General features: G+C 44.9%; 2 protein-coding genes across 2 annotated transcripts; both read right to left on the minus strand.

Moving 5' to 3' along the window:
• Positions 1–1089: 1089 nt before the first annotated feature.
• LOC8039365 (peroxidasin homolog) lies at positions 1090–74145 on the minus strand. Its single transcript, XM_029990166.3, has 23 exons — positions 73839–74145; positions 70460–70531; positions 67274–67345; positions 66591–66662; positions 64972–65043; positions 64752–64823; positions 63802–63965; positions 57592–57709; positions 46153–46346; positions 43009–43284; positions 39778–39894; positions 38958–39122; positions 34807–35076; positions 20192–20464; positions 18087–18320; positions 16215–16459; positions 11439–11744; positions 9973–10128; positions 7584–7970; positions 6663–6852; positions 6031–6148; positions 5374–5585; positions 1090–2810 (listed from the first exon to the last, which is right to left on the minus strand). Exons 1-23 carry the CDS (start codon positions 74009–74011, stop codon positions 2716–2718), a joined length of 4053 nt encoding a protein of 1350 aa, XP_029846026.3. The 5' UTR covers positions 74012–74145; the 3' UTR covers positions 1090–2715.
• A 25991-nt stretch (positions 74146–100136) lies between these two features.
• Positions 100137–129388, minus strand: LOC8039364 (proclotting enzyme). Its single transcript, XM_042286704.1, has 4 exons — positions 129349–129388; positions 127940–128199; positions 102000–102139; positions 100137–100327 (listed from the first exon to the last, which is right to left on the minus strand). Exons 2-4 carry the CDS (start codon positions 128166–128168, stop codon positions 100145–100147), a joined length of 552 nt encoding a protein of 183 aa, XP_042142638.1. The 5' UTR covers positions 128169–128199; positions 129349–129388; the 3' UTR covers positions 100137–100144.
• Between the last annotated feature and the right edge of the window lie 14791 nt (positions 129389–144179).

The raw sequence follows: 144179 nt of genomic DNA on the forward strand, positions 1-144179 counted from the left end.
TACTGAACATGACGGTAAAAAGTAAGACGTGAAAAAAAGTGAACAAAAAACTCAGAAACAATAGAAAAAAAAGTGGGACAGTCGACCTCTCCCTCTTCCTTTTTGAGTTTTACAACGGATGTACACTTTCGTCTGTGGCAATGACAACTCTGGAAAGGGTGCATAAAGCCTGGGAGGGATACATTTTGTTGCTGATTTTGAGATGTTGTCTGTCTCATTTTTGTTTTTGTTCCTTACTGTTGTAACATTTTTCCACCCCAGTATACCATCCTGTTTAAGGAGTTAGTTGACGATTAATACATTCATCAGAGATCGGTAGGATAATATAGAGTTACTAAAATGACCAGGCTTAGTCTAAATTGAGCCTTAAAAATCGGCGTCCGTACGTAGCAACCTAAACTCTTCGTCAAATGTGTATTTCCCAGCTCTGCTCTACCTAGTAAAATTCCAAAGCGTAGCTTTCCTTCTGTAAAAAAATAAGGCCAAAAACCTTGTCAGAATCAACGGCTGATGGCGACGCAGACCACAAGTCGAGTGGCGGGTCGCGTTATGCGCACGCATTGATAGATGGCGTCGGGAGCAGCGTCCGAAGGTGTCCCCGACCATGCAGCGAAAGAAAGCAGAGGACACTAAGGTGAAATCCGTCAGCATCAGGAGCGCCGTCGTTATGAAACCGCGCTTTCTTTTTTACTGGAAGTTTGGCTCCCATAGTCGGAATTTATTTTTAAACCAAAGGTTCGTAACATAAAAGATTGTGTTAATGTTAATAGACCACGGTCATCGTGACCACTCGCGATAAGGAGGTAGCGTCATCTGTCTATACGTTCGTCAAACGCGCCCCACCACTCGACTCGGTAGTCTGCATCGCCCTCCGCCGTTCACCTTGGCAATTGTTTTGGCCTTATTTTTTAGAGAAGGGGAGTTACTCTGCAATTTTACGAGACAAAAGCTAGCTTGTAAAATATACTTGTGACGAAAAATTCAGATTGCTGCGTGCAGGCGCTGATTTTTACGGCCCATTTTAGATCGAGGCTGGTTATTTCAGTCACCCTATAGATTTATCTCTTAGCTATAGCTGAAATAATGCCTTCCGTGTGAATCTCGGTAAAGTGTACATCCAGAAACACCTTGAGGGCTTTTTTATACAGTCTGACTACTGAAAAGTTTCCAGAGCGGAAGCGTATGACTGCAACAGTAATACACTCAGAAGCACGTGCAATATTCTGAGGCAGTGTGCGCGCACTTTTTTTTTTTTATTATTTTCGATAAAGAAACTTGGCAGTGAATACAACTCTTGAAACAACACGACAGTATGCATTCAAAGGTGCAGGACGTGGATTCCTTCAAACTTTTTGCTCCATGATTTGTTTTTTTGGCATTCTTAACAATTCCCCAGTTCTTGCTGAAATAATGCCTTCCTTGCGCGTAGTCGTGAGGTATACACTCAGAAACACCTCAAGGTATAAAGAAAGGTTTCGGTAGACTTTGAAGAACGGAATATCTTTCAGAGCTGAAGCATGTTTTATAACTGCGATAGCGATACACCCTCAGAAGCACGTGCAATATTGTGAGGCATTGTGTGCGCACTTAATTTATTTTTCATCGACAAACAAGTCTGATTTTTTCAAAACAACACGACACTATCCAATGGCAGCTGAAGAGGCGCAGGACGTGAATATTTTTTACGCTTTTTACTCCATGATTCGTTTTTTCGGCATTCTTATATGTTAAAGTTAAATCTCAACAATAACGCATCAGTTCTTCCAAACTGACGCGTTTTTGCTCCTTTCTCCACGTTTCGTCGAGTGCGTGAACAAAACATTTAGAAAAGAGAGAGAGATTTGGTGTGCATCTCAACGTCGCTTGAAAACGTGACGCCAATAAAAATGAATATGCGAAGACTATACTTGAGAGTTTGCCCTATTCTTAGGCAATAACTATAACTGGTATGCCAACAAGAAAAATCTGAGCAGAGTTTGAAAGACAACAACAAATATATAAGACAGCGAAAATGATAAAGAATAACAGAGAAAAATATGAGCTTTGGCAGTATTTAGCACCGTCACGGTGCTAAATACTGCCAAAACAAACAAAAACGCAAAATCGGAGTTACAAAATGCCCGTAAAAATTAAATTCAACTAACGAAAGAAAACAAAATACAAGGGGTTTACGCGTATGGGTTTTTTGCCCGCATCAAAATTTAATACAAATGCTTGGTAAAGTTTGTACAAATTAACTGAACGCTAGAAAGTATACGGCAAAAATGTAAGTATGATAAACAACCAACTAATGCATATTACCACGCGCAAAGCACGCGATATTAATGGCAGTTCTAACGGAAACTGGTTAAAATTGAAACATATATTTTCAATATTAATGAAAACAACAACGAAAACGATCTCCAAAAACAAAAACAAAAACAACAACAACATTAAGAAAAACGTTATACAATCCACCTCAACAAAAGCAGCAACAACACTCGGGCAAGGCACACATCCCCTTATACTTTCGGCGTGAGAACAGAATGGCGGCGCTAATGTCAAATGCAACACGTGGAGAACCCCTTCAAGAAACGTGTTGCCGCGCAAGCGTGTTGCATACCGATTCAATGGACAGACGCGGTCGCTTTCGAGACAAATTTCTTGATAGTTCGGAGAAATAACTTTCGGCGTCTTGGATCCTTGGTCGTCTTACTGGGTGGCAACTGGCTTCTTTCACGTGGTCACCGGCAACGGCGAATTCAGACGTGGAGGAACACGACCGTTGCGGAAACTCGCAGTTTTCCCAGCCGGGCAGCCGCCTCCGTCTTCTAGGGGAATGCGGAAGCAGATGCAAAAAATGAAATATATTTATAAATACGCCTCACTTTATAAAGAAAAAAGAAGTACGAGGAAAGAAAAAACCGCTAATACACTGAGAAATCGTTTCCATTCCTCTTCTGCCTCAGCTGTCGAGCGAAGAGTCTGAGCGTGAACAGTATAGCCGGTGTAAAAAAAGAAGCGACGACGCTCAAGATGGGCCTGAAACATAATAGCCAGATGTGTTTTCCTGCTTTGCTACCATCCCACTCCCTTTCCTACTCTCATCTCTTTCTTTCACATTTTTACCATATCTTGCTTATTTTATTCTTTTATTTTATTTTCAGGTCTGGCTGGAGGGTAGGTTTTTTCTCACCTTGGCTCTAATGTGCTTCTCTAATGAGAGCAGTGAAAGAAGTGAGTCCGTTACAAGCGTTTCCCGTTCCTCAAGCGCATCTTCAATTGCACTTTTTAAAGTTTCCGAAAGCTTTTTGCGATAAGGAAGGATGTCTAATTTTGTTGATAAATTGAGGCTGGATGTCTTGCTGTTCACGTTGCTATTGTGTTCTATGCTTTTTTTTTTCTTTTTTTTTTATGAATGTATTACGGGTACTGTAAGTGCTTACGTATAAGGACCGGGAAACCAGACGTTATGGTGTCGGAATTTTGCGAAAATTACTCTAATTCCGGCAGACAAGAAGAATTTATAGCGCTTGCGATACTATTGTATGTAAGTTTACGACGTTAATACTGCTTCTTATGACCGGTGTTTTACGCATTACTTGTTCAAAAAAGACTACATAATAGGTTGAAGCATCGGAAAATAAACTCTGCGTTGACCAGTTTTGAGCGACGCTGTCATGGCTCAATGAACTTTGGAGCATGTACTTTCCCTCAAGGTACGGAGAGAGATCGGTCAAAGCGGAAACCAAAAATATGTTTAAAGGGATACTTTAACGTAATTTGAAATATACTCGTCGCGTTCACAAATAGGCTGAATATGATCTGCAATATTCGTAATTGACAATCGCACGTTTGTATTTTGAGCCTGAAGGCTGTATTTTTCGGTATAAACGGGCCACTCTGGCGAGCGCACGTCAAGCAGCCAGCGAAGAACACGTGACATCCGGCGCAAACGTGACGTAGATTGTCTCAGGACGAGCAAAGCTGCGGCGAGGTTGACGTCGACGGGATGTCCTAGCCATTTCAGCCAACGAGCCGCCGAAGCACGCCAGCGATCGGGCCACCGCAACTAAGCCCAAAGCTGCTTTTGTGCGAATTGTGTGTGACGGGCTATTGGAACGATAGCGGCGTTAGGGACAAAAAAAAAAAAAAAAGTCCCGGTGAGAAAAGAGTTCCTCCTTTTCCTCTTTTCTCGTGGTGGAAGGAAAGCTCACGGGATGATGTGAGGCTCAAGGCATGTATAGTTCTAGTCGAGACAGGCATCGTTCCTATCTGTCATGGTTCCTTGACTGTCATTACAAACAAGGCTTCTGCGACATTCATCAGGTGTCCTTTGATAATCGTTTAATTTCTTCTAAAATTTCTTATCGTGTCTTTTCATGGAGAGTGTCCGATGGGAGACTGCCCTCTTGAACACGTATAAAGCAAAAAATAAGTGCCGAAATTTCGTTGTAATATCCCTTTAAACCCCACAAAAAAAAAAAAGAAAAAGAAAACAGTTTTTGCTGTGAAATTGAGGAGGACGTTTTACGATGCTTAGCCTTACAGCGCAAACAAGCTTTGAATATCTAAATATAATATAAATCCCTTCATTCAGCGAGCTTCCTGGGGGAAGGTAGACACTCCAGCTTTCCAGCTTTTTCGAATTCTAGTTAAGATTCCGAACCGCTGTCAGAACTAAACTACTTTACCAGGGATCTTCACTTCGCCGTCTGTCACAGTTTCTTCGCGTAGATGCATAATCGCAGAAATGCCGATCCCTGTTGTCAGAATTTCGCGTTGTGTTTGCGGTGTTCCGAGAACCCTTTCAAGTGGTTCTACAGCGAGCGTGGGTTTGGCCGTTCAAATGAACCCCCGCGCTAATTTCCTAAAAAAAACAAAAAAAAAAAAAAAAAAAAACGGAATTGGGAAACGTTGTACCGTCCCTGGAACGCATCATCAGCTGTTTCAAAAGTGTTCCCAAAGTTGCAACGAATTACGCCAGAGGAACGTGTTAGGGTGTTAAATGCTCACTCCTCGCGGTTGGCATTTAATTTGAGGCTACGAAAGACGATAGAATGCATGCGTTGTAGTCGTCGCGGCGTCCCAACTCGTAGCTGCAAAACGCTTCCGTGGACTATCAGGCTGAGAGCGTGCTGCAACATGACAGGCGTCTGCCACATTCGCCTCCACTGTTCTGCAACCGCAACGATCGCAGCACTAAACAGCATAAAATTTCCCCAACGTCAGCGGGCGGAAAACAAAGGGACCACATTTGCTGACACGGTATATACACTCCGCTTAGAGACGCCCTCCAGGCCCCATATAGTTCAGAAGACAGATCGCTAAGTACCTGGGGATTTTGAACATTTCGAAAACTGGTCAGTCATCGCGGAATAGTTTGCCGTATACCTTTCTGGTCGTCCTTCCAGGGCGTCAAGTCGATCGAAGGAACGGCGTCGCAGTTTACGAAGGCTGGGTTCTGCCGCCGCGGCACCATAAACACGTCCTCCGTCACCCTGGTTATGTTGTCGCCGTTGTCGCACAGAACTCGGGCGAGGGAAACACGCCGAAGCTCGTTGAGTTGGTCCTTTGTGAACGATCCTTTGTTCTCATACCATAACCTGGGTTGGGCAAGAAGGATCACCACATCTTCAGACAAATATTGAGCCAGTTCGATATGTTAAGTTTTAACGCACCTACTCAGGCACGTGTAACAAGGTCACAGCATAATTGCGGCAAGGCAAGCATCTAGATTATACTAATTTTATGTGCCTGCTATTTGCACAATTGATCAATAAAATTAAGAATGCAGTAACATTTGTTAGGAAGAACGTTTAAAGAGCTCCTAGATGACTGAAAGAACCATCCCATCTGATCGATCGTTTGCCTTTTGAGAACATTCGAATGGGTAGAACAACAAAGTCTGTTCCTTCGTTTCAGGGTTACTATGGATGTCATTCGAATGGGTGTTACTATAGGTTTATCACTCACAAACCTAATTTTCTGTAACTCGAATACGTCTCTCTGCCTCCTACACCTGACTTCACTTATTACTGAGACACTTACCTGTCACCGTCTCTCACCCTGGCGAACTGTCCGCTCAGCAGGCAGAGCAGCGTAGGTCCCACCTTGGAACCCGGCACTGGCTCTTCGCAGATGGCGCCTACCCAGGTATCTATGTTATCTGCATCGAGTGAGAACAGTTTACACGTATCCCCTTGCGTAGAGTTAATAGCTCCACCTCTAACGTGCCACCTTCTGGTTTCAGGGGCTCCATCTTAACTCGGAAATGGTGCAGAACCTAAACAACGTATTTTATTTGGGGCATGTCATTGAATAATTTAATAGAATCCCGGCATGTAAATGGCGTGGCTTAGAAAATGAGCTAGGAAGTAGGACGAGATTATTTAGACTGCTGTGGCCAACTCTTTGAATTAAGGAACACTGCATGATACTGTTAGCACAAACAAACAATCGCCGGTTCTCCTTATTTTTAATAAAAATCAATACGCGTAGGCAGTCCATGATGGTCGAAATTGATCGCTTAGGGTGTACCTGCCAAAGCTATCTAGGAATATAACTCAATAGATAATCGATGTCATGTTACCACTAACAGAGTCGTCCAGTGTACATTCACAACGGCGTGCGCACGAGACGTCCGCACACTTGTGTTATCTTTTCTTTTGTCCGCAGCATACCGGGAGTCTTGTAGAGTCGTTCCAGTTTCTCTCTGAGGTCGTCGCTTGTGATCTCGTGCCTGAGGTCGTGGAAGTTCCTCGCCCTTGTCAGGTTGCAGAACTGGCGCCAACGATTGTAACCGGGGAGTCCGTGATCGCGACCGCGCTGGATGTTGAACGACGCCAGATCTTGGGCCACGATGAGAGCAGGCTGCAAGGTTATGATCGACTCACTCGGTGCTTCGGTGGTGGTGAGTGACTAATTTACCTTCAACTCGGAGTCGCTGGTGTGTCCCGCTTTCAGTATTTCGCGGTGCGCTTTCTATGCTTCAGCCCAAAATGGCAAGGACTTCGTAATATTACACCTTTTCAGGAGATTATAATAAGCCACAGAAACAGTCGGAAATCAATTTGATTTTTTATTGAAGTTATAAATGCATGTTCATTTTTTTGCAAACTGAATTACGCATACTTTTAACTCCGGAGGAGTGACGCCTTTCATCAGAAGCGACGTGAAGGAGAGAAGTTGGCATCTACTGCTTATCCGCGTGTGCATCTAAACTCAGAGCCGTCTGGAGGGCATTAGGTGAAACAAAGGGATGGGGTTTAACTGCACGCCACTAGAGTTGCGAATGAACGCAATGTTCAAGTAAAACTGTTTTTTTTTGTTTTACTTGAACGAAAGGCGCTCACACAGACGCAGAGCATTTGATCTCAGTGCCGATTCACAAGGTCAAACATCAAAACTTCCTGATGGCGTCTTAACAACAATTCAAGCTTTGACATTCCGCACTACCTGCAAAACTAAAGCCCGTTCCTACGCACGCCAACTGTCGACAATTTTGGCGGGCAAACGCTCTCATTTAGGGACAGTAATGTGGTATGTATATAAGCCGTTTGTTCGCATACAGGCTTAACACAAAAGCAAGAAAACAAACTTGCCTCAAACAGATGATCTGTGAGCTCAGAGTTGAGCAGCTGGTCCGCCTTCCGGAGCTTGGCAGAGGCCACAAAGAGGCCCCTCATGAGGGGATCGATTCCCCCTTCTCTCAGCAGGAGATGCGGAGCGAAGAACGCCCTTCTCAGCGGCACGGGGCCCTCGGGCACGGGCTGGAACCTCTCGTCGAGCCTCAGGAGAACGGGGTTGATAAGGAAGTGCCCGAACCTCAGCGCGGCCGTCGCGAACACGTTCACGATGGACGGATTTGTCTCGGAGTCGTAGCCCCGGTACGGTCCCATGGCAGCCATCCCCACGGGTCCCAGGATCTTGGGGAGCCAGTGGGAGTACGTGATGTGCTGCATCTGGGCTCCAACTATCTTGCGAGTTTCCTGAGAGACAAGAAGAAGGGACCTTTACGACACGGCCCGTTTGCTCGAAGCGCTAACCGCGGCTAAAGTTAGCCACAGTACCTAGGAGAGGGATTTTAAAATCACGTGACTGGCTCGGTAAGGATGCGGGGAAACATGGTGGTGCCCCGGTGAGTGAGCGCCGCTCGCTTTAAAACTAATATGTCGTTGTAGCTGCAATATCGGGCGCGTTATTCAGCAACGAATGGTGCAGGAGGCTTTAACTTTGCCTTACCTCACTTAAATCGCAAAGCATAAGCAATGAACTCGCAGCATTTTTTAGATAGTATTTCGATTCTGGCCATTCCTAAGCCTAAATGAGCGCGATAATCGTCGGCATGGCAACGTCTTTGGAAAGTGGATTGCCTTGACCCAATCGACCGGGTATGGATAGCACACAAAAAGCAGACAGCAATCCAATAGACCTTTTTCTAAATTTGGAAAGCACCGAGGGGAATGCTACAAGTGTAGTTGCACGCGTTGCACATGCTGGCGTCTGTAGTTGTAATTGTTCTAAAGAAAAAAGTCTAAAACAAAATTTTGCCTTGCACGCGCGTTCGTCAAAGCCTTGTTATGAGTATTTACATCGAATCTTTTATAAGACGAAGGCCAGCGCGCGCGGACCGTGGAATTACACTTCCAGCGTTCTCCTCGATGCTTGGGTAATTTAGAAAAAAGTATATTGGGACACTGTCTGCTTTTGTGTGCTATAAACACCCAGCCGATTGAGTCAAGGCAATCCGCTTTCCAAAGATGTTGCCATGCCGACATTTATAGCGTCCTTTTAGGCTTAGGAATGGCCAGAATCGAAAGACTTTAAAAAAAAAAAAAAACGCGGCAATCATTGCTCGAGTTTTGTGATTTAAGTGAGGTAAGGTAAAGCGATAGCCTCCTGATCCAATCGTTGCTGATTAACGCGCCCGATACCGCAGCTACAACGACATATTAGCTCCAAAGCGAGCGGCGCTGACTCACCGGAGCACCGCCATGTTTCCCCGCATCCCTACCGAGCCAGTCACATGATTTCACAATCCCTCTCCTACGTACTGCGGCTAACTTTAGCCGCGGTTAGCACTTCGAGCAAACGGGCCCTGATAGATAGCAAGGCGGTATTGCTGGATTCTCCACGCTAAAACCGGAGGCAAGTGCATCCCAAAGGTTGCTGCACCGAAGTGCTGCGATAGCAACGTTCGGCTGGCCCTTGTGTGCTCCCTCATTCAGCACGAGTCGGCACTTTACGCGGACGCAGCTGTCTAATCTGCCCCCCCCCCCCCCCCCCCCCCCCCCCGCACTGGTCTCCGGTAGGTAGCGCAGAAAATCCAGCAGTCAGGCTTTGTTATCCAGGAGGTCTTGGATACCACTGAGAAAACTAATCACAGCAGTTTACGACAGATGACAGATGCACGGTAGATTAACAGGCCGAAAAAAAAAAACGACATCATTGTGATCTTAAAAGATGTGCTCTGTTGCAATGAGAATAATTTGAACCATGAGTGAACATCTGATAGCAATTATACAAGCTAGGCGTAGCAGCGCCAGACTACATTTGTCAATAAAAATATCCTTGTAACACTCGCAATTTTCGAAACTCCATCCGAAGGAGTCAGTGATTAGATTTCCGATTTGTCTTTGGAAAAGCAGATGCTAGGGCCGTAAATACACAATGCGTTTATTAGAGTGGCGTAGTGCGTTTTTTTTCGAGAGGCTAGACCACCAGGCGTTTGGCTTGGCCTTTAACATTCCCCTCTAAATTCAAATGGGATTTAAGGGATGGACCCGTGCATATTTACGCACTTTTGAAAGTGCTATATAACTATGATAATTTATTCTTCAATTCAATCCGTGCATATTATTCCATAATCCAATGGATATATAGGTTCTACGAGCATCTGAATTTGCACGGTTCGGTGTAAGGAAACAAAATAATTTCGAGTGTAGATGCTATTACCGGTCCTCTCTGCATCCGTGCTCTACTTGGACTTACCTGGTAGAGCCGTTCCCCATCCCAGTGAGGGTTGACATCGTGAAGGAGCTCGGCGAGTCGGTTGTGCTCGCGGAACCATAGGGTGTGCATGGACAAAAGACCAAGCTGTTCGTTGGCCCTCACATCGCCGGCGAGGAAGCAGTCCACATCAGTTATCTGCGTAAAAACAAATCTAAGATAAGATTTAACGTGCGTTCTCCTGATAACAGTTAGTGGAATTAGCTAGTGACAACATTGTTACAGTTATAGTTTTATGATATAATGCTTCCATATCAAGACACGCTGTTTACAAACAAGGCCCCCTGCTCCAAGTACCATGCTTGCGTGTGTGCAGAAGTCGATTTCGGGTCAGATGTTTGCACATGCGCCGTGCTCAAAGCAGCGGCATGCAGCGGCGTGACTTCAAGGCGGCGCGTGGGTTCACCAAGGCTAGGGATTCAAGAAAATCTGTTAAAATTTTACTCGCCACAAAAAGCTAGGCGTAATGGAAAACTCTTTACTTGTCCTTAATCTGTGGTTTGGGTTAATATAAGCTGTAAAAGAAAAAGGTTCGGATATTAAAAGGGTCATGAAACGATTTTTAAACTTTTTCATTCTTAGCTTTTCTCCCCAACTCACAAATCGCGCACTGTATGAAACAGTTCAAGACGACAGAAAGAACGGACTCCCCTCATGCTGGGACCCTGGTTTGAGTACCCGGACCTGGCCATTCTCCTCCTAGAAGGTTAGCCCGTCGCTGAAAACTGGAACAAAAGTTGCTTTCCCCAACCTGTTCTCCCCTAAGCTGACAGTGCCGTGGAAGCTACGTGCTTGTTGGGCCAGCCACGCTTTTGCAACGTGATCATGCCTCACACATTACCACACGCACATAATGAGGTCAGGTGATGAAAGGGAGGCGGGTGATTGGTCTGGCAAGCGCGTATAGTCTCCACCGCACTGTGAGCTTAGGGGTGAAGATAATAAGTGAGGTCGGGTGTCGTGGGACCTGCGTTTGGGCCCGGTGACGCGCTTTGGGTACCGCGGACGTTTCACAGTGAGTGAAAAGGCAGAGGTCTTACGAAGGGAACGGGGTGCGAAATATTCCGCTGTGTTTTCAAATTTGCGTACCGAATATCAGGCTTTTGACATCCTACCTTCTTTCTTTTCGTTCACCAAACGATATGATATGAGTAAAATGCCAATCTAAATTAATTTATGAGAGACAAAATTTGTTTCATGGGCGCTGAAAACTAGGACACATTTCTAGATAAATTGATGTTTGGTAACTGCGTGCGTTTTTGGCACACACGCCCACCAGCATTAAGATGTCCAAATACCTTTAGTGGCGCCTAGAGATTATGCGCGGCATCACCTAGCGGAACAGACGCAAAGGACGTAAACGAGCAGCTCGGATGTTTGTATCCATATAAAGTGAAAACTTTCACTGCCTAATTGTTGAAATGTGGAAGTGGCGAATAGCCCTTCACCTCGGAATTCCGCTTGCAGTCATTCGGTTGTCCGTCGTTGAAGGGCAGGAGGAACTTCCCGGAGGGCATACGAGGACCGACCCTAAGCAGTCCCAGGTCGCTGGTCAGGTTTCGCAGATGGACCGCCTGTTTGGGCCTGCTGCCGTACACGTTGGAAGCGTCGATGAACGACGTCAGCTGGTTGGTCTGCTCCCGTGGCATCAGGCCGCCGTAGAACATGGACGTGCGACCGGAGCCGCAGGCGGTGCTCGAGCGCACGAACTCGATGCAGCGGTGGCCGCGGACTCGCCGGTCGTCCGCCGGGACCTGCATGCACATGGTGTCCACCGAATGAGTTTGGGCGCGTGCGATCGTAGAAGCGGAGGAACTGCAGTTTGGCCGTATACTTTCCGGTGTTTATTTAGAGAAAAAATATCGGCGGATGCTCTTCAGAGTTCATTCATTTTTTATATATTGGTGTTTTTTAGTGAGAATAAATATAGGCCTCCACCCGAAATGGAGCGCAACTCGAGCTCCATAGGCGACTTGTGGCCGCTTAATCGGCGTGTTTTGTTTTTATATCGGTGTATTTCGCATTATTTATTTCGGACGGGCGCTCAGAACAGTTTTAATCAGTTGAGCACCTGTCATGAAAAAACCTAAGAGATTAAGTCTAAAAAGGAAAAGCTTCTGACAAAAGAAAAAACAAACAAAAACAATCCAGCTAAAGAAACAACTTCCAGGAATTGGTGTTTTTCGGTTTTCATCGATTTTTTAACACCCACTATTTTTTTGGGTTGTTTTTGCTTAATATCAATATCAATTTTGTATTTTGGACATCGATGGATGTTCATCAGCGTTTCTAGTTTAAAACCCTAAATTCTACGTCGTAGCTATACTCCGATCTCTCCTAGGTTGACAGGGAGCCTGGAGTTATGCGATCGCCGTTCCATTGATCAGACTCCCTTTGTTCACCTGGCGTCGCTCGTGTGCACGGGTGGAAGCGTAATCACGTAACAACAGTAGGGCGTATGATTGGTCCAACAATCACGTAGTTTCCACTCTACTATCAGCTTAGGGGTGAAAGGTGTATAGTCAACGCCCCGTTTATTACATATTTTTAACTTTATAGGGCCAATGAAACACGGCGGGCTGGCTTTCTTTCTGTATTTACGAGTGTCAGATATTAAAGTGAAGAAAGAATGCATAGCTTGTTCACTGAACCCAAAAAAATGTTGCAGCCGCAGTCACAATAGAAAATAACCCCATGCGCAAAAAAGCATGTTCTACATTCTGTTTTATGTAGCCTTTGCAATATGTGCCCAAAGAAATGAACGATGCCTAGTACAGAGTGTCGCCCACCTCCTCAGTGCCTTATTTGCCCCACTTGAGTCCTAAATAAAAGGTATTTTAACCGCATACACCAGCGCTATAATGTGCATACATCGTAGAATGCTGGTTGGGTATATAGTGCCACCAGATGCCTTCTACAGCACCGAAAAGGAATTGGAGTACAACAAAAAACTTCTACGGAAGCTTTCTTTTTCTTCAAGAAAGGAAAACAGGTATGCTAGTTGTCCTGACGTTCAATGCATGTGTGGAAGTGGGTTATTGATTATGTGTAACTTAATCAAAAAACGCATACGAATTACATAACCAGTGAGACCAATTCTTTCACTATTATAAACCATGGGGACATCTGTAAATGTGTTTTCATGTGCTGTAATCTAACAATAAACTAATACGCTCATCCGGAAGTGTAACGGTAAAATATTAACCTATGACTAACAAGCTCATCGCAATACGCTAGCGTAACGTGTGTCACTAACCTATAGATGGTATGTGTGTGGTGTCCCCATTTTTCGTTTTCCTCAGTTTCGAGGTTCTCCTAAAATGATCTTATGGAGGCTTTTTCGGGTCATCTAAAGCCAGCGCGCAAATGGCGCACTATCAGCCCTGTGCATTTTTGATTTCACGTTGACTGAGGAATTGCAATCGTCAAGGGTACGGCGAAAGGGCTTAGAGGAGTATAACGTGCGTGAGTTAGTTCCAAACCTTTATTATTACCATTTTACCATGCACGCCCGAAAATCTACAGTCGTCGGACTATTAAGGCGCTGTCGTTGTGTGCATAAAAATATTTAGTGTAAAAACAGTCACAGAGACTTGTGCGATAGATAGGCTGAAGAGCGGCAGCACGTGGTTTTGTCCACACCACCTTCACGGATCTCGATTTACGACGTTGTCGTTATCAGTCGTCAATCGTCAGGGCTTTGTGCCAGACTCATCGTTCATGGCACACTCAGACTACTTCGTCTGAGACAAGCGGACTGATTCCAACACGGTGCCGGTGCACCCACTAAATTATCTCAGCAAGGTACGTTATCCTTTCATGGCAGGAGAAAGGCTTGAGAAAGCCTACCTGCTGCCGCTCAAAGTACGGGTTTTCAAATATCAAGAGCGAACGTGCTTCTGCTACATTCAACTGCTCATATGCTTTCTCGTTGTAGAAAATCAATCAAAACATCCCATCGTCTTTGTTGTCGCTCCTTTGAGAAAGGAAGGCACTTGTCATAAGCCAGCTCGCTTCAAACCGCCAAGTTCCCAGCCAAGTCTAGCCAAGTTTTCCAAATCAAGCAGTTTAAAAATCGCCGTTTCAGGAAGTACTGGCTTGAATATACTTGAGCACGGGTACAAACGAGCGCGGGCCCTTCCTCGACCAAGAAAGCTAAATTGTGCTGGCCCAATTACAATATAAGGCCATAGAATGGGCTTTCCTAAAGTCCCCTTTGTGTCTCTATGTCTTATTTTTTGCTTCCAAGTTTGTTTTAAAACGTATCTTTCATTTTTTAATGGGAGGAATCTTTCATTTTGGGAATTTCTCGAACCCCGTTTTCCCCCGGTGGGTGGCAATTATTCTCAGAATTGTGGAAACTCACACTGTTGTCTACGCAGACCCATCCACCACCAGCCTCTAAGATACCCAGTCCAGTCAAGACAAGGTCCGCCCATACGCGGACCGTTGCCTTCGCAGAGCCCAGCCCACTAGTTTTACAAGCGCTAGGCCGCTAGACGACGTCTTCGTGGCCACAATTTGAAGATGGCGCCGAGCTTGTAAAAAAAAATATTAACCTGCAGAAACGTCTTCATTCTATGCACAAGTCCGTGAATGAATAACCGTTCTCCGGTTAGTTAAACATTACCGTTTGCCATACTTTCTTCTCTACATTTTTCGTAGAAGGTCACTGTTTCTCCGCTCACTGATGCACAGCTTCAAATGTATCAAGTAAGTTGAATTTTGACTGAGTTGAGAGAAACAGTGGCAGCCGCTCTTGTATGTGATCTGCACAATGGGGGGAGTCATTGTTTTCAGCATCTAATGGTGTGTCTGGTGTCGGTATTTCTCGGAGACTGTGCACATCATGAAGAAAGTGTCTCGTCAAAAGGAATTTTGCCGTAGGCGCACGTCCGCGTCCACGATGGTGACGAAATTGAGCGTGCACGTGCCCATGGAGAGATTCTTTCGGGTAGACAAGTTACAGTAGATGGTTTTATAAATAATCTGCAAATCAGTCAATATTTGAACTTGCACTATGTCATGACAGGCTTGAGTTTAGACTTTAGACTAAAATAAATTCTACAACCAGAGTTCGCATAACTTTTAATTACTCAATTAATTATTCAACAAGGAGAGTCAGGAGTACAGGGTTGTTTGGCGCGACAGCTCAACCTGTGCTAGAAGCCTTTCAACCAAAGTTTGTATTACCGATGGAGACGACAAGAAATATGGACACAAAGTGGCGAACTGGACAGGCGATATCCACGTGTTTCGAAGATCTTTGATTAGCTGCTTGTAGAATATTCCGATCAGTGGCTCACCTTGTTACCAAGAGAAAAGATTTTGAGATCCACTTGAATAAAGGATCTGAAACTGGGTATTTTCGAACGTTCTTTGTCAGGGAAACTGCCTGCGTCTGGGAATCGATTCCTTTGAGCTGGTGTTTCCTATTTATGCTGGTCGTCTCTTTGTGTACGCAATCCTGTTGGCGCGTTGGATAGTGCGATGTCTACATCGAACATAAAGTAACAAGAGCCCGGTTAAAGTTCTCGCAGAACAGGGAAGAAGAACATGGAAAATATCGCACTGTCTCAGGTTCTTGCAAGCTTCATCTCATTTTTATCTGGTGGTTTTATTTTAATTTGGTGTATTGGGAACCCTTAGCTTTCTTGCTTGATTTACCTATGAGTCTGCACTTTCACGATTTAAATCTTCATATAACAAGCGTCGGCCCCTTTTATATGCAAATAGAAACCAACGTCGCGGCCGGAAGCAGAACTCAGTATTACATTCCTTAGCCCAGAAGGAAAAATTCAAATCGTGTTAGACTGCGCAGAACGAAAAGGCTTAAAAATAAACAAAAATCACTCAAGCACGTGTGAAAAAAACAAACAGATAATCGCACAGAATTCGGAATATGCGAAAATTGTTTCATCCTATCTTCGAGTGCACAGAATATTTACTGCAAATAAATAGAAGGTGTATTCTAGTTAAAATCATATTTAAGATTTCTGAGTGGAAGATGCCAGCTCGTTATCGTTTGCCGTATTCCTAGATAGAGTTTCGTGTGTTTTCTTTACATGTCTTCCCGCCTTAAGAAGCACGTAAGTTGTCGCTCATTGGCAGTCGACTGCCAAAACACTTTAGGTGATATAGTACTTTAGCTGCCTCTAAGCCGCCACTTCGGTATGTAGAACACTTCACAATACTCTCAGAATCAAGCAAATTATAAGCCTTACCTCAATAGGAAAGCACGGCATGGCATTTTCGCACGATTCGGAGCAGTCCACCGTGTCGATGAAGCGTTCGTGGCTGATCGCTGGAACAGAGAAGTCCATATCGTGGTCCAGGAATTGACCCCACTGCATCAGCATATGCGAGTGCTCGCTGTCTTCCTCGACGACTTGAGTAGATATCAACCCCGTGGATACCGTACGGGCCAGCGGAAGCACATGACCGTTCACGGGCAGATTTGCTGTCCAACCTGAGGAGGCGGTGAAGAAAGCGCTACTGTTAGTTCCTGTTTCGTACCCTGCAGAGCTTAGAGTTTTATGCTAGCAGCGACAGCCTCCGCGGGGTAAAAAGCTTGACGGTTCAGGCCTTTTGACGTGCATGGCGGCGTACGAGTAGACTGAAAGACCGTGTGTTCTTCCACACTTGGCATGATTACATGTGCTGTTGAAAGGCATAAGTAAAAAAAAATGGCGTATTGTATGAAGGGACATTGTGGTTATGTTTTTTTACAGTACTATGGTGGGAAGCAAGTGCCAATGCAATTGCGTAACACTGAGACTTACGTGTATATCAGTTCTAGAATACGTCGTAGACAGGGCACGGCATCTGCTTTCCCTTGATTCCCCAGTCAAGCTATGCTATCCGCAGGGATGGGCAAAATACATGCAAATATGTATTGAATAAACATACAAAATACTTTGTCAAAAATGTATTTAATTACAAATCTAATTGCATTTCCAAAAAAGCATTTAAGTACAAGATACATATACAACCAAATATATTTGGTCTCCTCCAAATACTTTTCAAATACATTCCTCAAAATTTGCGTCAGCGACTTCAGGGCACCTGCAACGGATTTCTGTGTATCTCATTTTAATTTTGCATCGCTCACTCGGGAGTTAGTGTGCGAGGCTCTAGCAACGTAATAGAAATATAATCACAAAAAAATGTAATCAGCTTGGACGTAATAGGTGAAAAAAATACAGAGCTTCAAGCAGCTTTTATTTGTCGATTACATTTTGGTATAGACTAACAAAGAACCGAGACGACCAAGACGCGCAGCACTAGCTAGAGAATTTTTTATTGTTGCAACTCGCACCATTCACGAAAATCTGGACGACCCTCGCATTTAGGATGTTCCAGGCAAAAATATGGATGGAAATCAGGCTAGAAAGCATCACAAGTTGTCACAGGCACTTATTTAGCCAGTCTGCCGGTGAACCTCGATTTCGTCACTATTCTTGCCCTGGACTAGCAACGTAACCGCAAAGTCACTAAACGCTTGTGCTTGATTGAGAGACACTGCATTCGGTGCTGAACGTAGTGTTCTTCCTGCTATGGACAGTGACAATAAATGTGAGGGATGTATTTTCGCCTACAAAATTGTATTTAATTACGATTGTATTTGAAATACCCACGTTTTAGTATTTATACACACACGTCAAATACATTACCCAATTTGTAATTAAATACAAATGCAAAATACACAAAGTATTTGAAATACGTATTTCAAATACTTGTATTTGAAATACTGCCCATTCCTGGCTATCCGCGACCTAATTGTTGTAAACAAGACTGCGTGATCTTTCCATTAGACATTGTTATTCAAGCAATGTGTTTGGGAACCGAAAAGTTAATTTTCTTTTTCAGGTGGACCGTTGAATTTGCGCTGAAAGCACTCATACAAAAGACCATGCACTTTCGACTAGACGTATACGTTTGCTTAGCGCACGTAGTCTGAAAATCTGTTATCTACGAGGGTGGGCTTGGCAGAGGAGGAGACCGACAATAGGCTTAAAATAACGCAAAATTCTGTCAAAAACAAGTGCAGAAAACCAGACAACCTACATGCTCGGTGCACTCTGGGTTGCACTCACCGATTGGAGTATTGAAACCGTTCTCGTACTGGGCAGGGAGCAGCCTCTGGAAAGGGGTCAGCGATGCGCCCCACATCGGATGTTCCTTGTTGTTGCAAGTGCCGTCGTAGGTGCGATAGCGGCTGTGGAAACAGTCGTCCGTGCAGTCCGGGATCCGGCGGTGCTGGAGGCATCCCGACTTCTCCGCCAGCAAGTCCAGATACGACGGAGACAGGAGGTTCCGGAAAGCGAACTCTTCATTGAATCGAAAAGTGGATGGAGAGACACCAGTGAACGGAACTCTGCCAGAGCCCATTTGATAGATTGAACTATGCAGTAAGAGTGATAAAGAAAGAGTAAGATAGTTTGACAGCCTTACAAAAGGCAAGCCATTGAATTGCCATAGTTGGACGAAAAACGCAAAGTTAACAAAAGTTGCTAGAAAGACCTCAAGAAAGAACCTCCTAGGAGTACCAAAGCGGCAGATGTCATTTAAAGAGCCTAGCTTCTTAAAGAAGGCTGAAGTCCTCATTACTTACAATAGCACTCCTTGAAAATAAGAGAAAATATCTACTCCCAAAGAAATTCTAATTATGTCTGCCTGAAAGAAACTGGAATCAAAAGCGAGATTCGCTCTTCGGATCCGTTGAAATGGCCTTATATCTGCGCATTGTAAGATAATTTAGAATTGCTGCTGGCCCCATTCTATTGCAAAGGATATCTAACTACAAGTACAAGCAGTGCTTTTTCTAGGTTGTGTTTTCACGGTGCTCGGTCTTACTCAACACAAGGCCGGTAGTGTGGATTATTTGCGTCATATTCATCGATCGAGTGTCGGGCACAGCTGGGACACGTGCTGCTACTCTCTAAAAACAAAGAGTGTGGTTTTACATTCTTTTGTCCCATATAATACACCCCGAAACTTGAGTTCCACGTAAAGCGCACTGACGCTAAACTGACTGTATCAACTTTCAAGAGCGGCTAGATAGCCCACAAAGTACCTGTTACTAACTAAAAAAATGATAACACGGGTTGTGTCAACCCTACTGAAGAACCTCAGTGTTGTTTTTTGTTTTTTGTAGTTCTAGTCTTTGATACGTGCTTTAGCTGCTTAATAATCAACCCCCTCGTAAAAGTTGGGCCATGTGTTCGACGTAAGTACGCTGTACGTCGAACTGAAATATTGGGATGTATTATATTGAACAAAGCGGTGTAAGACGACACCTTTTCTTTTCTTTTTAGAGTGTATAGCGTCAGATTGGGAATCGTGTTCTATTGGTGCTTCACTGATTAAGCACGAGCTGCAGTCGAGCGGTGACGTAGCGTTCGTCTATGCGAGCCGAGTGCTGCACCAGGAAGACACACACAAAAAAAAATATAATTCTTTTCTTGTCCCCATGAGTTCGGTTATTAGCTTAGTCCGCAATATAAAGCGTAGCAAAACTAAAATAAATTAAATGTATAAAAATTCACTATAGGCCACTAATATTATCCGAGTAAAACTGTAACAATATTCTAACAGAGCCAACGATTTCGCTTTCTAATTAATTGATTAGCTTTATTGAAAGAACCGGCACCGGTCATGTGACAATTTTCCCGCTAAATCTTGCGAGGAATCTGAATGGGTGTTGATATTAGGTGACATCAGTTTTCACGCTAAATCTATCGGGAAACTTAGTTGGCGTTGTATTCGTGTGAAGTCAATTTTCCCACCATATGTAGCGGGAAAGCTGACTTTGTGTACAGGTCGCGTGACGTCAAGTGATGAGGCCATTTTTCCTGCTAAATTTAACGGGTAAAATAAACGACCAGAAATATACGTAAAGTAGCCTGAAGAAATTAAAAAAAAGCTAATCGCTTTAAAAGAAACAAAAAAAAAACGACAACAACCACACAAGCTCCATCATATTGACCGAGATCGAAGAGCACAATATATGTTCAGCTCAAACTACCTCCTCACAGAAGCATATCGGAAAAATTGACATCATGTGAATCAAGACATATGACGTGGCGATGTCACATCAGTTTCCCTGAGAAATTTAGCGGGGAAATTGAGGGGACGGTACTTTGTGAATATTTTCTAGTAGAATTTGACTGATAAACCACATTGTGTGTTATAAACATACGAGAAAGGTTAAATTTGGCTCCGGAAGACACTTGTTCCTGGATGAGACCGAGGGCTCTCTCGAAGATCTCGGCCGCTCTTGCAGTGCGCTGGGCCTCCGAGTCCGGGTAGCGGAAGATCCGCAGGAGCTGGTGGTGGTTGTGACCGGAGCTGCTGCTGTTCAGCAAGTTTTGGAGCGTGCTGTTGATGGCCTTGTCCACGGATTCTTCAGCCTCTTGAAGCGCGGACAAGAAGTACCGATCACCAGGATGCGGTTGTCCCTCGGCAATCGTGTCTGTTAATGAAAAAAAAAAGACGGTATTTTAAAAGAATGTGAATGCGACGGGACAAATGTGGTCATAGTAAGAACATATCGCACGTTAATGTCGCATATGAAGTGAACGTGAAATGCGTTATGTGTTATCGAGGTACTATCGACTTCGCATGAAATGCGAACAACGGAGCGCGTGGCCTTCGGTACATGTTCTGCTACCTAGAGGCAACTAGGAATTGATGAAACTACGGGGTAGAGAGGGGGCTGCGAGAGTGCGGGCTACACTCCGATGTGCATACCAAGTGCCTACCCTCGTAACCCATCTCTCCACTCAGCAATTTTGTCAGTGCCTTGCTGCCCCTAGGTAGCGGAGCATGTATCGAAGCATGTTTACGGGTAAAACAGCGCGAACGAGGACACAGGACAGAGAAGATCTACACAGACGGAGCGCTGTTTTACGCACCGTCCTTGTACAATTCTCTGTCCTGTGTCCTTGTTCGTGCTGTTTTACCCGTAAACACGTTTCACCAACTAGCCCAAATTTCAACAGTATTACGTAATTGGCGTCCCGCTGCGGTGAGACGCCGAAGCGCAGCGTCTCACCGCTGCCGCGAGACGCTGCGGCGATGCGCGAGAACCCGGAAGTGTGTTTCGGGTCCTCGCCGCTTCAAAAGCTGTGCGCTGACGTCGAGGGTCCCCGAGAAATGGCTCTTTGATGCTCTGTGCTACCAGATCTTCGCGCTGCAAATCTGCGACCGGACACTGTATGGCTCCGCCGTCGAACTGCCAGGCTTTCTGAGTACACACACAAAAAAGGGGTGTAGCCCTTACATCCCTTGTCACGTATACGACACCCCTAAACTTCAGTTGGGCGTACATCGCACTGACGATGTATTGGCGCTGCCAACTTTCATGACCGCCTTGATAGCTAAGTTGTACAGCTTATTATTATTATTATTGTATTATTATTGTAAGCATTATTATTATTATTATTAAAATAGCTTACGTAAGCGTAACTGACTGTACAAATATTATAGGGGATTTATTGGCCCTACTGTAAAACCTCAGTGTTTTCTTTCTGTACTCTTTGAAGCTTACTTTAGCTGTTTCATATCTTATATCTCACCGTCATCAAGCCTCTCGTAAAAGTTGGGGCCGTCAGCTTGATGTCAGTGCGCTGTACAGCAAACTGAAGTTTGGGGTGTCGTATACACTGCCCTAATGAAAAATACACCAGGCAATCCTGGTGTGACATCAAAGAATCCTGATGTGACACCAGAATATCTGGTGTGCCCACCAGCGATGCTGATGTATCGAGCACACCAGCCTGGCGTGCCCACCAGAAATGCTGGTGTACCCGCACATCAGCCTGATGGGTACACCAAGGGAGTCTGGTGTCACATCACAAGGACTCATGCGCCGACCAGGCAGCCTGGTGTGCACACCACGCAGTTTGATGTGACACCAGAGTTGCGTTTTTGTTGACTTCTCCCCCCGGTCCGCGCGCGTGTTTTCTATTAGTTTGTGTGCCGCTCCGTCCCCCGACGGGGTGCCTTGTTTCGTCCCGTCTTGGTGGTCGCCGGAGACCCCGCGGCGGGCTCCTTTGTGCTCAAGAAGTGTCCCCCTCGTCCCGAGCACTTTCCCGGGCGGCCTTGAGCAGCTTGGGGCGCTCGCCGGCTCGCCTCTTCGAGGGTTTCTCTTTTCCTTTCCGCCGGTATTCTTGTTTAAAGGCCGCTGTACAAACGGGACGTTCTGCAGGGAAGAACCTTCTCTCCCGAAACTGGAGACGGGGAGGGAAAGGGCCAGCGTTGGGTGGAAAGGGCGTCTAGAGAATGGGATTAGCCTCGGGGCAGAGCCATCCTCTCGAGAGGGAGTAGGGACGGAACATAGCTGCCGTGGAGTTCCGGCTACCAGGTGGAAGATAAGCTTGTCAAACGGCGACCTCGGGTGCGAGGGCGGGCACGTCAGAGAATATGAAAATAGCTGCTTGATTAGCCGGACGACCCAGTGCGGTCTACTGGCTCTAGAAGGTGACTCGGATGAAGAAAACTCGTTTTGCTCCAAAACTCTAAAAGCATTCTGGAACGTGAACTCCTGCCACAAATAAAAATAACACATACATGAAAAACTACGAAGGCACTTAAGCTTTCTCCTATGATGTGAAAATGCGCGAGCATTACAGGCAGAGTTATGTTGGCGCAACTTGCAATAAAGAAAAAAAAAGTTATGTCGGCGCAACTAGGCGCAACGAATAGCGCGCTAGTTTCACGATCAAGAGGGCCTAGCTTCGAAACCGGGCAGGGAATGATTTTTTCTCGTGTTCTTTTTTTATTTCGTTTATTTTTTTTTGTTCGGTCACGTGACAATAAAAATCACATAAACAGAATTTTTTTTTTGGCCACGTCGCCAGACATTTTTTTTATTATTATTACTTCTCCTTTTCCTCTGTCTTTTTTTTTTTTTTTTTTTCGGTTTACGCTCCTTTTTGCAAAACTCTTTGCACCTATTTCGCGTTACATTAGCGTTAGCCAAATCATTTTATTTATGGCAGGGAATTCTGCCGTACGTATCTTATATTACTATTACCAACCCTGGCTTACAATACGCATAGAGAATTCCGTCCGGCAACCAGTTTGGGAATGACGAGGCCAAATTTGTGTTATAATATTTTTGAGGTATAAGCCTAATTTCGGCCTCGCTATCCGTCGGTCTCTATGATTGGCTCTTCAAGTATCTTTTGGGAAGGCAGACGACAGGCATTTTTAGTGTGCACGTGTGTCGACCAGAGTGAACATTGCTGAAGCGCCTCCAGTGTGATTTTGGCCGTAAATAACTGGAGGCCCCGGGCAAACCCCCCCCTATGTAGAAAAGTATCTACCTTTCTCGTTTCATAGAGAGCTATGAAAGGGACGAATCCCAGCCGAGTCAAACTAGAGGCTTGCAAACGCAATCGTGTTGACAACAGCTCCAAGGAGTTTGTATGACTCTCTCTGGCAGTGTGCAGAGGGTAAAGGCACGGAGGTAATATATGCTTTCGCCTAGTCACCTCGCAAACGGTTGGGTATTGGCTGCAGAGATCCATTTCGCTTTGTTTTATTACCGGGATTATAGCTTGATTTCTGTGTTCCTAATTTCACAGAACGAAATCGCTTTTCTCGTGTGGCGTCACGGCGGTGAGACAGAAATGAATCAGTGTACCGGAATTCGACTATTGTGCTCGTTCTATAGCGCTTCTAAAAACCGTGTGATCACGACTGTCCAATTAACGTCAACAATGCATAAACTGCAGTTACTTGTACTCGTATTGCATCGTGAGGGAACGACTATGGCTGGGTAAACAGGAATAGGGAGAATGGGTGCGTGTGATTTGTTGAAGTTCGAATCAACAAATCAAGCTTCAACGAATGCGATAGTATTGCATTCACTGAACCAGCTATATGAGTTTTCAGACGGTATATACCTTCCAAGTATGCGATTCGTGTTCTGCCAGTGGTGCCTCAGCTAAATTAAAAAAGCAAAATCCACGTTGAAAAAAAAAAAAAAATGTTTACGGTGACTCGAGCCGCTCCCGCGCCGAATCATGTTTCACGTAAGCGTAATATTGGGGTCGATGCACGACGAGTTGTCTTCAATCATAAAAATAGTTTGATTACGATTATTGGCAGCGCTAAGAATTTTAAAGCCAAGCAGTGAAGACAACGGTGTTCTTAGAAATATTATATACATTTTATTTTACACTGTTTGACTACGCTGCCGTCGTTATGTTCTTGAATTATTGGCTAGCTTGTGGCGGACAGGGAAGTCTTGCAGGACCATATGATAGGACCTACACTAAACCTGCCGCACTTCAAAAAATGTTAGTCCAATGCATACAAGCTTGTTCAAGGCGGACGGAGCGTTGCGCATCCGGCAAAACGCATACAATCGCTGCCCGCGGCGTTTTTTTTTTTTTTTTTTTTTTTCGGGCCGCGAAATAATTTTTAGTCAAGCAGCAGGCCCCCTCTTCGGCGGGTTAAGCCGGATTAACGGAGGCGTCTCCTAATCCATTCTCCATGTTGTCCCCTCGGGGGAAGGCGGTAAACAGGTGGGGGAGGGCGGTGAAGGAAGGAAAGGAGGGCAGGAGAGGAGGAAACGCAGAAAAAGTGGAAAGCGCGAACTGTACGGCGGCCTTTAAGTTTGAGAAAGTAAAGAAGTCTTCTTTGTGAGTCGAAGCCGAAAAGATGTGTTGGTCCGCTTTCCTTACTTCCGACGAGCTTGGTTTGGTAGCAAAGAAACAAAGGAAGCTAGTAATTATTACTATTTTTGGGGCCGAAATGCCTACTACGAGCGAGGAGGGCGTCGACCGCCTGAACGAGAGAGGATTACCCTGCGAGCCGCCACAACGAAGATCATCAACGAGACTGGCGTCTGCTGGCCACGGATCCAACCGACATCGGTGAGCTCGAAGAAACATTTGATAATCTTCTACTTAAGGAGGCTTCCCTGAAAGAGCTGGACAAGGAAATCGAGCTATCTGTCGAATATGATGCCTTAGAAGAGGAAATTTCTGGTGCGGAGGGGCAAGCTGAAAGGCCAAGAATTTCGGAACGACAGGGCGTCCGGTTCTTCGACGCACGGCAGTGGCTCCGGACAAACTCCAGTTGATCACGCCCAACTCCCTACAACAGTAAAGCTTCAAAAACTTTACTGTTGTGCTTTTTTGCTTTTTTGAATAAAGCAATTATGGCAGCAGCGTTGTTGTCAAACTTATCATTGTACGCTTTTTTGTGAGTAAAGCGACACCCAGTCAACAGGTGGTCTGGTATCATATTACAACAAAACCTGATGTCCCGCCAGAACACCAGATTTCTGGTGTAACCTCAGAACACCAGATTTCTGGTGTCATACCCACACATCAGATTTCTGGTGTCACAACAGAACACCAGGTTTTTGTGTCACACCAGAAAACGTCCCAAATCAAATCTGTGAAAAAGTCTGGTGTAACATCAAGTCACACCAGCCCTCGAGCTGGTGTATTTTTCACTAGGGTGTTAGCAAGTCCTGTGTATTTGGCGAATCTTTGGGGTGAAAAACACGCTATTTACACAAATTACGATACATTTACAAGATGAGTAACCGATAATTCGTTCAATAATCATGCGAGGTTGTAAAAAACGTGTTTTGGTTCGGTCATACACGCATAACCGTGTAGCCGACCTCGATAACACGCATCGCCCCCGGCGACGACCGCGGCATTGCCTGCTATTGAAGCACCGGAATGCTTGGGGACACACTTAGAAAGGACCGTCGAGACAAATGCCGCGGAAAGAAACATGTCTCGGAGACAGATATGCACCAAAAGCAATTGCGCCATGTCGCAGGACGTTGGCGAAACCCGCGCTTACCGTGCTCGCGGTGCTCGCCGCCATCTTCTGGTCGATGGCAATGCGGCTTCCCTCATGTCGCCCATGTTTGTATTTAGTTTAGGGGTCCTGATAACAGTTTCTTAGACACCACAAATAAAGTCATGGGTCTAATTATTCGTTCCAAACAGTTAAAATGGATATAAAAAGCGTGTCCTCGATGTGAACACGTGACATTGCAGTTGGTTTCGTTTTTGCTTCAACCCTCAACTGCACGCGATCTGGCCACGGCGCAAGAGCAACGCCGATGTATGCTGGAAGCAAGCGCCGGTTGGCTTTCGTTGTTTTTGTTTGACCGGAGAAAATGTGGCAAGTACGCATGGCGCCGCTACTGTGTTGGTTTGACGGGACGCGAGAAGCTTCGCATAGAGCATCGGAGTTTGCGAGCACATAGTGAAGACGTGACCGGAGAAGTGCCCCTGTGATGTTCCTGGAAGACGGAAAGTAGCATTCGTAATCGTCGTGTGTGCTTTGAAAGCGGAGGGAGTCACAGGGTCCACGAGTTCGCAACCACAAGCCTAGGTTCACGACAGCGCGGCGTTGACTTCGGCGATCTCGTTCTGTTTGGTGCAACCCGGCGATGCGAATAAGAGCTGAAACATTCGTCGTGTGTGGTGCGGTGCTTTGTATTCCGGGTCTGTTTGAACCACGCTTTTAACACGGAGCGCAAATTGTTTGTTGCGTGGTGGAGGTTCAACGGGTACAGTCCCGTCGTCGTCAGCTGATCCGGTCCAGCTGGTCTGGGAGGACGCAGCGAGCGTTTTTAAAAGTAAATCTTCCTTCGTTCTGTTTCAAACTGTGGAAGTATCCCGACACATACCGTGAGTAAGAAGCAGCGGGCGTTTTCAACAAAATTACGTTGTTTTAATTGAATAATGGACTCCGGATTGTTGTCTTAAATCTGCCGTTTTTTATGCTTCGTGTTGGACTGCGTTTGCATAGCGACGCACACCCTCAAGTAGATGATTCGGTCCTGCAACGAGTTTGTTGCGCCAATCATGCGGCGTGAATAAATTAGGACAAGGTTTCCTACCTGCCCACAGATGCATGTACTGAGACCATTTTTTATGTTGTGAACGTAGTGCTTTTTCTTTATCTTGGAAGACGCGTTGGTGCATTTATTATGGTACAATCACTTGAGAGTTGAGACATTGGAGAGCGAGCAAGCTTTCTCAACTTTGTCTCTTTCTCTCTGGCACTGCCCTGTTTCAGTTTCAGTAGGCATATCTACTAGCAGGTACAAACTGCTCTAAAGAGGTAAAAAACGGGAAGCTTAGGACGGTGCGGACTCCGTGTTTGGCGCTTTTCGCAAGGTGACAGGGTAAATGCTTTTGTGAGATATGCGGAATATGCAAGCGATTTTGTTATGCCCGTCGTTTGCGTCTCTCCAGCAAAACGAATAAGATGATCTACTACAAAGGCGCAATCACAAGCCAAGATTTAAGATAGCAGTCGTTTGCTTCGGTGATCCGTGTAGCTGTATTTTACCCTGCTCTCTGCAACACCGTGTCATGACGAAGAGCATGGAATGGTCACGGTTTATGCTGGACTCCCGGTTGACAGAAACCCGCGTCGCCCGCATCGGCACCGAGTGCGCTTGGGCTGTTGATGCTCAAGCCTTTCATCCGCGGCTTGTCGCCAGCTCATCCTGCTGCTCAACGGTGAGGAAGCGGCGAGAGTAACCTCGGAAGTGAATGTAAATCCTCGTTCATTCAGTTATCCGGTGTCAAAGTGTGGAAGATGTCCAACATGTACTGAGGGCGGGAACTACGAGCGTTTTGCCTTGCTTTTATAACCGAAACCAGACCAACGAGATAACTGCCTTGCGTACTCTAAAATGACGGAAGCAATAAGTTTCAACAGGTCGAGTACGTCACCGGGGATGTACGCGAGACGGTGCACACTGTTTAAACGCTTGCAGTATCCACGAGTGGTACCAGGAAAGCGACGTCAACAGAGAAGGAGCTCGCGATTCAGCATGATGCACTGCTACGGGCCCGTGTATCTTCAAAGTTCGGGGTGGTGGCAGTATAAAAAAAAGACGCATCAGCGCCCCACACCAGTGTTCACGAATAACACCGTTCACAAACTCCCAAGCCCCACCGCTCTTCTCGACACCGACACGACATACGACAACAAACTGCATCAAAACGTCCCAAAAGTGAAGGCGTCTGCTCCCGTACTGCAACTGCTGCAACTAGCGGAAGTGAAGTGTTGGGCGGATGTCCGGATGTCCTTCACAAAAATATATAAAAAATGCTTTGCGCAGAGATCATTTTCATTTATTGTTGTATACTTAATGACAAAATCCCAATAATTTGTTTTCCTATCTGATTCAAGCTAGTCGGACTGTTCATAACACTGGTCAAGCAAGAAAATAACAAAAATTTGAACTTTTTCATGACCGGTTTAAGATTTATTGTTAACATATCGTTATTTATTGCAACGGACTAACATTATAGATTTTGCCTCCATACTTTTTAAATGCAAACAGTTCTAACGCACGGCTGTCCATTGCGCCGTGTTTTGTGTATTCTTCTATAAATCTGTAATGGTCAGCTACCAAAGAGCTCACCCGCACATGTCAAGCCTATATGCGCCGCGGGGAGAAATGGATATCGAGTAGGAAGTGTCGGGCGTAGTGTCGGTTGTTGTGTTTGTGTACATGTCGGTGCTGTGTAGCTGTGTGCTGTGTTGCCTGCTTTGTATGTAGGGTTGCTGTGTAGTCGTGGTCGTTCGCAGTGTTAACAGACTCGTCTTTTTTTCTAAAAAACAGGTGCTAGAAATCTCGATAGGTGGCGCAAGTTACCGCCCGTTTCTAAATAGTTTGCTCAAGTTATTTATCCATGTGAGTTGGGCATTCGTTTTTTTTTTTTTTGTCTAGCGGCTTGTTGAAGCTACCAACGAGGTAGAGGGGCTTAGAGTGATAAACCGGAAGTTCGGAATTGGCACCCCCCCCGGTTGCCGCCATATTTTACGTAAATGTGACCACTCGTCACGTGACCTCCCAAGAGCCGTGACGTCACAGGTAAGATGGCAGCGCCCAGAGCTGGCGGATGCGAGTTTGTTCGGTGCGCGGTAGCCGTGATCTGCAGCTGCTTTCCGACGACTTCGGGCTTCTTCGTGCTCGCTGACGCAGGTATAATGTGAAAATATGAAGGAATGAGACTTTATACCGTTTTTGCGCAAGATCGCTCTGGATCATCTGGATATTAACGCCTGTGAGACAGCATCGCCGTACCGGTGCTTGGATTCCGGGATGTGTCCGAGGACCGATAGAGCTTTGAGTGCTTTTAACATGAAATTTTCGCATTCTCTTAGCTTTGTTTGAACGTTGAAATATCTGAGAATCTACGCGAAATGTATACGTCGCGTTAGGGCCTAAGGGAAGTTGGTTCAGCCCTCCGTCACCGAACAACCATAGCAACTTTTAGCGAGGAAGCTCCTGCGATTCTTTTGTGCTAATCCACGATTCTACATTTGATCGCTTTTCTTCCTCTTTTTTTTGTGTGTGTGTGAGTGCGAAGTGCACCCTTATTTTCAGCCACGAGGATGGCGTTTTACTGAGTATGGGGAAGAATAAATCGTTGCAGGCACCTGCTTCAAAGCTATTCGACTTGCTATAAGAACAACTGTTTTGGTGCATGCATAGATTAACTGCGCATTTTTTCTGTTTTGTAGGATTTATTGCAGCTATACTCTTTTCCATCAAGAGTGCATTGTATTAGTCGGTCAATTATTTAATTGTTCTAATTACCTGGGTAAGATGATTCATATTTGTGTTCATCCCTTGCCTGGAGAGCAGTCTTGTTGAAAAATGTTGACTACCATTCCTTTCGGTCTCTTCAATAGACTCTTTTTAAAAGTGTGGGCTGTCTATACTTCGCATCACCGTTACTTGGAAAAGGCCAACCGCCACAGCCCCCTCGAGCCAATCAGAGAGACGGAGCGAAGTTGTGTGACAAATCTGTGCAGACAAGCACTCTGGTGATATGCTGTCATGTGCCTCTCTCCAATGTGTGTATTGACTCACCGAGACGGTAGCCTTTGCCGTCTGCCAAATTCTGATGAAACAAATTACAGTAGCTACTATTGTAATTACCCCAAGCTTTCAGACTTTGGGCATTTGTTCGACAAGAATGTTATGTCCGCCATCCCTGTGAATTCGGCTCAGCACGTATTGGACTCGAATGCTGCATTAGCGTTCGACGTGAACTGGGGCCCATTCGTGTGCTTTACGCCGAAAAAAATGGTGACAGTTGTGTTGCTTGATAAGGTTCTGCAAAGGGTCTATTGTGTCATACATATAGGAAGTGTCATGCTATATAACAATGCATCAACACATACTATTAAACTATATGCTCAGAGGTGTGTTTGTTTCTCCATTTAACAAGTTACAGCAGTGTGCTTTAATGCTATTATCATGTGTGTAGTTTTAAGTATCCTCTCTGCAATGCCTATGAAGGCCCCTGGAAGGAATAAATTAATAAATAACATTTTCACATCTCTGGAGTTGGTTTTCGGATGCACCACATGTTCAGGAAAGGTTGAACGAGTGCAGCCCCTTGCAAGAAGTCTGCCAGTCTGGTATGACCCCTTAATTAATATTGAAGGGTCAGAGATGCGAGTGTCCTCGTAAGGTCCAGAGCGTGCAGTGGACACAATTCTCGGTGTGTAGACTCTCAAGGCATGAAGGCAAGCGGAAATATGTTTATCTGGTTAGTGTATCAAATATGTTTATTTCCACTTGATTACATAATTATTGATTCTTAGGAAATGGTTCCATAACGAGTTCTTTCTGCGACAGTCTCGTGTCAGGCGTTCAGTCGTAGTACCTGTAAACCTTGTTGTCGGATGACGCTCCTGGCACGTCGGTGTTCAGTTTGGTCGAGTGGCAACTTTGACCGACTGATGCTGTCTTGTAATCATACGTCATGTGCGGCCACCGACGTCTGATGCACTGAAGCTGCAGGGCTGGCTTCTAATCCGAAAATTCTCCTGGTAGTTTTCGGCATCAATGCAGCAAGCTCGGGCATGTATTGCTTACGTGGCTGTGCCTTTTGCTGTACCGTTGACTTGATAGCTGGCAACAATTTTTGTTTGCTATCCAAGTCTGGTGATGCTTGCAGTTCACTTTTGAGAGCAACCAACCATTCTATTCCTTCAAGTCACTCAGGGGCATTCTCCCTCAAAGTTGGAAATTGTGTGCTTCGTGGAGTGGACACAGAAAATTGATGTCAGCAAATTTTTAGGTATTGTCCTTGGACGACCACCAACACCAAATCCACTGTCACTGCATCGCCGCTCACCTGCTTTGTCGTGCTTATCTCTTGTTGAGGTGATGGACATGAGGAGCTTCGGGGTAATCAGGGATTCAGAATCTTCGATTCGGCATCAGGGACAAAGGTCGCCGAAGGTAATCCTTAATCTCCCGTGGTCGCTCCTCGAGACGTAATCGAGGGTCGTTTGGCACGAACCATCGCAGACCAATTCATTGGTACGGGCTGCTTTGGTAGACATGGTCGGCTTCATGCAGTGGAAGCAAAGCGGTTTTCGGTCGCACATTCGCATCACCTACGTTTTCCTCGGTGTACTTTGTTGAGCACAAACCTACACACGATGTCGGGAATGCTTCGGCATTAGAGTGTCTCATTGAATTGGCATTGAATACTAAGAGGCAGCCGGTGGCGGTCGTCGTGCCATTGTGGCGTAAGTTGCCCTTGGTTTGTCAGATGCCGCTTCGCTCGCAGAAGTCTCGGTTGAAATACCTGTCAAACTTGTTCCGAAACAATCTCGGCAATCAAAATAAAAGCCAGGCAACTGATGGCAGGAAGTAGCTTCCTGATCTCCTCCCAGACAACGTCGTGGATGATGTCGTGGATGCCTGGGAGGCAGGCGTCGAAGTAGTAGCTGGACAACTCGAGTGTCGAGACGCCGGGAAGTTGTTCATAGTGGCAGGCTCGGGCATGCAGTGCACATTCCATGTTGGAAGCCTCGGTGATATGAACACTTCGACTGTTGTTGGGGGTTGCGGACAAGGCTGCCGAAGGTGTTGTCCCTCCCGTGAGGGGCATGAGATTCTTAGGTTCTTGTCTTCTGTAGCATCAAGGTCGGCGTGGGCGTGGGCGCTCGATCAAGCGCAAAACATCCTCCACGAGTGCGGTGGCGCTCTCGTTGGGGCAGTGTCCTTGACAGAATCAAGAATGCGGCTCTCTCTCGTTGATGTTGGCTGACAAATGCGCGCTTCAGCTCGATCTTGCAAACTTCCCATGACGTTAAGGAGGATCCATGGTTCTCAGACCAGCGCCGGCAGTTTCTTCCACGAGAAGTATAGGTTCTGCAGGAGCTGGTTGTCTGTCCACCCAATGTGGCGGGCGACACTGTCATATTGTTCAATCCAGTCCTTGACGTCTTCATACACCTTGCGTGAAAAAGCGTCGGAGTGTGATTTGCGACGGGCATGCAAACAATGGTGGGAGGGGACACGGTTTGCTGCTACAGGTTTGTCATTGTTGGCTTAGTCAGCTTCGGATTTTCTGACAGGAGACCGAATTCCGGTGGTTTTTCCTGGTAGCAGCAACTGGCTCGGATTTCAGGTGCTTCGTGGTGTATTTCCGAGGTTACTTTTTGTGGTATTCGGTCGTCTTGCGGTTGTTCTGCCAGGATCGGGTCAGGACTTTGCTCACGGCTCGACGGGGGTGTAAGACGCAGGATAGTCCGCCAGCCGTGTCCCATTATCGAGTAACTCGGCTGAAGAGCCGCCGGGTTCACACAGAGTGAAGGGCTATGGGTGCCCAGCACCTCTACCAGAACATACGATTACTGCTGAGCATGACCTGCAGTGTCCCAGAATAGTGAATATTGATAGAAGCTAGGACTGGAACAAGGATCCGTGACAGTATAACAAAACTCGCAGAAGAGAATCTATCCTGACCACTGAAGAAGCTGCATTGCTTTAGTGGCATTCTGTCCGAATAAATCCTCTCCTTCGGGGTTTGGCGACTGCCGTGGACGAACTGAACTGAAATGGATGTGGGACCACTTTTCTGGTAATGAGCCACTGCAGACTGTTGCCACAAAGCGGCGTGAGCTGGGTACGTAACACGCTCGATGCAATGTCCGGACAGCTTGCAATTCGCGTAACGAGTGTGGATGAAACGTTTGTGTTGACGAAACGTGCGACAGACCAGCGGGATCAATACCAACTGCAACACCTGTGCTCCGTGAAAGTGCACGTCTACGCCGGAACAATTTCGGAAGCAGCACAGCATCACCTAAAGCATGGCACAGGAACTACCAGCTTGAAGGCAGCTCTTCGGTGCGCCGCACACCTGTGCTCCGTGAAAGTGCACTTCTACGCCGGAACAATTTGTAAGCAGCACAGCATCATTCAGCACGGCACGGGAACTACCAGCTTCAAGGCAGCCTTCCGGTGCGCCGCACAACCGAAGTAAGCCCTCGGTCATTTGATCGAAGCTGCACCACGATTGCACACCGCCAAGCACTACTCACGCAATTTCCGTCGCTAAACTGTGTATCCAAATATATTGCACACGCTTCGCTGAAAACCTCGAAGATTCCGATGGTCAACGAGAGCACTGAAACGTCGCCTTAAATTTTATCCTAGCGGTATCCGAATCAATCCGAGGTCCGAGCAACGTAGGTCAGATTGTCTCTTCCGTGGCAATATCCCGGTCGGTCACCAGCGAAATGCACACCGTTCCTCCGCATTTTCACGTGATACCTACGTCAAACACCACGTTGAACTCTGAACTCGCTTTCGACCGGCCTCATATGACGGCTTCCGCGTCTGAAATCAACTCGCCGAGACGAACGACAACCAACAAAGTATCCGACAAGCTCCGGCCCAGCTGGGGCCAGCCGCTGCATGGGCGCTGCCATCTTTCCTGTGACGTCACGTATTTGGTTTGGTCATGTGACGTGTGTTCAAATTTGCGTACAATGGCAGCCTCCCTTATGGGGGTCACTTTCGAGTGCAGACCGGAACCCCGGTTTATCGCTCTGAGCCCCTCTACCTCGTTGAGCTACCGACGCCGCCGACCGCCGACTACGCACGTACGTACCTTTGCCAGTAGCTACGTCCGCCGCTTGGAGACTTTACTGTGTATAAAAGACATCGAACGAGAACTAACGCGCCCTGTGTGCTTTCAATTCGGCTGAATGGCGCGCGGCTCGCTGGGCTCGTCTCTCGCCTGTTCTCGGCCGCTGGCCGCCATGTTTCATAAGGAACACGCTCGAAACGGTTTTGCGGAAGGCAGACACGGTGTAGCGTGTTAAGTTTACACAGCACCTCATGTGTAGACGAAAAACACAGATGGCCTCGTGTAAAACGAACACGTTTCGACGTGTCCGCTATGGGACAACGGTATACACGTCTGGGCGTGTTAGTTTTGCTAACAGTGTATGTGGCAACGGGTGTAAGTGCTACAGCTTTTATTTTTTAGAGTGTACAGAGGAGGCTATGCGTGGCTTTACAATCTATTTCGGTGTACGCGAACTCAATGCGTTTTTATGACAGTCACTATCCTAGAGGAAATTGAGCACTTCACGTAGCGCTTCGGTATGGCTTGTTGATTACCACGTGACGAATCCGTTGACCGGCTGCCGCCAGGATCGACATTGTATGAAACAATATTATGTTCGCGTGCTCCGTAGAAGTTTGGTAAGCACTGTATAGTCAGGCGAAGTATAAAAATAAAAGAAAAAAGAAATATCAGCATGGTGTATGCGTTGCGTGATCACAGTCTTATCTGTCGCATATCTTTTGTATTACTTTTGGTTTCCACTTCGCTTTCGAGTCCTTGTAAAATATTGTCTCGCGTCATGGCAAACTTACCCAAATCACTCGTGCAAGGATTTTCGTTGAAATATTGCAATATAATGTCCATCCTATTAAAAAAAAAACGATTTGTTTCTCAGGTATATGGAAATCACATTCACCTCTGACGAGGATGTAGAACGGAGTAACCAGTTGACCCATCTCGTTTTCGACGACGCACTCGTACTGGCCCTCGTCCTCGGGACGGAGTCCGATGACCACGAGGCTCCCGTCTCGGGTGATCTTGCGGCGCGGTGTGTCTCCGATGGCCTTGCCCTCCCTGCGCCAGGACACTGTGGGCGTTGGGTGACCCTCAGCGACGCAGAACACCTCCACGGTGGAGCCCTGGTCGGCTTCCGTGTTCGAAGGAGCCGTCATCAGGTGTGGCATGGCTGTAAGAGACCGAAGGTCTTGAGGAGTCCCGACCATGTAGGCATATTGGCCTATATGAGACGAGCGCCGGGACGATGCGTTATTCGCGCTGCTTCATTAGTCCGTCGGCTCGTGCCACCAGCTGAACTCACACTTAACATGAAACGAAGTATAGAAGCCTTCACGCCTCTGATATGCGGTAAGGCCCAGCCATTGAGTGTACATTTGCGGACATCTGATGACACATATACGTCCATGGCGAGTTCCCCAGATAGGAAGGCCGGCCTCAAAAAAGAAAGCACTTTTTTTTTTTTTATATATAACAAATGCAAAAGAAAAGTATTCGAGTTTTGTTGTTGTTGCAGAACACGGAGACGGCAAATGACGGGGGGCAAGAGAGGGATTCCTGCAAATGACGCATCAAAGAGGTCTGACAAATGCGATGTGTAGAGCGACACTGAGCCAGTGAAACCGCCGCTCCCATTTGCGCATCGCGTGTCTCTAATCTAATTGTATTCCGAGCTGCTCCATTCGGTCGTATACTTCTACTGTTTGCGTGATTCGGTGTTAATAATCCGCTAGGAGTTCAACTGATGTTCGGTTTTTAGAGTGATGGTCTTCGCTAAAACAAAAAGCCATTGCCATCAATGACAATGGCTCTCGGACGGACTCCCATGCGGTTGCATGCACGCGATTCCTTGTTGTTTCTCTGTGTTGGTCGCGGCAAGCGAAGTCTCTCCTCACACATAAGCAGAGAAGTGCTTTCGTCGGACCGAATACACTGTAAGCTTAAAAAAAAAACAAAAAACTGCAATAAACGTATTATTACTACATAAAAGCGTAGCTCCGTCGGCTTTACTTCCGTGCTTGGATCGGCAAGAGTTGTATATTTCTTTTTTTTTTAATGTCCGGCCTGAGCTTTAACAAGCCGGCCGGTCGCGATTGGCAGTTTTGTTGAATTGCAGACAAATTTTTATAGTGAATCGCAAACAAATTTTTACTCGTCTTTGTGACTTTGAAGACACGTTGTTTTACTCTTGAAGCAGTAACCGACATTTTACGATCGCTTTTGAACTACCTTCTAATCATTACAAGTGGTATGAGGGCTACATGGCCATAAATAATCGGAATAAGCTTTGTAATTTTAAAATTTCTTTTTACTTCTCTCGGCGTGATGTACTCTCCCGAATATATACATCATCTTCACTGTTAACTGGCGTATGAATCTCCAACGTAAATATTTACTTTATAATTTTATGTGTCACTAATTCTGATATTTGCGTGTTTTTGTCTATACTCGTTTTCACCTCAAGAACCGTAGTAAAAAGAGTTCTGCTCTTCGCGCAGCATTACTAATTTCCACATTTGTCTTTAGGATTAAGATATATGTAGTTGAATTTTAGATTAGACAAGCGTTATCTTATCAAGCCGTACAGGTTTCTGACGCCAAAAGCATCACCTCATTCCCTTACAACGAAATCTTGTAAGAACTACTTCGTGCGGCGTATGAACAATGCGCGAAACGTGCTTTTTCCTTGAGGCCAAAACGCGTATGGTTAAAATTTCCTTGTTTTATCTTTTAATGTGAGAGTGGTTTTTCATGGACACCGAATAAAATTGATTGCTTGTTTGATCGATTAATCGATCGATCGATAGGTTGATTATTTGCTCATTACTATTAACGAAGTGACGCAGTATACCCTTACGATTTCCTGTACGCATACTGCTGCGCAATTCAGGCGTATTCTCTAACCTTTGATGTTTTATTATTTATTTCAACCAGCGAAGGGAGGCAAGGGTGACTGCTCTTAAATGGTGCCGCCAGCCTCAATAGACCCTTTTCAACACTCCGCGCGAACGCCTGTCCGCCATTGCTCGCTCATGTACTCTGAGCGCGTATTGGACGCGAGCGCTCTGTCAGCGTTTGGAGATGACTCAGGTCGGATCACGCGGTTCGTGTCCAAGCAATGGCGACCGCCATTATTGTTTTTCGACTTTTAAAAACGGCTCTATCGCAAACACGCGTTCGCTCTTTCAGAAACTGACCGCATGACTTCTCACAGTGACGTCTCTCTTCGCCCCATATACGGGTGCAGGTAAACCAAAATGTTCCACTATACACTGTTGGAGATAAAATAGAAGCCGGACAAGCTCTACACCAACGCCTAACACACTTTCTAGTTTAGCGGAGCGAGCAGATAGATGGCGGGTCTACTCAGTCGCTTCCTCTACAGTGTTCGCTCTGACAAAGCAGAAAGAGTGGAGGGCCTTGTACGAGGAGCTTGTACTGCTTCTGGTAACTCCAGTGGCCTTGTGCAGACCGGCTTTGTGTAGCTGAACGTGAAACCGCTATAGTCAGTTACAGGTTAAGAAGGTAGCGGCAAATGCCCCTCAAAGGGAATCAGATATCCCTCCGCCACCTCCGCATCCAATAGCGTCCCACCGTTTCCGTGACGTCGCGGCCAACGCGCGAGGAGGGTCTTGCCCTTCTGTACATATTTGCTTTATCTTTCGACTTTGACTTAGCATTGTGGAAGCCACGAGAGGGAGATTAGAGTTCTCCCCCACCGACGGAAACAAATACGGCTTTCGGGGATTAGCTTCCCCCCCGATGGATACAAAGGCTGCTTTCAGGGGCTCGGTTCCCTCTCCGATGAATACAAAGGTCGTTTTCTTAAAAAGTGGCATCAGAGACAAGTTGGAACCCATTGAAGCGGAACAAGGAGCGTTTTCATTGAACTCTTCTTTCGACTGCGGAGACATTTGAAACGGGCGCATCACACTTGTGGGAGGAGCTTCTCCTACCTTCTTGACTTGTAACCGACTATAGATGCTCCGAACCCTTATGAATTGGGAAAGGTGGTGGGCGCCATCTATCGTCGTGGGTATCCGAGCACTATACTTCGTTTCAGCTATGAGCAAACGGGCCCAATCGAGAAGAGTCAAAAGCACCGGTTATCACTGGGCCTTCTTTGTGCCTGATTGGTTTAGCGGTGATAGAATTCGTACAGGCATATAAATAATACCATGATGGTGCGCTTTCGACGAATTCTAATTGGTCCATTTAGCTCGTCGGCTGCGTCCGGAATTAAGGGGGAACGAAGTGTTGACAGTGCAGCCATCGCTTCCAGAATGTCTTGGCAAACCAGTGATCTCGCTGCACTGGTAGTAGCTCTCTCAGTACCTCCCGGCAGTGCGACGTCACGCGCAGTTCTCCGCACATGCGTTCACTTCAAAGAGGTAGAGGGCCTTAGAGCGAAAACTGGCAGCTGGAAGTGACCCCAATTGGCCGCCGCCATGTTGCACATATTTGACCACTAGAGACGTGACCTTATAGTTTTACGTCCAGAGTTTAACCAAGTACCGCCCACAAATAATTGCTTATTGATCTTTAATAACAGTCCCGACGAGATAAGATATGTTTTATTTGTTTTAAGTTCAAAATGGTGCTTTTCCGACAAACACTCGTGGAGCTTCGCAATGCCTCCGCTAGATGCCACAAGCCGTGGTGGTGTATTTTGTGTTTTTATCGGAGCTAGACACTGATCCCTGTGGCTAACAGTATTGAAAAGTAGTTTATCGTGCTTTTTACAGCGATCGCAAAACAAATCTCGGCTCTGTTTTGTGTAAAAGCTTCAGGATTTGGTACGGTCACGTGTCTGGGGGTCAAAATTGTACAACATGGAGGCAGCCAAGTGCGGGTCACTTTTACCTGGTGAACGGGATGCCAGTTTATCGCTCTAAGCTCCTAACCTCGTTGATCCACTCGGATGTCCATTGCCCATACCATTAGGGGAGAATTTGGCTCTATAGGTAGGTTACCTGAAGCCAATGAGTGGAGCGGGATTAATTATCCCTGGTAAAGTATTTGGGTTGCACATACGGAAGTAAGAATGTTCACCTTTAGAGCTGACTAGAAGGTCCGCGTGAGATTCAGCATAACCAAGGGAGTTCTGGGCGTGGCACGTGTAGACACCTTGTTCCTGCCGTCGCACATTGTATAACTTGATGACTTTACCGCCGTGCAGGTTCTTTACATGCACTCCATCAGCTTTCAGGCGCTGACCTAAAAAAATCGTAATAGTTTGACAGCTTGCAGTTCCCCGGTTTTCGGAAAAATACCGACATATCTTATGTTACATTATCAGGAACGGCTTCAGTCACTCTGCCGCATTATTGAATCTCACGTTACAGGAAGTGCAAATAGCGTGAAGATTCGTAAAAGAATTAACGCACATAAAATATAACTGAGAGAATTTATCAAAAGGGACGTGACAACTTCTCAGTGTGAGTTACTTTTGGACGTTTTACGCCATTTCTCCCAATCAAAACTAATGAAAAAAAATCGAAAGGGACGTGACAACTTCTCAGTGTGAGTCACTTTTGGACGTTTTATGTCATTCTTCCCAATTAAAACTAAGGAAAAAAAAACTCAGTGACAAAGCACAATGGGACCACCATTTATTTAAGCGTTTTAGAGCGTCGGAGTAAGGTTTCAAACATTTTACAAAGCGTTTATGGTCATTGAACCTGTCGATTATTGATGCTGTTTTAAACTAAGGGGTTTTTACTTTTTTTTCAGTATTAACACGTTTAACTCAAAGTAAGTTCTCATATGGGAGAATTGTATTTTGTAAATTTCCATACAATCTCTTTGGGCATTGCCAGGTAACAGGTGAAAAAAGTATCGAAAATTGCCTATGTCAAGAACAATGACTTACCGTCTTTATACCATGAAAGTTGTGGCGCTGGAAAACCTCCGGCGTGGCAGATGAACTCAACGTTGTCTCCTTCTAGGACGTCTTGCTCTCTCGGGGACTCAATAAAGTATGGTGCGACTAATGAAGGAACACAAGCAACAGTTTTATGAAGCCGAGAGAATCAGTGTTGCACAGTCGAAAGGCGGCCCAAGGAAGGACCGCACTTTAGGATGTCCATACATGTAGAGTGATGAAGAAACGTCACCATTACATTACGCAGTTACAGTAGTAGAGCGGGATCATGAAGCATTTAAATAAAAATATGGGTTGAAGACTTTTAATTTTTTTATGGTGTAGACATATTTTATAGAAAATAGCCTAGCTCTAGAAGCTTTATTTAGGTACAAATGTAATCTGTGTGATTTAGTCGCTTGTGCATACGAGGGATTTTAACATTTGTCTAATTTGTACTATATGCATGGTTTCTATTGGTTTTGTTTACAATCGGTTCTTCCACGGAAGCCAAGTAGGAGATTCATTAATCTGTGTGAACTCAAAATATATCTAGAAACGCGTAAATTTACCTGGAATTGCTACGCGCTTCCTTCTAACTCATTCGCAACTTGCGACGGGGAACTTGTCGGAAGTTTCGCGAATAAAATCCTTCGTACAATTAGCGTACTTCCTTGAATGTAGTCCGCACATGGTGCATAGTCCATGCTCGGTGTACAGTCCAGACCAGGTGGACATCTTGCACGTAAAAGTATAATGCACAGCGCGTTAGAAAAAATACCTGCTTTATTAGTACAGAAATAAACATGAATCGTACCTAAAACATCAATATAATAACCTCTTATTCACAAAATGCTTGACATTTCGTCATACATGGACGACCTTGGAAAACCAATCCTTGTATAGGCCTACAATATTAAGGTGGACTATACTACTTGTATAATCCGGCGCTTTAGATTGCCCCCACCGTTAAACAAATTCCAAATTATATACATCTATAGCACGCGAACTAGTGTTAAGAATAACACGTTAGGAAGATATTTAAAAAAAAATGTGAAGATTGTTTGAAAAAAAAAAAAAGAAAAGAAAGCGCACGCTTAAACAATGTAAATTAAAGTAAGTCTGGAGCCTTTTGCCGATTGAGCCAGATATCTGAGTTCAGCGCCCCGTGGAATCGGGTAAAAACCCGGACGCGGTCAAATGCGGTTCGTCGGGGCTTTCGTCGTGCTTCGATGCTGGGTGACCACGACCGCCGTGACTTAACGGTGCAGAGAGCAGCGAAGCGCGAAAGAGTCCCGTTTTATCGGACGGGGTTTCGGAAGCTCGAGCGAACTCACGCGCACGCTCAAGAGAAAAGAAGTAAACCATCGGACCAGGGAACTCTCGTCTGCCGGTACAAGGCTGGGTTTCCCTTTGACTCAGCAGTGGCAGACAAAGACGAAAACAAAGCGCGGACCAAAAAAAAAGTGACTGCGCTGAAGGGTGCCCGCGCAAGCAGCAGCGATTTTTGCGTAGATTCGGTTTTGCGGTCGCGTCTGTTGTCGAGTCGTGTAAAGATGATATATGTGTTTGCCTAAGAGAGGAATGCATGAGCCACATCTTGCGTAATGCGATGATGCAACTCGCGACGTTCTTGGGCAATATGCCAATCCGATCCGCGACTGAGGGCGACACATGCAGTGCTATGAACAGTGTTAGGCGAACAAGTGAGTAAGTAAACTGCGGAATCTGAACATTAGCTGTACAGAAAGTAAAGCACAGTCCAACTTGCAAAAATAATGCGCATAAAAAATATTGTAATTATTTTTTTACCTCTGGTTATGGATATTCAGTATATTGATTAGTAGGTTTGGAAATAAGAGTCAAATCCACGCGAGGTGGTGCACAATCATAGTTCGGAACCTCGATAAAAAAGGAAACATAAAAAGAGGACGTATACCCCATTGTCTCATAACCAGCACAGCATACCGCTGTCATTTACTTTTACAGAAGTCTTCTTATTTGCCGTATTTCATCTGTACAACAAACATTTCAGCGGCAGGCACATCCACTACACCGAGAAAGTCTCGAACACTCGGACTAAGGTCTGGAGGAGTTTTCCGGTTGACGAGTGCCGGAGAGACAAACACCATTCAGAAAATACACAAACGGCCGCGTCACAATCTACGTAAACCAGACAGAGGAGAAAAAAAATGCAGTATCGCGGTTTAAGGTCAATTAGTGCATGCCAATACACATACCGTCGCTCATTCTGTCGCTCGTAATCCTAATTGTCTCCCTATTTACCCTTTTAAATTTATATTATTTTTCCTAAACACTGTCGCCTACTTTCAATCTGGAAAACAATTGATACATTCACTCAGGTTTCTCAGAATTTCAGAATTGCCCGAACATGAATTCACCGCTCTTTTGTGCTTAAACAAATATCAATAGAAAAAAAAAAAACGAGAAACAGATGAAATATGTCAAAAGAAGAATGATGTGAAGAAAAAAATAACTGCTGTGTGCAGTGCTGGTTTTCAGAGGGTGGTGTGTGCCCTTTGTTTTCTTGGTCTCAAGGTTTTTAATTGTGATAGTAGGTTTTGTATTATAACATTTTCCATACACAAGCGAATTTGTGGGGCGTCACTTGAACCGTTGTTTATTTAAGTTATTATTTCATTTCGATATTTCTAGAGTGGCTTAAAACTGTCCTCTGTGTACGTCCTGCTCAAAATTCCCACCCTAGGCAAACAACGCATGGACCTATGCGTCACACTCCTTCAAGAAGGGCGAGAAGACAGCGTGGAAAGAGGTGACCAGTTAATTGCAGACTACCGCGTGACGGGATTGTCGGACTACATCAATGACAAAATAAGGTGGTAAAACAAGGGAACTACAACCTAAGTATTGTCTGTGCGTTTAATTCCTTTTGAACACCGATACAGTCAAACGCGGCGAACAATAGATACTTCGAATAACGAAGCTAAAAGTGAGATTACATCCCAAAAGCGCCATGTTCAAAGGAATGCATGACGTTTCACTTGTTCTTTGTCACACATCGAATTTCTTTTTTTCAAAGAGAATCATTTTGCGAGTTTGTCAATCACTGGGGTCATTGTATTGTTCGCCTTGTGTGGCTGTGACCGCGTTCTGCATGACGGTTATCTCACATATGTTTTCTAGAAAAGTGAACGGCTCATTTTATTCCTTCAGATGCGCGCACTTAAAATGCAACTAAAGAGAGGAACCACAACGCACGTTCGACTCGCAGCACAGCGGCTGCGCTCTCCTCGCCCAGGAGCGAGCTGGCCGTGCACATGTATTTGCCGGAGTCGCTCAGGTCCGTGGCCGTGATGATGAGCGTGCCGGCCGTCCGGGACACGTGGTACCGGGGGTTCTGGAACAGCGGAAGCCCGTCGCGCGTCCACGTCACCTGTGGAGTCGGCCTGCCCGCGGCCTGGCATCGCATCGTGACGCTGCGGCCTGCCGTGACCGACACGTCGGACGGCTTCGTGACGATGCGGGGCTTCTGGGCTGCAAAAGGGGTGCGGTATAGCAGGGTAGGGACGACCCGCGCGGGAAGGAACGTCCTTCGTGAGCGTTCTAGAACACAATGGACGATTACCGCACTTCGCTACGTTTTTTTCCACCTTGCGATGAACTGCAGGGGACGCTGCAGGATCCACCGAAGCCAGTCAACAGTCGCGTGAGCGTCACGTGGGTTCCGACGGGGGCGCAGCGACGTTTGTGGTCACGTGACGTGTTCTCAGCGCCGGTGCGGCTAGGATAGCTCATAGCATCCACTGCGGTCCATCGTAAGGTGAAACGGAGAACAATGCGCAGTATGTGGTTTCTATACCGTATTTCGCCCTAATAAGCTGACAGTGCGGTGGAGGCTATGTATACTTCTTGGACCAGTCATATGGCGCTCTTTTGACGCGTGATCACGTCTGGGGCCCATGTACACGCACAGAGAGCAGGGTCAGCTGATGAAAGGGAGGGGGTTGATTGGCTCGGGGAGCGCGTGGCCGCCATTACAGTACTGTCAGCTTAGGGTTAACGGGAATTATACACCGTTTCACCTAACGATGGACCGCTGGCAACGCTGTAAAGAACCACCGAAGACAATTCAATGCTGCGTGAGTTTCACGTCACTACCTAGCCTAGTCATGTGACGTGACTTTGTGATGGCCTCTGTGAACGTATCACGTGGTCACGCGGTACGTTCGCAGGCCTGGGTTAGTTAGAATGGAGCGTAGAGTCCGCTGTGGTCCATCGTAAGGTGAAAAGGGGGTGTAGCTGCTACCGCGGTCAGTGTGGGCGGCTTTCAATGAACCCCCTTCCTTGTTGATGCGTATCTTGGGGTAACATGTATCTTAATTGACTCTCTCGAGGTTCGCAGGGTCAGGTAACAGAATGGAAGAAACAAGAACACGGGGCAGTAAGAGTCTTGTGGGCGTGGTTGATATTTCAATGAAGCCCCCCACCCGCCCAATGCGTGTCTCGCGGTAACATGTATCGTAATTGACTCTCGAGGAGTTCGTTGGGTCCGGTAACATAATACGAGAGGAAAAGACACAAGGAAGTAAGAATATAGCGGGAGCCGGGCCCGGGTGTCGAGGTTCCCTGATCGAGGAACGGGATCAGTCGTTCGTTGGGGGTCAAGAGTAGCGTAGAAACAAAACATACGAAAAAGAAGTAGGAATGTGCCCTTTGTAGTGAGTCCAACATTGTTGAAAGGGTTCCGCATTCACGTAGCGGAACATTTCGTTGTTTGTATAAATCTGAACCACCGTACATTCTTGGACTATGTCGGCCGATTTTGACGAACGACTCCGATGGTGGTCCTGAACTGGGAATGGCTCGCGCCGGAGCACGTCAAGTCTCCGTTCTAGAATACTACACGCCGATAACGCTATGAACTGGTTTGACGCGCACATCGCCTCCTAACAGCTTGCGAAAACAAGCTGGTTATTGATAGTTGTTGAAAATGTGGTCTCATTCATCAGAGCAAGGATGTGCAGAGTTATGTTGAAGAATGAGTCACACAAACCGAACCGATACATTGGTGACGCTGAAAAAATCGGCTTGAATATATCCAGTTAGATCTCGTTTACATTATGGTGCATTCACCGAAATACTCGAATAATGGGAATGTACGAATCTTTGAAGCAAGTTTTTAAGTCGAAACAAGTTTGTGTGTGAACACTAGAGGAATTTGAAGGCTTAATTTAATTAATCAAAAAGCTTTCTCGGTCGTTCTTAGTAGCTTCAATTGAACAGAATGTCGATCGAATGATATCAGTTTCTAAACTAGCAGCCCGTCTCATTGGTCAGTATTTGTTGTGATCTGGCATGCGTAGAGTCTTTTTTCTCCCCCGCTTTCGCTCTTTGTTTGCGTGAGGAGTCTTTTGAGTCTACTAAATAGATGCTGGGTTGTTCTCTTCATAAGCTTAATGTTCCAGAAGTTGTAAATTAGTCGGCTGCTTCATCGGATGAAGTAACAAGCTAAGTGAGTAAGATATAGCGCCTCAAGTCATTCGTTTCATCAGTCTTTTTCCGCATTGCACCAAGCGTAAGATTCTGTGCACGCGCAAACTGCTCAGGCATCTGGGAAACACGTGGCGGCTGCTCTCCAAGCACGAGACAAGAAAAATGTATCTTCCTGTCGTCAGTGTGTTAAAAAAAGTGTCTTGTGAAAGATATGATCGCCGAATGCATCGATCGAGCGGTAACGAAAGGGACCACCTCTCATGCGATCCCTCGCTGTTCTGTCTTGGCAGTGACCGAGACTGTCTCGAATAAGAGTTGGAACAAGCGTCTCTTAGGTGGGATAAGGTGGTAGCACGGTTCGCTCTTTACAAGAACTGACACTCCAACTTGAGATTTAATCAGTAAAGCAGCAAAAGCTTTTCACCTTGCCACAAAAAAACACAGACACACACATACGCACACACACGCACACGCACACACAGAAACACACACACACACACACATACCAGAGCAGCACTTGATCTAGACCCCGACAACTTAAGAAACAATTGGTGTGTTGGGTCGCGCGACTCCCCCGCATCTCATTATCGCTCATCAGCAAGTGGAATTCGGGCATTCGTCGTTAACAACGCCAACGATCAAACCACAAGGCAAGAATCGTGAGCACAACAGCCACAGGCTGAGTTTTTTAAGCTCACAATTTTGTAGCCACCTTCTGGTGGAGGCCAGCGGGGCACGTGACCTTGTAGATTGGTAGCAGTGACGTACGGAAAGCGTAGTCACGTGCTAGTTTATAGAGTTGGGATTGGCTGGGATGGCTCGTGGCGTCCACTGCGGCCGGTCGTAAACGCACAAACATCCAGGGTTCCACCTGTCGGAGGTCATTGCGTAAACTAATGTGTACCTTACCTTGTCTGTCGTCGACGGCGGAGAGTGTAGGGCTCGTGAAGCGCAGATAGGCTGTTCGGGACACCACGTGACCCGCAGCGTTTTCGGCTCTGCACTTGTACGTGCCAATGTCTTCAATCCTCGAGGAGTGGATGACCAAGGTACCGTCGTCCAGGATCTCCACCCGATTGTCCTGGTCTGTCGACACTTCGTCGCTGCGCAGTGTTTTGTTTCGGTAATCAGACGTTTAGGCATGAAACATGATACGTATGAAGTTATCGAGTTGTTCAGCTGAACTGGCAAATGTCCCAAAAATTTCCGGAACGTTCGTGTCAGGGCGATTGTCGGAGAAGATCCCTAACCAACTAAGGGTAACATCGCTTTCATTAAGACAGAATCTGTTATAGGACTGAGTTTCATCAGAAAGGTGACACGCTCGACCAACACACGGGTAAGGTGACATTGTGACGCCACGTGCTACATCATTTTAGTCTCTAGGACTTCAGGCACCTTTTTTAAAACAGAAATAAAGAAGTAATTAGTTATAATTACTATTACTCTCGGTAACATACGATTAATTCAGATTACTTGTCTACCTAACAAGAAAAGGAATTGACCGTTACTTGACAAACAGTAACCGTTAGTTTTCCCACTATAGATTTGGAGAACGGCTTATCTATCTGCCCGGTTGAAAACGTTCCTCTCGTGCTGTTCATGATTAGAATAGGATAACCGTAGTACAAACTACTCCTCTTCTAAATCAAAAATTTTCAGTGGGCCGCGTCCTCATGTCAGACAACTCGGTTCGAGGGTTCGTTGGCAGGAAGGTTGCGGACAGAAGGAGCGAGGTTGGGAAGAGGAGTATAAATAGCAACGATTACAAGTAATTTTTTTTTTTTACTGTCAAGAGTAATCAAAGATATGTTGTGATTTCTGCATATGGCAATGAAACGATTACAAAATTGCTCGAAAAAGCTAGTGATTCCTCGACGAATACCGTACAAGTCTTCTTGAGGATGCGTGACGTTTGATGTTTAACCACCGCCGTAATAAGGGAGCAAACAGTGCTTCGGCTCGGCCATACCTTTCGCTTCTGTGCTCAATACAGTAATGTTCCGTTAATATGTACACATCCATTCTAACACACACACACACAAAACGTCCATAATGTGAGTTGTCCATAATAACCGGACTAAAAGTGTGAGAGGGCACGGCAACATCGTCAAGCGCACAGCTGACATGCCCCTTCTTTTTGTCATCAATCAGGTGTTGCTGTGTAGCGCAGTGGCAGCCGCTTCGTCATGCTCGCCGACCGACATCGCAGTGACCACAAGATTGCTGCACGTGCCGCATCAGCTGGAACTACCTTACTTGCCTGGAACGGATGCGACGTCACAACGGATGGCGCCACCACTCCCGAACGCCTACAAAAGGGACGCGGCCACTACCAGTTCCTTCAGAGGGCACGGCAACATCGTCAAGCGCACAGCTGACATGCCCCTTCTTTTTGTCATCAATCAGGTGTTGCTGTGTAGCGCAGTGGCAGCCGCTTCGTCATGCTCGCCGACCGACATCGCAGTGACCACAAGATTGCTGCACGTGCCGCATCAGCTGGAACTACCTTACTTGCCTGGAACGAATGCGACGTCACAACGGATGGCGCCACCATTCCCGAACGCCTACAAAAGGGACGCGGCCACTACCAGTTCCTTCAGAGGGCACGGCAACATCGTCAAGCGCACAGCTGACATGCCCCTTCTTTTTGTCATCAATCAGGTGTTGCTGTGTAGCGCAGTGGCAGCCGCTTCGTCATGCTCGCCGACCGACATCGCAGTGACCACAAGATTGCTGCACGTGCCGCATCAGCTGGAACTACCTTACTTGCCTGGAACGGATGCGACGTCACAACGGATGGCGCCACCACTCCCGAACGCCTACAAAAGGGACGCGGCCACTACCAGTTCCTTCAGAGGGCACGGCAACATCGTCAAGCGCACAGCTGACATGCCCCTTCTTTTTGTCATCAATCAGGTTGGTGTGTATTGCTGTGACGGTAGCCTAAAAACAAGCAATAGATTTATTGTTGTCGTGCCGTGCCCTCAAGTTGTTTTCCATGAGATGTCAGAATGTTGTAAGATGCTCCTTTTGCTGCTTTCGGGAGATGTAGAGCAAAACCCCGGACCAACGACTGTTGAAGAATCGCTTGAAAAATTGTTGCAAGGACAAGCTGTCATAACTAGAGAGATTAAGGACGTTAAAGAAAATCAGGCTCGACTCGAGGATAAGTTTGAAAAACTTTCTGAAAGAATACAACGGTTGGAAAATGACTTCCAGGCCGTGAAAGTCTGCGACGAAGTTGTTTATAGTTTACAGAACACCGTGAAAGAAATTCAAGGAAAGTTAGTTGATCTGGAAGATAGGGGCCGCAAGAATAATCTTCTGGTATTCGGTATTCCTGAGATGATAAATGAGACAGAAAAAGACATAAAAGATAAGGTTATCAAGAACCTGTTTTTCGAACGATTAGGGGTAAGAGTGCAGTCTGTTGAACGAATTCATAGGTTGGGGGCTAAACGTGGTAACAACACTAGGCCGGTTATCATGAAATTATATGATTATAACGAAAAAATGGAGGTCCTACGTAACTGTTCCAAGCTAAAAGGGTCAAACATCTCTGTATCGAACGACTATTCGAAAGAAACGCTGGGAATACGAAAACTTCTATGGGCAAGCGCGAAGGCAGATAAAGAGAGCGGTTCGAAAGTCAGGCTGCTCAATGATAAGATACAAATCGATGACGCATTGTACCGCTGGGACGCTGAAAACAACTGTCGCTCTCAAGTTTCAAGAACGCGAGACAAACGACCTGCATGACAGCCTAGTCGATCCGTCAATCGTGACTTCTTGTTGATAAACTTGAACGCTCGTAGTTTAGTAAATAAAGTCGACAAACTTGAACATATTTTGTTATCATATGGCCCTGATGTTGTTGTCATCACCGAGACTTGGTTACATAGTGATATTGATGATAATGAGATTACTCCATTGAATTATAAGGTACACCGAAGAGACCGAGGGTCACGTGGCGGTGGCGTGGCGATCCTAGTCAAGTCTCATGTTGAGTGTAGCCCCCTGCTCAATCAAATTCCAGACCACGAAAGTCTGTTTTGTCAAATTACATGGCCCAGTAAGCTGATCACTGTCGCTGCTGTATATCGTCCACCAGGTGCACCTATATCATTCATGGAAAAGTTGTATGATTACGTGGAAGCGAATATTAAACATAAATCACATGTTGTAATAGCAGGCGACTTCAACCTGCCGGGCATCTGTTGGGAAAAACTTGCACCAGGTACTAGCGATACCAAACATTCCGAAATTATCCTCGACCTCGCTTTTAATTTTGATTTCACACAAGTTGTCAATCGGAGTACCAGGCACGGCAGATCTGCTGACACAACTTTGGATTTGGTATTTTTGAGTAGCGGCCTATCAGATTATGAAGTTTCAGTATACGAAGGGCTATCTGATCATGACTTAGTTAGCGTGACTTGTCATTTGAATTCAGATAGACCAGCGAAAGAACGTACTAGAAAGTTTGTAAGGGACTATGAGATGGCAAGTGACGTTGACATTTTAGACTACCTTGAGATGTCTTTGTATGAGTTCGAGCGTCCCAGGCAGGTAGATGAAATGTGGGAGGACTTTAAACGAATAGTTAACTATTGCATTAAACGTTATATTCCCCTAAGGCTAATTAAAAAGAAGCAAAACCCATGGATCACCAGGGAAATTCTGCATCTAAAAAGGCAGATAAAGCGAAAGCGTAAAAAGATGTTGGTTAATATGCAAGTAATTTCGTGTTTATCTGATAAATTAAAGGATAGCCTACGTGCATCAAAGCAAAAATATTTTACTGTCACTATGCAAAATTTCATGAAGTCGGACCCCAAGCAATTTTGGCGTTATCTCTCTCCCACAAAAAAGCCCATATCAAATCTTGAAGTTGACGGTGAGGTCGTCAATGATCCAGAGGTTATGGCCAATGTATTCAACACTTTCTTTCAGTCCGTGTTCTCAAGTAACGTGACTGAACGTCCTGGTCACGATGTGAGAGGTGGTGTTGGATACAACGGACCTATAATGACAGATATTTCTATTTCAGAAGAAGGCATTTTTTCTCTTTTGTTGCAACTTAAAGTGCATAAGTCTGGTGGACCCGATAACATTCCAAACGCATTCTTAAAACGGTACGCTGAGTGGGTTTCAAAATATCTAACGATTATCTTTAAAGCTTCATTATCGCAAAGTTCCGTTCCCTCCGACTGGCTATACGCTAAAGTCGTGCCTATTTTTAAAGCTGGCAACAAATTACTCCCAACCAATTATAGGCCAATATCACTGACGAGTACCAGCTGTAAAATAATGGAACACATTGTCTCAAAGTCATTATACGACCACTTAGAAAACAATAACCTTCTCTATAAAAACCAACATGGCTTTAGACGAAAACTTTCAACGGTTACCCAGTTAAGTGAATGTATTCACGACTTCTGCAAATCTATTGATGCCGGGGGACAAACGGACGCAATATTTCTAGATATGTCGAAGGCTTTTGATCGAGTCCCGCATAAATACTTGACAAAAAAACTTAAATTAATTGGAGTCAGCCCGGAATTGGTTAATTGGATAAGTGCATACCTCAAGGAAAGAAAACAATTTGTTGAAATAAATAACACGGCATCTGGCGTTTTACCAGTATCATCAGGAGTCCCACAGGGCTCCGTTTTGGGTCCGGTCTTATTTTTAATATATATTAATGACATTGCGCAAACCATTGACGATTCTATTACGGTACGATTATTTGCCGATGACTGTCTACTTTACACAGATATTAAAACTAGCGAGGATCAAACTAGTCTGGACAGAGCTCTGCAGAAAATTGGGTCATGGTGCCAAGAATGGGGGATGTTAATTAATATTGACAAAACTGTGCTTCTAAGGATATCAAATAAGAAAAATATTCTCCCTTATGTATACACAGTTAACGGGTTTCCTTTAAGAGAAGTGAATAGTTATAAATATTTGGGTGTAACAATTGAAAATAACTTAAAATGGGGGAGCCACGTTAACAATATCTGCTGTTCTGCTAAGCGTACCTTAGGATACTTGAAAAGGAATTTTAGGTATGCAACTATGAGTGCCAAGCTGATGGTCTACAAAACAGTCATACGACCAGTATTAGATTACGCAAATGTTATATGGGACCCCCATCAAAAAAATCAGATTCAGAAATTAGAGAACGTACAAAGACTTTCCGCTAGGTACATACTCTCAAAATATAGACGAACCGAATCTGTCACTGGCATGTTAAAACAGCTTGACCTTATACCCCTTTCTGAGCGGCGCAGGAATGCTCGACTAAAGCATATTTTTATGATGTATCATGGTTTTTTCAACATTGACTATACCCTGTATTTGAAACCCCGTATAACTCGCATTCTAAGAAATAGCCATTCTAAAATGATCCAGCCTTTTCAAAGTAGAGTTAATGTATTTCACTGTTCTCTCTTTCCTAAAACAATAGATGAATGGAACCTTCTATCGCAGGATATTGTGAACTCAAGTTCCCCAGTAGAGTTTTTAAATAATTTGAAGCGCTTGCAGAACTAGTTTTTTTTTTTGTTACTATTGAGTGGTGCATTCCGTTTGCTAGTTTAATAATGTTTTCTTTGTAATATGATTGTAAACTACACTTGTTGATGCGGTGTTTCTTGTTTTCCTGCTGCTGTTTATTTCTGATCATATTTTGATAATGTAATGTGTGCGGTGTTTTTGTTTTGCTGCAGTGTTTAGTACCGTACTTTTTTTTTTTTACCCTCTCCTGTAATGACCCCAAGTGGGGTTAACAGTATCTTGAAATAAATAAATAATAATAAATAAAATGCCCGTATTTTCACTGTTTTTGTCCCCAAAAACCGTGCCCATATAGTTGGGTACCCGGGAACCATATTAACGAGACATGACTTGTACTACGTTTCCAAAAAATGTGCCTCTCCATGTACTAGCAGATTTGTGAATACGGCCTCTTTTTAAGTAACTTTGAGAGGACTTCGCGGATGTTCCAAAGCGCCAATAGTAGCTAATACCTGACCCGGAGGCGTGGACAGAAGGTGTATGGCTCAGCCGTTGTTTTTTCAAGGAATCACTATTCGAGTTTTAGGTTTCTGTCCCTGAATGGTTCCTTGTGAGTTTAGTGGCTTTGAGGAAAAGAAAGTGTTTCACACTCGATGAACATTCGTGTTCGGTCTGGGTGGGATGTAATAATACACGCAGGGAAAAGCGCGGTCCTTCGAAATTTAACTCATCGCCCCGCTTCGAATAGCCTTGACAGAGTCCGTCGTGGTCGTGACACGGGAAAAAAGGCCCCCCACCCCTTTTTTTATTACATGCCGAAATTTTGTTTGTCGCGTAGGGTAGACCATTATTCCCATAGTTGTGATGTCAAACATAATGTATCATTTGTAAAAAAAAGGCACAATCTAAATGTGTAGCAGGCATTCTACTTTAGAGAGCAACACCAACTCTAGATTTCATTAGTCAACAGAAATTTGTGAAGGCTGTTGACTTCAAGCCATTTTGTTACTTTTGGCAATTTAAAAGCGAATATTGATAGAAAACTCGCTCTTGGTAGCGTACTATTTCCAGTATAAAACCATTCTTTTTAACATTCCATTTGAGCAGGCTTCAAGATTTTTGATCGTGAGATATATATCGCATTGTGGGTGTGTCAGTGAGTGGCACATCTTTAAAACATGTACTTTCATAAAAAATATATTGGTGACAAATTTACACAAATGTTCAATTGTCTCTTTATGTAATTTTTTATACAATTTTCACGCAGAAATAATTAAACAGCTGCGACTTATTTCTCATAAAAATAAAGCACTCCGTGCACATCCTTTCGCCGCAGTTTTTTTTCTAAAAACAGCAACAACAAATAAACAACGCCGTTGTCAGTTTTCAATTTATATGAAGTCTTTAAACACACAAAGGTACTGAACCGCCAAACTCTGCGCTATTATTTCCATTTTTCTCGAGTGAAAAAATGAGGCATATGCCACTGTTTTACCAAACATCACACCCTGACTGTGAACTAAAATGTAATTTGAATTATAATAGGGGCAAACATCGTTAGACCGGGCTCACGACTTTCGTTGTCCGCTCTGAAGCGTTCTCGATCGCCTCAGAGATTACGTTGCCTCATCCCACGCACCCCAACTTCCTCCGAACCCAAAACGCGGAAGTGACAGTAGAAGAGGAGCTGAGGGTACTAAAGTCGTTGGAAAAAAGAGGAACCGAGATAGCGAGAGTAGTTTTAACTAGGAACGACAGATCGAGAAAAAAGCGTCCAAATACGTCAAGCGTGTCACATTAATGAGACGCGACGGGAACCAGGCGGCCATTGACCGCGAACTCAGCGCACCAAGTATGGCACACTTTGGTGTAAAGTTCAAATGAATTAATTTGGCAGCATAACTTACCTAATTTGGAAAGTTGAAAACTATAGTCCTTTCCAGATGAAAGAGATTATAACCACTTTTTGTTGTGTCTCATACTTTCTGTCCCTGTCGTGCGGCGCTTATTGTCAAAACGATTATAGTCACCTATCTCCTAAAGGCCGACGTACACTTCTCTCTTTCCAATTTCGCCACCTCCTCCTTTCCTATATCCTTTCCCCTCTCCTAAGCCTTCGCGGCTCACGAGAGGGGAGCACTGAGAGGATTATCTTGCCTGCAGAAAACCGCGGTTCTACTTCGGCCTTTAAGAAACGCAGTGTGTGGCTCATTAGGTCCTAGGCTCTTGCTTCGCGATTCCTTGTCCAGCCTTCTTAAAGGTCGACGACCAGACACGAGCTTTTGCAAGGCCGAAATTCCTTCTCGCCCTGGGGGAGAAGGAAGCAGGCAACGGTGGACGGGGTAGAAGGAGGGAGAGGAGATAATGGGAGAAGAGTAGAAGAACGCGAACAGGTCGTCGGTCTTTAAAGGGTGTAGATTATTCTTGAAATGAAAAGCTCATAGGCTACCAGACATGTATGTGACGAGTTATAAGTAAGTGTTTGCTTCCAATCAATTACATTTTATTGCAACTTTTTAACGGTTTAACTACTTTTTTCTTGCAGTAACGTTCGCTGTAATTCAATTACTATTTTTATAGTCAATTATATGCTTCCAAAAGAGCTAAAATGATTGAGTTGAGATTTTTGCGTAAAAAATCGCTCTGTCTGCGGTGCGTCACTCTTCTATGTTGCAGCAACGTTGAAAACTTATTTTTACTCCTTAACAACTAAAAAGAAAGATACCAAGGTACCAGAAGAATTAGAATGGAAACGCGTTTTACGATGTTTTGACTGTCGAGCTGTGGGAGTGCCTTGTTTCCTGTGTACCGCGTTTTTATGACCCGGTTTGACCCCCCCCCCCCTCCCCTCCCCTCTCCACTTTCAATTTCGTAAGAGTTTACCAGCACGTGCTTGTATAAAACGTACTAAGAACAGAAGGTTACCTAATCTACATTTTTTAGTTCGCAGCTCTTAGGCGCCCGTTTCCGGTTTGAACGGCGTCGGCGCTACCGTCGGCGTAACCTCGCGGTGTATTATGGGACCTTTCCCACAATGACGTCACGTGTGACGTCATGAGGGTCACTGGTGACGTCACTATGGGTAGATTAATTTCCCCATTAACTTTTGTAAAAAAATTTACCGTCGAAGACTTCACCGAAGTGAGCGATGCCGACAATACAATCGTCAAGAACCGCATGCTAGAATCGCGAAAGTTATGCGAGGAAGCTGAAGCTCGAGACGTCAAGGGAGCCAAGTCTGTGTGTGCGTGCAAGAGGACGCCGCATGATGGGCGGGCGACGTCGCCAGGTTGCAAACCACGGAGGCCTCTTTGAATGGGGCGGGCCCGAGTGTCCCGCATATGAATCGCTTCTTGCACGAAACTACAGTGCCATTTTCAAAAACAAGTTTAGCAGAAATATAGGAACATGCAATCGGTCCCAGAATATAGTTATCTTATATTTTAGTCTGGGCCTGTCCTAGCCCCTTTGATGCCACAGTCATACTCGCAGCCGAGCCATATTGAGGCTCAACACGCCCTGCCTCGCTTAGGTTTTCGCTGACTGTAGTAACCATAGTGACTTCTGCTGGAGTACAGTAACTTTAGTGTACACCAGACTAGTACGTAGTTCAACTACTCTACTCAAGTTACTGTAATTTAACTACTTTTCTGAGTAGTTTAGTAACTTCCAATTACATTTTTATTTCGGTAAGCAGTATTTTACTTTAGTTACTCTTTCCAAGTAACTTCTACTCGAATTTCTCAAATTACAAATTACTTTAGAATTTTAGTGGTTGTTCTGCCCATCAACAAAACATTTCTGCACGAAAGAGATGATATGTAGAAAGATCAGCTGATATTTGCAAAGAGGGGGAAGCATGTGGCATAGGAAAAGGAGGGGGGGGGGAGAAAATGGGTTGGAGAGTCCAAAACTTCCCAAACTTTTCCCGAGCCACCCCACTGCAACAACACCGTTACGAAGCGCGGGGAGCGAACAGGCACGACGCAAGAGAGGCCGAGTAACTGCGGGATCAGCGTCGAAGACTAGCGCTTCTTTGTGTCCCGAAGCTCAAGGAGACTTGACCCATTCGAAGAAAGGGCTGGTTCCCGCTTCTCCCCAATGTAGAAACTCTCGCCTACTACCGAAGGTGCACACACTGCATCCTCACTCAAAGGAGGCAACAAAATGCAGCACCTGCTCTGAAGCTCATCTGGTGCTCCCGCAGTTTGTACTGTACTCGAAGAATCACATGTTAAAGGCCAACGCAAATAATATTAAGAATAATCTTTATTCCCATTTAAAAGAATGGTGGAGCAGAAGGGAAAAAGCTTCAACAGGAAGCTTGACTAGCCCTAAGCAAAGGCAACGCAAAAAGGAGACCTTTTTGCCGTTGCCTTTCCTCCCAAAACATAGAATATGCAGATCTTTAAATATCTGAAGATCGTTCGAGAAATCTGAATAATTCCCCCAACGTTTTTATATGAAAAAATAATAAACACGCGCTGTTGGGAAATGCTCTTATTACATGGTACTTAAAGTACTACTGTTTAGAAAACTTGTACGTTACTTGATGAAGATTCTCTGGGCATGTACTTGTACTTTCCGAGGAAAGTAAAACTTCCGACTTCAATGTACATTCCCCGAATTTGCAAACAAAACAATGGCGTATCGTCGTATGAAAACCCCCTTTTTCAGAACGTGATCTGGTCATTTCTTTGAGTGAAGTAATGGCGGCTATAAGACCGACACAAATAAGTGGCTTACAAATTGATTGTGTCAAATAGCTCGTCAGAGAGAGTAAAACACCTACTCTGTGGCGACTTGACTTTATGCAATATTTGCTGCCATTTCCGTAAAATACTGATGCACCTCGGATTACCTCTGGAGCAATGCGTACAAGTTCAAAAAAAAAAAAAAACCACTGTATAGGGAATGAAAGGGCGTCATGAATAATTCTATTAAAAGTACTGGCACTTTACCTTGAAATATATTGTATTTATAGTACGTTACTTCAAGTACATTGCAACCGGTGTACTCACTACTTCACTTGAAGTACACAACCTCTAATTTACTTTGTACTTTACTTCAAGTACTTTTAGGTGTGCTTTACGCAACACTGTAAACAAGCAAACTGTCTAAAAATGAAGCTCAGGCAGTGCTAAACCTCAAAGTAGAAATGACACATTTGCAGTTCTTCATTGACCAAACAAACAAGAAAGTACAAAACAATTAGGCACGCAGAAGCAGAAACAACTATTAAAGCATTTCTTTGAAAACAAAAAACAAAAAAAAAAAAACAATCAAATCCATATCTGGCTAGCACAATTTCGCTAGTGGATCAAAGCCTATGTACTTTCTTTTTGCCATAAAAAAACATAATATATGACTTTAGAGTAACTTCAAAAGTAATTAGATACTTTTTTACGGTACTTAGTAATTTTCTCAATTACTTTTTATTCGAGTAATTTCTACTCTACTCAAATTACTTTTAAGGTCAATACTCAGTAACTTAACTTAATTACTTTTTTTGAGTAACTTGTACATGTCTGGTGTACACCAACTGAACTCTTTGACGTCACTGCACTGCAGTGGCGCTGCTGTCGTCACTGCGCATGCGCGAAAGCTTTGCTCCCGAGGTAATCTGGTTACGGGCAATGCACCCACACACCGAATGTTGGCAAACGCTGACTAGTTCGTGAGCAGTGCGTTGGCCCGTATATTGCCACTCCTGAAATTCGGCTACTGGAGCTCGCTCCCGCCTGGAGACATACGAGGCTCAAAAAAAGTGCCGACAAGGTAAGGTTTGCTGAAAGAGGAGGGAATTAGTTGCAGGAAACGCACCCATCGTGTTGCCATGTAATGCTTGGTCGTGGCTCGCCCTCGGCCTTGCAGCTGAAGTTTATCTTGACACCAAAAGCAGCTTCCACGTCATAGGGCTCTTCCGTCAGGCTGGGCCGTTCTGCACACACAACATAACAACGCATGCAAGAAAACAAAACAAAAACAATTCAATAAAAAATATTTATACAAAGGAATGTTCTAAACTGTAAAATTTTCTATACGTATAGACAGCGCGTTGCACAGAATACAGTTCACACAGAAATAATAAAGCGCTGAAATCCACGAAAGACAGCCACTGACAGTTGATTGGATTTCATTTCATTTATATACCTTAAGGGTCCCGAGTTGGATCGCATAAGGGGGTAGTATATAGGGCATTCAGACAGAAAATAAGGTTTATAAAAAGTTTGAAAACAACAAACCAGAACAATCATATTAAAAAATTATTTGCAACATTTTAGTTAGAAAACGCATGCTGACCTGCGGGTATACGTGCTTTGTTCATCTGAGTGTTTTATTATTTTGGTGTGAACGTACTATATTTTCTGCCGTTTTGTATAAACCAAGGTCGGGGTTTATTCGGAGTTTTTACAACCGTACTGTCGTGTTTAGTATAAATATAATTATTGTTTATATCGATTACGTTTTATGTATGAGGTTGAGGAGTTGGTAAGGTCTGAGTTTTAATTCCTAATGTTAAATTCAAATCCGGTTTGTTCCCTTTCTCTTTTGTGTTGTATTGATGCTTATGCTATAGCATTGACATGCTTCATTCGATGGTATCCCAGGCAAGATTTTCTTCTCCCTTTCTTTCTAAGAAGAAGGGCCTTGATACGTTAGGGTATGCACAGTTTATGACGCTTTAATTACGGCCTCCGTATGGGGCTGGTGAAACTTTGCAATGTCACGCACATCGAAAGTTCGGGTAAATCCTACAACTCGTTTTCACTTAAACTGTGAAGCACTCTTAAAACAAAAATCTGTGCGTCATGTTCTCTGCAAAGAAACTCTAAGAGGCAATCACTGTAACATGCAAAGGAAGCTCGGTGTAAGAGGAACTAGTAATATAAACGTCTAAAGAAATGAAGTCTGGGAAGAGAGAGGCACTAATGTATTCCGCGAGCATGCAAAGTGCGTGAACTGCACATCGAAGAAAGGTTAAGACGTTGTCTCCGCCTTCGAACTTCACTAAAACTTCTCACTGCCCTAAGTAGAGAGGAAATAAGTGTGTAGAATAAAAATCAAGCTGACTGAAACCTTCATTTAAATCTTGATTTGAATTGTATTTTCAATCAGACCGGTTTTACAACCATGATTCAAATCAGAAATTTCACGCAAAATAACCTGCAAAATACTTATTATTTCCGTTAGTTTCTAATTTTGTAGTTTCTATGAGTATTTGTATATTATTTAAATAAAAAAAATACAAAGCCAAGAAACCTTTTAATAAGGCTGAACGCGAATAAAACGGGCTGCTCTTCTGAGCAAATCAGAGCGTTGAGCTTGATTTCTGCCTCCTACTTTTTCTTCAGCTACGTAACGTCCTGTCGGATCTGAGTGTGAACACACACACACACACAAAAAAAAGAAAATCCAAAACCAGGAAATTATTATTATATTGCGATCAAGCCCGAAGCCGAAAGAAGAATCAAATAAATACTTTAAATTAAAACAGTCAAGTTCTTTTTTAGTTCGGGGAGAATTAGAACAACATAATGTTGTTAATTAAACTGTACTTAGATTTACCGTAATTTTTCTCTAATGTTATTACTAATAGGAACGATTAGGAATGTATCTGCCGTGTCTAAAATGCCTGTAGTTGCAAATAATGAATATTTTTCTAGTTACAGTAATTTAAACCAAATTAATTTGATTGAAATAAAATATATCGTACTTAAATTAAGTAAATTATTTTTAAACTAAAATGAACATATATATATATGTATACTATATCTTTCTACATTGGTAGATGTGATTTGATCTAACAGTGTCCTACATAAAAATGGACGGGTGTAGGCAGTTTTTCACTACAGTCTTTATTAAGGTCAAAACGTGTCTTTCTCTCATCGTAATCCGCCCGTCTTCCCTCGTGCTTCGCGGATTGACTTGCCAAACGTTTCCACACACACAAAAAAAATCACTCCTACGCAAGTTGCTCGCGCATGCGCAAAACATGCCCCAACAGTGCATTTCCCAGGGGTTGAGGCTAGAGTTCCGAGCATGTATACTCAGCTTGCTGGAAAATAGCGTTTTCTCAAATGCATCCCGCCAGGACTCTCGCTCAAACCCACCGCGGTACTGAAGATAGAACTCAACTTCCCCAGCCTTGACATTTTTTTTTTCTTTCAATAACTGATGTTTCAATAAGCCAGTGTGACTTGCCTATTTTGACTTAGTTTCTATTTAAGGCAGCTCGTTCACACATTTGTGTCTGAGTTTTAAGAACACTGGAGAGCCGTATTACAAAGAGTTCCGAACTGCTCGATCGGGGCTTGGTAGTTTATGGGCTACGTTTGGCAATGCGAGCTACCAGAAGGTGCCGAAAAGGTTCATCGTCTGCAAACGCCTTTTAGCCTGCTTTCGTTCTGGGCAGACGACAACGCAGCGCATGCGCACTTGCGACCAATCTTCAAAGGAGGCGTCCGCCGTTAAATATCAAATCCTCCCCATGGCTAAAGATGGACCCTTCCTTCAATCTAGACTCGAACGCCCCGGTACACTGACGCCATCCACCAGGTAACTTTTGAATCCTTGCGGTGTGTGTATATATTTCACAATTTTTGCGCATCAAGCTTCAAACTTCTAATCTGAGGGTGGTATCGTTCCAGACGAACGAAGGGCATCTGGCACACCCCAGCAGAAACAATTCGACAACTCGTCTTCCTTTCTTTTTTTTTTCTTTATGCCCAGTTGAAATTTTAATTCCACGAGGTTTTTTTTCCTCAAACAAGGCTCCTTCAGGTTGTCTTCGTCACTGCCTGGATTCAAATTCCCCTCCTCGGATCCCTAGGACAGCGGTCGGTACCAAAACCACCGAGGTGGCTTAATTTTTTTTTTTTTTAAAGCGTTAGCATTAGAACCTTCATTTTGACGAAAATCCTACGGCGTCTTTCGTTTGTCCGTTGTTGCGTGCGACGCTCCCATTGGTCTGAAGCGCTGACGCGAGCACGCGCCCGTCCACCTCTCCCTCTCTTTACGGAGCTGACAAACTGACAGACACTGCCGGGTTTTTGTCGAAACGAGCCCTTTCGTTTTCGGCAAAGTCACGCGCACAGATGGCGCGGAGCCAGAAAGGAGGAGGCGACGCGCAACACCTCGCAGATAACAAATTCGTAGCCCTGAATGAGATGGCTTAGTCAGAGAAGGCAAACACTGGACACAGATTGGAAACGAGTGCTGCGTTATCGCTCGGCTTCGAGTCAAGTTTGAGCCGAACGTTGACGCAATCGTCGTGTCCAATTTGTTCCCAGCGTTGTCCTTCTCCGATGACGCCATCTCAATCAGCACTACGACTTTGTTATCTCAGAGGTGTTGTGCCGCCGTGCGGTGGAGTGCGGACGTGCTGAGCTGCCGCTCTGCCGTCCACGGTTCTTCTTCGCTCAGGGTTCCTGTAGCAGCAGTGAATGGGCTGGGATACGTGTGTGTATAGTTAAAACGAGGGATGCGGTTCACTCCACGAGTGAGAAGGATGCGGTTCTTTACATGAGTGGTGTGGATGTGGTTCCTTCCACGGGTGATATGAATGACCGTATCCAAGGGCGTCGTAAAGTTTATGCCACAAAAAGTTGGGAAAGTTTAGTCTATTTCAGGACCAGAAGCCCTAAAATGCTACTTGCACACTGTCCCCACCATATTCCAATTCCGGGCAACGGGTTGCAGCGTAATGCAGAGTCGTATCGCGGTCGCGCGCTCCCAGACGAAAGTGCGTGAACAAGCCTTAAAGGAAAGCTGAAGCACTTTTCAAGAAATCGGAGTTAGGGGCGGGAAAATATCGCTTTTGGTATCGTAAATTCAGATATCACGTTTCTTCTGGGCAGAAACAAACGAGTAACGCATTTATTTAGAATAATATGTGCAGCGATTACCGCCGGGCATGTGGCGTCCTCTCTGCCGCCTGTTATCTGTCCGGTACGTTGTGACAAAATCGTCGGCATCCCCGAGCCAGCTTAGTGGCGAGCAGGGCTCATCTGACCCCGCTTATGACGTCACTTTTGATAGCTTTTCTTTCCGCTCTCAGGTTTTCCTACTCTCGGCGCGCCGCAGCGGTTGGGTGTACATCGATATTTTAATTGATTACGACGCTCCTAATAATAAGATCGAAAAGTGGCTTAATACACGTAACTTTTATGGGGTATACATCTTTACATTACAACTTTTACTGTTTGCTCGAATTCATCGATTGCTTCAGCTTCCCTTTCAGAGTGTATATACATAGGCTCCTCTGTAGAGCGTGACTTTCGAAGTAGGGCTGGGCGATTGATCGATTAACCTACCGATTAATCAATTATTTCTTTAATCGCGGTCAATTTTTTGAGCCAGTTAATACGCAACATTTTAACGAACCAAAATAATGTAAAAATTACAGGCTTTCACCACTCAAAAAAGAGAACACAAGTATAAAGAGAAACTGGGTGAAATTTTCAGCTAAAGGGAACTGTAGGGGCAATTTCTGTAACTCCAGACAAGTGCAGAAGGTTACACATGTCTCGTTCACCTCAAGTCTGTGCGGGGTATTGAGATATTCATATATATATATATATATATCAGTGTGTCGAACCGAAAAAAATACGGGTTCGGTTACGGTTCAGGTTCAGGTAAATTTATTTTGTTCCGTTTCAGTTCCGGTTCGATTAATTCGATCCGCGAACCGGTTCGCGAACCGGTTCGGAAATTATAAATGACAAATTGCAACGTCAAAATAAATTACAAATAAAGCATCTGAAATCAGCACATACGAAACGGGATACATCGTAGTGTAAGGCTCAGAGATTTCTACCAGGAATGGTTTCTCTATGTGCACTCAAAGGTTACCTCACCGACGTTTACGCATTCGGACTTCATCTAATTGGGTCCGACGCAGTAGCTGTAAAATCCGCGACCTCCTTACAAACCCACTTACAAGTAGAACTCGCTAACTATCCCGCCACCTCGGCGTGTAAGCAATTGAAGGAACAGTGGGGAGAAAATACAGCTTTCTTTATTTGAACTAGCCTTCGGTAACTCAAATTAGACCCTTAAAGAAATTTTCATTAAACAAGATACGGAATATGAAAAACACTTCACCGAACGCAACACCAGAACGACGTAATAGGATAAATATTAAAATAGAAGAGTTCGCTGTCGCACAAATATGTTAGCTTCTAAGTGCCTATACGAAACCGGATGCATTATCATCAAACTCCACAGCCTTTTCTTTTCTCATTCCGATGGAAGCAAGCTTCAAGAACTCGCCCGTTCTAGAAACGTGTTATGAAATGAGCAAACAGCAACATTTAGGATTTACGAGATTGTAGGAAAATGAAATCCCGTGACGCGATTTTTTTTTTTTTTTTTTGCACAGCCTTTAAATTTTTTTTTCCGTGCAAGCCGCGACCAGCGCAATACTGGTTCCTATGTCAAGATACATGGATGCAGCGTTTTTCAAGATTCATGGATGCAGCGTTTATATTCCTAAGACTGAGTGGAGAAGAAAAATATGTAAGCGAGGTGTGTGTCAGTTGACTGCACTTAAAAAACAAATGGCATTGATAGCACATTCATTGTCAACAGCGCGTGGCCGAACCGTTTTGACATGAGCCGGTAACCGTTATTTTTTTCCGGTTCAGTTCCGGTTCGGGTTCATCGGGATAACAATATAACGGTTCGGGTTCGGGTTCAGTTCCGGAAAAAAATACCGGTTCAGTTCCGGTTTTCGGTTCGGTTCGGTTCCAGTTCGACACCCTGATATATATATATATATATATATATATATATATATATATATATATATATATATATATATATATATATATATATATATATATATATATAGGAATATATATATATATAGTTTAAGATATTATCTGCGGAAATGAACAGAACTGACTAACCGATTAATTAATCAATTAAATTGTGGCGATTAATCCGTTTGAGATTTTCAATCGGCGCCCAGCTCCATTTCCGAGTCATCGGAATACTATCATATTTATGTTACTAAGTGGGACCAGTTACCGCAGGCGAAGTCACTTTCGACGAGCGACGTCAGCGGTTTCCCAGCGAGAGACGCCGGAAGGCTGCAGTGTCCTGTAGCCTGCGTAATGGTCTGCTTCTCTTGGAGCATCTGGGTAAACCACATCAGGCTGCAGTCGCAGGTGAGAGGGTTGTTGTCCAGGCGCCTTTGAGGGGAAACAAAAAAGGAAAGGGAATTGCTTTTTCAGCTGTTCTTATAACATCATTTTTGATGTTCCTGAGCTGAAACGGTACACTACTGAACCTCAATGGTGAGATGCGGCGTTGCGGCCGGTAAGCATACGCGAGTACCTACTTGTTTTTGGTAATCCTTCTTCGTCTCGTTTTAGAAAATGGCCTCGGAACGAGATAAATTATGGTCTCTACAGACCGTTGCCCTCTTCCAAGTTGTATGAGTTGGTTTGGCATATAATAACAAGTGCCTTGCAAACTGCGATTTGCCTGTTGAAAAACGTGCAGTGCCGTCGACTTCGCCGAAAGGCATGCCGGGAAATCTAGGTATCGAACCGGTTGCAGCAGATGACGGAGGCAAGGAAGGAAGCGCGGGCAAGCGGACGAGAGCACGCGAGCAAATGCGCTGTCCTCTTTCTCTCTTGCTCTGTCCTGTGTCACGCAGGACCTTCAGAAACTGTGGAGTGCAACATAACCTGTTAGGTTCTTAGGCATTTGGAGAAAAGTTAATTAACGATGGTTTTTGGTAAATTAACTCAGGGATTGTGACTACTGCCTTCCCCATAATCGATCGGTAAACAAGTGGTGGAGACGTTATTATTAAAACGGTCGTCCCCGGCCTTTAAATAAAAAAAAAAATCTGGATTAGTACAAAAGAATAGTAATAGTTGCTCTTGTCAGATACGTTTCGAAAGAACTCATTTGCTTGGTTCCGTGTTTCAAGTGTTAAGTTTGTAGCTCTGCGCTGGAATGATACTCACAAGCGCCGAAGTTGTCTGAGGTTCTGCAAGGCGCCCTTGTGCACAGTTCGAATTCTGTTGTCGTTGAGAAACCTGCGAAGGAAGAAAGCATGCGAACAGACGTCCTGATTACGTCTCATATTCGCTGAGCGACCACAAGGTCCGTCAGCGGCGTATATATATATATGTATATATATATTTATGTAGGTGCATAATTCTGATTGCTTGCACTCAAGCTCACAGCCGCTCCAACGACAGCAGACCCAGAAACGGCGGCTCTCCGATCTCTTGGAGCAGGTTGTCGTGCAGATACCTGAAAACAAGCGCCCAGTCGAGTAGACCGTCAGCTTCTGCGAGGTCAAGCGATTAAAATTTAATGAATTCGTGGCAATCAGTCTTCCTATCTCTTGCCCTACGATGAGTTGGCGAGTCGGCCGATTGCGGTGAACGCCACTCGCTTTGTCGATTCTAAATCCTGACTTCCGCATTCTGAATTTTGATACTTGCTCCAATGCCTTCATTTCCTAAAGATGTCGGTTATACTTCCTTTCATCATAAGTTCGAGTGGGTCAACAGCTAGTAGCACCATAACCACATACGCGTTTTTCGAGAAGCTTTATTGACCTTATTGGCTCGTATCGTTGGTAGCGCTTGAACTTTACATAAAAAAACAATAAAAAGATAACATTCAGTTAAATGTTTTTTTAACAAAGTGATTAATCTATAAAATTAAAAGCGTCACTGATAAGAAAGTAAATAGTGTTTTATTTAGACAATTGCAAGATATAGTGGACGATTCCTTCAGGATGATATGGTTAAGATGATTTCAGTACAATGGAGGATGGCCTTGCTGATGCAAATCCGTTGATGAAAGGGTGAACTTTGATGATTCTTTGGCAATACGACATACTTGATGGTTCTGCTGGAAATGTAAGGCTCTATAAAACAAATTGAGGCATCCCACCTATTGCGGATGCTGGGCAAAGATATAAAAGAGACATCGCATCCTATATGTCGTAAAAACCGATGTTTGCCTCTCAAAACCGATGTTTTGACTGTGCTTACTGTTGAGCAGTCTGAAAAGGAAATCTTTAACAAAAAAAAATAAACTTCCAGATTTTCGTTTATAGAAATGAGCATGTGCACATCAGTCAAAACTAACTTTAAAAAGCCGCAAGTATAACTAGAAAAAAAAAAAGAAACTTCACGTGCGTGTATTAACTCTGTTCAGTAAGGCTTATGTCTGCGTCATTTAATATGGACATCAAAGAAGTTTCTATGTAGGACGTATTGGAAACATTAAGCTGCGAATCGTTTCTTATCTTATGTTTAGTTTCAGCGGTATCTTTCCAGCCGTAACAAAATAGATCGCTGATAGATCCAATATTCCAACAAAAATACACTTTTGTTAAATTGTAGCTGTGTCTCGAAACAAAACATGCTTAGAGTGAATAAAATGCACGAATACTTCATCAGAAAGAATAGAAAGCTTCAAACTCGTATCCTATATTCAGTATTTCTTTGCGCTTTTAATTCTGGGGGGCATTGTGGCAGCAGGCACGACAGATACTTCTTTTATTGCCATTGTTCTTAAAAATGACATAAACGACGTATAAACGATCTATATATTAAAAGCAAAAGTAAAATATCACATGATCCTGAAACGTCTGCAGGTTTACTCGTGCGTCAAAAATAGGCTACCATTGGTGTCGGTGATCGTTGCAAAATATTATTGGCTATCAATTAGTGAACATTCAATAAAATTGTGTGTGTGACTGCTGGTTTAGTTCCAAACATCGATGGAAGGTTTAGCATTATAAATCCCTTTTACTAATTAAAAGAATCCCGACTGTTGCTCACAGCTGTTCGAGGCTTTGGAGTCCCGCGAAACTGTTCTCGTCCAAGTACTTGATCCTGTTCTTGAATATGTACCTGGAAAATTTATGTGAAAAATAATTACGGATTCCAGTTTCTTGATAAAAAAATCACTATTGTTTTAGATTACTGGCGAAAGTAACTTTTAATATTCGCTTCCTAATTTATTTTCTTAACAAAAATGGTCACCTCGCGACTGTAAACAGAATTTGTGTGTTGGTGCAGAAACGGCAAAAAAAATGTTTCTGTTTCTACTACCCAAAACTGGTATCTCTCAAAACAGGAAACACAAGTAAACAAAGCGCATATATTCAAGGAATATTTACTTCATGTTTGCAGATTTATATTTCTTAATATCACCGTGTTTAGTTATATATATATATATATATATATATATATATATATATATATATATATATATATACAATGTTCCAAATTCATGTTCGTGACCTGAAGAGAACACTTTGCATTAATCTTTCGTTACTTCGCAGAACTTGACGAATAATGTGCATGTATTTAACTGTTCATAACCAACCACTCCCCCTTCCCCCCCCCCCCCCCCCCCCCCCCAAGACACAAGCAAACAAACTGACTGTACTTTTTTGAGCTTGAGGGCGAGTAATGAAAGAATAGTTTAATAAGAAATATATATTAAAACAAGAACTCACAAATGTCTGAGATTCCGTAGTCCCTCAAAACCATGTCCTTCGATATGGCGAATCTGGTTGTTGTTCAAGAGCCTGAAAATAGATCAATAATCCAGTTACAAGATTTTATTTGATCGCGCACCACTCACTTAATTACGTTATGACGGCCTTTGAAAGTATAACATGTCTCAGTACCTACAAAAATAAACCGGAAACAAGCCGTCTCCAGCAATAATCATACTTGTTGTAGCAGTATGAATTCTAGGTAGCCTCCTTTTTTAAATTAAAAGACAACTACGGCAATGCGATTACATCAGAAATTAATCGATGCAAAAGGCTAGTCCATAAACATGGGCCTAGGTGTTTTTTTTTTTTTTTATGATCCGTGGTCACTAACCTTTGCATTCTACTATATAATTGAAGATTACATTAAGTCATATCTCTATACGGTCACTTTACAAATTGTTCGGGTTTTTATTTTTCACTCCTGACAAAGCGCGCTGATTTACTGAAATAAAACTTACTCGTTTGATGCTTATTCCTTCGGTGTTCATTAGAATTCACCGTTATCGGTCCTGTTGACACATTCATATTTTCCACGAATGTTTGGCGTTATCGTGGATTGCGCTTTTCTAAGGCGCAATGAGGGGCAGTAGGTGTATCACTGTGGCTCGCGGTAACCCCCCTCCCCCCCTCCCTAATCAAGCCAATCAGGGGGTTCCAACCGAAAAGAGCCTCGTCACGGCGATCGTCACCTTTGTGCGCTAAACATCACGTGCTAAGCCAAAACTTAAAAAAAGTGGGAAAAATAAAACAGGTATGCTTACGGTGTTGTCACTCTGAGCAATTTGTTTAGGTAGTGATAGCAAAACGCAGAAAGTCGACGAGTTCTGCTACGATGCAATTTTACCCCTGCTTGACGCGATTCATCGTACCCCGCCGGCTGCTATTACGAAATAGGTTATAGATAGGGTTGTTCGCTCTCGGGTTTTATATCTTTCTTTTTAAATTCGGGGGGTAAAATTCAGGTGCTATTTTTCAAGCTGGTAATCGGAAATAAATCGGGTTTTTGGTGGAAACGTTCCAAAATTCGGGTTTTTTTCGGGTTAAATTAACAAATCTACTCAGTAATAGAATCGTTGTTTTTTAGCGGAGCGTGTTACGATATATATATATATTTACTACAAACGGCGTTTCCAGCTTTGATTGCCGTCGGTCGCTTCAAGGGAAGCACCGCCCACAGAATTCTCCTTTCCCTCATGTGTCAACAAAAACCCTGGCCGTTCAAGGGACAGTAATCTCCGATCAGATACTTCGCTATGGGAAAAACGTGTTAAGTTTTCTCGATCTATTTACGCCACTGACTGGCTCGGACGTTGTTCGTGAGAAAGGTTGAACGCCAGCGAGATGGCCATGCTACCCGAGAGACCAGGCGGGTCGTCGACACCTCACTGGTCGAAGCGGGATAGATAGTGCATTTCACAAGCTGCGTGCAGCAGGGCCGAAGCTACGTGGCCGTGCCGACGCTGTCCCAACTGCGTGCACAGCGGGTGGACGGAACTGTTCCTCCGAGGCCCCAATGCCTATTGTCGCCTTTCTTTAGCCGACCTCCGTAGAATGTCACGGTGAATTAAGCGCGCTCGTTGGGTGGTTGGTTAAGAGTCGTGTAGCGTCCACAGTGCTGTACGCAGCTTGCGAAATGAACTACTAGAGGTCACTGTTGTCCCGAGGTAGGGTAGCTAGCGTGTGCGCACCGCAAACTCCGTGCGGCGTAAAAATAAAAGGGTTGCTTATGTGGCCTTGGAATTCGGGGAGAAATCGGGTTTAACCCGATTCTCGTGAAACATGTTCGGGATGTAAACATCGGATAAAATCGGGTTTTACCCGAAAACGAACAACCCTAGACTTATAGATTGCCTTAAAACGGCATGTAGTATCCTCGCTGTAAACGAGGGGGACAAGGGGGGGGGGGGGGAATTTTGTCAATAGTGTACGACCGCTGAATTTCGGTATTTTAACGCGCGTTATACATGAGCAAGGACGCAACTGCACGCCTGTGCGATGCTCGTCCAGATCAGAAGGGGCAATGGTGAAAACATAACTCAGTAACGATCTCTCGTGCAACTGTAATTGGCTGCGCCTGGCCCACCGACTTGACACGTGCTTCAAGGAAGAAATGTGCAGTCGGTGAAACATGCTACGTCATTCATATTAAAAATAGCGCAAAAGAGACGGGACAAAAAGACGAAGAAGCACACAGGACAAACGCTAACTGGCAACTAAACTTTATTGAAAGCTTCCAACTTTGCTATCGCCATGCACGTGCTTAGTGCATGGCGATAGCCATGCACTAAGCACGATAGACTACCAACTTGCCCAGCAGACCAAGCTTTTACAATACATGCTACGTCGGCGGTGAAACCCGTCGTCGCTGCTTGACCAAAGAGGCCAACCCCAGTATCGACGCCAAAAATAGCGTCTGTGGTTGTACACAAACACTCAACCGCGGGCAGAAACAATAAGATATGTAGAGCGACACAAGCGATTGACGAAGTGCTCTCTACCGGCAAAATGATTACACCTGGAGTAGTTAGCGCCATCTAAGACGCCGTCGTCGAAGTGTTGCGAAAGCAGTTTTGGGCTTGTGCGTTAAGAAATCAGTTATAACTTTTTTTTTTTTTCGGTACGCATAGTGATCCTCTTGAAACACACGCTCCGCGGCGGCTTTATCAAAATCGGGTTAAAAAGAAAAACCCCAACCTGGAGCTGTCCTCGATAAGAAAAAAAATCCCGAGTTTCACGAGAAGTAGCTTTCCGTCTACAGTTCTCTTTTGAACTGACCCGGAAAGCAGGCCACATGGAAATGTCCGCAAAGCTACCGCTTTCTTTAAAAATGACACCTTTTGTCTCGATTCCTCGATTCCCTCTGTCATCGGTACTTGGTCGTTTTCGAAGTATTCGGGCCAAATCCGTGCTTCAGGCGTAGTAGGTTGAGTAGTCACTATCCCATTTCCTATTTTCTTCGACATAGGCCCCCATAAACACAAAAAGTTTCACCGACACCGAAAATGTACAACGTAAAACACTGCATTTGTGAAAAAAAAAAAACGATCATTTAGAAGTGTTTCAAGTTAAATAAAAAATCAACATCGAAAGAACAAAAACAACTGAATCCTCTTTGTAACGGCGATAGACAATTGTTCTTACAGTGTTTCCAGTTGTTCGAGGTCTTCGAAGCTTCGTGCTGGAACCTCCCGGATGTTGTTGTACCTCAGGTCGCTTTTTTCGGTTGTCCGTTTGATGTAGCGTCAAGGTAAAAAAAAAAATAAGAGATAAACAAGAGGGATCATGTGGCATTAAAGTAGTGACCCAATCGAACGAGAGAGGTTTAAACATGACTATGTGACAGAGCTTTTAAAGGTGTATTATACCTGGCGTTTTTGCGTTTTACGTCGATGTAATGTACCCCACGTTTCACATCAAGTGCAACCGCAGTCGATTCTACGATCCAATAAAAACAATCGGCAGCGACAAAAAAAAAAAAAAAAAAAAAATCTACCTCCGCGGCGCTTGTCGTTTTGTACGCCTGCTCTCATGGGATGTCACCAACTAGGAACGTGAAATGAAAGTGCAGGATTTGTGTATCTATAAATACCAAAGAGAGACATAGGACGAGCACCGCGATGTTACGATTTTTGCGCTGCTTGTTTGTCTCCATTAAATCCTGGAGTCCACTGGGGCCGTAATTTAATAACACACAAAATATTCAACGCGAACTATTTCATATCCCTCTTTTACGGGCGTTTAAAAAACTTCAATACCATTCTCTTAAAGACCGACGTACAACCTTGGGCTTCTGCAGGGAAGATAATCCTCCTAGCACTTTCCTCTCCTAAGCTGCGAGGGAGACAAGTTTGGGCAAGGTAAAAAGTGGAGATGATTTAGGAAAGGAGGGAACGGGCAAGAGTGGAAAGCGCGAAGTGTACGTCGGCATTTAAGTCAGTTGTTCTCAAATGGGGATCTTCAAAAGCCTTCTTGGGGTCCCCAAATCCTTGGACCGTCAATCAAGCCGAGCTGTAAAACCTCTTTTTTTTTTTTTTAAATTGATCCCGGCTGATTTTTCTGCAATGTGCACTGAGTGAGAAGCGTTGATTAATCTCCGATTCAGGGCCTCAAAGTTGGTTCGCCTGCATTTAGTTTTTTTTGTTTTTTTTTTCGTGCTGACTATTGTTGTTCTTTTTCTCGTCCGTTGCCCTCTCCTCCCTCTCGGTTAATGGGGTCCCCCATCACTTCTGTTGTTCTAGACGTCCGAAACGTTAGTGCTTAAAAACCACTGCAATAAAACAAGCAAAAAAATAGTTCAACCTGTATGGAATTGGGCACACGTGGAGTCGAAATGACGAGCTCATTTGGAGAATTTTTAAAGTTGTTCTGGGGACCTTCATACCCACGTTCACGGGAAGTTAAAACGACTCCAAAACGAGAAACTTAGAAGACCCGACGACTTAAGCCGTGATTTCGACTCTTCACATGCCCATTGGCGTGCTCTTGTTTGCCTATTATTTGAAAGAGTTTGTCCGGAGGGCCTTTGAAAGTATTTTAATTGCCCGTCAAAAAAGTATACAAGAACCGTTTTATCGGGCTTAATTGGAATGGTGTGCATGATATGCGTGCTTCGGGATCTGAAGAAATGAAAGAAATAACTAACATGTCTTGTTTTTAAATATAGGTACATGTAACATAGTTACGTTTTTTTCCTTATCCTTCTGAGAGGCGAATCTTCTAGCTCCTAGAGATAGACGTTATAATAAATTATTAATCTTATGACATGCCAGTTCCTTGAGTAATAAAGCTTGGGGACAGCTAGGGGCGGTTGTTTTAACACTTAAATGTTCACTTGATAGGGTTCTGACATGGTCGTGTTCGAATGTTTACTATTGTTGCAAGAACACACATGTGCTTCACCACGAAATCGTGTAGACCTTTCTAATAATCGCCTTGTGCGCGCCGCCATCTTTGTGTACTGGGCAGTGGAATGCGTTCTGGGCGTGCGCAGTTGTTGTGCTCTACGAAACATAACACTCCGCGCATGCGTCCAGAGCCCAGTGACTCGGCATTTTTCACCTGGGTGGTTAGCGCTGACAAGGCCTATGGAATAAAGAAAATTTTTAACTTATCCTCTTGTAGAATAGCTCAGGATAGCTGGGACAATTCAGAAAAAGAAAACTCGAAATTTCTGCGTTGTTTTTTATATGACAGTTATAATTTAACGAGCGAACAAAGTAGGATAGGCATCAAATTGTGTTAATAGATTATAAAGAAAAAACGGAAGCTAAGTGTCTTTGATCGTGTAATCAGATTACAAATAAACATATTTAACTCGTACTACGTATTACTGATTGCTCGCATAATGTAACCTCGAAGAGCATTAGAAAGAAAACGGTAAATGAAATATAAATGTAGGGGAGGACCGAGCAGCCCTGGAAGCCTATCTCGTTTGTTACGACCTTGCGCAACTCGCGAATTCAGGGCCAGGGATTTTTGGCGACCGTTACACAACCATGGTCGGCGATCTGCTCTTGAAAGAAACTGCTGAAGTTGCCAAAATCTTTTTTTTTTTTTTAATCTTAACTCCGGCTTTGCTCTTTCTTTTTTTTTTTGTTTGTGTGGCTATCATCTTCTAAAACACCTTGACATTGCTCTCATATTTCTGTGACATCATCGTGGTTAGAAACAGCTCGACTTGTGTGGTGCTGTCGAGCACGTGCGTTAGTTCTCTCCTCTGGGTCGCCAAATGAATCTTGATTTGTACTGAACTACACCTCGTAGCGCACTCCAGACCGAACATTTTATATAGATATTTAGGAGTGATTTATATCCTGCTTTGATCTGTGAAATATTTTAAACCGGTTCGCCGACGTTGCATTTCGAAAGTAGACGCAGGGTTTGTGAACATATTATATATTTGAAGAAATCGCCAGTAGTATACACGACACCCCCTGCTCGAAAAGGAAGTAAAATAAAGACACAGGAAAGACAGGGAAGAAGTAATATAAACAAAATATTTAGTCGCCGTGGAACTGTTATTGGCCCCGAAGAACACTGAGGATCCCTTCTGGAACGTTTCACCGATTCGTCTAGCGTGCAAAGGAGGATATATCATAATATATTTCCTTATAACGTTCTCCCGAAACACTCGACAGCTCCTATTCACTTCTAAAATAAGAAACATTTTCTCACAAAACGTTTAATCCATTTTTGATAGAAAATGAAATAGAAAGATGATGGGATAACTAGGTTTTGTTGGTTTCTTTTTTTGTGTTGACGAGAATTGAATGGTCTGCATACTGTCTACTTTTACTACATGCGAACAAACTAAAAATTACTCAAAGTTAAATATTATAAAATAAAAAAAAGTGATGTCTGGGATATATATAGTGTTTGTTTAAGCGGCTCGGCTTCGTTCTCTAGGCTATCATCGGTGATATGAAATCAGTTCAAGATTAGGGAAAAGCACGAACCGCAGAAAATAGATGCATAACTCGTAAATTGGCAAAAAAAACAAAAAAAAACATAATAGACTCACAGAACAGTGGTGTCTTCTGGAACTCTTGGCAGAGTCTGCAACTTGAGAAACATGCAGCGTACTGTGGTTCCGACGCAGATGCATCGGTCAGGACAGGTCCTAAGGGCATCGAGTTCGGCAAACAGGTACAAATAAAGCACTGTAGAAACAAAGGACCGGCGATAGGTGGACATATCGATGTATCGGTGAAGAATGTCCAGGGCCCCAAAGTCCCCCCGATGATCTGCTCCGACGTGAAGCGCTAGAAGAGGACTAGATGTTTTTCCTTTTTTCTTCTTTCTTCTATCTGGCGGGGGGTTGACTCGGGTTTCGAATGCGCCGTAGATAGCACGCCTATGGCTGGCCCAGACTGCGCAGATGACGGGACGCTGTTTTACGTCAGCTGTCCTCGGGGAGATGCTCGACGACTCATGGTGCTTCTCCCGTCGCCTTCGTCGTCTGAAGTTCGAGGAGAATGGTCGCAGACTTGTCTGACGACGACTGCTCCTGTCATTTTGTAGGTTCGTGTTCCCCCGTCGCCAAAAAAGGGTTCGCTTGTTTCGACATAATTAAGGTCGCGGTTCCGCTCTGGTACACTGTCCTGATGTCAAAATGCTTTCCACAACAACTTCAGGAACCGATTCTTACGTTTGTTGCTTGATCTTCTACTTATATATTTATATAGCTAAAGTGCACGGGATGGACCAACAAGACTTGAACACAAGGCTCCAGTACGAGGCTTTTCCCATATTCCTGAACCAACCGACGAATCACTAACCCGACTTCCTAAAACCACCGCCAGCTTGGGAACTAATCAACGCCTGTCGACGACTTCCGTTCAAGAGCAACATGAAGCAAAATAGAACAATAAGCTACAACGACACGCTAAAACACACGAAATAAGTAAAAAACCTGCTAAAAAACACCATAAACTCATAATTTAATCAGACGAATCAGTAAGGAAGAGGTAGATTCCACTTGAAAATATAATTTAATTTCAGGATACAAAGCGGCTCACTCCACCTCAGCTGAAATATCGGAACAAGCCAAAGCTCGAGCGTTGTAAGGAGCGTCAGAACTCGTCGAGCAGATGCAGATAGAGAAAAAAAATAGTGCATATGCTCACAGACTCGCCTGACACAGTCCCATCTTCCAAGAAACATTTCATTTCATTTATTGTATGTACCCTTATATCGCCCTCAGGGGGCTTTACATAAGGGGGGACCAACAGCAATATATATTAAAACTCACAAAGAAAACACACACACACAAAAACAGTTTAGGTTAATTACATGTAAAGGGCGGGAAGTGCGGCTCGAAACGTGCTGGGCTCTTCTATTGTTACAATGTTATCGGGAAGTGAATTCCAGTCGGTAATAGACAGCTGTAAAGGGGAAAACTTATAGATGCTATATACTCCTAGGAGTGGTGACGTGAAGTTTCTGCGTGTTGTCTGTGCGTGAGGAGATGTGGATGGCGGCTCTAATATACTTATCTTTTTTAGATGGCGAATGGTAGTACAGCTGGTGCAGGGCAATCAACCGTGACATTTTCCGACGGTCTGCAAGGTACTGTTTTAATGCTGTAATGCTTGTGCGGGTGTAGTTACGAAGTATGGAGCGAGTAGCTCGGCTTTGTATGGCTTCTAACTTCTCGATTAAATATGACTGATGCGGATTAGAGATGACAGATGCATATTCAAGCTTGGGTCGAATGAGAGATGAATATGCAATCAGTTTAGTGTCCCATGTTGCAAGGTAGAGGTGTCGCTTCAGGAAACCGAGGGTTTAGTTAGCCTTTGCACTAATGTAATTTATGTGAGGCTCCCATAAAAGATTGCAATTGAAGTGAACCCCAAGATATTTGTATGTTCGAGCGTTTTCAATCGACGAGTTGAATATAGTGTAGCTGAACTGGGTTGATGTACGTTTGGTATTAAAGTTCAGAAATTTTGTTTTGGAAACATTAATTTTCACTTGCCACTCTTCACACCATGTTCCGAGACATGTCAAGTCGCCCTGCAAAAGTGCACAGTCATCTAGCGTTTCTATTTCTCGATAGATCACGCAATAATCGCCATATAACCTAATTGTGGACCGAATGCAATTTGGCAAGTCATTTACATATATTAGAAAAAGCAAAAGACCCAGCACGGTTCCCTGGGGCGCACCCGATTTGACATTTTGTTGTGAAGAATTTTTATCGTAATAATGAACGCTTTGTGTACGGTTATAAATAAAAGTTGAGATCAATTCGAAAACAAAAGGATCTATTTTCAAGGAACGTATCTTTAACATGAGGCGGTGATGAGGCACTTTGTCGAACGCTTTCTGGAAATCAATGAAGATGGCATGTGTTTCAGTGCGAGAGTGCAGGTTTTCATGGATATCATTAGCGAACTCAAAAAGCTGTGTTTCGCAAGAGTGGGACCTCCGGAAACCGTGCTGGTTTACAAAGAAGTAGTTGTGCGAGCATAAGTGGTTCAGTATGTTTGAAAATATTATGTGTTCCATGAGTTTGCTGGGTAGACTTGTTAGAGATATTGGCCTGTAGTTAGAGAATTCATTCTTTGAACCACTTTTATAAATTGGAATCACCTGAGCATGCTTCCAGTCGTCGGGTATTTTGCCGGAATCTAGCGATTGTTGAAAAATCAAGGAAAGAAGAGATGCACACTCGTTTTTACGAAGTTTCAGTAGCTTTGATGTTATTTTGTCAGGGCCTGGTGCCGAGTTCGATGGTAGGTCGTCAATCAGTTTCATAACGCCAGATGCGTAGATAGTTAAAGGGGCCATTTCTTCGTAACTATTATCGTCTGAATCAAAGTCTGGTAGAGGAAACTGGTCCTCGGAAAAAATATCCTTGAAATACCGACTGAACTGTTCGCGTGTCTCAGCAGTCGTCATCTCATTTCCGGATGCATCAGTAAAAGGGAAACATTCTTTACCTTGTTTTGGGTTAACAGAACTTTTTGGGATTGGTTCTCATAAGTTTACCAAGATCCTCATTGTAAAATTTCTTTTTCGCGTTTTTTATTTCGAATTTAGACGTTTGTTGAAATTGGTTCCATCTTTCCCATGCATCTACAGACTGAGAAAGCTTGGCAATCCTGTAGAGCCGCTGTTTTTTATTCAGTAGTCTCTTCAACCATGCCGAAAACCAAGGCTTTTCAACACACATCTGAATGGTTATTTTGGGAATGTATGAATTTGCTAGTTCATGTAATTTATATTTAAGTAACGACCAATTTTCGTTAACCGATCTACAACCAAAGTCAGCTAGGTACAGATCCGAAAATAATGTTAAATTCATGCAGATTTCATCACCATTTGCTTTTGAATAATTCGAGATGGTTTTGATCAAAGGAATTTGCTTCTGCGTAGGGATTGCCATTTCAACATTAATAGAAACGTGATCACTCAATGGTTCTATAAAATGAACACTCACTACGTGCTCAGGTTTTGACGTAAAGAAAACATCTAAACAGCAGAGCCGCGAGTCGGCTCACTAATAATTTGACAAAGTGAGAATGCGCGCGTTACATCCACAAAATCTCAACTTTGTTTAAGAAGAGTAAATCAGCTTTCAAAGGGCATAGAGGAGGGAAAAGTCAGCCAAACAATGTCAGGAAAATTAAAGTCTCCTGCCAACACAAACATAACCTTTGGGTAATTTCTAACAAGCAGTTCCATAAACTCGTGAAGTAAAGGGGAAAGATCAAGAAGCCCGGGAGGCTTGTAACAGGCAATCACCTATAAAAGAAACACCATGCGTTTTTATTCTGACCCACACGCCTTAAAAACTTGGAATGATATTAAAGTTTTCAACACGCAAGCACTTTTTTATCGCGATCAAAATCCCTCCCCATTTACGCTCAGTGCGGTTTTTCCGAAAAATAGAAAAATCGTCGTTCAAAATTAATTCAGAGTTCTGGATATCTTCTGTGAGCCACGTTTCACTGAACACAACCACGTCAGCTGTATATGATTGCGCAGCGGAAGGTAGCTCTTCTTGTTTAGAGCACAAACTTCTCGCGTTTGCGATAAAGAAATTTAAATTTCAGGAAGGTGGCGGTTGACGCACTTGGGCTGATGGGGGTGACTTGGATTTTTTAAATAGCTATGCTGGGGTTGGTTTTACGCAACCGGTCTCGGTGTGAAAATAATAACGTGAGGTTCCCATGATAAGCTTATCATGTCGTGGTTTAAAGGCCTTTCCTTGAGTCTTTGCGAAGGCAATGAGTTCTTTCCTTGCCTTTCGAACTTCTTCGGTGAAATCCTCGCTCAAGCGATGGTCCGTTCCCTTCAGTTTAGGTGCTTTTGAAAGGACAAGTTCCTTTTCTTTGAAGGAGTTAAATGTGCCAATGATTGGCCTGTACGAGTTACGTTCATCTTTGTAATAACCAATTCGATGGGCACGTTAAATCGAGCAAGGTTCTATCTTAACGCCAAGCATTTCTTCGCAGAACGCAAGGACGTTTTCCTCAGACCGTTTCCACGTCTCACTTCTGCCATCTTCGATATTGAAAAACATCAGATTATTACGCCTCGACTGACTTTCAAGCTCTTGGCACTTTTGAGCAATTTTCTCAAGCGGGAAGCTGTTTCGCGAGGTAGCCGCTGAAATGGCAGTGACGTCCGCCTTGACTGGTTTGAAGCTCAAAACCTCCCGATCAATGTCGTCAATTTTGGTTTTCAGGGTTGCTAAAACAGAGTCGGTTTTTTCTTGTCTTAATTGTAGGGACTTGATTTCAGTCATTATTGCTGCCTGGCCAGCAGTAAGCTTGTTTAAAAGGGTAAGCATTTGGTCCAATGGAGCGTTAGAATCATGGGTATCCGTGACAGGGCCAGGGTTAGATTCCACGTCCCCTGATAAGAGAAGTAGCTTCCTTGTAAGGTTTATGCCAAGAGACACTTTCGATGCTACGGCCGCAAACTTCGACCGAACAGTGAGCATGCACTCATATACGGTGGGTGGGCACGATACCGCAATCACGAACACATCGTCGTCTCGGTAGCTAGATGGTAAGGCACCAACCTGTGAATGGGCGGGAAGTGAGTGACACATTTTCGCAGCCGTATCGTGCCCAAAGGGCGTCGTCGCTTGTGGCCACTTTTGTAGTCGCGCTTCGTGATGATACCGTGGTAGCGGTTGCCAGGCTCGCGGAGGAGATTCCGCCGATGTTGACGAAAAGGCAGAAGGGTGAAGCGCACACGGTCTGAGTGGTCCAGGCGTTGATGTAAAGGACGAGTGCTCTCCGATGTGCAGAGTCAGCGTGTCGGAAGGCAGCGACAGCGGAGGGCCCAACAGCAACGTACAAAAGACCGCAGCGGCGATAACTTGTGAATGGGCGGGAAGTGAATGACACATCCTAGCAGCGGTATCGTGCCCAAGGTGCGTCGTCGCTTGTGGCCACTTTTGTAGTCGCGCTTCGTGATGATACCGAGGTAGCGGTTGCCAGGCTCGCGGAGGAGATTCCGCCGATGTTGACGAAAAGGCAGAAGGGTGAAGCGCACACGGTCCGAGTGGTCCAGGCGTTGATGTAAAGGACTAGTGCTCTCCGATGTGCAGAGTCAGCGTGTCGCAAGGCAGCGACAGCGGAGGGCCCAACAGCAACGTACAAAAGACCGCAGCGGCGATAACCTGTGAATGGGCGGGAAGTGATTGACGCATCCTAGCAGCGGTACCGTGCCCAACGTGCGTCGTCGCTTGTGGCCACTTTTGTAGTCGCGCTTCGGGATGATACCTTGGTAGCGGTTGCCAGGCTCGCGGAGGAGATTCCGCCGATGTTGACGAAAAGGCAGAAGGGTGAAGCGCACACGGTCCGAGTGGTCCAGGCGTCAATGTAAAGGACGAGTGCTCTCCGATGTGCAGAGTCAGCGTGTCGCAAGGCAGCGACAGCGGAGGGCCCAACAGCAACGTACAAAAGACCGCAGCGGCGATAATCTGTGAATGGGCAGGAAGTGAGTGACATATCCTAGCAGCGGTATCGTGCCCAAGGTGCGTCGTCGCTTGTGGCCACTTTTGTAGTCGCGCTTCGTGATGATACCGTGGTAGCGGTTGCCAGGCTCGCGGAGGAGATTCCGCCGATGTTGACGAAAAGGCAGAAGGGTGAAGCGCACACGGTCCGAGTGGTCCAGGCGTCGATGTAAAGGACGAGTGCTCTCCGATGTGCAGAGTCAGCGTGTCGCAAGGCAGCGACAGCGGAGGGCCCAACACCAACGTACAAAAGACCGCAGTGGCGATAACCTGTGAATGGGCGGGAAGTGAGTGACACATCCTAGCAGCGGTATCGTGCCCCGCTGCTAAGATGTGTCACTCACTCACACGACCTGTCCTATAATCTAAGAATTCTCCACAGCAACACAAAGGTTAGACTCTCACGACGGCACAACAGTGAGTGAGCCTAAGATACCACGTCGCAACGCTATCACCGGGAATAAAGCTTCCCACCTCGCCGCAGAAGGGTTAAATAATGCAACTCTTGACGGCACCGCCGCCTCCAAAAGCGAGCTCACGAAAACTAAAAGCATTCCACACGCAAACAAAGAGGATCTTTACTATGAATCCCGGAGAAAAGCTCACCGGAGAAAAGCTCACCGGAGATAAGCTCACCGGAGAAAAGCTCACCGCAAAACCGGCGGATGCGGAGAAAAGCTCACCGGCCACTGAGCGTATGCGGAGAAAATTTGCTCACAGATATTTTTGCTTCTTTTTATATGGAGGCTGTTGGATCGAGCGTAACATATATCAATTTATTATCATTAAAATTCGTCAGCTTTGTAAAAAATAAAATGTCCTCTTTTGTAATATTTGTTAAGCTTATTGGGTATATTGCTCCCTAATTAATAATTGCGGGAGAGTGTTTTTTGTGGCTTTCTATGCAACGAAAGCCTAACTAAAATCTTTATAAACTTAAAAACAGGAAAAAGATAAAAAAAACAAAAAAAAAAAACGTAATGATGACTGCCTAAAACCTAAAAATCAAAGGTGTAAATGCCGAAAATCCAAAAGTGCATGCACAACAACACGGTGCCTGAAATTCTCTTTGAAGCTTTTGTTAACATTTGAAACCAGGATAAAGCTGTCAATAGGATATCGAGGCTTCTTTTTTTTCCACGGACATGCACGCTTTCTAGCCGTTCGTGCTTCCACGGACATGCACGCTCTCTAGTCGTTCGTGCTGCATGGTGTTTCCACACGTTCCCTTTGTGTGATAGCGCCTTCTACGGTGAGCCACCCATGACCCTCAGAGCGACGCACTGTCACCGTTGTTACTCGTGAGCTATATAAGAACTAGTCTTTTGTAAGGTAGGTAGCGAATTGGGCGAGTTGGTAAACGTTATACATGATGAAAACCGCGCAAACGACGACGACGGAGTGAAGACAACAAACACGACACGACGAAGCTGTTCTCGCAACTAAAGTTTTGTCAGTGAAATTAACAGAAAGAAAACAGCGTAGCCGACACTGATGACATCAACAAACATCTACTTATCTATTAGGCACTACACAATATTTGGACCTCAAGCGATTCACACACCGCTATTCATATTGGCTCGCAAAAAACAAACCTCTTTATCTGATAGAAGTACCGACGGCGCACCCTCAGCTGTCAAAAAGTTGTTGCCTTTTTTACCGGTGTACGATGTTCTGATTTTATACTTGCGGCTTCAATAATTTACAGAATGGGTGATTACTAATTTCTGAGGAAATAGTAAATATGCCCATGAACCTCAAGAATATTACAAAAACGAGGACATATTTTTAATGAAGTGACGAATTCGAATTGTGTTAAATTGCCATGTTTGACGCAGAATCAAGCTAAGCTAAGAAAATATCGGTGAGCTTTTCTCCGCATCCGCCGGTTTTGCGGTGAGCTTTTCTCCGGTGAGCTTATCTCCGGTGAGCTTTTCTCCGGTGAGCTTTTCTCCGGTGAGCTTTTCTCCGCCGCCCCTTTACTATACCTGAAGCTCCGCTACCAAAAATAAAGAAATACATATATAGTAGGCATCTGAAGTCAAGAATACGACCGATTGCACAGAGGCTTCAAGCAACACCGAACAGTACTTCACTCAGAAACGTCCGCACAAAGGGCGCAACCGCCCTCACCTTCTCCAGCATTCGGAAGACGCTAAAGAACCAAACAAAGAAACACACTCTTCGCTTCAAAAATTTGCCGGACGCCATATTGATTAACTTTCACTAAGGTCCTTTTTATGCGGGGAAGCAGTGTTTCCTGGATCACTCGAGTTCTTTCGCGTCATGATTCTACTGGGCCAGTCAGAGTAGTCGCTGTTACGCGATGTTTATACAACCAGTCTTTATTCGGACTTTATACGAGTTAGTGGTCGCGAAGTCGACACGTCAGTGGCCGAAATGGCGCGTTATGGCGAATTCGCGTGGTTCTTTCTGCGCGGTCTCGAGCGCTCTTTCCAGAGCGCGCGAAATCGGGTGGTTGAAAAAGAGTGCTGTGGCCTGATCGGGTGGTCCATTCCGAGGGCGCCTCTCCCTCTCAGAGCGCTTCCTGGCACTCCGTCTGTAGCCGTCGGAGTGCGGAGCGGCGCAGGCGTCACGTGGTACTTGGACGGTGATCACGTGGTTTTGTTGACGATGGCCGGCAGCGGTCTGTGGTGGTGTGTGGGGTCCGGCAAGACGGCGATTGATGTCTGGTTCTACAAAGTGCTTGTGCTTTCGACGGTGCGAGTATTACAACGGACGGGACGACATCCGTTTGCGACCGTAACAGGAAAAGCCGACGTGTGAAGTGTTCCCAGTGCTTTCACAAGATCGTTCATATCACGGCGGTGAATCCGCTAAGCCTAACCGACGACGAAACAGCTCGCAGAGCTCGCCGCTGTTTTACCGGATTTTGTAGTCGCTTCAAGAAATTTTTGAGGTTTGGTAAAAGTGCGTTCAAAGGTTTGTGTAGTAAAATAAAGGGAGAACCAAATATAATGGACTGTGATTTGTGTCACATTGCGATGCTTGCACGATATTTCACCGTGAAAAAAATGCGGCTTATTAACCATTTTATATTCGTCTGCTCAGTCGTACGCATGACCGCTATCGCAGCGCGTTCACTGTCGAAAACGCGATGAGTTGACATCTGTTTCCAAGCGTTGGCTTTCGTTCCGTTCTGCAAAAATCAATTCGCATACCGTTGTTTTCTTTTTTTTTTACATGCCGATGAGTAAAACAATTTACGTCAAAACCATTATTTCATCACGTTGCGAGCGTAAATTTTGCTCAACGTTACCGTCCACCGTACGCTGTAAGATCGTGTTGTTATTGATGCATTATCAAGGTCCAGAAATTTTAATTCCGTGACTGGTCTGAGAATCTCGGAGCGCTCTGAAGCCAGCAGTTGTGATCGGTTGAGAAGGATCCCGAGTAGCTCTGGCGGCGAGGAGGGGGCGCTCCGCTGAATCGAGGTCAGAGGAGATAGGCGACCACCCGAATTCACCATTAGATTCCGCCGGGTCGACTCCGTCTGAAATATGCCCCCGGGTGGTTTTTACTGATTTATGTTATCGGCAATGCCACTTACCATACTTGAGCGTTTGACCTACAACAAAAACGACTTCATCAAAGAAGCATCTGTGTGCAAACGAATGGCGAAAGCAGCGGACACTGCCATGAATATGGTGAAACGCGGCTAACCGGAAGTGAAAAAGGGTTTCATGGAATCGCCTTATGCAACAACGCCCGCATTTTAAAGTATTCATTCCACCTCCACCACCTCATTTGAATACGCAAGAACCACGAAATGCATCGCAATCACGTCTTGGCAACTCTGAACCACCCTGAGGACCCTGACTGTGAACAAAGTCCACGGGTAGTTCTCAACAGTGGCATATCGGTACAAATTGAGAGAGAGGAGAATATATGAACTCCGTGAACGGTCGGAAAACCGAGAACTCGTTGGAATGATTAGCTCGAATGTGTTCGAACGCCTTCAAACAATGAGTAGAGATAAAGAGAGCTAAGATTGCCTTCAACCTACTAATCATTCCAACCAGAGCTCGGTGTTTGACGTCCCCGCGCGCTCTCCTCTCCTCCTCTCCCTCAGTTGCTACACGCGTAGGCAACACGTCCTGAAATATCTCAAGCTGATTGAACTTGCGACTCTAGTGGAAGAACCCCCTGCACGTCACGCCGAGACGCGACCGCTCGTTCAAAGCATGAATGAATGTTCTTGAACAATATAAGTCCAGAGGGGGTTTTTTTGTGTTTTTTTTTTGTTTCTTCGGGGGAGGGGGGGGGGGGGGCACAGTTAACATATGCTTGTTACATACGAGATGGCATGAGATTCGATGCGGGATGCCTCGTTTCTAACCGATTCGGGTTAGTCTATTAGACTGAGGATGTCATCAAGTGAAGTTAGCGGAGTCCACTTCTATCTGGCAATAACTTTACAGTCTGCCAGCAGCTTGGTGTTATAACATAGGATGGCATATACGTGACGATTTTATAACCTAAAATTTACGTGCATTAGAACTCGGTATGAATACACGTATTACCGTGGTCTTTCGCAAATCTTCCTGCCATAAGTTTGTAGCCTGGGATTACTCCGTAAATAATTGTTAACAAAAACAAACTCTAGTACAGGAGATTGTTTAGCAGTATGAATGTTGCTAATATATTCGGATGAAAAATTTTTTATCCGTAAACACGGAGGACGAACACGAAAGAGTGAACAATTCCTTGCTTAAAGCGATCTAAATCTTCAATGTGTTGTACCAGCTTAATTAAATATTCAAATCCTGCTGCAGTACTAAGGAACCGTCAGTATTAATGAAACAATAATGATAGGCTCATTAAGCCGCAGAAATGCTGCTTGAAATGCAACATCGGACGGAAGGTAAGTGAAAAAAATGATCAAAATGCAGGCGAGCTGATGCGTATTAATAATAAAGTTTAAACCCTGAGACTGGGAAGGAATCATGAAAATAAACTAGAAGGTAGAAGATAAATTGAAGATAAGTTAAAAGGTGGAAGATAAATTGGAATGTAGAACGTAATTAGACGGAGGAAATAAATTAGAAAGCAACGTGTGAACACATGCAAATGAAAGCGTATTCAGAACATTGCCCCGGGGAAGACCTGAGATTCCAGGTAGGCTGGGAAATGTTTCCTGCTCAAGGCGAGCAGCCCGTTTACTGTTAGTTGAGACTTTATAAATACGGTTTATGATGAAATAATAAATGTTTAGCAGAGCAGTGCTACGGGCAAAAATCTTTGTTGGGGTACCGTATACCATTCTTTTGAAAGATCTATCAGTTGGTGTTGAGAAATTGAAGTTGTTCAGTAGATGCACAACTGACTAAAACGTTTAATGTTATATTGATATAGTTGAAATATCTCTAAGATGTCTAATAACAAAAAGGCTGAAGCTTTTTTTTTATAACTTTATAAGGTACACTGGTAAATAATGTTTGTTTAGAAATAAAATCGTCATTCTTATGCATCTCAGAATCGAAATAGACTAGAAATGTTTCGAAAATGTTCCGAATTCTCGTTAGTAGGCTGAGCTAGCCCACTGATTGTTGCAAAACACAGAGTAGGGCAAACAATTTTTGCATTTTCCCCACCTTGTTTTCACAAAGACTTGAGAACTAAACTTACTGAAATACGTAACATGTGGTTTCATAAATTAGAAGTGTATGGCAATGGACTTTGTCATGATTACCTAAGCTCCTGTATAGTTCATTATTCGTTTTTGAATTAAGGTAGCTGACTATAGACGTGTTGTGATTTACTTAATAAATCAAGGCATATTTGATAATTGTTCATACCACATATAGATGAAAAATAATTTTTATTTCAAAAGGAATTGGAGGTCTGTTAGCTTTTCCTTAAGTATGTTGCACTTTTTGGACGAGGAGCCATCTTTCTGAGGAGAAACTCCTTGGCTGAAGTGCTCTAGAATCGAATATATTATTAAGAAATGGTTTCAATTGTAGATGTAATCTTGCAATTTTTGATGTTGCTTATTTTTTAAAGGATTATCTTGATTTTTTTGCTTTTTTATATCCCAGACAATTTTGGCCGTTTAGCTGTAAAACAGAAAATTTTTTTTCCTTTTTTTTAATTTTGAGAGGGTAATTTTAATGCAGAGGCAACTAACCTTCGCATTGGACACCTTCTGATGCACTATAGTTGTTCGTTAGTTCAGTTGCTCGAGCTTTGCATTTAAAAATGTTTCGGTTGAACTTGACCGGCCTTTTTCTAATATTCAGACCGTTTTTGAAAGCACAAATATTAACACTGTGATTAGGATAATTAAGAATGCAATTTAGAATTTAAAATTATAATCCATTTTTGACTAACAAAGAGAAAATAATATTAGCTGACATTCAGCTATAAAGACTGGCGATAAAAGAAAAAAAAAAGATTCATGTTAGCCAAATTGACTCGAGCTCGAAATATAGGAAACAGAAGTGTGATGTAGATCTACCACTTCTGTTTGAACCACAGAAGAATTCGAAGTGGACACCACTTCCAGGTTAAAAGTATGATAACTTTGTTTTTTTAGAAATAGATGCAAATTACAAAGAAATGAAGAAAAATGGTGTTTTCTGCAAGCGTAAAGGCTTCGCAAAGCAGCACTTTTTCGACCCACAAAATCCACAATGTATTGTTTAACTGGTACCAATATGCATTTACCAATAAGAGAATATACATGGCGGTCTTAAAGGGATACTTCAACGAAATTTGAAATATATCCGTCGTGTTCAAATATAGGTTGATCACGAGCCACAATATTCGTAAATGACAATTGCATGCTTGTATTTTGAGCCTGCTGGCTGTATTTTTTGTTATAAATGGCCCACTCTAGCAAGCGCTCGGAGAAGGCCCAGCTTAGAGCACGTGACATCCGGCACAATCGTGACGTAGGTCGTCTCAAGACGAGCAAAGCTACGGCGAGGCTGACGTCGAGAGGATGGCCTAGTCGTTCCAGCCACCGAAGCGGCTGCGTTTGTACGAATTGTGAGTGACGGGTTAATCTTCTGTAATCTTGTAGGGGGACAATAGCGACTTCTGGAACACACAAAAGGGATTCTCGGAAAGAGGGGAGTTCCTCCTTCCCCCTTCTCTCGCCGTGGCCGGAAGCGAGACACTCACCGTCAGTAGCTGTCAAGGTTCCTAGACGGGCATTACAAGCAAGGCGTTAGCGAGATCCACCAGGTGCTCTTTGCTAATCGTTTAGTTCGTTTTAAAATTCCTTTTAGTGACTTTTTTAACAAGATATTGGAGTGTTCCCTGTGATACTGCTCCTTTGAACACATATAGACCATAAAATAAGCGCCGAAATTTCGTTCTAGTATCCCTTTAACAAACACGTTGAAATTATTAACCAGAAGTTAATCCGCCATCAATCATCCAAAGCTTCAATCACCATTTTGCAGTAAAGCTTTAGGCATCTGAACCACTTATAAATATCAAATAAAAACCTCTTGTCTGAAAAAAAATATAGAGACGTCTGCAACAAGCATTTTGAGGACGATTTCTATATATTGTCGACTTATTGTCTTATTCACGGCTTTAGCTAATAAAAATATAAATCTAGTCATGATGAGAAAAATACTCATATTAATTACTAGTATACAAAAATGTCAGTTTTTTTTTTTTTTTTCCTCAGAATTGTTCCAATTTATGGCAGTGGAGACATGCCCGAGGGGGGGGGGGGGGGGGGAGATTAAGTTGTCAGAGGTAGATAACTCAAAAGGGCAACTCCCCTTTATTTATATTAAAAAAAAAAGAAAAATAGACCCCTTTTTTAGTATCATCTACGAAGAGAACACGTATAATATTACGACCTAGTTTTGTCGATTTCTTAAAAGGTCCGGCAGTCTGTGGAGCGCGCCAAGTAGCCGAAATCGACTGACTTTAGCGGTCGAATTGAGGCGCAACGAACAGCGCAGTCAAGGCGTTGGCGTAGCCAACATTGAGCTAAACATCATCATCATTGCCCTCTTTCGCTTGTTTTTAACTTCTCCGGGCAAATGTAACGAGTGACGTCAGCAAATGTTTTTTCTCGGCGCTCAGTGGTGTCAACGTGATTGGCGTAACGCGCTCGCACAGTACGCTTTATTTTGCTCTTTAAATATACTATGTTTCCTGGAGAAACTGCCCTCCAAGTGGCGCGCTGGGATGAGCGCTAGAAGTTTTCGGGCTCGCCACGGCGCTGCTCCGTACACTTAACACCTGCCGCAAGTCGCGGCTTTGACTGCATTCAAGTTGATCGAAAAGCGATCTTTCAGCCCGTGAAGCATCAATTCCAACTGAGTGAATATCCGCTCTACAGAAGTTAATTCTAGACGGCAATTGCAGCTTTGCGCGAACAGCACAAATAGAAAAACAAACACAACAATAGAAATACAGGCTACGAGGTGCCGTGCGTGGAAACAAACTCATGGCTTCGAACCGCATTGGAGCGGCTTGATTTATTGGCTTTCAAGTAATTACGGCATGATCAAGCGTTTGCTTTTTAATAAGAGATTCATCCTCTGAGCCATTCAAAATACTCTCAGAGGTATGACATTGCTGAAAAAAAATCAACATGCTGGGAATCTTTTTTTTTTGCTTATTCAGTCACCGAAGAATTCCGTCCGTTCAAAACGACCAGTATAAAAGACGGAAACGCAGAGCGCGGGCGAAGTGTTCGGGTTAGTGTGGTGTTCCGTTGTATTGATGTTTGTGTGTGCCGTGTACGTGCTCAATGTATGTTCACCTGCTTCACCTTATGCTTCTAATGAGCAAGCGTAATGTGTGTATCGTAGAGGATCCCCAAGCGCAATAGTGTCCTGAGGAAATCAAATTATTTTTTGTAGGACATGAATTGGGCGGTACCTAGCGCCACCTAGCCTAGCTACTTGCAATTACTCTGCGTGACCCCACCATCTGGTGGCTAGCGATTTAACCTTACGCGATCAACAGCGGATTCGAGTTTTTCGAGAGCGGCTTTTGGTTTCGCGGATTGGGTTTGCCCTTCTCCGTGAAGTGTGGTTGACGAAGGAATTGTGACTCGAGGAACACCAAAGGTAAGACAGAAAGTGCGCGAAGTAACTGGGTATCGGTTGTCTCCGTTTAAGATCCCAGTGCTGTCGACGAGAAGACCGAGTAACTGCGTTCGAAACGCAAGTTTCTGTACCTGTGGGGGAATCTGGCTTTGGACATAAACACAGTTCGCGGAAAGCTCGTGTTACGCTTTTATTTGCTGCTCCTCTCGTCCCGTACAAGAGACGTAGCGTCCTCGTCAAGCCTTATTGGGCTCGATTTGCTCGATTCGGGGCCGCCATATTGAGATGCAAGCGACGGAGGAACTTTGCTCCCCTGCTTCAGGGACGAGTTTCTCCCCTTCTAAAGGAACATATAGGTTACAAGAGCGTTCCTCCCCTAAGGGAGGACTATCTCTACCCCTTTTTTCTAAGAGTGTACGGGGAAGGCGTGCGCGTGTGGCGCGTGGAACACCAATCCTTGCATTCTCCTTGATGCTAGGGTAATATAGCAAATGGTCTATTAGAGCACAGCTCTTGAGAAGGAGGAGGGAAGGGTACTGAGGGGAAGGACTACCCCTCCTCCCTTCTCCTCACCTTCGCATCCTGCCTGCTACTCCTCCCTCCAAGCGGCGTCAGCGTCGCCGTCGGCGTAACCGTCAGGTCACGTGACGTTAGGTTGGTCGTGTGACTTCACCAGGTCACGTAAGCTCAGGGGGTGACGTGACCCCTCTGAGGACCCTCCTCGATCAGGTGGTCCTTAGGGGTGGGAAGCCGGACCCTCCTCAGAGGGGTCACGTGACCTCATGAGGTCACGTAACGTTTCGGCGCGGTGCCGAAATGTCACCATGCCGAAACGTCACCGCGCTCACGCCGACGGCGACGCCGCTCATGCCGGAAACGGGCGCCTAAGAGCTGCGTTCTAAAAATTTATTCTCCCCACACATACACCAGGTGAATGGGAGGCCGGAGAAAAAGCTGCAGAAATGCAGCTTGACGAGCTCCGGACAGCCCACTCAGCAGCTTCAACGGAGTACAAAAAATACATATATAAAATGTGTTCAGAATTAAGCAATACAAATGTAGTGCGCACGTAAGGGATACATTCCTAAATATTAAAATACAAATTAAGTATACTGCTGTTTGAGATTTTAACAAAATGTATACTTCTAAGGATAGATAACTGGGCAAGATGGTAAGAGTTCATGTTGAAAAACAGCGCGACTCGGGACGAGGACAAAAAGACGAAGAGAACACAAAACAACCGCTTGTCTTGCGTTCTCTTCGTCTTTTTATCTCGTCCCAGTAGCGCCATTTTTCAACATGCTCTGTATTTCGATCCCAATATTCATTCCTCAAAAAAGGTAAAGTATAGTGTACTGTTTGTTTTCCATAATTGGCCCTGCATTTCGGAATTTGCCAAGGCTGATGATGTCTAGACGGGTAATAATTTTATTTTAATTTTAATTTAGATAGCTGAAGAATTGTACCAGAACACCCATATGTCGCATTTTTATAAGCTATTGTTTAACGATAGTTATACATTTTCTGTATGTTCCGGATTTTGTGTAATTGAAACAATGATTCGGTGTCATGATTGTAGGAAGCATCTGCTACTATTCGTGTGACCTTTTTTGTAGTAGATGTATTATATTTCAATTTGAATCAGACGTATTTGCCCAGACGATATCGCAGTAACACAAATGTGAATAAAATATTAATTATATAAAAACCTCTTTACACTTTTCTGTAGAACATGTCTGTGTTTGTTTATAATTCCTACAGATTTACCTAATTTAGGGCAGGGTGTTCTGATGTGGTTAGCCCAGAGCATATAATAACAAAAAATAGCTCCGAGTGGGTGTTAACACTATTTACATATTCAGTGTGCAAAGAACCAAAGTTGAGAGCTTCGTATAATCTATTACTCGAACCACAAGATATAACAAAATATATTCCATTTTTCGCAAAAGCAAATAACATAGTGCCTTTCATTTGTACTTTTTAATGAAAACTCACTCATTATCCCGAAATTTGCGGAATTAAGAGGTGTGGGTCCTTTTAAGAGAAGGTACGTGATTTAGCTTAAGTTTTACCGCGTTTTTTATTTAGGGATATTGTAAATGACATGTTTCGAAAGTGTGTGGTTAATTTACTTGCTCATCATTTTTAGGAGTGCCATTACAGGACACGCTATTCTTTTTTTATGATTTTGTGTAATAAGGTCGATACCAGAAGTGATCGGTGCAGATCTTACCTTCCGAGTAGCATATATCACCTGAAGTACGATGAATATTATTTCTGCCACAGGAAGTATTTTCTCTGACATTTATCTCCTACGTTTTTCTTTCGATAGGATACCTTTAACCCAAACGAAAAAAAGTTTTAAGGGGGAAGACCGCAAAAACATTACGATTGATTCTGATAGGAAAATGCAAATGCCATAGTTTTGTGCGCTGTTGTGAAGAACGTGTTGAAGAATCGATTTCACTCAATTTACTTCATTCACTTCATTATAGTCAATAATATAAGGAGATAATACGTCATTCTACGGCCCCATAAGCTTGCGCGTTAAATGATCAAAAATGGCCGGTTCCTGGCCGTGTTCCGTAAAGTAACTGCCGCCCACAGACTGCGCACTATCATTTTCCACCCCCATTGAGAAGTCAACAAATAGGCAAATATTACATTGCCACGTAACATCACCATATTCCCGCTAATGTTTCGGTGGAGTCGTGACGCCATGTCATGACTCCCCCGAAACATGGTCATGTGTTGACCAGTCAGGCGACTGGTCAACACATGACCATGCAACGTCAAGGGACGTCACAATTTTCCCTGTAACTTTAGAAGAAGGTATTTTTTGCCTCTGATTTTAGGAGAACAACACTTCACATGACATCAGGTTGTCAATAGACCTCCCTGAAAAATCCCACAAGTTCTCTCGTCAACCCGACATTGTATGGGCCGACGCGGGGAATTGTGGGGTCGTTTAGATGTACGCTCGGACTGGCACGTATGCTCCGTATATTCATGTAGCGGCTCAATTTCTTTTCCCTTACAACTGCGAGTTCAAAAGACAAAACATACAATGACAACGCCTCACAGAGCCAGTACCTACCCTGTTTTCATCGTCCTGCTTTTGTTGTGTTCTGAAATCACGAAATACTAAGCAAACATGAACCGTTTCTTCTATTCATGGGTACTGCATCACGCGACGTACGTCAGATTGCCGTTGTTGGTCTCAGACAATGGGAGGCAGACTAGGTAAATACATTGCGCAGGAAGACGAAGACGGACAGAGTACAAAACGAGCGCTGTACTAACAACTAAACCTTTATTTAAAAAAAAAAAGACTCCCCAAGCAAGAAACAAACACAGAAAGCAAAATAAACTGCAAAAGTTAACTTCGACGTTCACGCGGGTAAAAATAAACCCTTACTTCTTGGTCTTCTTGTGCACTGCGTTTACCTTTTCTAGTCATGAACCAACTCGCCTGCATCGTTTGTATAGTAGAACGGGAGGCGCTGGCATGTTTCCGAAATGGACTAATGACATCAGGTCATGTGACTTTACATGACGTCACCATTTACCTGTTATATGTTGCAGAAAACCGCTTCACGTGACGTTTGTGTCGCGTGAAAAGATGTGACTTTACAATTTGCCCGCAGAACAAACTCTTTTCAAAGGTAAGAGCAATCTGGCTGCAGTCTCAAAAGCTTCAATATACCCGCACTAATAGCGGTGATATACGAATCAAATTGACAAGCTAGAAGCATCCTCGACTTCATAAAAACAAAAATCAAAAGTTACGTAGAAGGACTAACATATCAGAATCAGTTTTTAGCTTTCTGGTTTATTATTTCGAATACGTTCGCGTTTACTGATGTGAAAAGCTGCGTAATGCCGCCCTTAGAGCGTAGGGTTTAGCTCTGCTCAGAGTGGGTTGACTAACTTTTTAGAAAGGGTCTATTGAACGGGGAAACGTTTGATCTGGTGTCGTTTGACGTGAAATTATATGATGATACAACAGACCTTCCATAAATTCAGTGCCATTTAGTTACTCAATTATCAGTCTCAATCCTTGTAGACCAATGGCGGTTAAAATGTAGCATCCATTCTTCAATGGCAGACGTGCGAAAGTCACTGTTGTCTCCTGTGCACCGGCCTTTCTCTCTTCGTTTCAGTATTAATGGCGTTAAGAAACTGTCACACTGTACGAGGCGCGTACATGAGTAAATCTCTCGATAACATTCGCTACATATTATTTGACGAGCTGTCTGAGGCATGCCGATGCCAAGCATTCCAAAGATTCCTATGAAACCCTCAAATACGTTGCGCACAAAAGCTCACAAGTCTCGTTGCGCTAACATCAAACAATGCAGCTTATATACCAATCCCACTAAGCGTTTGACGCATTCGTGACGCTGCCATAACTTTAGATCGCATGCGGCAGAGGGTGGTCCACAAGAGGGCCAGGGACTTCTCGTGCTGTAAAGCGCAGTACTCAAGTGAGGTTGTCGCAGGTGGGGAGAAACTAAAGTTCCCTCGATGCATTGCGACAGCGGTGACGTAGTCAGGCGGACTGGTGAGATCGGTCTATTATTGTGCAACCCCACCGTGCATGACGTTTGGTTCTTTTTTGACGATTTATAACTTTCGTTATATTTATCCTAAAATTATAAAATTAATGTCAAATGAACAAGCAGTTTTTCAACGATATTTCGATGTCTCGATATAACGATTACTTTTAGCTGCTAGTTAATTATTCAGCTTTTCATAGACCACAGTCTCTAATGTTGAAAAAAATATTTTTCGGGTTACAACGCCAAATCGTCCACGATATTTTACGTGAGCCTTCGGTTGGATATAATGAATTAAAAAAGTAAGCTACTAACTGTACAGATGATGTATATTGTATAATAAAAATAAAATATAAAATTATATTATTTTATGGTGCTATAAAAACGGAATCACGTCAACTAATTAAAATTACGAGAGATTAAAATATTAAGCAGCCTTCGATATTACATTTCCAGAACTTCCATATTGATATATTACACATTAAGAATGTTATTAGACCTCAAAATTTTACCATTCAGCCTACGGCAAATTGCATTTTCTTAATATAAAATGCAGATGGCGACACGTTCAAGAATAACTTGATGTGGATTTTCCGTCGTGTGCCGCTTGGAACGCCACGTGAAAGAAAGAAAAAGCGTCAAATGTGAGGGTGTCTGATGCCTGGATGCCCCCAGCGAGCGAGCCAGAGATGTCAGAAGGACAAGCGCGAGGCTGCGGGTGCACCACAGCTGCTTTTGCGCGCGTTCTACTGTGCGTGGCTACATATGCTTGACGCGATCCAAATGAAATGGGCGGCATGAAAAGAATTCCGCTATTTGGGATTCCGCCACGTATGCAAAAACATTTGAATGTTTCTATCGCTTGAAAAATCATTTTCGCAATCAAACTATGCTTGTCGGAAGGGTTCAACTATATTTCGTTTAAAAATCACCTCAGTAGCACTTAAGTGGCAATGATATTAAAACTAAACACAAAACATTAAAACGTCTCAGTATCTCTGAGCCAAGGCGCTGGCCCATGAATCTATATTTGACGGGTTTAAACATCGGTCGAGGTGCCCGCAATCTGACGGACGCCAATCTAAGATTTCGGTTGCACGTCAAAATATCTCCAGTTAGTCAAAACAAACCCGCATTTTTTTTTTGTTTATTGGAGCGTGTTAAGTAATTTTTGTTGGTTTGGCTTGTAAAACTCTTAGATCTGAATTTTGCTTTGCTTTACGCTAGTTTGGAGCGCAGCAAACGCTACCGGCTGATGAAGCCACTGAATCAGCGCCAAGAGCACGAGGTCAAGTAGTTCGTTCTCTTTTTCTGCCTGTGCGGTCGGGCTAAAGCAGAGCCAGTAAATAAGCTGCTCTTCATACATATCTTGGTGCTTAAAATGATGGTCGTCGGTTATCTGAACTTTTATCTTAAATCATGGGAAACGCTTTTCCGTCCTCCAAAAATGTTAAAACAGTTCGCGACAAAGCAAAGAAATATTACGTGAGCTTCCTAACACCAAAACTAATGCTGAGGAAAGTCGCACTTTTGAATAATGACGATCGGCAGTTGCGTTTGATTTGTACTAACCACCAAGACGGCCTCGCCCACAACAGTATCGGAGAAAAGAGTGCCGATACTCTAAGCGCAGCCAATTTGGTTTAGCTCACAGGCTAAACCATGTGCGGTGGGGAATCATTGACCGAGTGTGTTTTGGCACTGCAGATCAGAGCACGTGGAGAAATGCGCGAGTGCAAGCTCCGTTCAAGGCAAGGAGCTCACACTGCAGAACCTGTAGGGACTAATGCCCCTCGATGTGTTTGTGTTTGGGACCCTGGCTTCTGTCGCCCACCTGCATACTACCATCGTGCGACTGTGTATCACATATACTGCGTGATGCACGTTAAAGACCCTGAGCCATCACTTGTTCTAGACTTTCTTAATCTACAACGGGTAACAATGTCGCCCTACGAAACCCCTGCTCTTTAAAACTCTAACGACTAATTTTAAATGCGCCGTTACATTGCATTTATAATGCGTGTTCGCGTAATCGCGTTTTTTTTTCCTTTTTTTTTTTGATTACATCATTGATTTTGCGGCTCTTAGTTATGATGAAACAGACTATAGTTGTCGGACTTCTGGGAAAAAAAATTATATAAGAAAATGGAACGTGAACGCAAAAGACAAAAAAACAACAACAACAAAAAACATAGACGCATGTTCTAAAAATAAATAAAATAATAGAATTGATTATAATTGTATTTTAAAAGCTTTGAGCGCACTAAAATCCATAAAAGCGAGCTCCAGGCTGACCGGCGGGCGTGTTCACTGGAAGAGTTGTTCAAGGTAGCATGCTCGCGCTTTTTTTGTTCCACACTTCGCTCGCACGATAAAACCAAATACTTTACTGGTGCTGTATTTAGTAAAACAAAGCTTACCTTCTGCATATGTGTATAACCCTCAGTTTTCTCGTGATTATACACTTATTTATCAATATTGTTTTCGTTTCCAACTGCGATTCAGCTCACGATTTTTTGTGCTGCATGCCTTAGAGATCAAGGTCATCCGAAACATTCTGTTTCGCGGATTGTAAAAAAAAGAAAAAAAATAATAAAAAACTATGCCACTTTTTACATATGCCACTAATTACAATCAATACAAAATATTGTAAACTTCACATGTGGCTCCTTCCGTGAGAACAAAATGTTGTTTGTCAAGAACAATTGCGATTGTATGAAATCACCCGGGAAAAACTCGTTCTAAGCACCCAACCGTTGGCATGCAGTGAATACTCGTAATCGGCGCCGAGATGATCGGTAGCTGTCAGCGGGTGGGGTTTTTCTATCAACCCAAAATCAGAATGTTTCCTTCTTTCTGTTGTAAGCGATCAGGAGACAACTCACACCAAATCTGAGAGTAATAAAGTACTATGAACATTCAAAACAAAAGGCCTGAGCAGTATATGTGTACAGGCTTTAGCTTTCGTTCCACCCTTAACTTTCGATACGCTGAACGCTAGTGTAAAATGTAGCGCTGTTTCAACTTCAATCAGCGTACCGTGTGCGTGCTTACAGTATGTACTTTATACAACGTCAAACTCTTCCCGTTTGCATCTTTTTCATTTTTGCACACTACTTGCGTGCATAGATCACCAAATTAAGACTGGTATATTGCTTAAACTCTTGGCAAAAGTTATCCCGGCCAGTCATTGCATTCATCACTGAGCTCGTAATAAAATTAATTATTATCATTTGTTGCTGCAAGTTAAATTTTAGCCTTGGCATTTTATTTTTATTATGACCCCCGCACCATTTCTACTTTAGGTTTGCGAAACTTAATATCTAAAACTGTGTAATATTTTGTATTTTCTAGTCTCGTGGTTTTGCTCAAAATAAACACCCAGCTACATAAAAAAGACACCTGATCGCGCAAAAAATTGTTTATTTGTTTTTATTTTTGAGGTATTTAATTCCTCAGGCTAGAATTTGGAAACGCAAGTCTGTCAGGTTATCACATTTTCCTGGAAATCCATAAAGGGCCAGACATATGCACGACAAAAGGGCCGGCCCGTCATATAAATCCGATAATATTGAAGGCTGTATAATTGGCCTCCGAAATCCCCGCGGGGTGCTAGCGGCGCACACTCAATTTTATATTTTTCAACGCATTGGTTGTTTTGTTGTGCATATGTGTTTGCCATTTGGCTCAGGACGATTTTCTCGTTTTGTCCTGACAACATTTGCTGGAGACGTGAGCTCGGAGCGTAGGCCACTTGCCCCCTTGCAGAAGAATTGACGCAGCCGTGTGCGTTCCGCGTTCAAAAGAAAGCTCGTGCAGAGAAAAACTAGCGAAGGACCAGGGATGTCAAATTCAGGATGTAGCAAAATACCCCACTGTATCGAAGCGCCACCACACACGATTTCTGGCATTGATATACAGGCCTGGAAGGCGATCCCACCACCATGTGTTGGTTCAGAATCACACTAACCAAGTGTGGGGTTGCACCTTAAAGTCAGGAATGTTTAGGCTCCGTATTGCTGCTTGTCTTCAAATTCTTTTTTCATCTGCTAGCAAAAAAATAGCCATTAGCATGTACAGATAAAATACACTTACGTGATGATCGGTATTGAACTCAGACTGCATTTTGTATAGATTTTATATCACCGATAGGGGGCTGGAAAATTTCTCCCATAGAGTTTTGCGTTACGTCACAAGGTGCGGGCGGGGCGTCACGACCCCACACCCCCACCCTACTCCGAACACCAAACACTGACTGGGATCTGCTGCAAAACCTCGACGATAACTTGTGTCACAGTAAAACAAAGGTCGATATATGTATATACAGTCTACTATACCATCCCCTGTGTTAGGAGTAGTTAAAAAAAATTCTTCAAACGAAATGTTGTTTTCTTCTTTTGTTTCTGTGACACCAGCGCATCAGCATGTGATCTCAACTTCGCGCGTGCCCGTCAGCATGCGCCACTTCGTTGATTCTAGAATGTCCTTCGCTTAAAAGGTTATTGCATTTCCTATCACCTCCTCTTCCCCCTCCCTTGAAACAAAGGTTTTACTGGTATTTAAGGCAGGGGACTCTGAGCTTTCTAACTGAGGGACCGGATTGGGGATCTGCCGCAGCTTTGAGGGCCGAAAAATTTGTAAGTAAATACAAATGTGGCCATAACCAAAACATAATCATAGATAAGCACATAAAAACAAACTTAAAATATAAAGTAAAACTGGGCAAAAATATAAGGTCGATGAATACATATACTTTATATTGAAATTCAATATTAAGCTAATTATGATACTGCACAATAATCGGGGCCCATAAACCTCACCAATTATAAAACAAAGTGCATTGAAGCTGTGTCATAATCACACAGGACAGAAGACTCAGGAGAATGGTAGAAATGATAAAAATATGCAATAACTACGACAAAGGACACCAAACACAATATACTGAGAACGCAAATGAATTTTCACGTCCGTGGTTAAATATTAAACTCGAGTAAGAATGACGATTTGCAATTTTTAATATGGCGAAAGGCAGTGTTCAGCGCCCGCCCTCCCCCTCCTTCCTCCCCCCCTCCCCCTCCCCCCCTTCCCCCTCCCCCCCGAAGAAAATTCCTCGCTACTCCGCTGGCGAGAGGACCCGAGTTACGATAGTCAATCTTCTCTCGTTCTTGTATCTTGATTTGTGCGGCTGTTGTGCGACGCGGGGGTTGTTGTTGTTATTGAATTATGTTTATTGATGAGATGAGTGGTTCGTCTGTCTTGGTGAGATGGACTGCGACACGAAGGGGTGGGGGAGGACTTCGGGGTTAAGGGGGGCGGGCGGTTTGACGCAACAGCGTTTCTTCTCGCGCGCTTATTTTTTTCCCTGCAGCAGTGGGTCTCCCAGAAGAGGACCACCGGCCAAAGTTCAATGGAAGGACCACCCAAGTCACGTGCCGGTCTGCAGACCACTGCAGGCCGGATTTGGCCAGCGGCCGGTGCTTTGGAGACCCCTGATTAAGATGTGTCTTAACGACACTTGCCGCAGCTCCCTTAAACTGTGCGCGGCATCGTTTAGCGGCAACCGACGGCGGACGCTAATTACACACGAGCCACGAGCAATAAAGTTCTGCGCCCAAAAGCGTTTTCTACGAAAGACGATATGCATTATTCGTCCCTCCACGTTGGTGTGTGGCGGCACAACGCGGCGGCACCGAGCACTAAAACTGTTTCAAAGCATCGCCCAACTGTTTCGTTATCCACCAGGTGGCAACTGCCTCCATCAGCGGAAGCCCGCGAGTATCGCTCGGTGTCACTCCTGCTTGCCTCGCATCCACCCCTTTTTCCATAAAAACGTAAAAAATAGAAGATAAATAAACCTACAAAACTAAAGAAACAGCCCTACTGAATGTATTGTGGTTTCACAAAAAGTTAAAACACCGTGAAACTTTTTTTTTTTTTTGTGTAGTACTCACGATAACCTGCATTGCCCTTTTTTGTACATCAATTCGCTGTAACTTGTTCCGTGACCACAACCTAAATCAAGGTTTTGTGTAAATAAAAAAAAACAACATAAAGAACGTTCGTTTTGAAGAAGGAGAGAGCACAAATTATGTAACTCTACTTGCGAGGTACCATTTCATCTCCTGAGACGGTGATTTAAACTCATTTAAATAAACACTGCCAAACCTTCACGTAACTGAAGCTCAGTATTATGTAGCCCTACTTGTGAGGTACCATTTCATCTCCCGAGACGGTGAATTAAACTCAATTAAATAAACACTGCCAAACCTTCACGTAACTGAAGCTCAGTATATCACCAATATGCAGGCTTATAGATGTCGGCTGCCACTCACTTCAACCCAAATATTGGTTGAGAATACTTTTCAGTTTGAATCAGGAGTGAGGGCACGCTTCAATAAAGAAGAGAGAAAGAAAGGAAAGCAGTAAAGTATGCCCGACTTTGGAAAAAAAAAAATTAGGTTCCCATTGTTGTTGGAAGGCCAGTGTTAGCTATTTAAGAAGTATTAATTTTAGTGAAACCTAAATCTTGTTGCTCCTGCCTCGTAAAAATTAGGACATGACGAAATAAGATACACACTAAAAATGACCCGAAATTGAAATGTCTGAATTCTGAAAGACAAACTCCGAGTTCCATTATTACGCTACATATATTTTTTTTTAATCTACATATAATGGATCATTTCAAATATTTTCGCGAAGAAAATATTTTTTCTTACTTTTGTAACGAAGTGTGTTTTTATTTTTACATGGATACAGCTTTGCCGCCATGACCAGCGATGGCGTTTTTTATCCATTTTAGGTAATTGAAGACGTTGGTGTAGACTCCTGGCACACCTTCGATGTTGCAGCCGTTTCCGAAGGAGACAAGTCCCACTATTTCAAATCTCTTGCCATTCTTGACCATCATCGGCGCTCCAGAATCACCCTGCGATAAACGGCAAACAACTCAAAGAGTGCATGACACGTACCTATGTTGTGAACCTTTCTCGAACCCGGTGTTCGATGCCAAACTTCTAGGTTGAAGGGTTTGCGAAACCTTTAACATTAAAAAGAAATATCGATAAAATTCACTATGCCGGTTTTAAGAGAAATAAAAAAAACATAATGTTTAGGAAGAAATATTAATAAAATATGCTATTTAATATTGTAAAGAATAACTATGTAACCATAGCATGAACACAGTCGTACAGGCATTTTTTTTTTAAATAATGCACCCTTCTCCGCCAGGTGGTGCGCTCGTGTTTTTTATTCACGCGCACGCGCATAATAGTCGAAATTATGTCGAACTTTTGTGGAACTTTAAGTTGCAAGTATGACTAACCTTGTTGCACATTAACGATAGCAGGTTTACGACATTCTTTATTGCAAACGTCTTTTAAATGTTGCCCTTCTATCTTAATCCGAGATGTAGACATCCGTGCACCCATCCGCATGAATTAACTTATAGAAAGCATTACAGAAATCACAAAATCTTTTATATAAAACACTGCACACAGCTAACCTTTGTTTTTGCGGATTAAAAAAAGAAAAGGTTTAATGAACAAAATGTAAGGGCGCAAACGAGATGGTGTACATTGCACATGGTTGAAAAAACCCCGAGACTGTGGGTAAACGACACAACACTAAACGTCTCTCTTCTTCAGCCGTATTCTATAAAAAATATTTTTTACTCTCATTTTTTACTGGACTTACACCTCATTTAATATCTAGATCTCGAGATTACTTAAACAACGTCAGACACATCGAGCCAGTGGAAAAATACATATGTTAGAAACTCCAACAAACCTTTTTACGAAACTGGGCGGTCGAAACATGATCTATATTCCCTTTTACATCAAGTGCGACCGCACACAAGGCTACGTACCGATGGAGCAAATCAAGGTGCACCAACTGCCCTTCGTCTTAGCACTCGTAGACTTTGTGCCTCAGCTGGCTAAAACAATGGCGTCGAGCAAAATTCACAGAATTACGCCGCGTTCCTTTGGCGTAATTTGTTTAGCCCGTGATAGGTGGAGCGCAAGTCGTCTGCTTCTTGCCCACGAGTTGTCGTGACGTCAGAACGACTCCGAGCTCTTGTTGGCTTTGATTGAAAGTATAGTAAGTATACCTCAATGCTAGATGCCTTGAGGTCTACCCACTATTCTTTTCAATCAGGCAATAAGAGTTCGACACTCTGGCGCCATCGCAAACCCTGTGCAAAAAGCAGACAAAACTTGCGCTCCGCATAGAAAAACCAGAAACAATGCGAGCGCCACAAGGACAGACCTTTGACGCTGTGTGATTGGTTCGATCGGATTGTAGCGTTGGCTGCGCTCAGACGTGATGTGAAACGGCGTACAGTAAAAACGATCAGCCGACGAGGAGCTCGACTTTGTCTGCTTCTTTTGCAGTGGGTGTGGTGGCGTCAAAACACCCAGCTCTGATTGGCTCCCATTGAAGGATGGATAAGGGGTATACCTCGAGGCGGACTGCTTTGAGGTCTACCCACTATCCTTCGATCGGAGCCAATCGGAGTTCGGCGTTCCGACGTCACCGCAACAACCCCCGCGAAACGTGCAGACGAACTTGCGCCCCGTATAAGCGCAGACGGCCTTCACCTGGCAGGCGTCGGACCCTTTCTTGTACGCACACGTCTGCAGCGGATAGAAGAAGCCGATGGGATTTAGGGCCCGCCGGCACTTGTCGGGAGGCCAGACAAGCTGAGTGGTGTACCTCAGCGTCTTCGCACCGGTTCCGTCTGCGCAACGACAAGAAGCAGTTAGCGCAAATTACGTAAAATGAATGGATTGAAGATGCAATGGCCGCTTTCCTGGCGGCTAAGTTGAGGGCTAAACTCGACTGGACCGCAGCAACACGAGGCGCGTTGTTTCTGTTTCTGATGCAGGGCTCTGCTCACGTAGCAGGAAGCTGAGTTGGCCTTATATGGTACGTCATGATGATGACGTCACTTGGCCACCGTGCTGCTGACAACATTATATGACACTGTCAGTTAGAAGTTTAACAGCCCTATAAATTTAGCATGGAAATATGAATTGGTTGTTACTTTTTGTGTCTAAGTTTCAACTCTATATAAAACGGGGGAACGTTTCTCCTCTAAATTAACGGAAAATCTTGGACTCGCACATGATCGTGCACAAATTTAATTTACTCGCTAAATTTAGCACAGAAATTGCACACTACACTTTTCCATTATAGTTTTCGTTACGCACTCTTTGTTAGCTGCTTACGTTGCACACTCTTGTTTCCCACCTCCAACTTCTCTTTATTGCTTACTTTTCACATTTTGGTGACAATTTGTTATGAAACTCTATTCCTTTACACGTCTTCCACAAAGAAATAAAAAGTAGCTAAGAACCTGTGTTTTTTACGCTCGCAAGTTGGTTACTGTGGAGTATGGTGTGAGGCCAGGTTCTTCACAGCAACGACGACGGTCACTGAGGACTTAAGAAGCTCAGGGCATGGCTATCCGCAACAGTGTTGTCAGATTGTACCACCAGAAAAACAGCCTAACGGCTCGAAGGTATAGCCCAAATACAGCCAAAGCCATAAAAAAAAAAATACAGCGAAAAAGACAGGACTAAAAACAATGACTTTTAAGTATAAGTATGTCCGCGAAATATTGTCTATTGACAATATTTTCGCGGACATGCAAAACACATTACATTTACTTTTTCAACACTCAGATGCGCAACATTTTGTGTACATTATGCCACCTTTGAATTAAAAGAAAAGGCTTCTGAAGGGCGAACATTTATACAACACTTACCTTTTATTCTGAGATTTTCCAAAGTAAGTACAGAACACAGGAGAGCAGTCAGAACACTTGGTGTTTCAAACGAGAACTCCGAATACCTAAGGTCCTTATAAATATTTAACTGGGTCGACGGCCTACCGATCAGTACAAACATGCACACCTTAAAAGACCTTTATTGAATTTGCCTTAAACTTTTCTTTATACCAACACGTTACATTTCCTACACGCTTAGACCACAGGAAGGACAGCACGCTAGACCCAATCTTTAGCAGTGAATGTTGTGTTATCTCTTCTACTTCCGTTGTTCCCGGTATCAGCGATCACGAAGCGGGTTGGGAAAATAAAATGCGCAAAAGAAAAAAAAAAATGTATGAAAAGCACAGAGGAAAATTCATTTTTTCGATCAAGGGAACTAATCCGCTTTAGCTGACAATTTTTTTTATTATTTCCAATATTTCATAGAATTCAGCTACAACTCTGATGTGGAAATGATATGGGATATGTTAAAAACTAAATTAAAAGCTTTAATTGAAATCCATATTCCTACAAAAATTATAACAGGAAGAAAACCCAAAGACAAGCCTTGGATAATTAAAGAACTACGAACAATCATTAAGAAAAAGAGACGTCTACTCTTGATAAAGAAAAAGTGGAAAACAGAGCCTCTTGGTCCATCCAAAGGAACTAACAACATTTTTTTAAAAGCAAAGCGACGAACTACAACTACACCCTTGATGATAAGTTCAAACGAAATCCGAAGGAACTTTGGAGGTACGTGAAAAGTTCGAACAAAGATGAGCCAGGAATTCCAACTATCAACGACTCGGGACAGATGATAGATAATGAGGCTGAGAAAGCAAGCCTTTTTAATAGCTATTTGGAATCTGTATTCTCGCCTGTTGAATAACCCTTCTCTCAATTTGGAGTCTTGAGAAGAGAGAATTTTGGATATTGAGCTTTGTAAAGCTGGAATTCTTAATTTACTAAACAATTTTGACTCTCACAAGGCCACTGGGCTTGAAGGTATACCAGGCCGCATATTAAAATAGTGTTCAGGCATTTTGTGTAGTTTTTTATTTGTATTATTTGATGACTCACTATCAAGCGGTAAATTACCAATAGGAAACAGCTCACGTTGTTCCTGCCCACAAGAGCGGAAAAAATAAGGTAGAAAACTATAAACCAATCTCTTTTTTATGTGTGTGCTTGAAAGTTCTAGAACATATAATATACAGCCACCTGATAAAACATCTCGACAGAAATAACTTTTTTATTCCTTATCAACATGGCTTCCGAAGTGGTTTATCGTGCGATACCCAGCTGATCGATCTTTATCACGACATTTCTTTTTGTTTTGATAAAGGCGTGCAAGTAGACTGCGTTTTCTTGGATTTTCAAAAAGCCTTTGACAAAATCTTCCATAAATTGATATTATACAAATTAAATTTCTTTTAATATCTCTGAAAATAATATTAAATGGCTTACTGATTATCTTACAAATAGAAGACAGACTGTTTTAGTAAATGGGAAAACATTATCGTATTTAGAAGTACATCAGGAATCCCACAGGGATCAGTGCTAGGTCCGCTTTTATTCCTCATATATATATATGACATTTCTGGAGACATTACGTCAAGCATTCGTCTTTATGCGAACGATTGCGTCTTATACCGCAAAATAAGGACATACTCAGACGATCTAGAGCTACAGGAAGATATTAATCGCCTATCAAGATGGTGCGAATTATGGAAAATGAATTTAAATATTCACAAATGTAATCATATAACATTTACCGGAAACCGACAACCTGTTTCTTTTAGCTATTCAATTCAGGGCGCCCCAACAAGAGGTGGACAAAGTAAAATATTTAGGCCTTCAGTTTTCAGAAAACCTATCGTGGAGCGCGCAGGTAGACTATATGACGGCCAAAGCTAACCGTGTGCTAAATTTCTTGAGGAGAATTTTCACAATTGTCCTTCCAATTAAAAAAAAATAAGAACAGCATGTTTATTTTTAATGTGAGGACTATCTTAGAATACCCTTGCGTGCTCTGGGACCCTGAAGAACGCTATATAGAACAGAACATTGAACAAATCCAAAGCAAAGCTGCTTGGTTCGTTACAAACAATTAAAATTTCAAACAAAGTGTTAGTGCCCTAAAACGTCAATTACTCTGGGAACCTCTGAAATTTGGAAAACGCCGCCTCCGTTTAAAATTTTTACATATAATATATCATGATAAAACAGGACTGGATAAAACTAAATTCCTTGAACTGCCACACTTTTTATCTCGCAGATTAGGTCATTCCAAAAAAATATTAGAGTCTTTTACGCTATGGCTATTATATTCAAATTATAATTTTCCCCCAATACCATTAAACAAACGAACGAACTGCCCGAGGAAACGATTTCAATTCCATCGTCTGATAATTTTTTTGATAAACTGTCACGTGATAACTGGGAATAAGGAAGGTGAATTTTCTCTTTGTGGACGCATATTCAAAATGCTTGATCTGTAGCACTGTGCTTTGTGTCTTCCCACCTTTACTTGTACGAAATATGATATTGGTGGCTAAGCCTTAAAGGGATATTTCAAAGAAATTTGAAATATATCCGTCGTGTTGAAAAATAGGTTGAATATGATCCAAAATATCCGGAAGTGAAAATCGCACGTTTGTGTTTTGAGCCTGATGGCTGTATTTTTTGTTATAAACGGCCTACTCTGGCAAGCGCTCAGAGAAGAGCCAGCGGAAATTACGTGGCATCCAATGCAATCGTGACGTAGTTCGTCTCGGGACCAGCAAAGCTACAGCAAGGCTGACGTCGAGAGGATGGCCTAGTCGTTCCATCCACCGAAGCGGCTGCTTTTGTACGAATTTTGAGTGACAGGTTAATCTTCTATAATCTTGTAGAGGAACAATAGCGACTTCTGGGTCAGACAAAAGGGATTCTCGGGAAGAGGGAAGTTCCTCCTTCCCCTCTTCTCTTGTTGTGGCCGGAGGCGAGACAGTTACCGTCACTACCTCTCAAGGTTCCTAGACGGGTATTACAAACGAGGTGTTGGCGACATCCACCAGGCGCTCTTTGCTAATCGTTTAATTCGTTTTAAAATTCGCTTTCGTGCCTTTTTTAACAATATATTGGTGTGTTCGATGTGATACTGCTCCTTTGAACACATATAGACCAAAAAATAAGCGCCGAAATTTTGTTGTAGTATCCCTTTAATACCAATGTGGATCCACTTGTTAAAGTGTTATAAACTTGCCACTCAATGTTTATTGCGAATTCGTTTGTTTTTTCCTTGTATTTCTGTATTTGGCGACTGTAATTCTTCTGCAAATGTATCCTCACACCTCCCCCCCCCCCCCTCCCTGCAATAATGCCTCTTGGCGCTGCGGGTAACATGTAATAAATAATTAAATAAAATAGCCCACCCGCTTTTTTGCTTTGCGTAGAATATGAATGTCCCCCATTCCGGTTCATGCAATTTCTGATCGTGTTGTCCTTTCTTATTGTGGGCGACGACTGGAAGGTAGCCAATTGCTACACGATGAAGCTGCGGACTTATCTTTTTTACAAATTTGCGTGCCTAAGGTTTATAACAATTGGTTTATCACGCGTTTGTAGAGTTCAGTTTACGTCGGTGTAGAAGATGCGTTACCAGACCAGTTTTAACAGTGCAATCTGTTAGTTAGGCTCGTTCCACTGAGCTGAGGGTTGACAGCTTGAACTCCGCAAACATTGCTTCTTTGAGCATTGCGGAACCCCTAAGTTTGTACAAGTTTGAAGCATTTTTCCTTTCATTCTCTCCTCTATACTAACCAAATATTTTTTTTTCGAAACTGATTGGGAGTTTGTAAATTAACTAGTCAAACCTGAGGTTCCACAAAAGTTCGCTGCATCCCCAGAAATAGCCCCAAAATAGCCGCATCGCCATCTACCAATTTGGACGCAAACTAGGAAAGAATGTAGCCCAATTTGGCTATATACATGTATACATGTATAGCCCAAACTGGCCACAATAATTCCCGAGTGTCTTATTATGCCTCCTCAATCAATCAGCATATGGCGTGAGCCAATTAGAACACCTTGAAAAGCGAATCGCAAGAAGGTGCGTTAAAAAGCTTAGAACGTAGAAATAAGCGATTCCCGGCACTTCTCGAACGCCGACGAGCAACCGGAAAGGAGGTAACCATCGCTTTATTCTTTAATTACATTCGACAAAGTGGAGACTATGCCAAACAGCTTGGAGTTTGGCCAAGCAATGGCCAATAGCTGGGAATGGTCTTGTGGCCAGTGGCCAAACATTGGCCAGCCATTGGCTGATGACTGGCCGATGGCTGATGGCCAGTAGCCATTGGCCAATGGCAAGAGAAAGCTCACTCATCGGTAGGGGTGTCGCAAACCGGCCGCGGTTCGAGTTCGGCCAGGTTCGACTTTTTCGAATTTTTGGTGGAAAGTTCGACGAACCTTGTATTGTATTGGAGTTCGACTCGTGTACGCATGCGCGACAGGCTGGCCAGTTGGCTGCGGATTGGATGGTGATGGCTAAGAGATGAATTAAGTGCAGCGCTGATTGGCTATTTCATGTAATACATGTACTAAAAATTAAGTTATTAACTTCTTCAGTGATTAGAATTAGTTTCTTTTAATTGCAGCTGTTCACAAAATAAAATAACCCTTTGCATAAAAAAAAAAGATATTCCCCAAACCTAGACATGCTTGTATCAAGGGCTGGCCACACAGTCCACAAAATCAAACCGGTCGAATCTGGTGAAAAGTTCGAAGGTTCGTCGAACCGGTTCGACCCAGTCGAACCCCGAAAGTTCGACCAAAAAATCTGGTTCGACAAAAGTTCGCGACACCCCTACTCATTGGCCAATCTCTGGCCACTGTCTGGTCACTGGCCAAAGGACCATTGCCAGCCGTTGGCCAATGGTTGGCCAACTCTGTGCTGCCTGGGCCCCTCCTTTCTGCGGAGGCAGCTTTGAGATCCGTTACGAAAATTAAAAAGCGCAAAAGACAAGGACAAGAGGGAGACGACACAGGACAAGCGCTTACTCGCAACTGACGTTTTAATTCGGAAGGTGAGGAAGATGAAGAACCCTAACGTTAAATGTTAGAAATATTTATGAGAAAGGAGTGAAAGGATCTGAAAAAACTGAGAATTGAAAAAGAAAAAGAAAAAAGAATAACGTAAAAAGAAACAAAAAAAATAAAAGAAGAAAAAAGGAAATGTGTAAAACCAATGGGAAATGGTGGGCATGATTAAAGTAACAGTGAAACAAATGACAGTGAATATATTAAGAAAAAGAAAGAGGAAGGTAAAGCAAATTAAGAATATCTAAGAGAAATGTTTAATGTACTCTAATTCTTTTGATGACAAAGTCACCGAAGGAGCACTGATGCAGGCGTCTCCTTTGGTCGCAATCAATTCTCAGTCTTTTCAGATCCTTTCACTCCTTTCTCCTAAATATTTCTAACATTTAACGTTAGGGTTCTTCATCTTCCTCACCTTCCGAATTAAAACGTCAGTTGCGAGTAAGCGCTTGTCCTGAGTTGTCTCCCTCTTGTCCTTGTCTTTTGCGCTTTTTAATTTTCGTTATGTTTAACCAACTAGGCCAACAAATCACTTTGAGATCCGTCCCTGTGGGGAGAGGAGGATAGAAGAGTGTGAGAAGAAAAGTGGCGACCTCTTTAACTTCCGCAGAAGACCCGAGAAGGAAACCGGCAACCGGTTTTCCTTGCTCAGAAAAGACGAGAAAAAACTGGGGACTGGTTTCCCTCTGACAGAAGAAGCGAGAAGGAAGCTGAGTACTGGTTTTTGTACTGCGAAGAGGAGAGAAGGAAACTGGGAGCAGGATTTCTGCTCGGCAGAAGACAAGGCTGTAGGTCGGCCTTTAAGTTTCCAGTGGCCGTACCCGTCGCTACCTACACCCTAAGAAATCCCAGAGTGTACAATGTACCGTAATGCGCAGGCATGACCAATCATTAGCCTTTCCTCAGTGCGCTGCTGCACGGGTGATCAGTATCCCACTTTTCGTTCAATGCAATCACTGCGACAGGAGGGTCTGAATATCATCTTTACAAACAAAGTGAACTGACTTTTAGCACCCAGATGTTACGGTGGTGCCCTCTCATGGTTCCCCTCTTGGGCATCAGTACCAGTATTTGCCTCACCGTGAAGTCGTTTCGAGTTGGGATCCTGGCTGCTAATCGTGAGTCATGAACAGCATGTTCGATGGTGTGATCAGAAAACACAGTTGAAGATTAGAATGATCGCATTCTTAAACCAGCCTGGGTAACGTTCGCAGTTTGACATTAATCCTATTCCTTATCGATGAAAGCAAAATTAGTCCAAATAAAGACGTCACAGTGAGCGTTTGGACAACCATGAATATTTGACGACCTCGACGCTTTTCGTCGCCCACGTCGCCAATGGACCAAAATCTTATTCACGCTCCGTCTGTCGGAAGTTGCGCTAACCTCCTTGCCTACCCTTAAACATTGCGACCATGCCTGAGGATGAGGGCTACAGTTAACTAGAACTAGAACTAGTGGGGAAAGCGGCGGCGGTGCCCCACCACTAGGGTGACCAGACGTCCCGTTTTGGCCGGGACAGTCCCGTTTTTGAGGTCCACTTCTGCCGTCCCGTCTTTTTGTCCTGATAAAAAAAATATGTCCCGTTTTCGTAAGAGTGCATAGTCTCGGAACTAGCACCACGCGATTTAAACAAACCGAAACTATGCCTACTCGTTACAAGTATATCTTACAAAAATTAGCACCGGTACTTCATAATATTTGCCCAGAGAGTGAAATTTAGAACTGCTCTTACCTACAAACACTTTTTCTCTCGCAAAGACAGGTGTGTAGGCAGGCACGTAGCCAGGGGGGAGGCCCATGGGGCCTGCCCCCCCCCCCCCCCCCCCCCGAAATCTTCCATTTTGCTGTGACCGCCTCTCCCCCCTCCCCCTAATACAGCATTTTGCAGATATGTACAAATTACTCAAAAAAGGTATTTAAGTTAAGTTAGTGAGTATCGGCGCCAAAAGTAATTGGAGTAGAGTAGAAATTACGCATTCGTAATAGTAATTGAGTAAACTACTAACTACTGTAAAAAGTAGCGAGTTACTTTGAAGTTACTTTCGAAGTTACTTTTTTTTATATTTGTGGTAGCAAAATGAACAGCAGTTTTGATCAATGAAAAACCCTGCGAGCCTAAAATAAATGCAGTCTATTTATGGCTTGCGTTTTCGCCAAAATAGTTTACTCGCTCGCAGAAGCAATTGACTTTCAAAGTTCTTGATAGGAGAGTTTTCCCCTTTTCCTTCTAAAGACGTCCCCAGCCCAGCTAAATAGACGTTCTGCCGACGGGCTGGATGGAACGGCAGCGTTGAATTTGTGAAACAGGCCGTGCGGGGTCGGGTAAGCGAGTGTCGGCATCTTAGGAGTCCATGACGAAACTTGTGAGGTTTGCCTCGGGTAGAGGGTCTTTAATAACAAACTTTCCTCCTTTTTTTTTTTCTTCGTCAAGTTGAGATTGTTATGACTGGCCCCTCTTCATTCCGACGTCGTTCTGAGAGTAAGCTGGGCGAGTGCACCAGACCGTCAAGGGTTCAAGTCTCGCGCCACGATGATGAGATCATCCGGACGACTGCGCGTCACGTCGTAGTGCTAGTGCGACGCTACTGAAAAAAAAATTGGGTCCAACAAAAGGATCTCCCAAGGGTAACTCGCAATCCTCGCCGGCGACTACAACATTCTGACTCGCCTGAATCATTTTTAACAAAGAGGAGGTCTCCCAGGTATGGATGGTCGGAAGGACGCGAAGGATTACGTGAACAAGCATCGTCGCTCGTATACAGTTGCAGCTGTAAGCGGGAACGTGCTCCCATGAACGGATTATCCGTACCAGGGTTTGTGCGCGGGAGAGTCCGGCTTTGCAAAGGCGTATGCGCTGACGACAAGGCGCCCAGCTGCGAGGTCATTCCAGTGGCGCCTCCCGTGGAACCTACCGCTTGAGTCAGAACTCACTAAAGACAGACAGCACGAAAACAACAATTCTCAGAGTGTCCCCGCCTTTCACGGTTGCAGCTGGAAACGCAGCGCTTGCGTGCATTACCGGATTAGGTCAATACCCGACCAAGGCTTGTTCAGCAAGCATCTCTTCCTGCGTTCGTGCGTGCCGGTGTTATGTTTTGGCTGCTCGTCGCCACCTTGGCCCAAGGACACCTTCCCTAACAAGGGGGCCCCTTGTTCGAGAATGCCACTTCATCTGCCGGCGTCTTATTCATTTCTGCGCTCAAACTTTCGTGATGGGCAAAATTAGCATTATATAATTTCGAAAGTAGTTAGTAATTTGAGTAGAAGTTACCTGAAAAAAGTAGTTAAATTAAACTACTAATTACCCAAATCAAGTTGTAATTGAAAGTTACCAAGCTACTCGAAAAAGTAGTTAAACTAATGTAGTTTGAGTAGAGTAGTTGAACTACGTCCAAGTCTGGCATTTTGTCATGGGCGACCCCCCCCCCCCCCCCCCCCCCCCCCGAAACAAAATCCTGGCTACGTGCCTGCGTGTAGGGATATATATTTTTTTTTGAAAAGCGGGATAGAGCACACATGTAGAGTCTCGGTTGGCAACTCCCTTCCCCCGCCCCCCCCCCCCCCCCCCCCATCCCCCCCTTCCTCGCCGGGATGTCCCGGTTTCTACCTTGAGGAATATGGTCACCCTACCATCGCACGTGTGTAGCCTTGGCAGTTCAAAGCCGCGCATGGTGCTTGTGTTGAAATCCCGATGAGCTGGTGCTGTTCGTTCTGCGCGCGCCTGCCCTGCTCTCCCCATTAAAATAAAAACAAAAAAACGGGAACTTTTGTTACACTATTGCGGCTCGTGGTTGTATGCGAATGAGAGGCAGTGCTCAGGATAAGGGCGCTAGCGCCACCTGCTAGGTTCAACACAATACGCCTTATGCGGAAGCCACCGCTTTATCCCGCATTCAGAGCAGTGTTGCGGAGTTGCCACTCCGGAGTTGGAATGATTCCGGAATCATTCCGCATTTTCGCGACCCCGGAATGGAATGGGAATGGAATGGGAATGGAATTAGATGCCTTTTGCCCGGAATGGAATGGGAATAGAATGGGCCTGGTTCTTTATTTTTATGTATATATATATATATATATATATATATATATATATATATATATATATATATAAAACTGAGAAGAAAAAAACCCTTAGTGAAAAACAGCAACAACGGACGATTTAATCTTCGACGTTTCGGCCGGAGTCCGGCCTTCGTCAGCTTCCTGACGAAGGCCGGACTCCGGCCGAAACGTCGAAGATTAAATCGTCCGTTGTTGCTGTTTTTCACTAAGGGTTTTTTCTTCTCAGTTTTATACCCACGCCTTCGGCCTCCCGCCACCATGCCCGTTATATATATATATATATATATATTTTTTTTTTTTGGGGGGGGGGGGGGGGCGGTGTTACGTTTAGCTATGCCGAGCCAGTCAGCGAGTCAGGTGCTCCGAAATAAAATGAGCGGAAAACTGCTGGTCCGCGTGGAGCCATATAACCGACTTATACGCAAAAAAGTGCAATACAAAAAACATGCGTCAGAGCAAAGACCAGATGGGGGAGGGGGGGAAGGTGTTGCGGTGGCACCTTTCACGGACGCGCAGGAGACAGGCTTCACTGGTGTTACACGAGATCGAAACAACAAACCAAGCACCAAGAAAAAGAAACGCAGGGAAAGGGAGTGGCAATGAAAGAAACCGCCGTGCACGGCTCCTCATCGTCCTCTTGTATTGTTTTTTTTTTTTTTTTTTTTTTCCGCGACGGCATGGAGGATGCACGCGCGCGCAAAGAGTGAGATCTGGGAGCAGGACGTGACTCATAACTCGTTGAGCTGTGATAACTCGTCGACTCGCACGCCGCCGAAAGATGATCAGTTCCTGTTTTCTTAGGGTGGTTATCATTTGATCCCGTTCTCGTTTCGACCTTCTCACTTGGCCCTTCTTAAAACAACCATTCTCAAAAGATCTTCGCTTTTAGACCTATCGAATTTGGCCCTTTCCCGTTTCGTCTTTCGCATTCACACCCTCCTCATCTGGGCCCGTTCTCGTTTCGCCCTTTTCACCTGGTCCTTTTCAAAACAGCCATTCTCAAAAATATCTCGCTTTGACCCGTCGCACTTTACTCTTTCTATACCAAAATTGTTTTTTAGGGTAATATATTGATATAATTGGTGTGTGTGTGCCACGCTACAGGCATACTCTCTCTGCTAAGGATTTTAGCAGTGCGTCGAGGTCGTCGTGAAAAGCTACTAGCTGACAATAAAACAGATCAACTATTTATCGCAGCCAGATCATATTCCGAAATGTCACGTTGTTTGAGGTCTTTCGACTTGGGACACCGCCACCACTTCTATAATTCAGTGGTTCTCAAAAGAGGGTCTGCGAAGCCCTGTCTCATCAGTCAGGCACGGCAATATTAGTTGACTTTCTTCACGTTGAGAAGAAACGTTCCAATGTTCGGGAGAGTACTCTCGTGTGTATGTCAATGAGATAAATTTACTTCACATTAGCAATTAGTTATATCCATTTATTAAATCATTATCATGATAACCTATACCTTTCTCCTCACCCCGAGCGGGGTCCTCCATCATCTCCGCCTTTCTACAAGGGGTCCGAGGAACATCAATGGTTGAGAACCACTGCTATTATGTATGCTATTTCTGTTCAAACAAAGTTTCCAAATTAAATGTTTATCGCTTTTTATTTTTCATTTGCTTAGAGAAAGGGAAGCAGGCGTCAATGTACGAATCTCACATAACATATATCTGATGGTATGTTGGGGGCCCAAGCAAGGTAAGGCTCATCAACAAAGCCGCGAAGGCATAACGACGTTAGAAGCACGCCGAACTAGTGTCATTCGGTCGTAGCGCGAACGGGTGAAATGAGAATGGGTCCAGTTGCGAAGAACACGATTCGGATATTATGAGAAGGTTCAAACGAGAAGGACCAAATGAGGACGGGTCGAAATGTGCAAGGTTCAAATGCGAATGGGACGTTTTGAGATACACCCGTTTTCTTATAGTTCAAGGAGCGTTGTTTAGCAGGTGGCCAACCCTGCTGCCTTCCACGCTCATTCGCGCGCACTCCTTTGAAGCGCGAAATCTGGGTTTCCTTCGGCATTAAAACAAAGCGAGATCCATTTCTCTCTTCTCCTCTAGCGCTTTGCTCCGGCGCTTGTTTTTTATACTGCATTTTGACGTGTAAGTTTGCCTTTTATTTGGTCTTTGTTCCGATCCTTGTTTTCTGTGGTATATGTTTTACATTCAAGTGGATTAGGGTTAGAAGCAGTGTTGCGGAATGGGCACCCCCATTCCATTCCAATTCCATTCCGGGGAATTAGAGTTTTCTATAATTCAATTCCTTTCAATTCCTAGGAATGAAGACACTGGGCCCATTCCCACTCTTGGAATGGCTGAATTGTTCCATTCCATCCCTTTAATTCCTAAGCGTAAATATTGGCACGTGACAGCTACATTTTGTTGCCGGCATAAGCAGCATAAAGCTGACATTATCAAACGCAGGGACAATTGCAAAAAAAAAAAAAAAAAGCTAAATTCCTCAAAACAGCACTGATTTTACTAAGCGGACCGCTGGTGGCACAAAGTGTTTATTTACAACGTACTGCAAACATCGAGAAAGCCCCTTGATATGTCGATGCTTGTTAAAGACATCGGTCTCGCGACCACGTGACTTACAACAAACAGCAAAACATAAATCCACTCATTTTTTTTATTTTTTTTTTTAATTTTCTTGCATTTGACTTTTAGGACATACGCGGCCAGCGTGTTTGTTTGACAAGACCATAAAAATATCCAGTTCGTGCGTAGCGCAGGAATAAGCTATGTTACTGTATTCTTCAAATACAGCAACACGGCTAGTACACTGCTGGAAGCGACTCCATGCACAGCGGCGAGAACACATCCTCTGACAAAATGCAACCTGTGCGGCGCAGCACGAGGGACCGTGTAGAGTCATGTCACGAAACCTGTTTTAAAACGCATGAGATCACGCTTGCTTTACGAATCTCGGTATTTCTTATCATATTCAATTCAATTTTTGGCTGGTTCGCCTGCCCTTTTCCACCCTTCAAATACTCATTCTCGTGTTTCCTCTTCAGATGGCGAATAAAGTTCGATGATATACGCCGACTGCACGCACCGTGTATAGTTTCGTATCGTTGCACAACTTTCACAGTGCAGCTTGTTTATTTTCTTCGCGGCTAATGTCGAAAACTGTCTTCCACGATGTCATGACTCGATCTGTATTTTTCTTGTCTTCTCGTCCGAATTGTGATGTTCCTCTTCGCGCTGATCGAATGGTGGGTTCAGGCAGCAGACGGTACCAACCGATTCATTCTTCTACTTCGGTGTCGGTTGTTCGCGTTGTGGCGACGGGTCGGGCAGTCAGCGTTGACAAAGCTCTTCACATCAAGATACAATTAACGAGGTAATACCGCACCGTTCGAATTGACATTCCCCGTGTTTCATCAACAACACCGTCCAACTGACTTCTCACCGCCTCAAGCAGGGTCCAGGACAAGGAGCGCGAATGCAGACCGGACAGCCGAGACGCGCGAAAGCCGACACCTCAGTGGCAGCTAGCACCCAGCTCTCTTTCTCAGTTGCCCTCACAGCAACGGTCGCGCCTTGTCTGAAGCGGGATTGTATTTCTCCGGGTCTAGTCAGTTCGGTCACACCAAGAGCGGTGGCGATAGTCTACTTCACCTTACGATGGACCGCAACAGACAGCATGAAAGCCATCGAAACCAATCCCGTGCCTTCTGAGTGTCGCGTGACCTTGCAGTTCCGCTTACGGTGCTGGATTACCCAGGGTGGCTCGTAGCGTCTGCAGCGGTCCATCGCAAGGTAAAACGAAGTATGCAGAGACTATAAAGTCAAAGGAAATGAACGGGAATCTGCTAGCTTGCTTGTAACCCCAACCCACTAAAACTTATCACACAAAAAACAAGCATCGGAACAAAGAACAAGTAAAATGCGGACTTACACTACAAATGCAGTATAAAAAAACAAGCCTCGGAGTAAAGCGCAAGAGGAGAAGAGGGAAGTGAATCTCGCTTTGGTTTTAATGCCGAAGCAAACCCACATTTCGCACTTCAAAGGAGTGCGCGCGAATGAACGTGAAAGGCAGCAGGGCCGGCAGGGCTGGCTGCCTGCTAAACAACGCTCCTCGAACTATAAGAAAACAATACCTGATCATCTTTCGGCGGCGCCCGAGTCAACAGCCGCGTTTACATGAATGCGGCTTAGTCGCATCGAATCCAGTTGTCGCATTCAATGCGGTCATGTAAACGGCATAATGCGCAAAGAAAGCGCATCGCATTTAAGCCGCCAGACAGAGGTGGATCGAGATGGCGAGTGCGCATACTTTCAGCCCATGTGAACGGAGGTCACATCGCATTTCGGAACGGGGACGATTATGGGAAGGCGCTCGCTGCGGGAGCGAGTAGAGCGAGTGAACAGCTGAGAACATGGCGGCGTATGGTTGCCCGCAATTTTTTGCCGAGAACAAACGCGAGCTTTTATTGCCATCATAAGTAAGCGGAGTATAGTGGAGCTGCTCGGTGAGGGCGGCCCCCGTCCAAGCCTTACGAAATACGACTTGCGCGTCCGAAGGGGTTCCAAAGGCTTCAGCGCAAGCACGAACGACACCGAGAGCTCCGAGCACTGTAGAGCACTGCATGGTAGCGCAGAACGAGCAGCTCCTACCTCGGTGCCGTTCCTGGCTGCGCAGGAGCCTTTTGGACTCTGGGTCCGGTTGCGATCGGCAAGGTCTGGTGCGGCCAAGCGCGGAGGCTTCCTCAAAGCGTGTGCACCACGACCTCGTCGCCTCTGGTCCAGAGTGACCCGGCGGCCCAGCTGGCCCGGCCTGGAGCCCTAAACGCTTGGGTTTTGATGTTTCTTCCGTCCAGTAACTTTTTCCGCAGCACCGAAGACAGCGGGCACGATCTTTACGTTCACTGAATGCCATGAATGCGTCAAAAGGCCTCCACCACAGTTTATCATATACAGTTTGCCCACTGTAGAATAAGCCTGTGGTAATCGCAAACCACGTGATCGAGGGCCTTGTGTGAATAAAAGTACAATATAGAACTTAACTAATTACATATTATTCACACAATATAAATTATATTGACAAACAATTAATTCAAAAAGAGCGAAAGTTCCTTAAACAACTATTTAAACTCGTAAAAGCGCCCTCTCACCACGGATGGGGTAACTAACCACATTTTATGCTTCGTTTTTATTGTTTTGCTTTTCAAGATGGCGGCCCCCATGGCATTTTGTGTACCCGGTTCTCGCGTCCGCTTGCGTTGCGCTTTATTGTGACGTGCGCCCCACTGGACGACAATCACAGGTAATTTATTCACACAAGAGTTATTTCAAGCAGGCAAATGTTTATTTTCGCTCTAGATAGTACAATTTATAAGAAAATGTTACAAACAGCACATGCAATGATGCGGTTGCTGACGGGTATTATCGAACATACACGGTAGTACAAACAGTTTGAATGTTAGCCTTCGAGCTATGTGCATAAACACTGATAAACCTAAGATCAGCAAACATAGTCTAAACACGTAGAAGTAAAGTCGCGGTAAAGGTATTTCAAAACAGCTATCATAAACCATGTAAAAAAAACTGCACAGACGCGACAGTTTTACATAACGAGTGCGATTACAAACCAGTTGCTTTAACAGTAACTACAGGCTAATGTGGTAAAGAATAAAGCTGTGCTTGGAGGTGCATTTGACCTGCCTGTCCTTTCCCCCCAAGATGAATGTTCAACACACCTGGGGGCTATGTTCGACGACAAATGTTTTGTTTCTCCTAAAAAGAAATGGAAGTGAAGATATTGCGTCTGATTGGTTTGGGGCTCAAATGATGAAAGTTCCCGCTTTCGTCATTTGAGCCTCTAACTAATCAGACGCGATATCGTCACTTCCTTTTCTTCTTAGGCGAAACAAGACATTTGTCGAACATTGCCCCCCTGGTCAGTTTTCTATGATATGTTGGATCTAGCCAGTCAATTTTTTCAGCACAATGTTTAGCTGTTAGGTTCGATGACAGCGCGCCTTTACAAATCTCCGTCTCCTGATCTGCGTAACGGGGCTACTGGCCCTTCGACAAAAATATCACCTATCATCGACAAACCGTAAGCACCTAGAATGCCACTTTCTGACTGCAGCATCACCATTGAACATTGTCGTCCATGGAAGCAACCTCCTGGATCAGCATTCTTCACTCATCGCCCTCGCCAACCTCAAATAATCTCGTTATTGCTGATCACCGGTGAAGCACACCCGCTGGCAATATGAAAGTGAACACCTTAACTGGATTCTTGCCCATTTTACGGCTCTCTAAAGCTATATTAACTCTCAACGTCTCAAATAGTATGTAGCTTAGGGTCTAAACTTTGCGTTTTAGCCCCCTTCTGGAACAGAGCTTGTTCCAAAACTTGCAGGAGCGTCAAAAACAAGAAGAGGGCTGTTCACCTTCATATCGCTCGCGGGTGTATCTTCAAACTCCGGCTCACGTCCAACCTGCCCCTGCTGTTTTCTGTCTGTCGACAATGTCGCCACTCTCCAATGCGACATTTATGATTTGTGGTTCCACCAGAAATGTGAAGATGTATCTCTCGCTTTGTATAGACGCCTCTCCTCATTATCAACCGAGTGGCTCTGTGCGGCTTGCCAGCTCCCACCCCTGGCCGATGACCTCTTTGCATCCCCCAAGCAGCACGGAGCCCCTGTGTACACCACCATCATCGCCAACTCTACCAAGTAGTTCTCCGACCCGCCTCCGGCGAGCGACATCGCAAGCATTCACCGTTCGCATGACAACTCCGTGTTTGGCATAGTTGTCGTGTGAAAAGTGCGCAATCGGAGTCTACAGACTCCAATCACGTTTGGTTTTCCAACATTTGCTTCCTAAAAAACAACCTTCCTGACTTTAAAGCGCTCAAGTAATCTTTCCCGAATACAATATTCGCTGTGTGCGAGACATGGCTGGACGCCTGTCTTTGGTGGGCAATTAATGGGGAATTAATCAATCTCGCACAATTCTCTTTATTCCAGCAAAACTGTCCCTCCTTGGGGCGAAGGAGTCCGTCCTCGCCATGCCATAACACCTGCCCTGCCAACGTCTCGACCACCTTACCCCTTCAGGTCTAGAAGCCATCTTTGTCGAGGTATCTTGTAACCATGGAAAGCTTCTTCTGGTGTCTACCTACTGCCCACCCTCCCTCCGTGAACAATCGTACGCCCTCCTCCAAAAGAGCCTACAGCGCGTCGACCCCAGCAAGTTCTCTGCACTGTTCATCTGATCCACTTGATGACATGCTGTAAGACGTATTGGAAACTGCTGGCCAACTTCATGACGCCTCATTCTACATTTCTCAAAACAGCAACGCTACATTCCTCGACCTCGTCTGCACCAATAATCCCACCTTATCCTACCGCTGCACAGTGAAATCCAGCCTACCAGGCAGTGATCGCAGTGCTCTCCTCACCAATATCCATTGCCCTAAGCGAGGTCATCAAGCCAAGAAGTTCCAGCAGTTCTAAAAAACCGATTTCCCTTATCTCAAACAGCTCATCCACCTCGCTTCCTGGTTCATCGTGTTTGATCACCCATCGGCTGACGAGGCTGACGACCTCTCACTCAACATATCAGCTATTCAGCACAAATGTGTTCACCCTAAGGATCAACAGGAGGCACGGCAGCCTTCCATGGATAACAAAGGAGATTGCAGTCTTAATCAGACGTAAACACCGACTATTCTAAAAAGTGCCTCTAAATCCCACTCATCTTAACCAAGCCCACCAGGCACGTACCGAAGTCAAGCATCTCATTCATATCTCCCATAACAATTACCTACCAACTAAGAGCAAAAGCAACCTGCCAGCCCAAACTCTTGGGCATGTTTTCACTATAAAAAAAAAATGTTCCACGCGCCGGTCTTCACACATCAAGGAAGGCCCTATTCTAATCTTGACGACATAGCAGAGCTCTTCTCTTACCACTTTTCTCAGGCTGCAGCATTACTTGACCTTCCCACACCTAACCTTTGTCCCACCCAACCCACAACTCAGCCATTCAAGGCCACACCAGCAATCACACTCTCTTCCATAGTCATTCTTCAAAGACTCGCGCTGCAGAACCCAGGGATCCTGGGTTCGAGCCCCACCCCTGCCCGTTTCGATCTGGATGAGCATCGTACCGGCGTGCGGTGGTGCATCACTACTGCGTGAGCACGTTAACGACCCCAGGCTAGCGGTTGTACTGCACTGGCTAAATTGCTCATCTACAGCGTGTGACTTGTCGCAACTTTAAAATGGCTGACCAACTACACGGTGTATAAATATCCCCACAACCCAATTTTTTTTTTTTTTTTTTCATTCTTCAAAGTGAAATTTACGAAGCCCTCGCCTGTGTCAACTCCTCTCAACGCCCTGGACCAGACAGCCTCCGCCCTGCATTGCTTAAATCCTGTGCTGGCTGTATCTCCCCCGTCCTCACTCGCCTCTTCAACGATTTTCTCTCCCACAGCTCTGTTCCTAAATCCTGGAAAGTTGAGTCAGTAACGCCTCTCGAAAAGGGACACGGTGCCCCCTCAAGTCTAACATCCACTTGTGACGGAGTGTATTACCGAATCATTCGGTGCTGTGCGTGCGGGCACGTGTGTGTGTGTGTGTGTCCCACCGTGGCGTTCGCGCCAGATTAGAAAGAATCTTCGCCTCGCGGCCAGGGGAAGAAAAGAGGACAAAGAAGAGGGACAGCAAAGAAAGGGCGGTTTAGCCATCGCAAACCTTCGGACGGAGAACGTTGTAGTGCCGGGTACTGTCTCTCCTCAACGTCGGGGCCCGACGTTGAGGAGAGACAGTACCCAGGACTAGTTCCGGCACATATAACTTTATCTAAACTCGGCTTGAGTTCGCGACACAGACAACTGCTACGACGTTCTCCGTCCGAAGACTTGCGATGGCTAAACCAAACAATGGAGCCCCCGCCAATATGGTTTCCGCCCGGCAGGAGCTGCGAATCGGCCCTTGCAGCTTTCGCTAATGCACTCAGCACCAGCCTCGACAACCGAACTCCGTGCGAGATCGTCCAGTTAGACTTCAGAAAGGCTTTTCACAGCACAGACCACAGCTTGTTCCTATCCAAACTCCAACAGATGGGAATCTCCGGAATGAGGAATTAAAAATTTACTTTTTCACAGCACTACCTTATTCTTCAAGGGCTCTTTTCGTGATTTAGCACAAACTGGAAACACTACTAACAGGTAGGGTGTCCACTGAGCTAGGTTATGTGTGCCATTGCGTGTCAAAGGGGCTTTGAGAAAACTAATTGAAGAACACTTTGTCCAAGCTCAAGAGAAAAAATCTTGTTCTTGACCACTGGCTAACACAACATGATGGCAGCAACCGGTTATTGTTGTTTTCTTCCGGTGACCTCAGAACGAGGTCTACTGGCACGGCAACCAGCTGTGGTTGTTGTGCTGATCCCTAAGACAGATCGTGATGAGGAAGAGCTAGAGCCCTCCCAGCCACTGTTTTTTCCCAGATATGCAGAACTACCTTTACTGCACTTACCCAAACATTTACGCAGTTTGTCATATGACGAGTTGCAGATTATTGTCAAGTGACCACTTGTGGCCTGCGACATTCATAATTGCATAAGAGATCATAGATTAGATGCCAGAACCCTCATGAGGAATGTTATGCCGCAATGTCAATTTCGGTGGCCCTATTACAGCTATAATCTGTTTCAGCCTAATTTTACAAAGAAAAGCACTGCCGCCCTTTGGAGCTAATCAGAGCAACGAAGCAAGTTTTGTGAGAGCTCTCCGTAGGAGGAGTATACTCCCACAATATGTTGTCCCGTCCCTCAGCCAAATGTTCCGGTTGTCTCGTTGGTGCCGTAGCTTTGGTAATGCCCTGTAAGCTGCAGAAGGATGAGTAAACCTAGTTCCAGTAACAGTTCACCTCACGTACGAATATGACCAGAAAATGCTCATGCCACCCAAGGATGAGGGTCGACAAATTTCCCAGCGTACGGTCTCCGATTTTCTTCTCGAGGCCCAGATGATGAGCTGCCTCTTGAGTTTTCTCACTTCATCCCCCTGGTTACGGATGGTTCTTGTCTCTGGTGTCCGGCCCTCGCAGCTTGCCTCCACACGTTTGTCGCCCTCGTGGTATTCACTGTGAATCTCCGAGGAACCATCGTACTGGAACAAGAAAGTGACAGCATACAGTGAATGGACGAAGTGAGACACACCTTATACTCAGGGGCAGATCCAGAACTCCGTTTGGGGGGCAGAAAGTTTGTAAGGATGCTATTCTCCCCTTCTTTCGTGTGCACCGGGGGGGTTCAGCCATGTAAATTGCCCTCCGAGATGGGAGAGGGGGGGTCGACTTTGTTTGGGGGGGGGGGGGGGGGTGGGGGGGGAGGGCGGCCACCCCCGTCGTTCCCCCTTAGATCTCCCCCTTGGATCTGTCCCTGCTTATACTTCTAAATTAGATAAGTACTGTGGATCTTACTGCATGACGTGCCAAGCGGAGATAAATAATGTCTGGAGCTTGACGGGGGGAGGAGGGGTCTCGACGCATGCTGGACGACAGGTGCCAGATGCTGCCATACCCACAGGGTATCCTGACGAGAGAGAGAAGACAGGTGTGAGTCCAGGAAATTGGCATGTTTGAGCAACACTTTTTTTAGAGGTGCCTTCTGTTAATTCCATTGAAGGGACATCCATTTGACTATTTAATTCAGAATTATGTTCAATGTGCCCAGTCAACTTGCTTAGCCTGTTTGCAAATACATAACAACTGGTAACTATGATGACATCTTCTCTTTTATGATTTTACAGATTAGCAAATCCCAGGTTCGGTCCTGATCCGCGTCATTTGCCACGATATTTATATTTTTCCAGTAAAGTGGTGTGCAAGCTTCGATACGTGGAGGTTGCGCGTGAACAAGCGATTCATTACGCTCGACCGTTTCACAAGTCACGTCCGACGTACATACGGCTAAGAAATTAACCGAGTCACATGCACTGCGTTGGAGAAAAGACGATCGTGCCATGGCCTGACGCGAAGGACAGCACGAGCACTTTAAAATGTTTGCACTCACCAGCAACGAACTTGAAACGGAATCCCGGAATCTCGAACGGCGAAGTGAGTCCCCGGCTTTTTGGCTTCTTGCCTGAGCAGGCCCATTTAGAACACATTCATCGCGTGATTCGGTAACTCATGCGAGGATACAACCGAAAGGGAAATGTGCTAGGAAAGAGAAATTCGCAGAACAGCAACACCGACAATGCTACCGGCGACATGGCTTCGGTTAGGGCACGGTCGTGGGTTAGGGCAATGAACTTTTTGAAGCTAACGGTAACTGCTCTATTTTTTCTTTCCATGTTGGTTTATCAATATTACCTAGCTTATTATGTTTTCTAAAAATATTAACATTAACGCACTAAATTTAGTCAATTCCGATTCTTTTTTACCCTGTTTTTTTGTTTGTTTTTGTTTGACAACTTCAGTTGTCGCCATCCGGCTTGAGGAGCGCTGTGTATGCGCGATTACCGGAAGTGGCCTTGAGTGGGACCACTGGTTATGATTCCACTGTGGCCTCCACGTTCGATGCACCGGAAAACGTTGTGCGGCTGGTTCCGGAATTGCATAACTTCGAGCTCTGACACGGCGTGTCGCCACCTTCGTGTAGGGCTTGGTGCGCATTCATGTAAACGTTGCCGCGTCGGCTTCGTTCGAAGAACGGGTGGAGTCGATGCGCTGAAGTCGCTTTCATGTAAACGAGGCTAACGAGTTATCAGAGCTCTGCGAGTTATGAGTCGCTTCCGCTCCCGGATCTCAGTCTGTGCGCGCTCGTGCATTCTACAAGCCGTCGCAGCAACAAAAAAAGCATGACAAGAAGGACGATGAGGAGTTGTGCATGGCGGTTTCTTCCTTTGCCGCTCCCTTTTCTTTTGCTTGGTGCTTCGTTTCTTGTTTCGCTCTCGTGCAACGCCATCGAAGCCCGACGCCTGCGCGTCCGTGAAAGGCGCCACGTTATTCCCCTTTCCCCTTTTGCTTTGACGCTTGTTTTATGTTTTGCATTTTTTTTTGTATAAGTTTGTTAGGGCTCCATGCGGGCTAGCAGGTTCCCTCTCATTTTATTTCTGAGCAACTGACTCGCTGACACGCCCGGCTTAGCTGACCGTAAACACACACACACACACAAAAAAAAAAAAACCGTGCCCCATTTCATTCCCATTCCATTCCGGGCGAAGGGCACCTAATTCCATTCCCATTCCATTGCCCTTAACGTTGCCGCCATTCCATTCCCATTCCATTCCGGGGTCGTGAAAATGCGGAATGATTCCGGAATCACTCCAACTCCGGAGTGGAAACTCCGCACCACTGGTTAGAAGCAAGCTAGCGGATGCCCGCTCATTTCCTTTGACTTTAATCTCTGCATACCTTGTTTCACCTTTCGATGGACCACTGCGGGCGCTTTGAGTCACCCCAGGCAATCCAGCACCGTGAGCTTAGTAAGATCAGTGCTTTTTTTGAGAGATTTAGCATTTTTTAGTAATTGTTTATGCATTTGATCATGTCAGCTTTATGCTGCTTTTGCCGGACATATTGAACAGCGTAGCTGTCAAGTGCCAATTTTTACGTTTAGGAATTAGAGGAATGGAATGGAACGATTCATCCATTCCAGGAGTGGGAATGGGTTCAGTGTCTCCATTCCTAGGAGTTGAAAGGAATTGAATTATCGAAAACTCTGATTCCCGGAATGGAATTGGAATGGAATGGGGATGGGGGGGGGGGGGGGGGGGGGCTCCCATTTTGCAACACTGATTCAGAGTCTAGTTCACTGTACAGCGGGAGGAGCGCTGCTCTGAAAGTAATGCCGCACTACTGCTGTGTCTCACTTTGAAAGCAACGAGGAAATAAAAACTGACCAAAGTAAATGCAGGGAATGTGTTTTTCTGCTGTTTTGTTTCGTTCAATAGTAAGCCTTAGAATATCGATAGTGTTCTACTGGGATTATCTAAGTTGCAAAATGACAGAGCCCGTGCAATGTCTTTGCCGATGGCTGGCGCGAACTCAATTTACTCAACCTACGCATCCTATAAAACCCAAAATTACAATCCCGCCCAGAATTTTTCGAGCTTAAAAATACGGTCAAACACCTCGACACCCCTTTTCGTTTAGATCTCCCGGGAAAAGAGGGCCAGTTGCGACGTTTGGTCGCGTTTTCAAGACCGAAAAGGGCCACGCGTGATTGTAAATCTGGGTTTTTTTACGATGCGTAGGGTGAGTAGATTAAGTTCGCGCCATAACAAGACGATTCCCAAATTCGCCTCAGTGCCCCTTTAAAAAACCCAGTAAATGCTCCGCCTTTAGCAGGCGCTCGTTGCCTTCAGTCGGATTTTGGCTGGTTGTTCATGTCTTATCAGAAACAGAAAGCCCACGCTCAAGGCAGACAGTCTGCTAACTTCCGATCCTGTTAGGGATTATTCGCGACTGCCGCGACTTATATGGGTCGCCACTGTCGAAAAAATAGGTATTGCGGTCTTAGACAGATCGTACAGTAGCTCGAAGCACAAAGCTCGGGGTTCAGCAGGAAACCATCGCATAAACTCAACATGGTCTGCCCCGGTTTTTGTTCCCTAAGTTTCAAACCTGCGGCGATGTGTTGGCGTAGGCCAGCTGCTAGAGGCTTGACCTTCTTGGGGAAGCAATGCAAGGGCTGCTGTGCTGATGAACGTTGATAAACGCACACTGTCTTGTTCACTCAATGGTTCCGTTCACAGCAACCTGGGAAAAACCCTTGTTCGATATTAAGAACAGAGTCACCGGGACACCCGTTCCATCGTGCCAACCACCGACAACATGAAATCCCTGCAGCCAGAAGTGGCGAGCCGAAATCACGAAATTAACTGTTTCGTTGAGTTCAGCGCTTTGCCACTAGGTGCCGCCCGTTTTGCTCCAGTCGCTAATAGCTGTTTAGGAGTGTGGGAATGGAGCGAAGGGTATTAATGGAGAAGCCATTTATTATCTTATGTACACAGTAGACCGGGAAGCAAAGATTAAAGGCTCTGTTATACTCCAACTTAACGCGCGCGCAAGCGAACGATGGCCGAAGTCGGCTACGTCACGTCAGTCACGCTGCGTGCGTCAAAAATTCGCCCTCTTTATACTCCGGCGGCCCTGGCGGCTCCCGCGGCTCGCGTCGGTGGGCCGCCGGCGCGGCGCATGCGCAGAATCTGACTACGAGGGCACGTTCCTTGCGAGAGTGCGCCACTTCCGGTTCCTTTTCGTTTCGAACAGCAGACGAAAATTCTCGCGCTTCTTGAGCGCCAAGTTCGAGCGATGGCGTGGACGCACCTTGCACGACGAAAACTCGCGCTTGCACTGTTGGTGCACCGCCTGCGCCGCAAGCGTTGGCGGTCAATGTACATACGGTACATCTTTGACAAGCGCCCTTTCTACGGTACTCAAGCTTCCTTGAGTCGTAGACGCACGGGTGAGGACGAATTCCCTCGATCAGCTTCTCGACCGACCGAGTCCGATTCTTCAAACATGACGCCACACGGAGTGGAGCTCCTGTCGTCTGCTATTGCTCGTATTCGCCGCGCTTCCCGTGCGAGGGCTGCCGGGAGCCAGCGCGTGATGCATCCTGGTGCGGCGTCGCTGGCGCGGCCGGCGCGGAATACGGCATGCTCCATTTTGGCGTCGAGGCGGTCAGGCTGCGTCGAACGCCGCCGGTCGCGCCGGTTACGCCACGACGCCGGAGTATAGAGCGTCGGGTTTTCGCCGACATGACGTCGCTGTGACGCGCTCGCACGCGCACACGCGTTACGTCGGAGTATAACAGAGCCTTTACAGAGAGAAATTCGCGATGCAAAAATTTTAAGTATAGTCTGCAATTATATAAACCACTTGAATGGCATGGCTATGCTTCGAAAAGAAGTGAAAAAGCATTGAAGATGGTCTCTTATCCTAAATGAAGAGAAAACAACCTATAATCCGCTCCACCTTCGGTTCGAGCGCAGTGGACGCCACGAGCTATCCCAGCCGATCCAGCGCCGGGAAAAAATCAAGAGACCTGCCGGTTGGGTAGAGTGGCACAGGGAGCTCAAGGTCACACGGCACTCTTTCAACGCTGGATTGGCTGGCATGGCTCCCAGCGTCCGCTACGCTCAGATTAAAGTTGAAACGAAATATAAACCCGTTAGGGCGCAAGACTTTCTGGGTGCTCGCCGAAAGGCAGTGCTTGAATGTCAGATGCCAAGGAGTCGCACCCGGCGTGTTTGGGACTTCTGCTTTGAGCATGAGAGCCCCCAGGGAAACTGCTCAGATATCATACGAAATATACGTTGTGTGCTGCAGACATAATGACATAATTATAAGCAGACACGCCTCAAACATGTTCGAATCATGTTTGATTCATACATATGTACGATACCAAAATGTCTGCAGACAGAGTTTAAAGAAGCACCGTAAAAAGCCGACATGCAAGGAAGAAACACGCCTGAAACAGTGCCTACAAACTGGATGGATGGACGTTAATGGATTTACCTTTCGTAACGGGCGGTAGCTTGCGACACCTAGCCTATGATCCTCGCACGATGCATTAGCAATGTGAACGCCGCTTAAAATAACGTAAAAGTTCGTACTCTCTTTGAGGACGCCCCAGCCTGCCACGGCGACGGTCTGTCCTTCGATGATCCGCGGTTTTTTGGGAAGGCAGATGATCCTGGCCTTGGGCCCCAGCTTGAGGTCGTGGTCAAGGACCAGAATGGCCAGGTCGTTCTCGAAGCTGGACAGAACGAAGCTCTCGTGGCGAATGTATCGCTTCACTCGCAGCTTGACACCCAGGGAGAAGGCGGAGCTGCCGTACGCCATCCTGATGTCCGTAGTCGGTGTCGATTCGTTCCTGCGTCGGATTTTTCCGCGGTAAAAGGAAGAAATGAGATATATAGGCCTCTCTCGAAAGTCACGGGACGAGGGTTACAATGCTGGGACTAGAACCCCTAGGTATAGGTTACACTTAAGAGTACCGAAACTTCAGCCATCTTGGTGCTTATAATCGTTGCTACCGATGTACTCCATTCAAAAGTTGGTCAAGCAACACCGGCGGTCGCCGTTGCTACGCAACAAGTAATTGAATGCGAGTCCTTGCCGAACGTTGACGCGCAATCGTCGCTTCCAATACATGCCCAGGGTACGTGATCAAACAATGGCCAACAGGCGATGGCGATGATTTACGAAAAGGGTCTCTTATTGGAAAAGATATCGAAGTTAGGCGCTTTCTAGCGGCCACCTCGTGAACTGAGGCTGCGTGGAAAACAAACCCTCCGACCGCAAAGATTAGTGCATTCGCTGCGGTCAACGACGACGACGCGTAGCTCGTGAAAGGTACGCATCAGTTTCTTCTAAACGAATCTAGATAAAAGTAATCTTGTCCCCTCATGCGTTCAATGTCATCGAAGTCCTCTCTCGAAGGCAAAACAATCGCGTGCGTAGTGACGTGCGGGAGTGCCGAAGCAGCCGCGTCGTGTCGGCCGCGCGCGCAGGATCGTGGCGAGGTTGGCACGGCGTCCGTGTTTATTCTGAAGGATTTTACAAAACGGGCACTTCACTTTTCAGTTACCTTCCGTGTTGGGATAGTCATGTACGACATCGGCGAAAACAACCGGTGTCTCGTTGAAGGAGAGGACCTGCTCAACTGCGTATCATGTCATCATATATAGCAGCGTTGCAACTGCGGCGAAAGCGGACAGTGACCGCATTGCCGCGTACGTGTTGCAGTCCTCTGCGCTGCATACCCCATTCAATAGCGTACTTCGAGTACTTCGGTACAAACAGATATGTAGGTAGCACGGACACGATGAGGCTTATGCTAGGTAACTGGTGGCGTCGGAGTTGTTTGCCACAGAGCGATTGTTTTTGGTGATGAGGATGACAATGAAACTGTGGCCTTCAATAGTTCTATCTCCTCGCCAATATGAGGCTTTACCTGAAATCGCAAGAACCGGCACTCATCCATAGTTACCCTGAGACGTAAGAACATTAAAAAGGTTACCCTGAGATGTAGGAGCAATAAAAAACGATGAACAGAACAACGAAGTATCTAAAGCGCGATCCAAACCAACGCTTCTTTTTGCGCCTGCAGGTCGTGCGGCTGCGGATGTGACGTGTTTTCGTGACGTCGCGCCACTTCTTCGCTCCTTCCGGGCGCGCACAAAAAAGTTGGATAATTTCGACTTCTTTCTCAACGCGCACAAAAACGCGCGGTGACGTATAGGGCGCTCCTGTGTCCCGGCCAATCGGTGGAGGGCAAGCTAGTTCCGGCTCCGCGTTTCTTCGCCGCCTTCTCAGAGCAAGTGACAAAAGCGCCTCTCCTCCCCCCCCCCCCCCCCTTTTATTCTCTTCCAACATAACAATGCGATCTCTCTCTCTCTCTCGCCGCCTTCTGGCTGCGACAGACTGGCCTGGCCGGCCAGTCTGTTGCGCGCGTGCGCGCTCGCCCGAAGCTGGCCCGTCCAAACCAAAGCGCACGGTTCTGACTCAGAAAGCGCGCCCGGAAACAGCAAAAACGTCAGGAAATGCGTCACATCCGCAGCCGCACGACCTACAGGCGCAAAAAGAAGCGTTGGTTTGGATCGCGCTTAACACAGCTTAACCGGCACTCCCTCCTCCAGAAAACTCAAAACTGTCAGCGACAAAACCAAACCTCTATATTGTCCTGAACTTCCCGACGCCGTACCTAAAGTTAGGTGATTGCATTTTCTAATCGTTATGATTGCCAATCGAGTCCGATATGCACTAAGCACCGAATTGGCGGCGCCCACTAGAAGTCCGGGGAACGGTGTGCGACACCCTAGTCTATACTCTATAGTGTATCTATAGTGTGTCTATACTCTACAGTGTAGTCGGGGACAGGTCAAGAACGAAGTGGAAGCTCCTCCCACCACTCTCCCCTTTGTCAGAGCGAACGCTGGAGACCATTCCATATAGCGCTTTCTGGGCGGCATCATTTTGTTCAACAGCAGCGCCCTCTCCATACATCCAGGAAGTTCAGCGGGATCGGCGGTGTAAAACGAGAGAGAGGGCACGCGCCCGACTCCGCCAGCAGACTACAAACCGGAAGGTTGCCACTCTCCATCTTTGGGCTGTACCGGCGGGCTGTGCGGAACATCGAACTCTCGCTCCTGGCTGCCGTTGTGAATTGGTTCGCGTTCTTAGAGTAGTTGTGGCTACTCCAAAATCAGCCTATAGCTATCTGTTGTTCTATTTCGGTAAATGATAAACTAGTAAGTAACGGAAAATCTTTTTTTCCGTTACTTAAATAGCAGTTGAGTCAGCCGGCAATCCTACCCTCAACTTCTGAGTGTATTGTGGCAGGAGAGCACGTTTTTATCTATTAATACAGACTTTCACTCATGGACGCTAAAGGCCTACACCAGTACGAACGTTGTAGAGTAAAAAAGGTACAGCAACCTGATTTACTTTTCGAAGGAGAGACCGGCCAATTTGACACAGTTTCCTTATTTTTAACTTTTATTTGCACCCAGGTAACAGCGCAATCGGAACCTGTCAGTAGTTTTTATCTAACATAGTATTACACGATAACTGGCATACCAAAATCTGTGCACCTGCGCTTGACATTTCCAAAATGATGGGATTTTAAACGGAGTTTGTACGCCAGCCGTATGCTAGGTACAGCCAACTAGGCGAAGCAGACGACATCAGGGGTGAGAGGGGGGCATTTTTTTTCTCTATTACCCTCTATGCTATGACCCCAATGGAACGGTCTATATGGGCTGCGTTTTTTATCTAGTTTTTTAGACAATACAGACTGTCTACAGACAGTACAGGTTGTCGGGTCTGTTGGCTTCACTAAGCCACACAAATTATTCTCACTTACACTAAGAAGCTGGAGTGTTATGCACGCGTGCCACGCTAGGAGACATTCTGACTCACGAACTAAACCGAAACTAACTTCTATTTTAGACATAATGTCTCGATGTTGATGCTAATAATGGTTTCACTCCTAACTCTATATATGTCTTATGGTGTAATTACAGAATACTAAAAATTATTCACGGAAAATTTTATTTTCTTACATACGTGTCTGATCCATGCACTTCAAAATGGTTTTGTCTCAGTTTAGGCAACACTAGACTAAAAAAACTTAATACTGTATCCTTTGCTTATGGATATCTTGATTGCAATGTCAGTTTTTTATATACAAAACAATGATACCTTTCTGTAAAAGATTTTATGCTTAAATAGGCATATATTGTAATTGCGGCGATTATTGAGGGCCTAAATTATCAAAATTTGTATTAATAATAATAAAATCCAGATATGTTGAAACGTGGCTTCTCAAGATGTAATATAATGTATTGCTTATGATTTAATTTCAAACGCTCCAATAGCTATGGCTATCCAAATGTGACAAATTATCGTGACGGGCGCCAAACGCATCATTTTTTAATTAACAACTTTGTTACAGAGTAAAAACAGTTTAAAATCAATGGAAACGGTCTAGCCTGTATAAGAAGTCCGTGTAAAATTGCGAGCCACGATCACGAGCACGCTGAGCAGGAGAAGTAAAGATAAAAAAAAAGATAAGATTAGTTTATTTTTTTACAAAAAAAAAAAAAAAGAAGAAAAACTCTCATACAATCCCATCCCTACAGCGCTTCTCATTCCCTCCGCGACAGGGCGAGCAACGATCTGAAACGCGAATAGCCTCGTCTGGTGATCTGAGTAGTGATAAAACTATGTATAGCAGCGTTTCTAAAGTTCTAACTTTCCGGTCTTTTTTTTTTGTTTTGTTTTCTTACCGCAAGTTGCACTTTTGGAATTGCCCAGCTTCTCGCAGAGTGGAAGATTTCGAAAACGATATCCTCTCAATGAATAGATAGATAGATACACCCAAATTAACATTTTGAAAAGGGCACCGGCTTGCGCCACCTAGCAAGTGTTTCTTTTTTTTTTTTATATAAACTGTTATACGGTATCTCAGCTCTGTTACATCACACCGCGGTGGCGGCCCATCAGGCGCATTTCCGGTCTGGGGCTGTGGAAGGAAGTCGTCGTTCGGGACGTGCATTTCTTTGTTATTAATGCGAAAGCATTAACTGTCCCATGGAGCGAGCTGACGTCATCAGTTTAAAGCGCGAAAACGGCACCTAGTTTCCCTGATCCCAATGGTCCCATTGGTTGGCGCGCGGCGACCAGGCTCCCATGTGTTTTCTGCCTAGTCGGTTCTTCCGAGAATGTGGATAGGTGTCGTGAAAATTGAAAACCAGACGCAGTCGGACCATAATTGCTTCTGCGGGATGCACTTTGGGTTAAAGTTAGAAATAATTGTGGTCGTCAGATTTATTTTCTTTGTTCCAACATGAACGCCGAAAAACCGTCAAGTTGTCCGGACAACTCGCAAACTACTGGAGTGTGTCCAGACCAACGTTAATAAAACTCAGTTGAGAAACTCACATTTGTAATCCAGACCGTTCGCGTACACCGACACCAAACTAAGCACGATAACAGCGCCACACTTTAGCGACTAGTCAAAACATGAAAGTTCATTTATATTGCCACTGCGAAAAGGCTTTGCGAGATGACGCCACCGGCCCCTGCGCGACTCGACCGGAACCCATTCGTGCAGACATACCCAGAATTCCGGGACACCAAGGTGGCCGCTGTGAGACAAATGGCGATGTTGCGCTGGCCATCAGTCCGGTTCTCGAGTACAAATCAAAGCCATATTTTCAAAGCAGGCTCATGGCGATTTCCCAACTGAGTTGTTCTAGTAACGTTTATCCGCGCTCAAACTGCCGCCTGATCGTTCGAACTGTCGTCTACACTTTGAAACTTGTTCGCTTGCTGTCGTCTGCTCGTTTAGACGACAGCAGTCCGATACCAAACGTACACCCGGTAATGGGGATAAGAAGTAATGGCAGGGCTCAAAACACTGAAGTTTCAAGGATGATTGGGGTAAGCATGCTCGGTGTAAACAGTAGGAGATGTTGATCTTTGTTTATAGTTGTCCATCACCCACTTGCTCTGCCTGATTGACCTTTCCCCATTCTGCTTGCAATTTTAAGTATCGACGTCGAGCATCGCAGCCACCGTCCACGCGTCTGCAGCCCGACCGACGTCGTGAGTGAAAACAGCGATCAGAATCTCATCCGTTTTACCGTCCATTGTGCTGCGTCCACGTGAATGAATCCCCGCACGTCACATTATTCACGTGAAGTTTTGCGATATAACGAGGCCTCTTACATTCCGGCCAGGCCACTCAAGTGGTAATGCATTGTTAAAAAGATGTAGAAGAAACAATTCCGACGCGAAAAGGAGCACGAGACTCACACCGACGCCGACGACGTGACATTTCAATGGCCTGATGACTCGGGACGCGGCGCTTCTTGTCCACACTCCATCGCGCATGCGTGGGGCCGGTGGCGTGCCGCTAGGGACGCTGCGCGGTTTCCTTGTAAAAATGAGCTTGTCTATAGTCTACATGAGAGACAAAACATGGGGGTTACGGTTGTGTATTATAATACGAGTGAAAAAACCAGATGCGCCCAACATTCGCCCAACCACTCCAATGTAGGTAACACCGCCCAGTGGAAAAGACACAATGGACAGGAGCGGGATGCTATCACCCATATAAGTGAACAGCTAAATCTCGAGCAAGTCGGGTGGCCGAATCGCGAAACAAAGAAAAGGGGAATATAGTGGATTTGCAAATTGCAATAAAAACTTCGCGTTCGTCTACTTTAAAGAAACAGAGCACTCGAAACGCCAGTCGATGCGAACATTAAGAAAATTGCGGTGATTGGCGACGTCGTCAAGATATGTTTTTTCGAAAACATCCAACCTGGACGAAGCGACCCTAGTCTGATGCCAAAGAGCGAGACGTTATTGGCAGTGCCGAGCGGCAGTCATCAATTGTAAAAGTTTTCTTTCGGTCTCGTCATTCGCCTAGTTCTATACGCAGATCGAAGTGATCGGATATTTGAGTACAATGTACTCAAAATGTAATCCGTGCAAGCTTGGTACCGCGACTCTTTATTAAACAAAGTGCACAAAACGATGAAAAAATGAAATAAGATAAAGACACGTACGAGAGACGAGGTTTCTACTGTGTAATGTATCTTTATGTGACCCGGATTATTGTCATTTCTGTTTTGTTTAACCACTTTTTGAATGCTTCGCGCTTGCGTATAGACGCGTGGACATTTTGTATAATGGTCACAAATGTACACCAACAGCTTTATAAACGCGGGGCGTGGTCTCATATTTCTAACGACTAATGCTGTAATCTTATTGGTTGCGGAGCAATAAACAAGTGCCTGAGACACCCCACTCTCCGTGTTCATTAAAGTCACACGGCTCATGCAACGTAAAAAGGACTTATTGTGCTCGCTGAAGGCACGATGACAAAATTATATTCTGAGGACGCGCCTCAAGAATGTTCCAAGCATGCCTGCTTCGTACTATGCTTAGAACAGGTCTGCATACAGTTCATACATTGTCATACAAGGAATCCATGAATGAATGGATGGATTGATGGGTTTTTATGGCTATAACCTTTGTAACGGGCGGAAGCTTACGCCCCTAGCCTGTCTAAAAAGAATAAACACGACTAAGGCAGTGTTGGCAGACTGCCTTTTTTATGACGTATTGGTGGTGTCAGGGCAGTTTTTAAGGCTTGTCAGCGATTAGAGTTCCTTGTTGTGTCGAACCCATGAATCACAGTGATGGGCTTTTTAATTGGCTTGCGGAGAAGCAGACTAAACGAAATTTGCTAGGTTTGCCCGCAGGGGAGTGTAGTCGATCCTATATACTTTCTTTAATGTTTAATGGATCATTGAGCGAGAATATACTCATCAGCTGCATGGCGGTTTGGCGATGCTGCAATAAAACCGACGACCCGCGAAACTGGCACTTCCATGCAATTTTTTTTTTTCAAATTTATTTTTAGTTGGGGACAACGGATCTTTATCCACTCTTCGCCCAGGTTATATAAGATTAAACCGCAATGCTGCAAAATTTACTAGGCATCATAGCACTTCTCGGTGTTGAGGCTTCGTGCTAATAATGGTGCAATGTGTTTCAAACGCTTTAAGGATGATGGACGCAGTTGAAAGCTGTCATTGCCTAATCACGCTACAGATCTCAAGTGGCCTACCAAATGTTTCTTTTTTCCTATACTTAGGAAATGAAATGAACTGATGCTGCTTAGCTACGAAGGCTTGAATTCTCTAAAGGTACCCACTAGAAGCCTCAGAACAGCTACCGACATCTAAAGAAACCGTAATTTCTCAGCGATACAACGAGAAGCTTCCAGAAGGCAACTCTTTGAGTACTCCTTACCACAGCGAGATGCAAGTTAAGAATGCGCCAAATAAGAACTTTTACGTACCTGCCACGTTATCCAATGGACCTTTTTCCAGTAAGCGTCTGCGCACGCGCACACCCTTTTCCCTTGACCTTGACCGCCCTTTCGCCATTCTTGGGGGGCACTGTTTTCTTGCGACACTAATCTGTTTCCATGGGAGAAGGCGAGTCCGGTTGCCCTCCATTTGTAGTAGGCGGCGAAACCGTCATGAGGCGCTCCTTACTGGAAAAAGGTCCATTACTCTGTAGACCAACAAGAATAACCGAAAGCACAGAAAGCAGTCCTCTTCCGAGGTGCGAGGTGCGACTTCGTAGAGGACTATTTCCGGAACGCGGATAAAGAGTGCCTAGTCGTAATAAAAATACGGGAGAAACCCCAGTTGCGTTCTTAACCTGAATCTGATTATAATTTATGCTACCTTAGCGCTTTGGCTGGGACATCTGTTTAGTCAATAAGAAGAATGCGAAAGCCGTTCTTACAGCAGAGTACAGTGGGCAGCCGTGATCACGTGTCGGGATGTCAAAAGTGCTCCGGCGCACCTTGTCAACGTTGCGCCGTATGATACATGCAAGAAAACCTGTGAATGAAGGAGTTACCAGTATATCAAATGACTCTGAAAGCGTTCCTTTTGCGCTAGAACGTATTTAACTGGGTTTAACAAATAAGACTAGAGAATCATTTCAAGGAATGTGAAGTGGTTTCAGGCTTGGGACCTTGTCATTCTTCAGAGCCCCACTGGTAGCTGAAGAAGCGCTTCAAATCATGCAAATACAAAACGTGGGATCAATTTTAAATTCTAAAACTCACCAACCAGGGGAACTTGTCAATCTCGGTAGCGAGCCCATTTACGATCCGGAGCTCGATTTTCGCTATCCCGCACGCTAAAAAGAAAGAAAAAAAAATAATATGCGCATATTAGTCATATTTTCTCTAAGACTATATATAGTGACGCACTAAGTAGGCAAAGGGGGCAACGTCTTTATTAAAGCACAGCACACTCCAAAAAAAACACAAAAAAACTGAGTTTGCTTTCCCCCGGAGCACGTAGACGTCCAATGGCCGCGAAAAATAGAAGAATTCCATCAAATGACAAGCGGATAATAAGATATCTTAAAACTGCGATGTGCACGGAGGCAATAAGCAAGTGGAACGTCATGTAGATATTGTTCCTGCGCAGATTCCCTTTCTTAGGTCTAATCGTATTTTGTTCTTCGTCATTGGGTGAAGTGCCTCAATGGTTGGCAGTGATTCGCAGTCCCGTTGTCTGCAGGAAAGCAAACTTACGGAGCTTTTCCTTTTAGAGTGCAGAACAAGTTATAAGGCAGACCATGTAAAAATATAGACGGGCACAAAAAACGTGACATAACTGAGTGGCATAAAAAAGGCGGTGCGAAAGTAACGTCAAAGGCCTCACGTCACCACGTTGCGTTACCTGGACACGTGAAAATGGCGAGTTGCGTTGCGTGATGCGTCAAGTGACTACGTCAGGCGGTGAGGAGGATTCCCTATTTGTGATGCTTCGAAAGTGTCGCGTTTTCGAGCCAGATTGCACATTATTTTAATGCCGCCCTAAATTTACAAAATAAAATGGCAGACGTTTTTTTTTGTTTTTTTTTTAAACTTTCCTTCAAAAGCAGGGGATTACGTTTTAACTTCGTCAACGGCTGGTTGCTGTGACAAGTGCTACTAGAAGTCGTGACGAGTGTAAGATGTCAAGTGTTTCGGGTTTTATCCGTTCCGTATAAAAGGCGAAGAGACAACTTCTTTTTTTTTTTTGCATGCATATGAAAGGAAAAGTGAGACAGAAGGAACGAGAAAGGGACGATGAAAAATGAAGATCGATCTCGTTCTTAGTTAATTGGGAGGCTTAGTAGATCGGTATTGCTGTCAGCCAACGCTCTCCGCTAACTGCTACGATACCTGGAACTCCACAGTCAAAGCCATCGGCGCGCGGGCGCAGTAACGGCTTCTTCGTCACGCAGGGCTTAGCGGAGGGGGTAACGCGTTCTACGAAAGCTGCTTTTTGGCTCGTTCACACTGGAAACGGATCCGCAAACGCGAAGCGGATCCGCAAACGCGAAGCGGATCCGCGCGTTCTCAACCGCAAAGCGACTAGAATCGAGCGGTTGGAGCGCGTTTTTGCCAACCGCTTCGGGACCGATTTCTCCCAACCGCTTTCGCGAACCGCAAAGCGGCAACCAATCACAACGCGACGCTGACGTGACGTCAGTGACTTTCGAAACAAGGTGGCACCTGTCGCTGGTGACGCGTCCAAGGCACTGTTGTTCTAGCGTTACAGCAGACAAATCAACGTAGAAACGTGACGTTCACGTCCGTCACTTGAATCCGCCGCGAAAAGAATTGACTCGTAATTTTAAAAAGGGGTTCGCACCGGTGATAATTGGTTCGGGTAGAAGTTTATTTATTATTCCGAGTGCTATAGCCCGAAGCTCGCTGCCTCCTTAGTCTCTGCCCGTAGAACGTCCGAACCCGCCCCAGATCGACCGAAATGTCAGCTTTTGTACCCACTAAGACAGTCGCGTGAACTACTGAAAGCTTTCGACACCGTGCATGACCACCACTAAGCCCGATAGAGACGTCGTGAGCCTGATTGGGTAGCCAAGGCACTTCCGCGGAGCGGGCAGGTACCTGCGCTAGCTCGACCTGAAACGTTTACTGCTAATAAAAGAAATAATGGGAACATACTCGAGGAATAAATTGTACGTACCAGACGATGCAGAGGTAATATACAACGTTTATTTGAGCTTAATGTCAAACAAACAGTAGACTCGATTGACGTGCGCGTGACGAGAGGAGAGTCCGCCACCAACGAATCCATGACCGGTTTGCGCCGAAAACACCGCCCCGCACCACGGTCCACCCCACCGCTGACAACTTCGAAAATTATAAGACCGTACGGGGGGGAAAAAACGTGCCTTCTATCCCGAAAACAAGGTCAGCTCTTCATGTGGGAAGGGTCCACTTCGAAGAAAAGGTCAGGGGCAACCTGTTCTGAGTCAGCAAGGCGCGCCTAACTGGGCTTTGCTTGTGGGCGAAGTCGAGAGAATCACAGGCGAGTTCGGCGGCTCCATGCTTCTTTTTTCGCTGCTTGAACTTGTGATGCGTGCGAACATCCCGGAGAGAAAACTTTAGAGTGCCAAAATGGCAAGATTTTTGCTTTGGATCATCGATTAAAGTGGATTTTGGATCGTAAAACACGGTTGCCAAACGCAAGCCTCAAAAGATCACGCGTGATCGCCCAGAAACCGCCAACCGCCTCTCGGTGTGTCTCGGCGTCGCTCGCAAACCGCATCTGCACCCGCTTCGCGAACGCGGATCCGCTTAAGGTGTGAATGCGCCATTATGGCGCATTGTATCATCTATGCATCGTCTGGTATTTAGACTTTATTTCTTGAGTAGGTTTCCTTTATTCCCTTCGGTAGTAGTAAACGTTACAGGTGAAGCTAGCGCAGGTACACTGCCAGGTCTGCGGTAGTGTGTTGGCTACGAAAATGGGCTCACGACGTCTCTATCGGCCTTCGTGGTGTTCATGCACGGTGTCGAAAGCTTTCACTAGTTCACGCGACTGCCTCAATGATCATAAAAGCTGCCAATTCGATCGATCGGTGGCGTTTTCCGATCTTTTACGGCCGTAGACTACCAAGGCAGAGAGCGACGGGCTTTGGAGCCCCGAATATTAAACAAACTTTCACCCGAACGAAATCACCGGAGCGAAGCCCGTTAACATTACGGTTCAATTCTTTTCGCGGCGGATTCAAGAGGCGGACGTGAACATCGCGTTTCATTCGTTATTCTGTCTGCTGTAACGCTAGCACTAGAGCGCCTTGGACGCCCCACCAGCGACAGGTGCCATCTCGTTCGGAAAGTCACTGACGTCACATCAGCGTCGCGTTGCGATTGGTTGCCGCTTCGGGGTTCGTGAAAGCGCTTGGGAGGAATGGGTCCCAAAACGGTTAGAAAAAAACGCGCCCCAACAGCTCGATTTCAGCCTCTTTGCGGTTGAGAACACGCGGATCCGCTTTGCGGTTGCGGCTCCACTTCCAGTGTGAACGCACCAATAGGGAGTTTTCGTAGACCGCGTTTCCCCTTCCGCTAAGCCCTCCGCAACGAAGGAGCCGCCACAGCACCTGCGAGCCGACGGCCTTGACTTTAGAGTTCCGGTTATCGTAGCGGGTTGCGGAGAGCATGGCGGGACGGCGAAAACGACCTACGAAAACTCCCTATTGTAGGAAGTTTTCGCAGACCGCGGTTCCCCCTCCGCTAACCCCTCCGCACCAAAGAAGCCGCTACTGGGAATGCGTGCCGATGGCCTTGACTGTAGAGTTCCGAGTATCGTAGCGGGTTGCAAAGGGCGTGGCGGGACGGAGAGAACGATATACGAAAGCTACCTACTATGCAACCCTCAGCGTGATTATGTAACGTAAAACTCCCCAAATCCTCGCGTAAAAAGAAACAAAAAAAAAAACAAAAAAAAAAACAGAAAATTGCTTAATAATAGAGACGGTCCTTCCACTCACATTTGTGATTAAGGCCGATGTGCGGGGGAGCAGACGTGGTGCTTGCAATCTGGAAAGAAAACGAGGTAGGATCGGAGCAGATGGCTCTAAACGCAATATCACATGTTACAGGATTTCTTATCAAACACTGATCGCCTTGTAACATAGCATATAACTAGGGTGTGTACTTTCCGGTGTTTATTTGTGAGAAAAATCGGCGGATGTTTTTCGGTGTTTATTTATTTTCAAAACACCGGTGTATTTCGGTGGAACGTCTCACGACGAGGCAAAAATCGGTGATTATCGGTGAAAAAAAAGCGATTGATCACAGACAGAGAGTTCCAATTTTATTCACATAGTTCATACACTTCTTCTCCAGGAAGCAACTATTTCTTACACTTGGTTATTATAGTAAATGCAAGCACACTTTCATGCTTGCATCTACACGCAAGGAACGTGCTGCCGTCATGGCAACACGTTCCTTGCGGTTCGCAACCCGCAATTATGAAAACGCACTCTCCTGTACGACACGGACGTTGGCAGTGTCTTCCAGGATCCACAGCAACCTCTGAATACATGGCTTGCACCGACATCACTTGGCCAGACACAATGGGGAAAAGGTACGTGAGAGCCTACCCTCCACTGTGTTAATTTTTCCACAAAAGGGGGCCATGGGAGACACAATAGGGGAAAGGCGTATGAGAGCTTAGCTTCCACAGCGTTCACCAGACGCTTTTGTCCCCCAGAAAGGAGGGCGGACTGACGCCACCTGCAAGCCATGTATAAACACTGGAAGAATGCAGGATCCACGAAATAACACGTTTGACGAACCTCTACGGGGAAAGGGTTTCGCTAGGTCGGAAACTAGCAACGACCGGTGTTTTTCGGTTTTAACCAGGGCGAAAATATTTAACCACCGGTGTTTTTCGGTTTTAACCGATTTTATATTTTCGTCACCGACGGATGTTTATCGGTGTTTTTCGGTTAAAACCGGAAAATGCACACCCTACATATAACATAACATCCAGGAGTGTTGCGAATCATAAGATCGAAGTCCGGTGTTTACTCCTAAATGGTTTCGAGTTTTGATCAAATAACGTTTAAGAAGAAACTGAGAGCAAACGATGAAACAACAAAATTAAAATTGATTTTTTAGTGAGGATAACGTCTCGTATACACAAACTCTCTGACTATAGTCTGCTGTAATATTGCATGTGCAGTAGAAGCTCCACCTCCAGGGCTGACTTTCTACGAAAGATAACACTTCGGTGCCCCAGGGGCACGCACAGAGGAAGCACGAGCATAGCCTCCTATTAGCGGCGAGATGTTTCGGTGGCGCCCTCGTTTGGTTACCTTTCGTGACGTCATCACCTTGTGAACAACAAGTTCGATGGTGTTTTTAATAGCCATGGTGGAAGCCTGAAATCATTGCGCACTCAAAGCAACACTGCCAACACCGTCAAAATTGAAGTTCTTGCATTACTCTTATTTCCGTCGATGAAACATCCGTTCCTGACGTCATAGTCAGCATTCGGCCAATTGTAGTGGGCCGACCACAGCGACGCTTTCGATCGCTCACGTCGCCAATAAACTGACGAGGCCTGGCAGAACGCCACGAGAAGCGGCCGCCGAAGTGGAAAAGGTGGAGCGGCAGACAACGGATGAGAGGTGAGCCGCGTGACTGGCGTCCTGCTGCGGCGAGACGCCGTAACACAATAGACAGATCTCACAAGGCGTTCGGCGCATGCGTGACGCCGCCATAACTTTAGTTCACAGGGGCAGACGGCCGTGCATGCGAGGGCTCATGCCGTCTCATGCTCCACACGCGCAGAGCTCCAGCGGGGTTGTCGCATGTGCAGAAAGACTAACCGCCGAATTCAGAAACCTCACTCAAACTACACTCAAACTGAAGGGCCCCTCCACTTCCTCGAGGAAGGCGCGAGGGCCGGCGCTGGCCAATCGAGACGGCGGATCCGTCCTCGCGATTGGCCAGCGCCGGCCCTCGCACCTTCCTCTAGGAAGTGGAGGGGCCCTTCAGTTTGAGTGTAGTTTGAGTGAGGTTTCTGAATTCGGCGGTAAAGGCTGGTTCAGACACTTGCGTTTGAGTGCGTTTGACTGCGTTGCGTCGAGAACCGAAGGCGAGTCACCGGCACATCTGTGCTTCGTATTAAGCGTGGAATCCAATTTAAGGAATCATCTTGGCACTCGATATAAGCAGCAGGGATGTCTTGGTTTCTCGCTGCCGCAACGCAGTCAAACGCGTTCAAACGCAACTGTTTGAACCAGGCTTTAAGCTCTTTCGATGCATTCCGGATAGCGGTGGCGTAGTCTAACTGGCTGGTCAGATCGGGCTATCCCCCGAACGTACGAGTGTGTTTCGGTTTCTCGCCGTTGCAAGAGCGGCGCGCTGATGTCCAGGCTCCCGAGAAATGGCTCTTTGATACTCTGTGCTACCATATTCTCGCGCTCCGAATCTGCGACCAGGCAGTCTATGGCTCAGTCGTCGAACTGCCAGGCTTTGTGAATACAGAGCAGGCTGGTACAAACAAATTTTGCAATTTTCTTTTTCGAGCGTTTGCCTATGCTGATGACGGACACCCTATGACTATAAAGCGCGAAATACATGTACGACGAAACCGTCCGATCCGACGTCCGACCAGGCAATACGACGGTGGGAGGCGAGGGTTTTCAACGCTCTCCGATGCTACGAAAACCCTCGCCCCCCAAGGTCGTTCCGGCAGTCCGCACGTCGGATCGGAAGGTTTCGTCGTACATGTGTTTCGCGCTTAAAACCAAATCATTTCGAGTAGGGAGAAGAGTCCATAAGTGCTATCATCCTCAAATAAAGGCAAGGACAAAAACGCTCCTGTTGTTTGGTCTTTTATGGTAAAGACCACGCCGTAACGAAGCGAGTTTTTTTTAGCGAAGCTCAGACAGCCATCTCAGAGAGACCAGTGTTGTCGTCCAGACACCCTTGGCTAATCTCAGGTGGCCGCGAGGATACCAATCGGTTAGGCCCACTTTTTTTTATTTGAATTGAAGGGACGAGAACGAAGTACAGAATGACGCTCATGAGTCATATCATCTAAAAAATGTTTCTTCTTTAAATTAATCATCTCGGGACCGTCTGGTGAAGGCTAGCGAGGGATTCGGCCAAGATAAATAATAGTTGCAATACTCACGCAAACCAAGTATGTAATCATCCGTGGTGACCGATAACCAAAATTTAATGTGCGAGGCAATAGTAGAGTGTGACATAGAGCAATAATCCTTGAAAATATATAAGAAAACCACTACGTGACCGCATGGTGTAAGAACAAAATCTACAATATGACCTAACGTATTCAAAAGGAAGTTTTTTTTCTGTTCATGTTCAGCTTGAGTAAAAGTGTATTTGAACCACAAATTAACTGAAATGCCCGTGAAATATTAAAAAACGCTATTGTCCCGAAACTTACTTGAGACATCAGCGATATCAAGGCGCAGCTGCTTATTAGAGCCGGTATCTTTGCAAACCGCCACCATTTTCGGTTGTCTGAGACTGCCATTCGCTCAAGAGGACAAACAAAAACTTCCGATGCCTGTGGCTGGCTTTTGTCTACGATTTATGAGAAGGATATAGGCCACGAAACAAGTGGCTGAAAAGAATGCAACCTAGCTTTTAGCGTCGGTTATGACGCATTGGAGTTTCGTGGAATGAATGTAAATGAGATAAAAAAAAATAACACAAAGAGATAAAACAGTGAAGCGAGTGAGGGAGAACTCTTCTCCTTTCTCGCTCACAAGGCACCGACACATGTGGTTCCTCTTGCTTTAACAGGCTTAAGTGTTCTGTGAGGCCAGCTTAGTTCCCGGAGCAGTTTTGTAAGTGAAAGTAGATCACGCTCCCCAGATGTGGCTCTAGCGTTACTTCCCTTGGCTTTTATTATCTCGAGTTGCTCTCGGCGAGCAAGTCGTGACAACCGACAACCGTGACTC

Source organism: Ixodes scapularis, unplaced genomic scaffold (assembly GCF_016920785.2).
Source record: "Ixodes scapularis isolate PalLabHiFi unplaced genomic scaffold, ASM1692078v2 PGA_scaffold8__174_contigs__length_109621045, whole genome shotgun sequence".
NCBI lineage: Eukaryota > Metazoa > Arthropoda > Arachnida > Ixodida > Ixodidae > Ixodes > Ixodes scapularis.

Excerpts from the sequence above, each read along its gene's own strand:
- LOC8039364 (XM_042286704.1), bottom strand. The coding sequence starts at position 128,168 with ATGGCGTACGGCAGCTCCGCCTTCTCCCTGGGTGTCAAGCTGCGAGTG. Across the intron at positions 102,140-127,939 it reads CTGGGGCGTCCTCAAAGAGA|ACGGAACCGGTGCGAAGACG; the intron begins GTACGAACTTTT and ends GTCGTTGCGCAG. Across the intron at positions 100,328-101,999 it reads AAGGGTCCGACGCCTGCCAG|GGTGATTCTGGAGCGCCGAT; the intron begins GTGAAGGCCGTC and ends CGTTTATCGCAG.
- LOC8039365 (XM_029990166.3), bottom strand. The coding sequence starts at position 74,011 with ATGTCCACCTATCGCCGGTCCTTTGTTTCTACAGTGCTTTATTTGTAC. Across the intron at positions 18,321-20,191 it reads AGCCAAATTTAACCTTTCTC|AGTTCGCTTTCCGGAACCTC; the intron begins GTATGTTTATAA and ends GATTCAATGAAG. Across the intron at positions 7,971-9,972 it reads ATGGGGAACGGCTCTACCAG|GAAACTCGCAAGATAGTTGG; the intron begins GTAAGTCCAAGT and ends CTTGTCTCTCAG.